Below are 121,896 nucleotides of genomic sequence, written 5' to 3'. Positions count from 1 at the left end.
TACATAGTTTTAGTGGCATAACCTGAATAATTTTAACAGCCTTTCTGTGTCTTCATCTCTAGTTACACACACACACACTCACACACACACACACACATGCTTTTTCCCAAGACATAAAAATTATATTGGCTGTTATTTGCTACATTAAAAAAACCCTCCAAAGATTGAGTGATCTTCTAAATGAATATTTATTTTTATTAAAAAATATGACACATTAAAGTGAAACAGTTACATTTTAAACAATGAAGAAGGCATAAACTTTATTCATAGGCTTGGGAGGAACGATGTTGGCTTAAGTTCATGGTCACCCTGAATGTCAGGAAGAAGAACCCTCTCTGCTTTCTTCCTCTGTGAGCAACCAATATAAAGATGAAAAATTTACTCTTAAGCTTGAGAAGTGTTATGATTTGACTCTTATTTAGAAATTAAAACTTCTCCAGTAAAATCCCTTTTCTTTAGTCTTCATTTTGTAACAATCCCAAAGTTCATAAATGTATATTTGCTGAACTTGCTGCATCAAGCTAACTCAAAAATTGTTTAGAAGTTTTTTTTTACTTGTTTTTTCATGTGCTATTCCCCCAATGGAATATTTTTTAGGGGTTATATGTTTTATTTTGGGAATGTGGGGCAAATTTTTGCTTATTTTTTTCTACTGGTAAGATTTTTGATAAAATTTAAAATAGCCTAAAGAAACCAACATATAGTGCAATAGTGTTATTACTTTGTAATAACCACTTTTAAACTGATCATGCAAATAAAAACACAAATATAGTAGATCCCCATTTTTCTAAAGAAATATATTTTATTGACTTTTTTCCATTTTGTTACAAAGTGGTTCAAAAACTCATTCTTGCCTTGCTTGTTATTCAATGTTATGACAACTGCTTCCTCTGAGATGGTTAGTGGGGCTCTCCTAGGCACCAAAGACCATCATTTCGTGGTATCATTTTTTACAGGAAAATAACCTATGCTTAGACCTCTTGAAGAAGACCAGTTTAGTGGATTAATGTCTAATTTACACATAGTCATAAAGATAAACTTTGAATCTTTACAGATTAAACGCCCACTTTATACCATGGTGTAATTGTTTGAATTATAAGTGAGTGTACAGAATAGAGATATAGATATACTAGATATATCTATAAATAAAACAATGCTTTAAGGTAATGATACTCTTTGGCTTACTTAAATGCCTGTGGTGGATTCTTAGGAAAGGCTAAAATGCAAATGGTCCTACTATTATTGTCAATCTTAACACTGAGCTTGTGCGGAAGGTCCCTATGCTGCTGACTGTCAGCATCTCCAGGTTCACGATATACTCCCTCGGTCCTGACAGCGACTTCACGAGCACAAGCATGGCACTCACAGGACTTGTTTGCTATAATGAAAGAGAGAAGAAAGACTGAGAGAAGAATTCTTCTTGGATTAGTGTTTCTGTTATTTGTTATTGTACGTACTGTGAGAATTAGAGCAGTAGTGGGATAAAACAGCTTCTACTTAGTCTATGTGGTTTGAATCCTTTTTATCATTAACCTTTGTGTCCACCTATGTCATTAGCTCAAGTTACAAGAACTTGGCTTTTCAAAATGTTTTTCTGTCTTTTTTTATTTAAAAAAACATTTCCCATTAACACATGTTAGTGTTTAACGTTTCAAATTGCTTTTGATTTGTTAACATTTCTCTACCTTGTGTTGAATACTTCAGCCTTTTTAGAGAATAGTGATCAGATGGGAATCTGATAATCTTTAAACTGGCAAACAAAGTTGTCATTTTTCATTTTAACATTGTACATCTGTTTACATCCTAATGGATGAAGAGATAGTTAAATAGTTAATTTCAATAGAGTGTGGCAAATGAAATATAGGAATACACGGAATATAAGGATAAGGATGTAAAACAGAGGGTAACACTTTCATGAGGCTTTCAGATGCTTGAGGAACATTGAAATAGTCTGAAAGAAAGACAGGAAAAAGAAGAGAGTTATCTTTCTCCTCTAATTTTCCAATAGCAAGTGGGTTATTAGATAATGTAGTTCTTTCTATATTTTCATGTATGTGTGTGTCTGTGTGTTTTAACCATAAATGACTATTTTCTCCATTTCTGTTCCTTCTCTACTCCAATCCTGTATATACACTTTGGGCTGCTATTATTTTAACATGAAAATCCAAATAGTTTTTTGCTTGAAAGCTTTAGATATTCTATGAGGCGTTGTGTCATCTAAACCCTATTCATCTCTCCAGGCTCTTCTCAGGCTATTCTGCCTCTATCACATGAGTTCTAGAAAAACTGGACTTCTTTATAGTCCTTTCATTTTGTATTCTCTAATTTATCCTGGAGCTTAAATGTACTTCTTCAGTGGCTCCAAGACTACTACTATCTTAATTAGATCTATTTATTTATTATACATTTGTTAACAACTCTTCTAAGCACTTGTTCAGTAGTGCAGGAAATGCTTGGTTGTATTCATTGTTATGCATCCAGAATCTTCATTTGGTAGTTTCCTCTTGTAAGTAATAATTGTAAGTAATAGTAATACTTTGAAGGTACTGATTGGATTATTTAAAGAATATGTGAGGTGCTGGTGACATACACCTGTAATCTTAGCTACTCAAGAGGCTGAGATCTGGGGGATCAAAGTTTGAAGCAATACTAGGTAGGAAAATCCATGAGACTGTCTCATTAATCACTAAAAAGTCAAAAAGAACTATGGCTCAAGTGGTAAACTTCAGGGTCAGTGCCAGGTCCTGAGTTCAAGCCCAAGGAACGGCACAAACATTTTTTGGGGCTGGAGACATGACTCGAGTGGTAGAGTGCCTGTGTAGCAAGTGTCAAGCCTTGAGTTCCATCCCTAGTAATCCAAGTAAATATGTAAAGTATTTTTGAGCATCTTTTATGTGCTAGGCACTATTATATGTGCCAAGAATAGAAAAGTGAACACATGGGTTTGTTTGGTTAGCATTACAGTGACACAATTAAGTGAGTAATATGCCAGGTAATGATAGGGCTTTGTGTAAAACCATGGCTCAGTAAAGAAATGCATGTACTGGGGACAGATGAGACCCTAACTCAATTTCATGTATGACTCCTTTATAATATGTTCTCCTTTTAGAAAAGATCTCAGTATCCTCCTAAAAGAAATATAAGGAGGATTCCATATCCCAAATATCCTTTAATGGTTACATCAGCTCTCATGACTACCAAGTAGCTTCTTTTCTGTTAATTTTTTGATATCTTGAGACCATAAATGAAACAGATACTTGGCACCTTCTTTATTCATTGATGTTAACTTTTGCTTCACAGTAATACTGAAATTTGGTGAAATCAGTACACTGAATGTCTTAATTTCTAATAGCTGCTAGTTTGGAGCAGGGAATATAGTAGGTGCTTAACTAAGGTCTGCTGATAGATTATTATTTCTTTGTGTGTGTGTGTGTGTGTGTGTGTGTGTGTGTGTGTGTGTGTGTGTGTGCGCACGCGTGCGCATGCGCGCGCGCTGGTATTAGAGCTTGAACTCAGGGCCTCTTGCTCTCATTGGCTTCTTTTGCTCATGGCTAGTACTCTCTCTCTTAAGCTCTGCATTCAGTTCTGGCTGCTGGGTCAGTACAGATAAGTGTCTATTGGTTTTGTCTCTTGGTTGGCTTAGCACTGTGATCCTCAGATCTCAAGCTCTGGAGTAGCCAGGAATATAGTAATGACCCACAGATACCTAACTGTTAGCCAATTTTTGTGCCTAAATTTGTACAATATAAGTAGAATTTCAATGTGGAAATGTGGTAAGATTTTTTTTCAATTATTTGATAAGTAGTCTTGAAATAGAATTTTATTATTGTGAGTAGTTTTTAACATTTAAATAATTTAAAGTTCTTTAATGCTGGAATTATTAAAATTGACAATGCCTTATATAATTCATGAACAAAGGATTTTACTGGAGAAAAATGTGATAGTGTAAGGTCGGCTCCTGGATGGCAAGCACACTCCACCCTCCTCGCAGCAAAGTCTCCACCCAGTACCTGTATTACCTAGGCAAATGGCACACCTGGAAGAGGTCACATCTGCATCCCCTGAGGTCACATCTGAATTTGATGTGGCCACACCTTTCTCCATCCATACCCTAGATAAGGCCTAGCCCAGGCCCACACACCTTCTTTTCTAGCTCTCTCTCTTCTCATCTCTTTCCCAGCTCTCTTAGCTCTTTTCCCAGCTCTCTCTTTCCCAGCTCTTTCCCAGCTCTTTTTCCCAGGTCTTTCCCAGGCCTTTCCCCTCCAGCTGGTGCCAGCCTGAACGATGAATAAACCTACCCCTTACCTGAATACCACGTGCGTGGTACTGTTTTTACTTGGCTACCTCTTTTTAAAAACCTAACAATTAGTATTTATAATGGAAAACAATAGGCCAATAAATGCAGATGTGAATAAAGTAACCTTCCAAGTGCTGTGTTTGCTGCAGAGGAAGAACATGCTGGGGTTCCAACAGAGCCATGTTTGGACTGTTTATTGATTCTGCTGCTCAATGATTCTGTCAGGAAATTTTATTTTCTTAAGTCATGGCTAACAGTTCAAAATAGAAAGTTATTTCTGAAGATGATTGTTAAGATAAATCTATTTTATTACCTTGAATTTACCAATAATGTCTGGATTGGAATTATTTAGTTGAGCTATGTAAATCTCATTTAGAGGAGATTTCTTCAAATATCTAAAATACCTCAAGTATAAAACATCAAGTCTTAGAGTAGTTTATCTTTTTCATACAATAGATTATACTTGGAGTTAAGTTTTTCTCTTCAGAAGTTGGTAATGAGAAATTAATAATTTCTAACTTACTGACAAAGAAATGGAATCATGTTATTCTGGAGTTGGAAGGGAAGAAAATATATCAAAGAACAAGATAAATGTGTAAGCATAAAAAATGTGTAAACTTTATCACAAGAATGAATGTCCCAATGTACTTTCATATTCTCAAAATGAAATATTTAGTTGAGAATTTGATTGAAAATGAAGAATGCCCAAAGGAGTTTTGAGAAAATTGTAACTGGATGACTAACATCTTTAGCATGAAACAGTTTCCGTAACCCTGCCATCACGTTCATATGAAGTGGTGAGCTATATTTAAAACGTGTCAGAATTTTAACCTAAAATGAACTTGCTGAGATTTTTGCACAGAAAACTGTAAGGCTGAAACATTGGAGTTAGGAAGATTAATTTGTACAACTCTGGAGGAGTTGGGGAGGTAATGGGAAAAACTTCAAGGCCAGGCAGTGGGAGCAAAGATAATCCAGGAGACATTGTAAAAAAGAAATGACAGAATTCAGAAATGAGATTTCACATGGCCAGTTGAAGGCAAAGAAAAGACCCGAGAGAGCCCACAATGTCTGTCTAAAGTTTGCACAAAGGGTACAACTACTGACATAGTGCTCTGTGCAGGGCAGTGGGTCACGTCTCAGAGATTGCAGGAGTCTAATATGTGTGCAAATCTAAACTTTCCTGCAAATATAGCAACAAAGAATTAATGATTTTTGAAAAACTCTCCAGAAGCTTAAGCAAATGTTATTAAATTAAATGTTATTGATTTGTGATACTTACTTAGGTTTTGTGTGTGTGTGTGTTGGCAGTCACACACAACCCTATTAGAGTGTGCAGCTTAGAATAAGTGTGTCTTTAGGGAAGCATTTAGTCTCTTTGAGTCTCACTTTTCTTTTCTGTGAAAGGTGATCAATATTAATACCTGACAGTAGTACCAGGAGTATTAAATGAGATAATGCTTACACATAAAGCTCTTTAAATACTAGCTTTCCTCCCACAGGTATGCTATATGACAACAAACTGCTACCTTTTTCTCAACACCTAATGCCTCCTCCAAGATACTTACTCGCAGGTAGAACTCCCCATTTTCATTTCCAGATTTAATCCGAAAAGAATTGATGGTGTTGGCATAGACGGTTGTGGCCTGTATCTGGAAGATATCTGATGGCACAGACCTATCAGATCGGATGCTCATGTACTTGTAGACTATGGATTGGGGCAGCTCTCGGCACATAGCATTTGAGACTGGGCAAACACATCGGCTGCAGAGACAAACAGAAAGTATTCACTGGTTTGGCTTGGGAAAACCAGAAAACTCCTACTTTCAAAATTTCTAATGATTCTTACTTCTCTGATGTTAGAACATAGGGATCTTGACAAGGGTTTCGTGGGTAACAACGGAAGCCACCATGATAATTCCAGCACATTTCATCCTCTCGGCATTCATTGGTAGTTTCACACTCATTTATATCTGTAGAGACAAAGGGTTAAAAAAAACAATGGATCGGGCTGGGAAGGTGGCTCAGTGATAGAGCACTTGCCTTGCATGCTTGGTGGCTCAGTGGTAGAGCGCTTGCCTTGCATGCCTGAGGCCCTGGGTTCGATTCCTCAGCACACATACGCAAAAAGAAAAAAGCCGGAAGTGGTGCTATGGCTCAAGTGGTAGAGCGCTAGCCTTGAGCTGAAGAGCTGAGGGACAGTGCCCAGGCCCAGAGTTCAGGCCCCACGACCAGAACCCCCCCCCAAAAAAAACCCCAAAAAACAAAAACAACAACAACAAAAAACAATGGATATATGAAAATTTTGAGTGGCAGATTCTTGTTTGTAGTAAGGAGGTATGTGCATATGGGCTAAGCTCAACTGGGTGGGATCTGAAGTTACTTTATGACATCAGGACAGATGTAGCTGAGGCATCTTGGTCAGATTAATATGTGTCAAGTCATAATATATTATCAAGAATCAATTGTTTATTTCTTTTTTAAAAAAGTGTACTGTTTGCAGTTATTTCTTTTGTCTTTCGTTCCCCACCCACCCTGGTTTATTCTCTGTGGTCACTATTTCTGATTTTTGGAACCCTTTGCCTTGTATATAAGTTTATCTGATTTGGGGAAGGAAAATGGAATCACAGAAATGGTGGGACAAAAGGTGAACCAAAAGACTCCACATAGAGCTCCCCTATGACCCAGCAATCCCACTTTTGGGCATTTACCCAAATGTTCACAAACAAGACCACACTAAAGCTATCAGTACAACTATATTTATTGCAGCATTATTTACCATAGCTAAGATATGGAACCAACCCAGATGCCCCTCAGTAGATGAATGGATCAAGAAAATGTGGTATATATACACAATGGAATTCTATGCCTCCATCAGAAAGAATGACATTGGCCCATTTGTTAGGAAATGGGAAGACTTGGAAAAAATTATATTAAGTGAAGTAAGCCAGGCCCAAAGAAACCTAGGTCCCATGGTTTCCCTTATTTGCAATAACTAGTATATGTCTGAGACAAGCAGAAAAAGTCAGATAAGTTGATGTTAGGTGAAATGAACCCCAAGAGAAGTATTCAAATGTTTTTTCTTTCATGTGATTGTTTCTAACATATTTATAAGATGATTTCTTTGTGGCTTTGTATGTCCCTCCCCCATGGTATAACCCCTGCTTTCACTGTATTTGATGTTGATATAATTTGTGGAGGGGAAGGGCAAAAACAAGTCATTTAAATAGGGATACAGGTGAACCCGTTGCAACAATGAGATGTACAAGTCGTTATGTCGAAAAATGAACTTTACAACTTTGGGGGGGGGAGGAGGAGAAGGGGAAGGATATCGGGGGGAGCGGAGGGGGAAATGGGAAGCGGGGGGAGATGGGAAGGGATAGGAAGGGGAAACAAAGGAGGAGGCAACAATGCTTGGTAAGAAATGTACTCATTATCTTGCCCATGTAATTGTAACTCCTCTGTATGGTATTTTCATAATGAAAAAAAAAAGAAATAAAAAAAGGTGAACCAATGCAACAGCAATACTCACTAGACACTATGTTGGAAATGAACTTTACAACTTGTGGGGGGAGTGTAATGGGGGGGAAAGGGAAAGCAGGAGAAAACAAGGGAGGGGGAAACACTGTTAGAAAAGAAATGTACTCATTACCTTATGTAACTGTAACCCCTCTGTACATCACCTTTACAATAAAATAAAATAAATCCCAATTGTTCACCTGTTGTATTCAAAGCCAAATGTGAAACAGTAGGTCTTACAGAAAAGTGAAACACAAACAAGAAAAACCCCAACAGTTTTTGGCAACAGGGAGATGCTAATTTAGTTGCAAAAATAGATGTGGCAGCATTTACTTATAAAATAAAGCTGAATTTAAAAACAGATAGGTAAATGCATTAGAGAATTTGAAGAACTGATTAATTCTGCTTTGAAGATTAGGAAAATCCAGTGATGGAGTAGGCTTATCAACTTGCCTTGAAGGGTGATGGCTAGATGTAATTTTCATGCGTAAGGTGGGGAAGCCTTCCAGGATAAGAAAGCAGCTAGTGAAATCCACAGAAAGGACAGCTGAAAGAAAAAGGCTAGAAATGTTTTAGTAAGCAGCATGCAAGGACAGTTGATACTTTGGGAGAAGATTGCTGGATTCAGAGGAAGCACAGTGGAACAGGAGGTATAAAGTAGAGCATTTAAGGACTCTGTGGAAGAAGGGGTTGTTGATAGTAAGAGGTACACCAGGAAAAGGCAGTGCCCAAGAAGCAGAAGGGGAATGCGCTGGGAAGGAGGGTTGTAGGTAGGCCTGGTGGATAAGGACTGATTTTAGATTTGGCTATTAGGAAATCCTAGATGACATTTGGAAAGACAGTTTACTAGCAAGTCATACTTTTTTTGTGTGTGCCAGTACTGGAGCTCAGCGCCTGGGTGCAATTACTTCTTTTATATAGTTGCTGCCAGGCAATTGAACTCAGGCCAGGGCCTGAGCTTTTTCACTCAAGGCTATCACTCTATCACTAGAGCCACAGCTCTGCTTTCAGCTTTTTGGTGTTTATTTGGAGATAAGAGTCACACAAACTTTCCTGCCCAGGCTGACTTTGAACTGAGATCTTCAGATCTCAGTTTCTTGAGTAGATCTAGGATTACAGGTATGAGCCACTGCAAGTCATACTTTTATAACAACAGTAACAATTAATATCTACTTCCCTACCTAAGTATATCTTCTTTTTCATTTTATATTTATCCAGTTCAAATTCATTAATTTTCCCCTTCCACAAGTAATTTACTGAGTCATTGTTATAGGCCATGTAAAGACCAGGCACTGAAATATGCTCTTATACATGGTCTTACCTTTTAGGGCCTTTATTACTTTCTGCTTGGCATTATTATATTCTTTGCATTAAAAATCCTATTAGATTATTCATTCTTTTGGAGTAAGGGCTTCTATCACCTCTTAATCACCACCTAGTATTAATGCACAGGAGTTTTTAGCTTTGATGAACATAAGGTAATTAAGCGGCTCCTTACATTTTAGAGATGAGCAAGAAAGATACTAGCTCCATTTTAAATGAAGGAAAAACAAATAAGTGGCCAGTTCAGGTTTGCATAGTGATAGGCATCTTAACATTGTAAGGAAATAAATAGGAAAAAATTCTTTGATGGGAAAAATTATTTTAGCTTCTAACTAGCAAAATTTATCTGTTATCCAGGAAGAGAATGGAAAAGCTATACACTTTCCAAGTGTCAGTTATAAGAAGTCTTTTCTTGGACTGACTACAACTGAAGGCAGAAAACCTAGATTTCTCAGAAGTCACAACTGACCCCTTTTATATTTTCTCCCTCCCCTCCCTCCTTTAAAAAATAAAGTATTTAGCTACAGGGAAATCTGAGACTGGTTTTTATAATATGTAGTCCAACAGTGGCATAAGGAAACAATGCTGAAACTTTATTACTAAATAATTACAATAATTTAGAGCCTAGCATAATTAACAGCTTGATCATTCTGAAAAGTTTTTCAGAAATTAATAGTATTAAATATTAGATGAACATATGTCTGCATGTATATTTTATCTCCTCTTTTCTTTTCCCTCCCATGCTTCCTTGCTTCTTCCTTCCCTCCACCCCTCTTTCCCTTCTCCCCCCCCCCACATGCACACACAGAACTCATTTTTGCAAACCTATGGAAAATAGAACAGTTATTTCATATCCAAGACAAGCCTTTTGGAGGAAGGAAAATCAAAACCTTCAATTTTACTTTCAACACAATACTTATAACCCCCATATGTGATTTCAGTGTATTTTCTACTTTAATTTTAATTTTCTACTTTGTATATCCAGACTAGAAAATTCAGATCTCATTGTACACTAATTTGTTTCTTTGTTGAGTATTAAATTCATTTATGATCAGAAACATAGACCATTGCTTTAAGAACTCCAGAGAAATTGGTTAAAATATCTCACTAACATTTTCCTGAATTAGGTTTAACATGTAAACCCATTGGAATGCAATGCTTTGCCATAATTAACATTTATATAACATGTATATAAATATGTTTATTATACAAATAATGACATTTTGTCCTTGATGTTTTCCTTTATTTAAACAAAAGATTTTACTGTCCTTTTATGCAATCTTTCCAATTCTGATTGGACCCTCTAGAGAAAAGTTAGTATTACTCATTTACATTGCTAAGTAGATTTCATAAAAACACTAATTGTTCAAAGTTTGCAGATTATAAATTATTTATACATGTTACTTTTCATACTTCCCTTTTTCCAAACAGAGAAAACTGATGCTTAGAAAAGTTTGATGATTTGTTCAAGACTGCGCAGAATCCTATTACTTCTATGTTTTTCCTGGCCAAAACAGAACACTTCACATGTATGAAAGCAATGAACTTACCCTGACATGTTCTACTTCTCACCACTTGATATCCCTGGGGGCACATACATGAGAATTTTCCAGGTTCATTGACACATTGATATTGACACAGGTAGCTTGATGTTCTGCATTCATCAATGTCTGTGTCATTAGACAAAAGCAAGGACACCATGTTGAAAAACTTGCATGTTACTACTTTAGAAATAAATATTTTAAGTGAGGTGAAGAGAGTAAAAAGATTACCGACTGGAAAACAGAATAAAAACAAGGTTTTTTATCAGGAGCTCAAGGGCTACATCTAATACTATCAGCTCATTTTCCTCTCTTCACAACATAGATAGTTTCTCTCACATCAACTTCATGGAATGTTTGCCAACAGTGTGGTCAACCCTGGGGCTAATTGTGCTAGCTGGGTACAGAGACTGAACTGGCTTATGGTGGATGCTCTTCACTTTGGCTCTGCAGAGCCAACTGGAAGCAGATTTGTGTCTGCCTTCTCAGGAACTGGGTGACTATTGCTAAGGTTTGAACTCCAAGACCATCCCTGTGCAAGTTTGTAGAGGTGAAATCTTGACAGGATCCAGCCTTTAGGGTAAAAAAATGCTTTGTATTTCTGAACAGCTGTATTCCTATACCTTGCTTTGAAGGGCAGAACAAGACATCTTAAACTGCATTGCAGGCAGTATAAGAAATACTTTCCCTTGTTTTTTTTTTTTTTTTTTTGTAATGTTTTGACATGTCCTCGGGTCTTCTCAAACCTAAGTATGCATGCCAACTATCTGACATTCTTGTTAAATACAGATTCTGACTCGGGAGGTCTGGGTTGAAGTCTCAACTTCTGAATCACGAGCTTCAAGGAGATGCCCATGCCACACCTTGAGATGCAAACCACAAGATCTTCCTTTCTAATGATTATATCCAGCCTGCCACTAATATTTCAATCTTGTTTTTTTATTGGCTTTCAGTAGTATGTTAAAAAGCCAAGGTTATACCTGAAGAACATGAATTTTATTTTAGAATAGAATTTCCAGAATAGAATTTCTGATCATACATATGAGATAAAGCAAAACCAGTGACAAAGATGACTCTTCTTGCACATGATTCAGAAAGCCTTTTACCTTCACAGCTGATCCTGTCGCTGCTCAGCTCATACCCTTGGTTGCACTGACAGATGAATGAACCAAGAACATTGTAGCACTGCTGAGCACATTGGTTGCTGGCATCACATTCATTGATATCTGCAAGGAAAGTTTAAAAAAAATATGTATCTATCTTTGAACTTATCCTCCCTTTTTTTGTACCCATATCATCTGATGATAAGTGAGTAATTCCCCAGCTGAATTCTTTGCCTTGCAGAAGCTCATTGGAGAACATCCATTCAGTTTCAAATTTGTTGGAACAACTTTAAAGGTCTGTCATATCCTTGTTTTAGAAATACAAGAATATTTTTTCCCTAGGAATGACAGTTAGTTTTATGTTTGATAAGTCTTCCCAAAAGAATTTAATGCTTCTAATAAATACACATTCCAGGATCTATTTTCTTTTGTTGTTTGGCTTCAAAATGCCAGGTCTATAAATAATTGTTATAAGACACTCATAGTGATATAGTCTCTCAGCATGCTGTGGTGAAGATTTATCTTTGCTATTTATTACTTTTTAAATGGTTTCTGTTAAATTCCATTACAATTATAACATATGCCTTTGAGACCCATAGAGAGTTTTGCAATGCTCTAAGGCACTGAAAATATTGTGAAAAAGCATTTTTTCCCTGCACTAGATTTTTTCCATGTCAGGCAAATTTTATAATTGTGTGCTGTGACACTGCATTCTGAAAGAGGAGAAGCAGCATGTAAAAACTCAGATGCACTTTCAGTGGAAAGTTAATGTACTTTAACGTCCAGCAACCCCTTTGGCACCTTCAGCATGTCTATCATACACTGTTGACTAACTGATGAATGATGTCCATCCATTGATCTGCACTCATAAAAGCATTTGTTTTGATACACTCACAGTGTAAAACTAAAACTGGGGTTCAGAAAGTTTTCTATTCACATCTTGATGTGTTTTGAGAAACAGATTAGCTATTGTTTTTCAGCTTTATGATTGCTTAATGGCATGATGAAACCAGTTTACTCAGAAACAGAAAACTAGAAATACCATAGTATGCAATTAAAAAAAATTGCTGTGAATTGATCTCAGGGCCTCATGCTCAGCAAGTGCTCTGCCACTTGAGCTTTTTTGTTTTAGATTTTTTTTTTTTTTTTGGAAATAGTCTTACTGTTACTATTACCTTTGCCTAAACTTCCCTTGAACTATATCGATCCTCCTGCCTCTGCTTATAGCATGCTCTACTATGCCTGGAAGGCCTCCTTTTCTCCCTCCCATTTTCTTTTATTAGCATATAGTAATTGTACAAGGGGGTTCACTGTGATATGTCCATACATGCATATAATATGATTTGATCAAATTTACCTCTCTATTCTGATTATTTTTTCCTATTCCTCACCTTTAATAGGTTTTATTATTTTATTTTCACACATGCATGTCAAATACTTTGATCATATTCAACCCCCATCCTCCCTCCCTCCCTCCCTCCCTCCCTCCCTCCCTTCCCTCCCTCCCTCCCTCCCTCCCTCCTTCCCTTCCTCCCTTCCTTCCTTCCTTCCTTCCTTCCTTCCTTCCTTCCTTCCTTCCTTCCTTCCTTCCTTCCTTCCTTCCTTCCTTCCTTTCCTTTTTTGGTGCTGGTCCTGGGGTGTAAACTCAGGACACAGTTGCTCTCTGAGCTTCTTTTGCTCCAGGTTAGTGCTCTACTACTTGAGTCGCACAACTCCATTTCTGGCTTTTTGGTAGTTTATTGGAGATAAGTCTCATGAACTTTCCTTCCCAGGCTGTCTTCAAACTGTAATCTTCAGATCCCAGCCTTCTGCGTAGCTAGGATTTCAAGTGTGAGCCACCAGTGCCCATTCCCCCATTCTTTCCTTACAGACAGAAATCAATCACAAAAGGCTTACCTACGCAAGTATAGTTGTTTGCTGCCAACTGAAACCCAGGATTGCACTGACAATAAAATGAGCCTGGTGTGTTCACACATCTTTGGTGGCAATATGGAGGCACCGTGCATTCATCTATATCTATGTGATCAAACACACACAGAGAACCAAATTATTGACTTACCAAGTTCTCATCAGAGGTGATCTAGAAAGCATTATCTAGGGAAGACCTCATTTAAAAAAATAATTCTTCTTTCCTTTTTTCCTCCCATCTCTATTCTTCCCTCTTCCCTCTGCTCCCTGTTATTCCATTCCTCTCTCCCTTTCTGCTAAAATTAGGATGTTTGTGTTTCAGAAATACTTTGGTCAGTATTGTGTAGGTAAGTAAGATGTTAAGAATAGAGACTGATTGCACATCCTTTTCAGTGGTAAAGAAACCTGGGTAGATAGGGTGAATCTTGTTAAGACCATTTCACATACATAAGAATGTCAGTTTGGGGGCCAGGGCTTATTTAAAATGAGAAAAAATAAAAAGAGCAACTGAAGAAAGGAATGATGTATACAAGACTGAAAGGAGAAGTGGGTTGTGCTCAGCTGGTGACTATGACTAAGCCATTTAAATGCTCATTCTCTTGGTGTTCTGCACAATGTGATAGGAAGGCTTGCCATGTGTATCTTTGGAAGTTTTTGTGAGGGTCAAATGAAAGAACACCATGGAAGGAAAGGATGCTAAACAAGTGACCTATTGAGAATGCCCTTTTGACATTTTGATGAAGTGTTCCACCCTGTGTCCTTCTCTGATAAATATTTCCAACCATAAAATGCTCAGCTGAGAACTTGCAGATTAGGATCATCGTTGAAGCATAATAATGTGTCATTAATTCAGACTGCACATTGTGACTACACCAATATGGCATGTGCAATCTAAAACAATCATTATGCATCTGCAACAATGTAAACCTTTATAGTTACCCTGCCTTATAGTAAAACAAACTAAAGCAAAGCTAGGCTGAGTTCTGTTGGAATTTTTAAAAAGAGAGGCAGTGTGATCAAGTGGCCTCTGGGTAAACTAAGTTTGAATCTCTGTTCTGACCAGTACAAGGTTGGTCTTCTCAAGTTTCTACTTGTCTATTCTGTAAGTGATCATGCAAGAGAATTGCATGATGTAGGTAAAGTTTCTGAAACAGAGCAGGTATATACCCTTATTCAAGGTATATACTCTTATTCAAAGGGTATGTAATTGTGTGTGTGTGTGTATGAGAGAGAGAGGGGAGGGGGGTTGAACTCAGTGCCTTGTTCCATTGCTTGGATTTGTCTGCCTGGGCTGGCTCTGAACCTTGATCCTCAGATATTAGTCCCCTGCATTGCTAGGCATGAATCACTAACACATAAAAAACTCAAGATTGTTTTTTAAGACCTCCTGCAGGGGGGCTACGTCTCCCACAAACTACAATAGATTATTCTACCCTATTTATTCTCTTAATCTGCTTCATATTTCTGTGTAAACCTTGACATCATGTGATACCCTTATTCACTTGTCTCCCCCATAATCATTCATGTAAAATTAAGAACTGTCTCCTTTCCCTGAGGTGTAGAGATAGTAGGAGAGAGATTTTTGTCTGCTCACTTCCGAATGCTTAATTTTTGGAATAAAAGCTGCCATAGTAGGTGTTCAACAAACATGATTTGAATGAATGGAAAATTAATACTAACTAAGAGCAATTTTAGTGTAGTACTTTCTCCTACCACCTAGTGTCTTAGGAAGATAGCAGTATTGGATAGACCATTTGTTATTTATAATAGCCTCAAGGGAACCATGGTTTTGTGCAATATGTTCAATTCTATGGCCCAGCATATGGGACACAGTCCTTTATATATATATGGTGAATAAATGATGCAAACCTTCTCAACTAGCAGATTCTCATCAAACTTATTTGTTAGCACTGTGTTTGACATTGGAGGTTTAGCATGATAGATATAGGTCATGAGAAAGATAGGCATGAAATAAATTACTTCATGAGATGGTAAGGTCCATATTAGAAAATGATACAGAAAGAGGGGGAGAACTGTGCTACCCAAAGTGAGGCCTATTGACTGCTGCTGGGTGGTGGCCTATTGGGACTAATCTATAACTAAGTACAGAAATTTAGAGTACATGTTTAGAAGTAGAATCTGACATTTCCACAACATCTGTATTATACTTTACAGAAATATTGGTCTGAAAGATTGGAATTTAAAGAATACCTGTTTATAATTTGGTGAGGAAGAGGTAACTAATTATATTTGAGAATATGGAAGATTTCCTAGAGGAGGTAACCCTGAGCTGAGATTTGCTAACAGGCAATGTTCTTGGGCTGAGAATTTGTGTAGAGGCATTGAAGTAGGATGCTATATATAGGGAACTAGAATTAGAAGTAGTTGGGACTGGAGTAGGTAATACTGTGGGTCTATGGAGTTTCTGCACATTTGTATCCTAAATCACAGCTTCTGTCTGCAAATACTAGGCCTTCCTCTAGGGCATTGGGCTTCAATGCCAGCATTTAGGCACAGGCTATGGCAGGCAGAACTGGTCCAGGGCTGGAAAGGAACTCAGTGTCGACATACAAATGTTAACAGTTCACATTCTCATACAAAAATTGATCCTGGTTGCCGGTCCCCACCTTCTCTCCCTCTGTTCCTAGGAGAAAATAATGGCTCTCCATTGGTCTGTGGTAAGAGGTGGTATGTAAATAAATGGATGGAGGGAGTCAATTATAGATCTGTAAGCTGCCTGCTGGGCATACAGGATTAAGCCAGAAATGCTTTGTTTTACTTCATTATTTGCCAGTTGGCCTCTTCATGATGCCTTCTTTTATTCATTTGAAACATCTACCATGTGGTTATGGGCACTCTTCTGGGACTGGGGGAGTTAAGAGCGGCACAAGCCAACTTGGCTCCTGCCCTCAGGGAGCTGACACTCTCGGGCCCTCGTCAAGCATGCACTGTTAAGGGCCTGAAGGCATTCTAAGCATAGCCATATATGAACTCCTGAGATTGGTATTTGTATTATCCACAGGATCTATGTGCAAGGCAACAAGACAGAGAGAATTTAAGAGAGTTAACCAAGTCCTTAAAATAATTAGGGGTGGGGCCATGATTCTACCTCACTATTTACCTTATGGCAGTGAATTATGACCAAGCAGCAAGTGTGTTAATGCTACACTCACTCATATAAAATTATTTCTATTGCCTTTTTGATCCCATTTTCATATGCCAGATTTCTGTTTCAGTTTAATCTGTAACTTTTAAATTTAAGCTCAATTTTAAAGGTTTCTTGGTTGTTGGAAAATAGATTAGTATTTCAATAAAAGAGAAAGAGAAAGCAGTTTTAGCTATCATTTTGTGTATATGAATGCTTTGTTTTGAATGTCTGAAGATACTCAGGATAGGACATTGCTTTGCAGTGCTGAGACTTACCTACACACTGTTCTCCTCGCTTCTGATACCCAGTAGGGCACTGACATGTGAAAGAGCCTCTTAAGTTGATGCAAACTTGGTCGGCTCTACAGTTGTGCGTCCCCGCCGTACACTCGTCGATGTCTGCCAAAGACACCCAGCACAGAATTTCAGTTCCTTGTCAACACATAGATTGTTCTCTCTGTTTTAATTGTTTTTATAGTTTTGAAACAAGGCCTTGCTATGTAACCCAGGTCTCAAACTGATGATCCTCCTACCTCAGTCTCCCATGAGCTGGTATTATAAGGGATATAACCACCATGTCCAACATGATCATATTTTTTCTTAAGCTGAATTTTAACCTTAAAAACATTCTAATATTGGTAATATTGGAAAGGTTTACAATTATTATAAGTGCTCATAAAATAATTTCAGAGATGCCATTGTATGCATCAATGATAATATACTTAGCTCAGCTTCTGTGGTTTTGTTAAGAAATGAAACATTTCCAATGTGACTAACTACTTCTCTGAGATGGTTTTGTATTAATTCAAATCTTCTACATCATGACATTAAGTTAAACAAATAAAAGCATTACACAATTTTGGTGTTCTCTAACAAGTGAAGACTAAACTTCATTGAAAAATATCACAAAACCTATATTCCTAGACAGCAAATTTTGCATAAAACCAAGACAGATTTAGAAGGTCTTCTGTTATCATTGTGGCAGACCCAGGATGGTACTTTGGAAGAAAGAGATTAAAAGAGATTAAAAAAAAGAGCTATCATCAATTAGATCACTCAATTCCTTGCTTCCCTTTTAGAAGTTAAGGAAGCCAGTGCTGGTGGCTCACATCTCTAATTCTAGGTGCTCAGGAGGCTGAGATCTGAGAATCATGGTTAAAAACCAGCTCGGGCAGGAAAGTTGTGAGATTCTTGTCTCCAATTAACCACGAGAGAACCAGAAGTGGAGCTGTGGTTCAAAGTAGTAGAGCACTTGCCTTGAGCAAAACAACTCAGGGACAGCACCCACGCCCTGCGTTTAAGTGCCACAACTCACACACACACACACACACACACACACACACACACACACACACACACAACTCAGAGAATCATCTTTACTATTGTTTGGTTATTCTTTTTCCCCCATTTTTTGAAAGAGAATTGTTACTATTGTTACTATTCAATGTTTTAGTGTGAGAAGTTTAGGTTATAAATACATAAGGAAGTTGTCTTGAGATAGCAATTTTACTAAACCAAGTATGGAAGTGATAAGATTCTACCAGACAAAGGGAGAAGAGGTGAAAATTACTTCCTATGACTATAAGGTGGTAAGGCACCTTCTTCCATACTTCTTGGAACTTGGCTCTAAAGTTTTAGCTAAGTCTTTGATATAGTTTTTGCTTTGTTTTGAAAATTATTAGTACTATCACTGGTATTTTCAAGTCAGCAATCACAATCTAGGTACAGTGCAATGGCGCAACAATTTTGCTGTGAAATATCTGCCCCCTTTTATGTCTTTTATTATTTTCTCTTGTGCACTTGATGAAAACCTTTCTACTGGGGTTTCTTCAGAGCTTTTTATAACTCGCTAATGCAGAAATGACAGCAGAATTCCTATTGTTTTATGTCAAGAACATTTGCCAGCACTTGCAGTGATAACAGCCCTGAGAGATATGGCCATGTTAGACTCAGATGTGGCAAATTTTCTCTGTCCCTGCTGGCAGAAGATCAAAGGTTTGGGTTGGCTGCTACGTTTCTAAAGAGGTCTCCCTTGTAACTGAGGCTTTTCTTCTTGAGATATCTCTTTACAAACTGCTTATTGATGTCCTGCAATTTCCTTTCTATTTTTCATCATTTATTTGAAGTCTGTTTTGATAAATAAGCTATTTCCAGTGGGATAATAAGTAGGTTTTTTGTTTTTGTTTTTTTTTGGGTCCGGTCATGGGGCCTGAACTCTGGGCCTGGGCGCTGTCCCTCAGCTCTTCAGCTCAAGGCTAGTGCTCTACCACTTGAGCCATAGCGCCACTTCCGGCTTTTTCCTTATTGCTTATGTGGTGCTGGGGAATCGAACCCAGGGCCTCAGGCATGCAAGGCAAGCACTCTACCACTGAGCCACCTTCCCAGCCCCAATAAATAGGTTTTAAACATGCAGATCTACGCAATTTTTTATTTTTTAGTGGAGGGAGCGCTGGTACTGGGACTTGAACTCGGGACTTTAAATTCTTGCTTGACTTTTTCACTCAAATCTGGGACTTTATTGCTTGAGCCACAATTCAACTTCTAGCTTTTTGCTATTAACTGGAAATATGAATCTCTTGGATTTGTATGATATGGCTGGTATTGAACTTTTTTCTCCTTTTTGGACAGTCCTGGGGCTTGAACTCAGGGCCTGGGCACTGTCCCTGAGCTCCTTTTGCTCAAGGCTAGTGTCATACCCCTTGAGCCACAGCACTACTTCTGGCCTTTTCTGTTTATGTGGTACTGAGGAATTGACCCCAGGGCTTCATGCATGCTAGGCAAGCATTCTACCACTAAGCCACATTCTTAACCCCGGTTTTGTACTTTGATGCTCCGATCTGATCTTCAGCCTCCTGAGTAGTTAGAATTACAGGTATGAGCCACCATTACCTGGCTGCATCTTTCTTCTTCAGGATCAGATCTTCTTAGCTTTTAATAAGGATTACTTTTATTATTGTTGAGTTAAAGTAATTTAATAAAAACAAACAAAAATCCAAAATACTACTCCCTCCATTGCCTCCATTGCCAAAATTTTTTTTCTTTACTCAAAACCAAGAAAGCTGCAATAGGACTTGCTTCATGAAGCACTGACTGATGCTTTCTCTGGGATGACAGGCATACACCACCCCACCCAGCTTTTTTCATTGGAGATGAAAGCTTGTGAACTTTTTTGTCCCCACCACACCCAATATCTTTCTATGGAGATGAAATCTTGTGAACTTTTTTTGTCTCAGCTGGCCTGGAACAGCTATTTTCCCAATCTAAACCTGCCATGCAGCAATGGGGATGCCAAGAATACGCCATTGTGTTCAGCTCTTGATTGGCAAAGGGTCTTGTGTGAGTCCTTGAACTTCAGTCCTTCCAATCTCAGCCTCCCAAGGAGCCAAGCTTATAGACATGAAACACCAACATCTTTCTAGGCTTACTTTTTTTTTCTTTTTCTCTAACTAACATATGCTCTGTGCTGTAGACTTAAGCTTTTTGAGGGTGAATATATTTTTTGAAAATATATTTCTAGTGTCTAGTATAGTATATGAATATGGTGGATTTTAATAAATATTTGTTTTAATAAATTGATGGACAAGTCATTACTCCTTTGCTGAGAACTGATGAGTTTATGGAAAGTAGAATCAGTGTTTTATGAAACTAAAAGAAGGCAGAATAATGAGCAAGATCTGATAAACACAGTGAAATGGGCAAGAAATTAGTCCATGGGAATAATGTAAAGCAATTGAGGATAGAAAGTATAGAACGTAAGACAGATGAAGCAGTATCAAAAGTAAACAGCTATGGAAGTTTGCCAGAGGAAGAAGGTTCTGAGGCACAATTTGAAGGTGAGATATGTGGATTGGCAGGAGGTAGGCGGCAGTAAGAAGGAAGGTCACATTAGAAAACATTGACCCAGCTGCTTTGCAGGAGAGAAATGGCAGAGAGCCTTAGAGAGAGATTAGAAAAGTCAAAAGGAATACCACAGCAAGCAGCTTAGATTTATGCTGTCATGGCCTACTGTTAACACAAGCAAATAAAAGAATAGAATGTGCTTCCTAAAATGTCACAATACATTTCATCATTCAAATATATTAAGAATAGCTAATGGCAATATTTAGCCATTTTCTCATTCTTCAAAAATGTGCCCACAGACTACCTTTTATTGATTTATACTATTGTGGGTCCCCCTTTTGCTGACTTTGGCAAACTCAGTTGCTTTAAATAATCTTGTTTGGTCTCTGTTTAATTCTCACTTCTAGTCTCTTTATCACACTGACCCCCTGGTGATGGAACCACATATTTGATTTTCTCTCAAGCCTGATAGAGGCGATGATGTCCACCTCATTGGACACTATAGTGTCCACTGAGTCTCTGCTTAGGCCTTGTTCTCTATGTTTTTGGCTCCTTCCTTTAAATCTGACTCATATTTCCCAAACCCCTGACTCATGCTGCTTTCTCTCTCTTATGCAACATTTTAATCTTTGCAATGTTCTTTCCATAATTTGATAAGTTACCACAACATGGAGTCGTGTTTTTATGGGCAAAAATTATCTGCAACTTGAATTCTGTACAACTTAGACTATTCTACTTTATGCTGTATTAAGTTTACAAATATTTCAGAACTTTTGAAGAAGCCAACAAATATTAGTAAAGGCAATTCACTGATAAAGGGGAATGAGACAGAAATTAGTTTGATTCTGTCACTTCCTATGTGCTCTAAGATCATGATATCAATGAAACCTTTTAAGTACAAATGACTCATTGCCTGGAGATCTGATCAGTTTGAAATATTGATCTTATTTTTCAAAATAATCCTGGAAGGTAAAGATTATCTGTACAAGAGCTGAGGTTATTTTTATTTTACTATGATTTATTAGTTATGGCTATTCTAATTATGATCACAGTAATGTAATTATCTTGATGGCAATCTTATTAAGAAGATCTGTATAATACAGTGTTTTATATAGGTAGTTTTATATAGAAATTTGTTAAAATTCTGAAATAAATTGGTATAAAATAGATAAATGCACAGCAATATGAAAAGATCTATTATTTGATTAGGAAGTCAGACCAAGAAATATCTCATTTAATCCTAATAACAGCACTTTGCAATAAGTGATCATATTATCCACAATTTATGGATGAGGAAGGAGAATGTTACCAATGTTTAGATCAGTAAGGTAACAGAATTTCAAATCCAGGGTTTCAACTTTGTTTCTGCAGTTTAGGTAGGCACAAAGACTTATTTACTAAGAGCTCGGATAGCAGATATTTTGCTATAGCCTTATATATTTATTTTTTCCCCTTAGCATTAAAGAGAGTGGTCCTAACCTCATAGCACCTTGATTCTTCCCTTGAGTCTTTCTTTGACTTAGAATAACATTCATGGTCCTCCAAGTTTTCTGTTTCTCTTCCTCATCTTTAGCCAATTATCAACAATTTTTGTCAAAGACTTTCTAGTTCCCTTGCTGCTCCCTTCATAGTACTGGAATCAGATTTATCTGGGCCAAATGCCCAGTTCTAGTTAGCTTTTCACCCTTCTGAAATTATCAGCTAGAATTCACCCAAGCTAAGCAATTTTAGTGGAGAAAAATAAATCTGATATTAAGTAACAGAGGAGAATTGTCATCATAGATGGCTAGCAGTAGATTTATAGTCCTAGATCCTTATCATTTCTGGAAAAACACATTGTTAATGATTTGGTATGCTTTAAATGATAAACAAAAATATTACCAAAAAGAGTGATGCATCAAGTGTCCTGGAAGTCTTTAATAGATATTGTACTGTGTTCTGTCACAATCTTTTCTTTTTTTTCCTCTTTCTTTTTTCTTTTTTGTCAGTTGTGGGCCTGAACTCTGGGCCTGGGTGCTGTCCCTCAGCTCTTCAACTCAAGGTTAGCTCTACCACTTGAGCCACAGCACTACTTCCGGCTTTTTTCTTCTGCTTATGTGGTGCTGAGGAATCGAACCCAGGGCCTCATGCATGCAAGGCAAACACTCTACCACTGAGCTACCTTCCCAGCCCCTCTGTCACAATCTTGCATGCTACATATGCTTTTGCTTTTCAAAAACGATGATGGATTTGTATTGAAAATGAATACTTGGCTCACTTAGTTTCCTAAGTAGGTAATAGTACTCATTTTCAAGGTGGCTGGATAAGTTAAAGCATGTCCTTCATGAAGGTGGGAAGAAAACCAATTGGTGTGAATATATGAATGATCAATGTGTAACTCATCTGTGCTACACATAAACCAAATGAACCAATCGGTTATAGCTGAAACAAATCTTTCACATTAATTCTTAGAATGTTTTTTAAAAAAAAATAGTTGTGAAGTGTCTTCAGAGCCATAAGAAAATATGTTTTCTATGGTCAATGGTTATTTCTTGTCATAGGTATTTTTTGGCATATCTATGAATATATTATACCCAGCTAAACTCTCTTATTTCTTTCTTAAACTTAATTGGGAAACTGTGTGTTGGTGGCTCATGCCTGTAATCCTAGCTACTCAGGAGGCTGAGATCTGAGAATGGCAGTTTGAAGCCAACCTGAGCAGGAAAGTCCATGAGACTCTTATCTTCAATTAGCCACCAGAATCTGGGACCTTACAACCAATCATCAATCTGTAATATATGGGGTAGGATTGTGTTTTTTACCTATCAGTACCATTTGTCGTTGTTTCAGTGTGGCTTAGCACTCACTAGGAATTAAAGACCCTTTATGGGAAGGTTCAGAAGTTATACAATACAGCCTGTGGATCTGTTTCAAAGTTTATGGCCTTTGGAGGAATTTTGTTCCTGCCTACTAGGGTATACTTCTGTACTTATATCTCAGTTGTATTTTCTTGGTGTCTCAACACATTACTTTTCTTATCCCCCATCCCCTACAAACTTCCTGGCTCCAAATCAAACCCTGGAGAGTGATGAACTGAATGGACAACAACTACATTTGACTAAATCCACCAAGCTCTGCAGGAACACTGTGATTTGATTCTTGGCTTCCCTCCCTGTGGACTTACAGCCAGATTAGTCAGTCTCCCTAGCCCAAAGCTTACTCCTTCAAGCAAATCATCACTTGAAGTCACAAAAGTCCCTGGCTATACCAACACCAATCACAAGTATGGCTTGGTGATCTCCTAATTATATGAGACCAATTACATTATACTCATTATACATTCAACAATAAGCAGTTTTTATGCCCACTAAGTTGAGGCTTTCTGAATTTGGTGAGTGTAACTTGGCAAGACTTCTCTAACACATTAACTGCCTGAAGCTTTTTCAGTAAAGTACTTTTGTGCCTTTTGCTGTTAGCATAGCTACCTCTTCATGTGTAGTTTCCTGCCCATTTTATCTTATCTTAATTGTGATATTTTTACACAAAGTTCTCCATATGTTTTTCTGAATTTCAAATGGACCAGAGGGATTAACAGATGGATGCTAATAGATTCAGTAAAAGAATTTTACTAAATTATTTTTTCTCTTCTCTTTTTTGGTGCAAAATTGCAATGAGATACACTTCTGGGTAATTACAAAGGCTTACCTATTATGTAAGACAATAATACTAAGGTTTGGGGGATTTATATAATATTTATAATGTAAATACAAGAGAATAATGGTATATAAGTTGGTAAGAGAGTAAGCTGAGTTTGCATTTTTTAAGGTCATTGTTTGGTCCAGAAAGTGATAAAATTCTAATTTCCTCTTTTTTGTAGATTTTAAATAATTCACTGATGCACATTCAAGTAAGGATTAGGAAAAATACTTAGGGAATAGAACATAAAACTAGAAAGTTAATAGACAGAAAAGTAGAATCCAACAAAACACTTAATCAATTTAGAATGGAGGCAAGAAAAGGAAGAGAAGGAATCTAAAATTTGTAGCCTACATGGAGACAAATAGTAAAATGGTAGTTTTGAGCCTAAACATACCAATAGTGATATTAAATATGAATGAGCTATATGTTCTTACTAAACAAAACAAGTTGTCAGATTGATTAAAAAGCAAAACTTGGACTTAATTTAAATATAACATAAAATTTATAAGAATACTGATGGGAAGTATTCCATGCAAATAGTAACCAGAACTAAGTTAAATTTGCAATTTTAACATTGGACAAAATAACTTTTAAGTACAAAAGATATTAGAGACATAAAGGAAAACTAATTTATAGCAACAAATGCCAGCCCATAGAAAGTCTAGAGTCCCTCCCTTTCTCTTCACATTATTCTTACCTTTCAGCCTGTACTCTTCTACAAGAATCATGGTCAATATGGGAATGGACTTTGAAGTGGTTTTGAAGGGTTTTGAAAGAATAGTGGTAGAAGCTTACTGAAGTTACATTTTAGGTAAATGTAAGAAAAGATGTTATGGTCATTTGATTTTTTTTCTTGTGTATGTGTGTGTGTGTGTGTGTGTGTGTGTGCCAGTACTGGGACTTGAACTCAGGGCCTGGGGGCTATATCTGAGCTTTTTTCTCAAGGCTAGCACTCTACCACTTGAGCCACAGCTCCATTTCTGGCTTTTTTGCTGGTTAATAAGAATCTTACAGGGCTGGGAAGGTGGCTCAGTGGTAGAGTGCTTGCCTTGCATGCATGAGGCCCTGGGTTCGATTCCTTAGCACCACATAAGCAGAAAAAGTCAGAAGTGGCACTGTGGCTCAAGTGGTAGAGTGCTAGCCTTGAGCTGAAGAGCTGAGGGACAGTGCCCAGGCCCAAAGTTCAAGCCCCACGACTGGCAAAAAATAAATAAATAAATAAAAAAGAGTCTTACAGACAGACTTTCCTGTTCCTGCAGGATTTGAGCTGAGATCCTTAGATTTCATTTTCCCAAATACAGATGTGAGCCACTGGAGCTTGGCGCGATTATTAGAGTTTTAATGTGTCAGGGATCAATGAGCTTCCAGTCACTGGGAATATGCGAATGGTGCACCTTGGATCTCATCAGTGGGTGGGGAATTGGGCTACTTATCTATGTTTAAAAAGGATGTTAAAGGTGATGCATGCAAATGTGGCACAGTGAGAATGATTTTTTAAATCTGGATATTGCATGTCAAATGGTCATTTTATTTGACAATTACTTTTTCTCTAGCTTGATAGTATGGGCAATAGACGAAATACAGACACTGTACCCATCCTAATAAAGAAGATTGTGAAGATTCAACAAAATTGAACATCTGTACATTTTCTCATTAGGCATATGATATACACAAATATATCTTTGCTTAGTTTTTGTGAAGTTAATTTTTATAATTTATTTTCTAACATCTGACAAACTCATTTGGTGATAGAGTAACAAGGAAACATGTCATCCTAAATTGCTAGTTATTCCCTCCCTTCTCCTTGAGCAGAGAAGCGGATAAAAAATAATCTGACTTATTGCTCATTGCAATGTATAAGTATCTTTCAAGAAGGAAGACATTTCACTCCTTTAGAAGGTTGAGGCATAATGTTATCTAGTGACTAAAACATTAAATATGGACAGCCATCCTATTGTATGTGAGTCTTTCACAAAGTATCATTAAACCCAAAGTGATTAGATTTCTTGTTTTTATGTCAAATACATGCCATCATTAACATTTTCCCAAATTATTCATAAATTATCCTATAAACTTAAATGTTATTTCCTGTTAAATTGTGTTGATATAAACTGTGGGACTCCTCCCCTTTCTGTTTTTTTTTTTAACTTTCAGTGTTGTAAAGAAGAGTAATCATGAGTATTCAAATAACTTGTATTAGTTGGATGAGTGCTTATAGGTCATAGGGGATAATGGAAGTCCTGTTTAATAAAACTACTGACCCCATGAGTGTGTCAAGTCTAAAGATTTCTGAAAGCTAGCATGTAGACTATTATCTTTATACTTTTGAGCAGGTGTGTGTGTGTGTGTGTGTGTGTGTGTGTGTGTGTGTGTGTGTGTGTATGTGTGTGTGTGTGTGAGAGAGAGAGAGAGAGAGAGAGAGTGTGCAAGTCCTAGGGCTACAACTCAGTTTAGGGGCTGTTGTCTATGAGTTTCTTTTGCTCAAGGCTAGTACTCTACCACTTGAGTCACAGCATCACTTCTGGCTTTTTCAGAGTAGTTTATTGGAGATAAGGGCCAGCCAGGGCTGGCTTCCAACACCCATCCTCAGATCTCAGCCTCCTGAGTTATCTCGGATTACAGATATGAGCCACCAACACCCGCTGTTTTTGGATTTATAATGAACCTAGGGCATTTTAAATATTACATTTCCTTCATGGGATTATAAATTTGGACTGTGTATTCTCTGAGATGTCTTTTGGTTTCAAGAATCTGAAATAATTACTTTGATGATTTCCTGAGTGCTGTTGGAAAAAAGTATTCCTTTAATGAATTGAATCTCTTTTTCCTTCATGGTGTAATGAGCTTCCTATGGAAATATGAAAATAGTATACCATAAATCATCATTGGCTCCTGTAAAATCTAAATAATCTACTTTCCTTTTCTTGGGTCCAGCATCACAACTCCTTATTTCATCCTCTGTTCTATTTCATGTTTTTAGTAATCTTCTTTCCTCTAATCAGTAGGATCAAAGGATAGTCTAAAAATGAATTTATCTTTCTGGACAGGATTAAAAGGCTCTGTTAAGTAGAGTAGGACGAATAGAAAGTTCTCCTCAACATTTAAATGCACTACTGTACCTTTAAAGTTATATACTTGTTAGAAACTTAGAGTAGCTTAAAGTTTGTTTGGTAATGTAAACTGAAAAAAATCTCTAAGGGAAACATATCTTATAAATGGTTTCTGGTTTTGTACAGAAAAAGGGAAGTTGGACCTATGCCAGTTATGCAGTTGATGTGTTAAAGGTAGATGCCAAACTAATCCAATTTTCAAGAGAATTTCTTAGGATGAATAAACACAGATAAAGAAAACCCTCTATATTTTTAGATCTCTTAATATATACTCTAAATGGTTACTGCATACAGTACATCCAAGGCAGTCTATTGTATTTCAAATTTTCATTTTGGGAGAAAAGTGAAAAGATTGAGCAATTCATATTGTTAACTTTAACATCAGCTTGGATTATTTGCTCTGGAAATATAATGATTTGTTCATAGAAACCTTTAAGTGTTAGTGTTGAATTTCTGGCATATATTGGTTAAATGGATGATGCATGAGGCTGCCAGATAGGTGTTAAGAAGTCCCCTGTCAGTGACCTTTAATTTCTTAGTTCATTTTATTTTCAGAAGTAGCTAGGTTATTTTCTCACTGCTAGTATTTTTAAGTTATTAATTATTTTGAGATTGTATTTTGTATTGTATTTTGAGATTGTGGGGCCTGAACTCTGGGCCTGGGCGCTGTCCCTCAGCTCTTCAGCTCAAGGCTAGTGGTCTACCATTTGAGCCACAGCGACACTTCCGGCTTATTTCTTTTTGCTTATGTGGTGCTGAGGAATCGAACCCAGGGCCTCAGGCATACAAGGCAAGCGCTCTACCACTGAGCCACCTTCCCAGCCCCGAGATTGTATTTTTCTATAGTTGCTTATGCTAGCTTTTATTCTAATCTTGTTATAAAATAATAAATGTTTATCTGTAACTTATTATAGCCTAAATGAGAGTTAAGGGAGGACTTGATCTTTTCAGCAAGTATAAGAACTAGAGAGTAATTTTTTTCTTATGCAGCTTACTAATGTAATTATACATAAATATGACAGGGACAGAAAAGTGGGTAAGACCCTGTGATTTAGAGTTAAAAGGGTCTCTGTTCAAATCAAAACAACATCATGCTTTAGTTATGTGTCCTGGGAAAGTTTCTTCGCCTTCCAAAATTTTACTGCTGTATCTATCAAATAGAAAATATCAATTTCATAATGTTATTGTGAGAGGTAACTGAAATAATATACAACAAAAATGGTATAAGTACTCAATAAAAAGTACTTGGTAGAAAAAGTCTGTCAGTTGGTAGTGTGATATTTCTGTTGATACAGATGAAAGAAAGACATAATTTGTAGTTTAATTTTCATATGCATTTACATATAGCTAGACATTTTATTATTATTTTTTACATAATATCATGTTTTGAATATGGTCCATCATGACTGAAATCTAGTCAGGAGGAACATTATAGCATTGCATGACCTTCCTTTCCTTTGACATATTCCAGATGAATGGGTGGATACAAAAACAGGCAAAGTCAGCCTTTCTTTCCTAGTTATTTCTCACTGGGGAAAGTGGAAACATTCAAACAAAGCGATCTGGTAAAGCAAAAGAAATCTAGCATCTTTTGTGTTTCATGTTTTGTTATAGGAAAGGACTATTCATGGCCATGGAGTATTAATATTTATAACAGTGTTTAGCAAACAAAGCCTTAATCGAGCTCTGATTAGAGTTTAAATATAATTCCAAGTGAAAACTATTGTGTGGATGAATTCTAGCTATTAAAAATTATAAAACTGTAAATTTAAGCAGCAATTTTTATGTCTTGTATCAAGGACATTATAACCACTGTCTTTCAAGACAGTAATGAAATGAAAGCTCAGAGCTAGAGAAAACTGGGGAATATTTTCAAATATCATCAAAATAACACATAAGGGCAGAGAAAGGTTTGCTGGGCCTTTATTCTATGTACCAGGCTCAGAGATACAACTTAAGATAAATGGATTGGATTCATTAGATACTTGACTTCTCAAATGAGTAGGTCCAAAACACACCTGAGGACCTGTTCTTAAAGAGAATCCATGAAGTTATATCATATAGGAATTTGATTGGGAAATAGTTTTTGTTTTTTAAAAAATGCTTTGCTAGTAATCATAGTTATAAAAAGTGCTTTGCTAGTAATAGAGGAAAATCATGGCATATTAGAAAAGTAGTCTTCAAATTTAGCATCAATTAGATGTACAAGGAGATTTCATTTTAATATGTCCATTTATATATGTAATATATCTTGATCAAAATCACCTCTAACATTATTCTCCCTTTTCCCTCTACCCCCTTCCTCCCATCATCCCATACAAGACATGTATTAACCTTCTAATATTCTTTTTAAAGTGTATGTTAAGTGTTCAAGGGTATTAAAACATATTCTATTGGGAAGATAATTTTAGTTTGTTTGAATGCTAAAAGATCCTCTCCTAATGCTATAGATAAGTTATATGTATATATAAAATCACATGTGCACATATGCACATATTATTGTCTCTTATTTGCTACTACAATGTACAAGAGAATTAACAAACAAATGAAATAATTTAGATTCTGGAGAAAAGTGCCTGGCTTATGGTGATAGTGTGACAAATTAGCCAGTAGCCAGACTGACTTTCCCAGTTGTCTTTCTATCCTATCTGTCCTGCATTTCTCACTTTTGTTCTTCCTCCTGTTGAATACTCAGTTTTGTGTCACCCTTCAAACAACTCTTTAAGTGAATATTTCTGACTGTCATATTTCCAGTGGTGTGAGGACTGGAGATTTGTAGGTGCTTCTGTTCTGGCCTGGGCATATCACCCCCATAAGCTCCTCAGGAGTTTGGCAGGGCTGACCCTTCTCTCTACCTTCACATTCCTAGTGATGCTGAACTGTTGCCAGGCCCTCAGTGGTGCCTCATGACACTTTTGATGGCAAAAGGCCTTATGCAAGCTTGCTCTGACCAACAAATTCTAGCAAGCTCCATTAGGAAACCAGCAGCTGTATAACTCTAGGCACAGAACAGCTCGTAATAACTTTATAGCCTTAACTAGTTGAAGGTAGCAATTGAACTCTCCATTACATTTGATATTTTAACACTGTTATATTACAAAGAAGCAAAAATTCTTAAATAATATTTGATGTTTCCATAGGACTTTACTATTAAATTATCACTGACAATTAGAGAATGTTATGCTAAGTGAGGTGAAGATATAGCATTTCTTTGTAACCTATGCAAATCACAAATTCTAATTTTGCTTTTGAACCAGTATTCCAATAAGTTTTAGTGCAAGCTCTAAAATAGAACAGACATCAAAGAGAAAAAAAAATCCTTGAAGCCTTACAGTTAGTGTCTGTGTGGAGAAAATTAGAAGGGGCCTGAAACCACACAGTAAAAGCTGAGTAGATTTATTTTTTTAAGGCTGGGTTGGTTTCTACAGCTTTCCTTTAACTAAAATATTTTCTTCATTATTTGATAAAATATTAGGCTTACAAACAGACATGCTGTTTTTTCCCATGAAATCCATATTTAATACATCTAGTTACTGCATTATAAGTATAAAATAAGACCAGTCTTGTTACAAGAAAATTATGAAATCATTAATAAACTATAATTGTGAAACAAAGAAAAAGTAAGCATTGTATTTCATGGATTTAATTCTTTTGTGAGCCAATAGGATGACTTCATTTGACTTTGTAAGTTTCATTGACACAAGGCATCCTTCGTTTCCCATAAAGGAAATCAGATTATGTCATGTCTTACCATCTTCAGGATGACACCCAGTGTTTTTTGGTTTTTATTTTTAACATGACACACAAGGTCCTTCATGATTCCATTTCTGCCTACTGTCACATACTGCACATTGCAGTCATACAAAGCAACAGGCCTATTCCCTTCTACTGCCCTCTACTTAGCAATTTTAGCAAGTGTTTCTCATTCTACCTGGAACATTCTTTGTCTTTTCCTCTTCTTCCAATTGTCTGAAGTCTAATACTCACAATCCTCTATAACTGAGACCTCATGTTACCTTCTCTACAAAGTCCCCAAAACAGGACTCAAAATGCCACATTCTAATAATTCCTGTCTGTTTCCTCAGACTGTGAACTCTGATGAGGATAGGTCCCACAAGCTTTCATCCTCACTGTCTCAGCACCTACTATGTTTTGTACACAGTACTTACTCAATTCAGGCTTATTGAATAATCTCACATTTTGAAATTATGACTGAGCATCTAGCAATAGATCTTTGTTGTTTTGGGCTCTCTCCATCTGTAACAAAATCTTTTTCCTCATCAGATTCAAAAATAAAATAGTAAATCCAGACAACTAACACATCATCTCCAGTAGACCCTGGTCCCTGTGAGGGAAAGTACAGGCCTATTTATGACATTTTTCTGAATGGAAATTCAAACAGGTCAACAAATGGAAAAACCATGTGTGTCTACCTTTGTGAACTAGCTACAGGTTGGTCTTTAAAGGGAAAAAAAAACAGTCCAGCTTTATTGAAGTGAGATTTAAATTCAGCTAAAATTCCTTGGGATTATTCCTTGAATGAAAGTGTATATTCTTATCTTCTTCAATTCTTTATTAGTTCAGCAGTCCAGTCTTTTATCTCTATTCCCAAAACATAGTTCCTCTTCCTTACTTCTTTTTTTTTTTAATGTTGGCCCTGGAGTTTGAACTTAGGGTCTGGGCACTGTCACTAAGCTTTTTCTGCTCAAGGCTAGTGCTTTACCGTTTGAATCAGAGTTCCATATCCAGCTCATTTTTTGAAGTTCATTGGAGATAAGAGTCTCATGGACTTTCCTGCCTGGGCTGGCTTTGAGCCACAATCCTCAGATCTCAGCCTGCTAAGTAGCTGAAATTATAGGAATGAGCCACAGGCATTGGGTAATTGTCTTATTTTTAAGTGAAATTAATTTTTGACTGGAAAATGTATTTGCCCTAGGTACGCCAAGAGAAGATTATTAGGATTATTCCTGATTCATGCTTATTTACAAATGAAGGTGGTGATGGGAGAAAGACAGGCTTTTGGATAATTGCCTCTTGATGTAATTTCTGATAATGGTAAAAGCCTAATAATTAAGAAATGACTCTTCTTACACTGAGTTCATTGCACTTTGAAGGGTCATAGCCTTAATATTAAAGTGAGAGTAATTATTCTTACCAGTATATGTTTAGGCATGGTTTATAGTTGGAGATTTGCTTCATATTCCCATAATCATACATTACAGCAAATGAATACTTTAAAAATATGCAATAAAGGCTTATTGTTTAAAAGATCACTTAAGGGATTGCTTATTTACTTCTTAATTATTTCATGAGGTGTGGGGGCTGAAATCACACCGTTGTATTAATTTATAATTAATGCCCACCTTGATAATGTCTATGAATATATTGCTAAGGAATATCATGACCTTTTCTGACCTACTTGGAATTGAACTGGTTTAGAATCACTCTTTGATTCAGGAGAAACACTCACATGTAAAATAATGAATGTGCTTATCAGAAATAGTTATAAATGAAATATTATGGACCTGAAAACAACCATTGCTACATTTTATGCCTCTTACTAGCATTGTTACTATATGTACAATCTTGAAATGGATGCATTTTTTGAGAAATTCACTTCTCTAAATAAATCAAATAGATATTCACATTCTCATTGACACCCCACTCTAGTTCTATTAGCTGACAACACATTTAACTCTATGTATTTACTTATTTTCCTGCTCACATGACAACCATCTACAGGTAGTGTTTATATTATGTCACTCCTTAATCAAGACCTTTCTTTACATCAATACTAAATTTGAAGGTTTTAACCAAGAATTAAAAGTCCATCATCCAATGACTTTTTCACTCATATTTCATGTTGTACCCACAGGGGTCTCGTTTCCCCTAACCCTAGCTGTATAACACTCTCTCCATTACAGTGTAGCCAGGATGTCCACAAGCAAACCCTGCTCTTCTCTTGTTAGGATTCTTTACATCCAGTTTATCAGTCATGACATCTGCTTTCTTTGAAAAGTCTGAACTAGCTACTGGGTTTCAGCAGCCAATTTCTCTTCTGAGTCCTTCACTATTGTTGGATAACAACTCTACTACATATCTCAATTATGTTTGTTGACTCACTGAGCTGAATTACTCATATCATTTGATTTTAAAAGAACTGTTTTGAATCTTTGTGTGCTGGTTTATAAAATAATGTATGTAATCCTTGTTGCTTTCCTGATACCAGACTTTTTGATGGTTGGTTAGAATATATTCTATTTTGATGTTTATATTGGCATGTTTAGATGTCAGGTTTAGTCTTCTGAAGACAAAGTTCAGCCCTTTTTTTTTCTTTTTCTTTTTTTTGATCATGGGGCTTGAACTCTGGGCCTGGGTGCTGCCCCTCAACTCTTCAGCTCAAGGCGAGCACTCTACCACTTGAGCTACAGTGCCACTTCCAGTTCAGCCATTTTGTATCAAACAGTACAACCAGTGTCTGTCACTTTCCATACATAAAGTTCAGTGGAGAAGTTATATGCAAGATTTGATTTGCTAGTTCTTCCTTGTAGAGTTATAATGGAAAGATTACACAATCTGATTAATAGTAATATCTTATTTTCTCAGATAGGCTGAGAAGTCATCACAAAAAAAAAGGTATGTGCTGAAGCATCTAGCACAGTTTCAATATACATTAACTGGATGAATCAGTGAGTGAGTTCATGAATAAAGGTCTACAAATTGAACAAATGTGTGCATAGCTGGTATAGACTTGAGGGTATTCATGGAAAAATATAACCTAAATTTACACTAGTAATATTGGGTCTAGCAGAGAAAGAGGCCTTTCTTAAAAACGAAGTCATTCAATATTTAATTTATCCTTAAGTAATGATCCAGCAAAGAAAGGGCCAGAAACAGGTTCTTTTGGTTCTATCATGCCTCAGTTGAACCCTGCATGATTATGAACTGCAGGGGACACAGTGTCCCCTTCTTTCTACCGTAGGAGAGATCAAGATCTCATGCTTTGGGAAGAGAGCTCTTTTTTAATGCTTTTGTAGACTGCCTCTCTGAAGGACTAAATGAAATGCAGAAGGGGAGATAAAAACAGAACAAGCCTTATTTAGAGAACATGTATGAGTTCTGAGGGGAAAGTCAGTGCTGAGTTTCATATTTTTTTTTCCTCCTCAACCTTTAAAAAGATCAACTCTGGTTTCAGTTTAGTTTTTCTTTTTTTTTTTGCTTCATCTTTTTTCTCCCCAAAGAAACCTACATGACCACTTCTTCAAATTTGTTCCAGATGGATTTAGTCATAGGATGATTGATTATCCATTCAGTTGTGAGCTATGTGGTTAAGCTCAGAAACCTACAACAAACTGGTTTGGAGCTGTGTTCAATGGTAAGTGGCAGAAAAGATAATCCTTAACCTGTCATTTTAGAGTTAGTGATGAGGAAAGAGAAATTTAGTGAGGCTACTTATGTCAAGAGAATGTATTAGAAAATGAATAGCTGAATATAAGGAAATTTTAAGTACATAACAATGCCCTTTCCCTCAAGGTAAAGGGAACTAGATCTGACCAGGAATGCCCCTGAGGAATGCCCCAAGTCTGTTGTATGGACTAAACCAGCCTCCCCAGGATGCTCTAGGCCTGAGGCTCAAGTGGCCTCTACCTGGTTGTGAAAGCCATTCATCCCCACCCCAACAGGCCCTTAGACATCAGAGACACCTGGACACATTTGGAAAATAATATAGGGGAGATTGATGTAAGGGGAAACCGTATTGCATATCACATAGGGATGTATTATGTACTTTTTTTTTTTTTACTTTTAAAAGCAACTTACAAAGTTTTGGTCCATTCAATCTTTTTACCAAAAACAAACAAACAAAACAAAAAAACAGACAAACTCCTTTCCTTTAGATTTTCATTACTATTTGTAATAACTGTGTTTTCTGTGGGAGGGGGGGCTATTTCACATCATGCTACTAGACTACTCTGCTAGAAGAGAAATTCACTCTTCATGTTTTTTCTTCTTTTGACTCTTTAGTCATATTCTTTTTCCCCTCAAGTATTATTTAACTCTATTAGTGCCTGCTTGTTGACAATGAGTCCACTATTTTGCTTCTGATCAAGATGTCTACTCTTTGGAATCTCAAAAAGTTTGTGGTAGACTATTTTATATGAATTTTTAACTCTTTCTATCTATTTATTGTTATCTTAGGTTATATTCAGTACATATCTCCTAGTAAATTTCTGAGGCAACAGAAAAAATGTTAGTGCAGCTAAATTAAGATGATGATTTTAAGAATAGGCTATAGAAAGAAAATGTGACCAAAGCAGTATTTCTTTTGGGGAGTTGTACATTTTTCCATGATTTTCTTAGAAACACACAAATACCCCATTGTCTAGAACAAAACTCATAAAGAATAGTGTCTATTATATTTCTTCTGTGTTATAGGCATGTGAGAACATGTTAATCTGAAAAACCAAAGGACGTTTTTGTGCTTATTCATAGAGCTTTTGTCTCAGGGATATTGTTTGTAGAATGCTAGAGTAAGAATGTAATAAAAAGTTTTGAAATCAAGGGAAATAAGAATTTTTTTGCAGGGTGAATTTGGAGGAAATTGATAGCATTTGTCCCCTCCCTTACACTGATAAAAGGAAACTGCCCATTTGGGAAATTTTTTTTTTTTACTTCCATTTTGCATGGGGAGCAGAAAATGTTTCTCTCTTTGACCCCATTTCTCTCTCTTTTATCCTACTTAAAAAAATCCTTACAAACACTTTTTTTTTTTACAAAAAAAAGGAAGCTGCCTTTGGGGAAGGTTCTTTATGGAGAAGAGTTACCTGGTAAGGAACTGTAGATGGAAGAATTCAGGAGGAGGCAATGCAGGAAGGGCGTCTTGCCAACTGTCATTAGTGAGAGAATGAGGAAGTAGATTCTTTCCAGTTTAGCCTTGAGGGGACCAAGTCTTTGTGAACAAACCAAAGCTAGAGAACTCAGGTCAGTCACATATCAAATCCAAACCCAGAGAAACTGTGAGGCAAGTATTTTAAGTTGCTAAGTTTTGGGATAATTTGCTATGTAGTAACAGATAAACTGACACCTAATCTTCCTTAGGGTTCCTATATGATAACTAATAATGAAGCATCATGTTTTGGTTGTGAGTTGGTTTAAGTACAAGCCTGGAAAAAAATCCAAAATGTGAAATGAATATACTTATAGACTTTAAATAAAAAGTTCTTTGCTGAAAAACATGTTCTGCAATGAAATCTTGACTCAAAAATAAATAGATAGATGATAGATAGATAGATAGATAGATAGATAGATAGATAGATAGATAGATAGATAGATAACAGGCTGGGTGTGGTAGATCACACATGTAATCCAAACTATTTTGGAGGCATAGATTAGGGGTATTGTAGTTCAATGCCAGCCAGGCAAAAATTACCCAGGGGACCCCATTTGAGATAATAAAAAGCTGAGTGTGGTGGCTTGTCCCAGTTATGTAGGAAGTGTAAATAGAAAGATCATTGTCCAGGGCAGCCTGGTCATAAATGAGAGACACTATTTGAAATGGAACCAAAACTAAAACAAGCTGGGGAATGCCTTAGGTGGTTAGATCAGCTGCCTAAGGTATAAGGCCCTGAGTTCAAACTCCCATATTACTCATAAACAAATAAATGAATAACAAGAAAGCAACAGAAGATTGGTCACAGTGCTATTAACTGTATATTTTAAAGGAGTTTATATCAATAAATGTGAAATGTAAGTTTACTGTGCACAAAATGAAAATAACTCCTTTCTGGGCTAGGATCAAAATGGGCTGTGACATACACCATAGTAATTACCCATGCCCCTGCCTGGGATAAGACCACAGGGATCTATCTTTTAAAGCTTCAGTGATTTTGTACAGACTTTCAGTAAACAACCAGTACTAGGAGAGAACTGTTTTGTCAATAAAGCTTCAGGTCATTAGAACTGTCTAGTTGTCTGTTTCTGAGTCATTAATACTATTATAATCACAGAATGTACCTGCATTCCTTTCAGGGCAGATTTTAACTTGTTCTGGTATGTTGTCTTGATAAAATGCCATCCAAGAGGCAAAGAACAACTAAGAACAACAGTTTAAATGCTAGCAATGGATCAATCAAGAACCACATCCCTACCACACTTCCCTAAGGGGCATAAGCTAGACAAAATATATTTCTCTTCCCTCCCTTAATTATTTTGAATAAGAGCTGGAAAAAAAAGACAACTCAATTTAACATCTGAGAAAATTAAAACCTCAGGGAAGTTAATACATTTAATACAATCCACAAATCACATAGAGGAAGACCCAATGGAAACCTTAGTCTCTTGCTTAGTTCCATGAACTTTTCTAACACTCGTTCCTGCCAAAGACTATTTTCTGGAATCCTCCTGGGCATTCAAGCATAAAAATATTCCACTAAAGGAGAAAATTCTATTAATTAGTAGGTGGGGGAAATAGTATTTTACAGTTGTAGTGGTGATAATATAATTTACATTGGAGAAAACAAGTATCTAACCCAGAGAGAAAACTACCCTTTTGAAAAATTCCCACACATAAACTTGATTCTATCCAGATTATAACATGATACTTATACTATAGTTTGTTACTGCAGAAACAAAGCATAAAAGTCATTAACCAGACAGGGCACCAGTGGTTCATGCCCAAAGTCCTAGCTACCCTGCTCAGTAGGCTGAGATCTGAGGATCATAGTTTGAAGCCAACCTTTAGGTCCAACTAACTACAAAAAGAAAAAAAAAAGAACAAAACCAAAAAGAGCTAGAAGTAGAGCTGTGGCTCAAGTGGAAGAGTGCTAGCCTTGAGCAAAAAAGCTCAGGGACAGCACCCTGAGTTCAAGTGCCAGGACCAACACACACACACACACACACACACACACACACACACACACACACACACACACACACACACACTAACCATATCACTTTCTTGGTGGGAAGCACATGGTCACTTATAGGAGGATGTACTCTTATGTAAATCTGTTTTGTTCTCATAACTCAATGTTGCTTCCATGGCATGGCCCACTGATTACCCTCCTCTAGGGGGATCTTTCTGAAATTCTCCAGCCCCCCTTTCCAGCTCAGAATCCTAATCTAAGTGTGAAAGCCCACTTCCCCACTCCCACCCCTCAGGTGTCCATGTAGGCCACACCAGGCCAAGGCTTTAACCCATGCAATAGGTTCTCAGAACCAGGCCATTTCAGGCCATTACTCCAAACTCAAGGCACTTCCTGTCGCTTCCTGAAGTTCCTTGCAATTCTCCAGCTACCTTTGACCCTGCCTCCAACTAGGACCTTGCTAAAGTCCCTCCACACCTAACCCCATTACACCTCATGTCTCCTGACTCTCCTCAGTTCACCACAGTGTCTCTCTTCAACTTTCCACTAAAGTTGATTTAGTGGGTTGAGTTCACTTTCTGCTCTTTCTTTATTCTAACACCACTATGACTCAGTTTTCTAACATACTCTGCATACATCAACAAAATTGAGTGGATTGTTTGAATGTGCAGTATCAAGTCCCAACCCAGATACTCATCTAAGCCAGAATTGTGATTTTTAAGAAGATCCTCAGGTATGGGGCCAAAAGGGAACCCTACTACATTGTTGGTGGGCTTGTAAACTTGTTCAATCACTTTGGAAAGCAGTATGGGTTCCTCAAAAAAGTACACATAGAGTTCCCTTATGACCCAGCAATCCCACTTTTGGGCATTTACCCAAACAGTCACAAACAAGGCAATACTAAAACTTGTTCAATCACTTTGGAAAGCAGTATGGGTTCCTCAAAAAAGTACACATAGAGTTCCCTTATGACCCAGCAATCCCACTTTTGGGCATTTACCCAAACAGTCACAAACAAGGCAATACTAAAACTACCAACACAACTATATTTATCACAGCATTATTCACCATAGCTAAGCTATGGAACCAACGCAGATGCTCCTCAGTAGATGAATGGATCAAGAAAAAAAATACATATATACAATGGAAGTCTATGCCTCCATCAGAAAGAATGACACTGTTCCATTTGTTAGGAAATGCAAACACTTGGAAAAAAATCGTGTTAAGTGAAGTAAGCCAGGCCCAAAGAAACATAGGTCCCATGTTTTCCTATATCTGCAATAACTAGTGTATGTCTAGGACAAGCAGAAAAGGTCAAAAGCTATGTACATGTGACCATATAAGAAGATGCTAATCAAAATGAACTCCAAGATAGGGACACAAGAGGTTTTATCTTTGTTGCTGTTGTTTTTAATGTACTTATAATGTACTGTGTGAATTTTTTTTGTTTCTTTGTATGTTCTTCCCCCATGGTATAACTCGTTTTCACTGTATTTGAGTCCTGTGTCCTGCATCTTGTATATACATTTTTCTTATTTGGGGAGGGGAAGGGAAATAACGAAATGCTGAAACAAGGATGCAGGTTGACCCATGTAACAATGAGATGTACAAGACACTATGTTGAAAATGAACTTTACAGCTTGGGGGTGGGGGGAAGTTGTGGAGGTGGAGAGGGAAGGGATGGTAGGGGAAAAACAAAGGAGGGTAACAATGCTCGATAGGAAATGTACTCATTACCTTACTCATTTAACGGTAACCTCTTTGTACAGTATCTTTACAATAAAAAATATTTAAAAAAGAAGATCCCCAGGTAATTTGTACATTCATTACAAGTTTAAGAGGCATAAGCCAAACCTATCATGTACAACATACAGGAAATTTAAAATATGTATTAAACTGAATATTCTGCACTTAAGAATTCTTCTAGCAGATGTTATGAAAACAGCAAAACTGATTCATTTAGGTGTCTGAGTCACCTCAGCAGAAGAGCCAGGAAGTCCCAAGCCCTGCCTCACCATTTCCTCACAAAAATGTATGGTAAATATTTTTTGAATTGATGAATGGGCTTCAAGTTGTTCTTTTTCAACTTCATGGTGACTATAGTTACCCAGGTGTGATGGTTGTGGCTAAGAGATGGTGAAAGTTATTTTTATGTGTCAATTTGACCAGATTAAGGGTTGCTCAGATAGGTGTGTTTCTGGAAGAGATTTTCAATTGGTTGACTGAGTAAAGCAGATGGATTATATCTAGCTATACTAGATGTGATCAAATCTACTCAGGGCCCAAATAAAACAAAAGCTAGAGGAAAGGTGAATTTGCTTTTTCTCTTCTTGTGCTGGAGCATTTATCTTGCCTTGCTTTGAAAGACATCATAGCTCAGGCTTTGGTTTTTAGGTAGGTGGAGTAAGGATATCTAGGACAGATTACATCTAGCCACACTATGTTTGATCTAATCCAACTAGGGCTCAAATAAAACAAAGGTAGAGGAAAGGTGAATTTGGCCTCTCTTTTCTTGAATTAGAACATTCATCTTGCCTTGCTTTGAGACATCATAGCTCTGGCTTTTGCTGAGGCCTTTGAACTCTAAAACTTATGCTAATGGCTCCGTACCTCTCAGACCCTTCTCAGATCTTTAGACTGGACTGGATTACCCCCCTGGCTTTCCTGTTCTTCACCTTACTGATGGTATATTGTGGGACTTCTTAGCCTTCTAAATCACATGAAACTATTCCCACAATTAATCTCTCATGTTTCTCTCTCTCGCTCTCTTTTTGTTATCCTATTGGTTCTGTTTCTCCAGAAAGCCTTGACTAGTAGAGAGGTTTTCCCAACTGTGACAGAGAAGAAAAAAACAACAAGCAAACAATCATTTCTTTTCCTCTAAGAGAACATGGCATTTTTTTCCTGCTGAGTAATAGCTTTGACATAACAGTGATGTGTCATTTATTAGAATACTTTTTTTTTAATGGTGAATTTAGATTCATCAAATCTGTGAAAGGTTTGTCTGAGTTTGAATCTGCCCTGATTGGTCTCCTAATTCAAGATTCACATGAAAATGATTGCCCTATTGATAGCTCTAGCCATTCCTTGGAATTTGACTTTCAGTTCTGAAGAATATTTCAAATATTATTTACATTAAACCAAATCTATATAGTATTCCTTATTGAAGTCTTCTTTATTTTCTTGTCAATAAAATTTGTATCCTTATACTTATAAATCTGAGGCCAGAAACTCTTATTTTATAAAGAAAAATACTAAGCTAAAACAATTTTGTGGTAGATTCATAATACTTTTGGTAATGTGCATGTCTTTTTGTTCCCGATTTTAATATTATAACTAGGTTTTCCAATAATAGTTCTTTAAACCTCTCTACCAAATCTAATTATTACAACTCTTCTACTATTTATGGCCAGGTTTTAAAATGACAACTAATACTCTTGGCTGTTTTTCTAACAGAGTGATAGTCTGAGATTCTATTTGAGGTACTAAGCATTCATTATAGTTGGTTCATTGGAAACTGGCATACCCTTGTATGCTGACACAACTCATTCTTCTGCTTAAATTTAAAAATCATTGAGAAGTTCTTTTTCCTTTAGCTTACTCAGAGTTAAAATCTAATTTACATGCTTTATCTATTTAACAATTTCTTTTTTGAATGAGCTACTACCAAGCCACTACTTGGTTTTTTAGGACTACCATTAACAGTTTAATTTGTGCCACAACTAAATTTCCATTATTCACTTAGCTTCTTTTTCTCATTAGTCTCTTTTCAGCACCTCCAAACACCAAAGGAAGAGGCCTTAAAATTGTAGTTCAGAAGAAAGCTCTGTATCTTTACCAACCTCTGGGAGGTCTTTTTTCCTCAGCTTCCTCCTTGGATTAGGATTCATATGATACATGAGGTCATGAACTGTTTTAACAAAAAAGACCTAAAGCTTTTACTGCAAAGTTTAATTCATCATGAATGACTGGAATTTTCTGCTTGCTGGTTGAGTGGAGTTTTATTCCAAACTTCCAACTTCTAATCACTATTGTCTGAAGAATGAAAGAAAGAGCTTGGGGATTCAGTGCTAGGCACTGATAAATGATTATTTTCTAATCCACTTCATGATGGTTTCCCCCTAAAAAAAAAACCAATGCAAACAACAGCTAATTTTGCTAAAACTATAGTACAAAATACAAAATTGGGTTAGGTTAAATCTAGGTATTAGTGAAGAAATAACTGCAGTGCTTCAAAAAGAAGCCTTTGCTGGACAAAACCTCAGAAATGAAACCTATTTCAACATTTTCTATATATTATGTTTTACAAGAGAAAATAGGATGTAGTAACTGTCCTATTCTCTTGGCAATGGTAAACCACTTACATCTCAAAAAGAGTTGTTTCAGAAGCAACATCAGCTTTTTTTCAGTGTAATGTTGGTACATGCTACTTTCTTACCATATGTATATGTGTTTGTACACAGGGATGTGCATTGATATGTGCTTGAATAAGCATGAGTATGGGTATGAGTGTGGGTATAAACAGCTTGACCACACTAATTCTAGGCAAGAAAGCAGACACAAGATTCTAGTTGGTCTTTTAACAATCTCTCCAGGACTGTTTCTTCTTTTTAGAGGAAGTATCTGCTATCACAGACTACTTAAGAAAGTGCTGAGATATGGAGAGAAATCCATTTTATACATAATTTATACATCATTTTATACAAATTTGAATGATATCAGAGATGCAAATTGTTCACCTATCTTACTTAGAAGAATGATTAAAGCTGAGCCAATTCTGTAAGAAGCCTTTTCACATCAACTATTATAAGGATTCAACTCAATTCTGAAAAACTGGAAGCTGAAATAATGGGATCCTTAAATCTTCAATGCAAAGGATGCATTCGTATGAATATATATAGTAGGAAGACTTCACTGCAAAATATTTCACAAGTGAAATCTAATCATCATTCCCTAATCCAGGCTGCCATGGACCTACTTTCTAGGGAGAGCACCAATAGGACTCCTTGAGTTATTTCCTATTTTAGATTGTGTTCTTTGGTTCCACTCAAAGGAGATTCTTTATAGCACACAGCTGTTGGGAGTAAAAACGTATTTTACCACTCTCCCCAGAGCATTTTAAAGATTTAACCATATGTACAAAGGCAATTCTAACTCTTGTTATGATTCACATATTAGGTAGGCAAATATAAGCTACTTAAACAGTTTCCTCCCTTTCTTCCTTCCATCTTCTTTTTGTACTAGGGTTTGTACTCAGTGCTTCCTGCTTGTTAAGAAGGCACTCTACCATCAGAGCTATACCTCAAGTGCTTTCTGGCTTTATTTTTTGGACAGGGTTTTATATTTTGGCAGAGGCTGGCCTTGGACCATAATCTTCCTGCCAAACTACCACCCCTGGTTTATGGAGATGTCCCTAACATTTTGCTTGGGACAGTGTTGAGCTATGATCCTCCCAGTCTCCACTTCTGAGTAGCTAGGATTACAGGCAAAAAGCCACCTTTTCAACACAGTTTTTATGAATCTTTAATTCCATTTTCTACTTCACTTTAATTTCAGCTATGGTTCAAGTATAAGCTAGTTTTTTATTCTCGGGGGGGGGGGGGGAGAAGTCAGATTTTTTTTCTTCCTGGGCCCCTGAGGTATGTTGCTTTCCTTTTTCACATCTCTAGCAATTCAGTTCTTCCTGTTCTGGTCCAGATCAGCAATGATTAAATTTGTTGAACATTAAATAGATGGTTTTGAGTTCTGTCTGATCAACTTTACCCTTGCAGATTGCCTATTTTGCTTGGACTAGTATAAATATATATTTGGAAGGCAGTTGATATTTTATAATTTGACCCAGTTAAGGAAAAAAAATCTCAAAATTTCAAGTTAGTTTACATTTATATAACATTGTTTCCCTATCTCTCCTTCCTTTTATGAAATTGACATCAATAAGCTACCCATGCTGCTGCCAGTCCCTTGGCACTCAGCCTTCCTTTCTTCACTTCACTATACTAAGTGTTTACACATCATTTACCTTTAAACAACACACCTGCAATTGCTTCTAAATTCTTTTTGTTGTTGTTGTTTTGCCAGTTGCAGGGCTTGAACTCAGGGCCTGGCACTGTCCCTGAAAATCTTTTGCTCAAGGCTAGCACTCTACCACTTCAGCTACAATGACATTTCCAGCTTTTTCTGTATATGTGGTACTGAGGAATCGAACCCAGGGCCTCATGCATTCTAGGCAAGCACTCTATCACTAAGCCACATTCCCAGTCCCATTCTAAAGTCTTGTAACGACAGTGTTCTTCTGCCAGTGTTTGAAAGCAGCTTTCTCGATCAGTTTTATCTGAGTGCGCAGTTTTCAGTCTCTCCAGAATAAAGCAGCAGCTGATGAAATTCAGATGTGGCATGAATAACTTACTTGTACGTTCGTGCAAAAATCAAACACAGTTGGAACACATTTTGTTTGTTCTTTGGTTTCAAAGAATAAAATTGTGCCAGTAATTCAGCAAGTGAAAACATAGTTCTATCAAAAGGGGAACTTGTTGATTTCAGAGAATACATCTTGAGATTTTCTGTTGGACAGGGAAATAAAGAGCCAGTACCAGCTCACATTCCTGAAGTTACCCAGGCTTGCAATTCTACTCTAATCTGTTTCTTTGTGTTTGCATGGGGAGAGGGGCATTCATTCCACAGATTAAGTGTTAACTAGTCTTAACAAGAATCCTCTCATCTTTGATGGCAAGTAAATCTTTGATTAAGCTTAAATTGAACAGAAGACATGAATGTGAATACTCTTCAAATATCAGAGGACTCACACAGTCTGAATGGAATGAGATGGGCATCTGAGCATTTGCTACTGGAAGGATTCCCAGTTGCTTTAGTGAATCAAAGATGCTTCAAGGTTAAAGTTAGAGTCAGCTTCCTATACTCTTGTGGCTCTACACAAAGTGATCCTCAGAAGAGTAATCCAACTGGGGCACTGGCCTACCGGTCATCCCTATAATCATAGCTACTCAGGAGGCTGAGATCTGAGGATCATGGGTTGAATCCATAAAGTCTACGGAACCCTTATATCCAATTAACCACCAAAAAGCCCGAAATAGACCTGTGGCTTGGTAGAGAGCTAGCCTCCAGTTGACAAGCTCAGAGACAGCATTCAGGCCCTGCATTCAAGTCTCAAGAAGGGCACACACACACACACACACACACACACACACACACACACACACACACACACACACACACACACACACACACACACACACACACACACACACACACACACACACACACACACACACACACACACACACACACACACACACACACACACACCAAAAGCAAAACCAACAACAACAAAACCCAGCATTCATGTCACAAGTTTGTACCATGGGCTTGAGCTTAGTAGTAGAGATCCTTATGGTAAACACAGGTATTACTTGGACTAATCATTATGTGTCCAGAACACAACTTAGACTTTCACCTACCGGAAATGTAAGGATAATTATATTATTTCACTTTTGCAGATTTTATAGAGTGATGCAAGGATCTCCTGTCCTTGTCTTTCCTTTTTTTCTTTAGGTTGTTCTGGGAAGTTGAACTCTGAACCTTTTACTTGCCAGGCAGGTTCTCTACCACTTAAGCCATGTCTCCTAGCCCTTCCTGCTTATTTATTTTTGAGATAAGGACTTGCCTTTTTACCTATGCTGACATAAACTGCTATCCTCTTATTTACATTTTCCACATAGCTTGATGACAGGGGTATGCCACCACAGACAGTTATTGAGACAAAGTCTTGTTAACTTTTTGCCCAAGCAGGCCTCAAACCATAACACTTCTAACCTTCTGAGTAGCTAGGATTAGGGCATGAATCACTGAGCCTACTAAGGTTCTCTTACAATCTTAATAAGCCCCCTTTCCTCAAGATTGCACATGTGATGTTTTTGGTTCAGGGTTACAATCCTTATCAGGACTCATGATCACATATTTAGGAGTCATCTCTATCACCTCTATTGGTGATAAAGGTAAGGAAGGTAAAAAATATATTATTTTAGCTTACAAAAGAACACATGATTTTTATGCTTTGTCTCTGCTAATGACTGTATTGCAGGGAAATCATTTTCAGCCAGCTTGCTGCTTTAAAAAGCTGCTTCTTAAAAAAAATCATTATGATCTTTCAGTAGTTGTACAAAGTGGTTTTGATTCAACATGTCAGTTTATGAGTATAGTACTTCTTAAAGTTAAGACTAGGTTAGAGTATCAGTTCTCAGAACCCAAAAGGCATCAAAATCAAAGGATTATTAAAACATAGGTTGTTAGCTTCCATCCCCAGGGTTTCTGGTTCAATAAGTGTATGATGAGCCCTGAAATCTGCATTCCTAGTAAGTTGCCTAATGGTGTTGATGCTTCTGGCCTAGGAATCCCCACCACTGATTTTTTTTTTCAAAAAAGTTTTATAGCATAGCATACTGCTATAGTGAGGTGATCATACTGATCTCTTTTATCCTTTTACCTCAAACAGTTGTCATTCAAGGTTTCAGAGGAATTTTAAGGACATTTTTTGTGTATGAATCATATATTTACACATGTATTCTTCAAACATGCATATTGAACTGTCTTAAACTGATGAACAATTCAAGGACCATGGTATTTTGAATAGTAAATTATGGAATAATAGGTTATTCAGGAGGAAGTTAATCACTTCTATCACTTTGCATCATCTTTTTTAAAATTTTTCTAGTAATCAGAACTCCTATCCATTTATATAGCTTCAGAGAATTTGAAGATACTCAAAGGCAATTAACAACTAAAAACAATGAAGAAATAAGCAGGCTAAATGCCCATTTTACTTCCTTGTGAAGTAAATTTTTTAGGTTAATATCATAATTTACTCAATTACAGTCCTGCATTAACAAAATATCTATTTTTTTAGATCAACGCTTTTCACTGGGCTGTGTAATTATGTGCAACAAAAATTAGGCATTCCCTCACAAGCAACCAGAGACCCTAATAGCATTAGTCCCAGCAACAAAGGGGCAGTGTTTGAAAGCCATTTGTTAAGGACAATGCTAGGTATGCTGAACCACTTGATTACACTATAATTTATAAATCTTCTTTGAATATGAGATCACTTAACTTTAAAAATGAAAGAAGTCAAAGAAAGAACCCTTAGCATTTGGGAAGCTGAGCATGTTAGTTCAAGTTTCTCTTTGTCAAAGTACACATATAGAAATTACTTCTTTCCTTTTCAAAATAGTGTTTTACTTATCCTTCTGTTTATGAAGAAGTTTACAGAAGGTAATAGATGGTCCCCAAGAGAGTAGAGTTATTTTATGAAGTTGTTCTTTTAGACTTTATAAATCTTTGTTCGAGGTTAAAAAAATCTTTAAGATTTTGGTCATGTATCACAGGTAACTATTACAAAAATCAAAATAAAACTACTGAAATTACCATTGAAAGTTGAACGAAATAACTTTTATAAACTGAAAGTTTATAATTGAAGCATTGTTACTTAATTTGGCCATGTGAAAATCTGAGAAGGTGCACTAATAATGGTATGAAGTGGTTCTAAGAATGTGGATGTGAATGCCTAGGTCTACTGTATAAGCTAAGTTTAAAACAATGTAAACTATACACTAGCAAACCAGTCAGTGAATCCCAACAATTACAAAAGAAGACTTAAAAAATCAATGAAGTATACACAAGATATAATTTGGGGAGGGGAAGGGAAATAACAAAATGCTTAAATAAGTATACAGATTGACCCATTGTAATAATGAGATGTACAAGACACAATGTTGAAAACGAACTTTACAACTTTGGGAGAGTGGGGGAGGAAGAGTTGGGGAAGTGGGGAGGGAAGGGATAGTAGGGGAAAAACAAAGGAGGAGGTAGCAATGCTACTCATTACCTTACTCAAGTAACTGTAACCCCTCTGTACACTATTTTTACAATAAAAACCACATTAAAAATCAATGAAGTTTGGCTTTTGAAAGATTAAAACAAAATTATAGAAAAAGTCTCACTGCCATGCTCATGTAATTGTAACTCCTCTGTACGGTATTTTCACAATTAAAAAAAACCTATTAATAAAAAAAAAAAGAAAAAGTCTCACTGAGCTGATTACTAGTGGTTCATACATCTACTCGTAGTACTTAGGAAGCTGATATTTGGAGGATTGTAGTTCAAAGTCAGCCCAGGCAGAAAAGTGTTCAAGAATCAAATAGCCACCAGAAGTCATGCTGGAGATTATGGCTCAAATGATAGAATACCACTTGAGCAAGTACAAGGTCCTGAGCTCAGTGCTTTAACTTGAACAAATGGTTCTAACACTAAGAATCTGTCATTCTCCACTGTGAGTTTACATGAGAATAGGTTATAAATGTTTGCCAGGTTGGTCAAACATTCTACTTGTCTTAGTGTGAGGCATTTCCAATGAAATCAGGATAGTGCTGGCTGATGGAGATGGTTAGACCCTAAGGTATATTTTCATATCTCTCATTCATAATGTATATAATCGAGACGCAATGCGCTCTAGACTTGGCTCTAAACTAGCTTCATTAAGCATTTGTACTCTTTATTTCTTGAAGCATACTTGTTTCTTTTTCCAAGTTATCTTGATTTAGTTAATAACGGCTTACTTGCCAGCTATGCAAAATGTTATACATTTAATTTTTTGAAACTTCAATTAAGGAAATGAATGCCTTCAAACTGGGCAATAGATAGATACCTTTTATCTTTCCTATTCCCAAATGATTTTTATTTTTTAACAAAATGGGGCTCACACCTGTAATCTTAGCCACTCAGGAAGCTGAGGTCTGAGAATTGACAGTTCAAAGCCAGCCTGGGCAGTAAGTCTGTGAGACTTATCTCTAACTACCAAAAAGCCAGAAGTAGAGCTGTGGTTCAAGTGGTAGTTTTGAACACAAGAGCTCAGGAACAGCACTCAGGCCCTGAGTTCAAGCCCCCAGGATCAGCATGTGCTCACGCACACACACATATATACACACATAAGTTATACATATGCATTTATATGTATATATGTATAGTGATTTCTAATTTCCTTTCAGGGAAATCACCTAGAGACTACATAGCAACCATATAGAAAATTAAGTATGAGCCACCAGTAGGTTATATAATATACCTTATATTCATCCAAGTTCTTTTTTTGGGGGGGGTCCAATCGTGGGGCCTGAACTCTGGGCCTGGGCACTGTCCCTCAGAAATTCAGCTCAAGGCTAGTGCTCTACCACTTGAGCCACAGTGCCACTTCCAGCTTTTTTTTTTTTTGCTTATGTGGTGCTGAGGAATCGAACCCAGGGCCTCAGGCATGCAAGGCAAGTGCTCTACCACTGAGCCACCTTCCAGCCCCTCATCCAAATTCTTTTGGCACATATGAGTATGTCTTTGAGGTAGATGTTATCTCATGGAAATATTTTCTAAAACTTATCTATACATGACTCCAGGTATGTAAGTAACACTAAAATGATTTTCATGTAATTTTATAGCTGCCAAAGATAACACCAGTCATGTGAAACTCTCAGTGTGAGTGGCTCTTTCACTCCCATTCTCATTTTGCAAAAGTTACCTGCTGATTATGATTTGATCTTAGGATACTATGTTATTATTTCAAACTTTTTGTTTGTGCCCAAAGCTGAAATGCCTTGGAAAATATACGTAAAAGAATAAAGCTATCATGTTTTCATTAAACTATTAAGACACAGACAGTTGGCTACAAGACATCTTTAAAGAAAAAAGAATGCTTTAAAAAAATCCAATGATTTTTAAATCATTAGGGGCTGTCTGTGATTTGTATAGTACATTCAAAAGCAGTTTGCTTGAAGATTGAAGCAAATTGCTCTCAGTTTTAGGTTATGTAATAATAAACTGTACCTGCTGAAAAATATACATGGAAAACAGAAATAATTTTTATACAAATATGACTCATATGAAGACATTCATTTATTCTAATCCAGCCAGCCATGATAAATGTGTTTGGCTTACTAGGCATAAGTGTGCAACATTTAAAAGGGAGTGGAGCTCTTTATTAAAACAGAAGTCTCCTCAAACTGTGTGATGACGTCAGGAATATAGGTCCTTGGAGCACATTATTGTTTTAAACAGAGGTCCCCACAACTTTCACATTGGTTATAAAACATTATTTTGTGCTGCTGGCCTGGAATGAGAATGTCATACATCTGTAGGCAATTAGAAGAAGCTAAGACTGCATGTTTGATTAGCTCAATAATAAACGGGCACAAGTGTGACATGACTTATGTTAGTCAGATTCCCTGGACAGATTATACTGTTATCATATGAAATAACCCCCTTTTATCAACAATTAAGTAAATCCACATTTATGGGCACTTTGCAAAATTGTGAAGTGGGAAGAAATCCAACTTAAGCCTTAAGTCATCCAAAAATCTTTTAACTCTGCTTTCAATGGTAAGACCACAATCACAAATTTTAGAAATTGGCTGAATTATACAGAACAGTTTGGATTAGAGCCACCCTATGTGCACCTAATAAACTAATATGTATTTACATCTTCCATAAGCAAGGTACATGATAGTTTAAGTTTATAACTAAAAGAAATTCTCAAGGAAGTAGGAATGATAATATTTCAATATTTGAAAAGTAACTTAATAAGGAAGTCTAAATATTTTCAAGAAATATCAAAAAAGGTTTTATTTTCATTATTCATGGTTCAGTTTTTACTGTAACTAAAGTGTGTTGTAAGTCTTAAACATCTTTTGTCCTACAACTTCTTTATCTGTTTTAGGCATTGTTTTGAATTCAGCTATAAACTACTTTGGATAATGAGCCAATAAGCTATCTGTTTCTTTTACTTCCAAGCATCATTAAATATACAAAATCTGAAGGGCCAATAATAATTCAAAAAATAGAAGTCAATACTTAAGAGAGTCTAATAAAATTGTTTGATTTCAGAACATATCAGGTCTTCCAATTGAATTATAATTTTACATAACACAATTAAAAATTTGTATCTTTTAAATAAAATCAAGGCATTTTTATCAATATTCACCCAAATGTATATGTAAGAATAACCTCATCAGTTTATCTCCTTGACATAATCCTTAAATTGAGTATTAGAAAATCAAGCAGATGCTGAAACATGCATCATCAATATCGGAATTCTGACTCATGACAGTAACACAAAACAGATGCTCATCTCATGCTTCCTCTGAGAAGTGACACCATCACTTATTTAAAGAAAAAGTGCATGGATTAGCTCTTGATATGGGGTCATTAACACTGCACATGGAATATGAAATAATAAAAGACAAAACATGATACTTTACTTTTAAGTGAAGTAGTATCTAGTGGAATCATGTAGAATCTAGTATCACTTATATAGAAGATAAAATGAAGCACTGGTGAATAGGGATGTCATCCCAGAACACAGGGAGGCGTGTCTTCCACTATTGCAGCTGCTTGAAGGTCCCAACTGTGTAAGGGTCCTGCTCTTTTCCTCACTCACAACTGATTAGAAAGACAAAGTTCCTGGGACCTATCTGTTCTTTTGACAAGAAGCCCATCATATAAAAGGAGGAGGGCTGGGCTTCTCTGACTCCCTATTTCAGTAGCATAATCTTTATACCAGGCGGTTCTGAAAAGGTTTGCTAAGAAGGAAAAGGGAAACAAGAATTCCTTAACACAGTCCAGTTAGCTAATATCTGAACATGTCTTGAAAGCCTGAGATTCTGACTACTTTGCTAACATGAGTCTACAGCTGTTTCTAGAATACACAGTGATGTGTACTCTTCATGAAAATAAACAGAAAAGCCAAGCCATGGTGCAAATGATAGAAGCACAATGTGCTCGAATGAGAGCTTTAAAAAAAGATCTAAATGTGAGCAGTTCAACCTTCTCCAAAATAAAGATAAAGAGAAACCTCATTTCTTTGTTGCCATATGAGGAAAAGAAATCAGTGGCAAGTTCAATGCCCACAGCACAATTTTGGATTCCCAACGAATAACCTGACAGTTGTAAATCTGGCACCCTCCAGCCTGGGTTTGAAGGCCAGCTCTGCACTAGCCACCTGGGTGACCTCTGATCCTCAAACTTGGCTGTGTGGTAGAACCACGCTGGGAGCTTTAAATTACTGATGTTTGGAATTCACCCCCAGGGGCTGTTATTTAATTGTGCTAGGGTGTGGCTTGGCCACTGAGAAGTTTTAAGGGCTCCTTAGTGACTGTAAATAAGGAGAGTTAAGGTTGGGAACCACTGCTGAACTTTCTGAACCACAGTTTCCTCATTTGTAAAGTAATATGACACTCAAGTAACTACTTTTAGGATTATTGCAATGATTACCTATGCTAATTCAGACAAAGAACTGAGTACATTATCCATGGGAAACTGTGGATAAAAATCAACTATTACCATTCTCACCAGGAGCAAGAACTTTCTTGTTAGCATAAGTATATACTTACCTTGGCACAGGTTGTGTTCACTCTGCTCATAGCCAGCTGCACACTGAATCCGGTGGGAAGGGTTGGAGGGTATACGCGGAGGGTCAGCTGGGTTCCGGCGGATGACAAAATTATTTCGGCCAGTCTGCACTTCAGGGCCAGCAACTGCGGCAGCACTGGCCACAAAACCACCCCCGGGCATTACACCACTGGCTGCTACACTACTGGCAGATACACTCCCAGTGGTGGCACCTGAGGATGCTTCTGCTCCTGCTGGTGTTTCTTGCTGAGGTTGTTCGTTGTTCACAATAATCTGGGCTGTTTTAGGAAGGCACAGGTATCCTCCATAGTGATTGACACATTTCATCCCACCTTTGCAAGCATCTGGGACAATGTCACATTCATCAATATCTGTGGTCAGTAATAAGATAAGTCAGCAGTCTTCTTAGAGAGAAAATAAAACACGTAAATATAGGCTCACACCTTTTTGGTATAAAACAAACAGGTCAGGGAGAACACAGGAGATGAAGACAGAAAGCTATGTTTGGATAAGAAATCTTGGAAGCAGGCTCACCTTTGCACTGTTGTCTTACAGGGTCCCATTCATATCCATCAGTGCATTGCTGTAAAGAAAACATCAGAGATGGAGCAGGAGGCAACTGAATGTTTCCCTTAGAAGTTACTCTAAAAGTTCTTTCTTTCTTTCTTTTCTTTCTTTTTTTTTGTTTTTTTTTTGTTTTTTTTTGTTGTCAGTCATGGGGCTTGAACTCTGGGCCTGGGCCCTGTCCCTGCACTCTTCAGATCAAGGCGAGCACTCTACCGCTTGAGCCACAGCACCAGTTCTGGTTTTCTAGTGGTTTGTTGGAGATAAGAGTCCCACGGAGTATCCTGCCCAGCTGGCTTTGAACTGTGATCCTCAGCCTCCTGGGTAGCTAGGATTACAGGCGTGAGCAACAGGCACCTGGCTCTAAAAGTTATTTCTATACCAACCATTCTTTTGCTAGAGTCTTAGCTAGAAGATGGGATGGGAAGTTGAACATTTTAAGACAAGTCTGTAGCTTCAAGGGTCCTTTCCCTTCCTCTGTCAGGTTTGGTACAGTTGCCTATTAACGTTTTCTTGGATTCCCCCCCTCCCCCCCTTACTTTCTGTCTTGAGACTAATCTTTTCAACCTCTCTGGCTGTTCTTTTTTATCCCCTCCCCTCCCCCCCCCCCCCCCCCAGCCTTTTCCATACCACACATTTTACGGAAAAAGAAAATTCCATCAAGATATATTTTTTCTAACCCTGAACTCTTCCCCTCTCTTTAATCTGCTTGAGCATCTAACCACTTAATTGTTCTTAACTATTCTGACCTCCCTTTCTTATACTAGCCTGTCAGCTAGCTTTAGTTCCTGTAGATCTTCTTCAGTTCACTCACTGAACAAGTCATCTGTCACACACTTTCTCACACCAGGCATTATTCCAAGCCTGGTGAAGGTAAAGATAACAAGGAGCTTATTTCTGTCCTCAAGCAGTTCTTCATGGGCCAAAAGAGGAGATAGACAGACGAGTCAACAAGTTGCAGCAAAATGTGAAAGTAGGACACAGTGTGTGTGTGTGAGTGTGTGTGTGTGTGTGTGTGTGTGTGTGTGCAAATTAAGTGGTTCTGCCTGATGTTGGTGTGAGGGCAAAAAAAAAGGCTTTATTGGGAAAGTGTCAAAATCAATTGGATCCTACAGGATGAACAGAATTTTTCCCTGGAAGGGTGAGAAGTCTAGAAAGGAGGACTATTATGAGCAAAGGCACTACACTGTTCAAGAGGGAAGAAGCTACAAGTAGTTATAGGTGGGAGATGATGTTAACAAGGTTGACAGGGTCAGAACCAGGAAACCTTTCCTTGAGGTAGGGAGGAACTAGATTCTACTCCAAACATCAGTGATTCCCAAGCTTTATTATGCCTTAGAATGATCCAGCGTGGTTGTTAAAATGTAGATGCTTGTGCTTACCCACAGGATCTGATTCTCTATATCTGGATAGGAGGCCTGGAACTTGAATTTCTTAATAAGCACCCTAATGATTACCATACAGGTTGTCTATGGGTTACATCTTAAGAAACAGTGCTATAGTGATTTTTTAAAAAAAGTTCCTGCAGACTTATTAGACTCAGGAAATAATTTGATCAGTTACTTATTTGAGAAAAGACTGGGAGAAAGTTGCTTCAGGAAGGACTATACCTAAGTAGAGTAAAAATAATCTAACTAGAGCTGAAAATTGTGCAACACAACTGGTGCTTAGCAAGCAACTAGCTGAATGGAGGCAGAGAGAACACTATTTTGCTGATGGCTAAAATTTAGCAGGGTAACTAAACTCATGTTATCTCCCAGACTAATTGTCTTTTAGAGTCTCCAACACTGTCCAAGGTACTACCACCTCTCTCATGATCCTGGAACATAACCTCTGATGTCTCCAGTCATTTTCCTTCAAGCTCTACCTACTTGTGATTGTTTTTCTCTATCATATTGGTATGAACCTTTTTGACCTGAGAAGAGGCAAGGTTCTTTATCTTCTGTGCACAGCACCCATGACAGGCATTTTTGCTTTTGGTTAAGTTGTTCCTCCATCTAAAATTCATGTGGCCACAAGCTTCTTATCTGGTATTATCATCATTTCTAGGTTCTTTCCACCATCCAATTCCATCTCTGATATGATCTGATCACCTGTTGGACTTTTCTTGATTATTTTCACTCCTAGCATTTTATTATGCCTCTCTCTTTTTTTTTTTTTTTTTATACTGTATGCCTCTTTTTGACTCAGATGTCTCTTTGGACTTTCGAGATCAATCTGAGGTCATAACCTCCTTCAAGAACCAGCACGGGGTTCTATTTTCTCTAACAGGTTAGCACCAAAAATAATCACCTCTTTGCTTTTCTATTCTTTAGCAATTTGTACAATGTATGCAATAATATTATTGTGCTTGTTTATGAACTTTCAATGTTCAGCAATGTCTTTCCAGAGTGAATAGCCTAAAGTAGAAGACTGAGTTTTCTCAGGAAACAATTTAAATTCTTTTGATAACAGTGGGGAGTTGCTTATTCAGATACCTGTCTAGTAAGTAGTTAAATGAACCCTAGTTTTAACATGGAAAGGGAATCTGACATTTTTTACTTTTGTTTTTGTTTTTTTAATAAACACAAATCCATCCTTCCAAACAGGGTCTTTTAAACCATGCAAAAATGGCAGTTCATTTGAACAATTTTATGATAAATTGAGAAGACTTAGTGTTTGTCTAAGTGTTTCATTCGTTACGTTAGCATATACAAATGTTGGTTGACTATTAAATTAGCCTAGACTGAACTTAGCTGTTGGCAAGGTCCACCTCCTTCCCCCTTTTTGTTTAGTTATATCATTAGCAGGAGGTTGAGGCCACTTAACCTCATCCTTTCCTGTAGGGATGAAAAGAATGTTGCCACTATGGGGTAATCAAGGGCTCAGGAGGGCTCAGTGGTAGAGTGCTTGCCTTGTATGTATGAGGCCCTGGGTTCGATTCCTCAGCACCACATAAGCAGAAAAAGCCAGAAGTGGTGCTGTGACTCAAGTGGTAGAGTGCTAGCCTTGAGCTGAAGAGCTGAGGGACAGTGCCCAGGCCCAGAGTTCAGGCCCCACTATTGACAAAAAAAAAAAAAAAAGAATAATACACCAAGTCTACTAACTATGAATTATAAGGTATACACAATTCAAGAGAGAAAAGACTTAATCTTAGTACAAAAAAGAGCATCATAGCTAGGAAAACCCTAGTTTTTAAAGCTATAGTGACAAATGTACAGGGAACTTTTCTGCTAAAAATGAATTAAAACTTAAGTAATTAGAAAAAAACCAGAGTATAGGATGAGCAATTGTAAAGACAATAAAACCTTTTATTAAATGTTTATAAGAGCAGATAGCAATCTAACTTTAGCTCCCTGAAAAGGTAGTGTGGCCTAAAGAACATAACATTTTCATTTAAGGTAAATGACACATGTATCCATTTCTCTTGCTTTATTTATCTTCATCAGCAGAAATTATTGCATTCAACATTAAGAAAATAATTATATTATACTATTTTATTTATAGTTGGACAGAACAACAGGAAAGAATACTTGCCAGACGAATACTAATGTTCTAGAGATAACATAGTACCAAAAAGTGAGATAATGTTTATTATCAGTAGTTGACATTAGCTCACTTTTAAGAGTTTTTCTTTCAAAAATTTTTCACATTCTTTGGAGTAAGATTAATTTTTAACATTGAAAGCAAGAAGAAAAATGTGTTTTTCATAGTCTAATCCAGGACAAATGTCATTCATTTCATAACTCTGAATGAGAATCAGAAAACACAAAATAGAGGTGCAAATAAACACACCCCCTATTGGAATAAGCTTTGCCCTGTTCTTGACACAACTATTCTTGGCAGTAGGTGGGAGTCAGAAAATATTGTAAATATTATTAAATACTGGTTATGCTCAAGCAATTGTTAATTCATCATATACTACTTGGAAATATTAGCAAGGCTAACAGGAAATTCTAGATTGAGTTGTATGCATTGCATTCTAAATCCATTTTAGCAAATATTGCACCTGGTAATACACAAGCTATATCTGAATGGTAATACACAAGCTATATCTGAATGATCCTTCGAGTTATACTATAAATGAGCAGTAGCCTTTATGAAAGGTCACTTCAAGAAGAATACATCACATGCACAAATGGAGGATTGTGCTTATATGATGTTTAACATTTCATTTGGTTTGAATATATAATCCTGAACATGTATGAATCCAGGCTTCCCATTCCTTACTCCCATTTAATTTATTAATTTGTTGAAAACATGTATGTTACTTTGATTTCAGTTTTAAAATCCTCATCTCAATTGATGATCTACAATGAACTTTTCAAAGGATCAAAGGCTTAAATGTCAACTATACTGAAGTGTTGTTGAATTTATGACCCTTCACATATACATTGGCAGGGGTGGATAAAGTCATTCTGTGTCCTACAATCCCGCTGAATGTACTTATCCCAAATTCCATCACCCCTTACCGTGTACGTGATGGTTTCTTCAGTGTCCTGTGACTTGACCAGTGCCACAGTCAGCATAGTTAGGAAAAGGACTTTCAACATGGTGAATCTCAAAAGAAAATAGGATGAATGGATCTTTAGCATCTGCTGCAGGCAAATCACAAATTTTTCAATGATAAGCAAGAAAGGGAGGGAGGGTGGGGAAGCTTTGGACTCCAAGATACCCAATTTTTAATCCCTCTTCAACTTTCCTGGTCCAACAAACCATGCACAGAAGACCAAAAACCCTATGCACAATGACATTTCACTTTATACTATGGAGACATATACAAAGGACGCTTGAAGTGCATTATATATACTGCATAGACACAAAGGTTAAAAAAATTGTTTAAGGGGAAAAATAACATAATTAATTTCAAATATCCCCCCACCTCACCCCCTGCAGTGTAAGGACTGTGCAAATCTCCATTCTCTTGAACATGAAGGATTTCTGTGTGCTCACTTCCAGCTGGTGAAATTCCTTGTACAGTTCAGCAAAAATACCTGCGAGCCAATATGAATATATAGCCTCAAACTATTTTGGAAAAAAGGAGAGAGGCGCAGAAATGGATGGACAAAGGGTGAACAAATGCAGCAGTGATATTCACTAAATCCTATCTTGAAAATGGACTATAAAATTTGTGGGTGGGGATTTGAGGGAAAAACTGGGAGAGAGCAAGGGAAGGGGTTACTGTTCAAAAAGAGATGCACTCTTTACCTGATTTGTACATCACCTTAACAATAACAATAAATATTTGTTAAAATCCTCTTATAGTTCCATTTCTACCCTGTTCTCTGTGCACAAGGAGCACCCCCCCCACCCACGTCTGATTCCCTTGTGTCTTATTCATGCTTGGGTGCCTAACAGGTTACCTTCAAGATCGAGGCTGCCTAGTGCCAGAAGAGCAGACCGGGCTGTACCAGGTGGTACCAGTTTGAGGTCGGCCTGGTGCCAGCAGGGAGGACCCTTTCCTAACTGTAAACTAAACAGACAGTCAGTCCTCCAGAACTGCCCGGCGCTTTGGTTTCTAACCAGAATCCAGGTGCAGCTTAAATTCGCACTTCTTTCGCTGGAAACCTTCAAACCCACGTTTACGCGCAAAACCTTGCCAGTTGCTTGTCTGCGCGGCGCGCACATAACGCATGTCACCCAAATACTCACAAGCTGACAGCTCGCATTCGCAGACCGCACACCTCCACCGCCCTCTCCCTCCGAGAGCCCTGCGCGGTCGCGAGCAGCTCTCCCGCGCTCTGCACTCTTCAGGTCACCCCACCTTGCTCCTGGGCTCACGGGGCTCCCACGGGCGCTGGGCATGCTCTGTGCCACCTGGGGTCTGGGGCTCCTACCTGTGCGGCCGCGCTGCGCGCTCTGGCCCCGGGCAGCAAGAGGATTGCGCAGGAGAGGGCAGAGCTGGTGGGTCGGAACTGGCGAGGTTGGGCAGCTGCAGAAGAAGCAGGAGGTGGTGGTGGTGGTGGTAGTGGTGGAGGAGGAGGAGGAGGAAGAGGAGGAGGAGTAGGTGGTGGTGGTGGTGGTGGAGGAGGAGGAGGAGGAGGAGGAGGAAGGAGGAGGAGGAGGAGAAAGGGAGTGAAAGGGGGAGGGGAGAGGGGGAAGGGGGGAGGGGGCGGAGGAGAGATCTGAAGGAAGTGCGAGCTCTAAACCCTGACTACAAGCCAGATTGCCTGAGAACTGCTGGGTCCGCACCCCCTGAGCTAGGGGCCATCCACATTGCCCTGGGCCCGCCCTCCTGTGGCCAGCCCCTGGGCTCCAAGGCTCACAGAGACCCCAGGCGGCTTGGGATGTTAGGCCCTGGGTTTGAATCAGCCTTAGTGTTCTTTAGGCTACTTTCCTGTCCCAGGAGAGGCAGACATCTCTCCGAAGGAGCTTCTGAGACTCTCAGAAATTGCTTTAGCAAAATTTCCCCAGTGACTAAATCCTAAGAGAGTAAATTGACTTAGCTCATAGAGCTAGTCTTTTTGCTTTTGCTTTCAGAGCATTATTATTATTATTATTGTTATTATTTTATTATTATTATTTGAGGCAGAGTTATGCTTCCTTGGCATGGAAAAAAGGAGATTTCAATAAATATTTGTGGCTATGTGCTAGGTGTTGGAAATGGGCCACACACTAACAGAATTGCTTTTTTTAATTGAATACTTTGTTATTATAAAGGTGATATACAGAGGGGGTTACCATTTCATGGAGTTGTTTTTAGTCTTCAACCATCCTTTCCTTTTCACGGACTTTTTTTTTCTCACCTACAATTTCTCTTTTTTCTGTGGGCTCAACCTTCTGGAGAGTTATTCAAAATTGGGCATTTCACGTCTACCTTTCAGGAATTTCAAGAATTGGGGGGGGGGGGGGAATCAACAGAACTTTTCCCCTTTCTGTCAAATCATATACTCCCCAGACTGTAATTGTCTCTGAAAGCTCCATCTCTAAAGCCAGATAAATAATTTGCCTTTTGAGAGCCAACCTGCTACATGCAATTTCACTAGTGAGACATGCTGCAAACTAAAGAGCTTAATGAGGATGGCTGTCCAGGATCAGGAGGGAGAGCTGTGAACAAAGGTGAGAAAGACTGCTACAGAGGTTAACAGTGTAAGCCACCCTCCTTATCATTGGTTTATTCCCCCTTGGGTTACTTAGGTTTTGCCAAAGGGTGTTAATAGGCCACAGGGTACTGATCAAGATCAGTGGAGTTCCAAAATCATTCTGGAATCTTATTTGAGTACACAGAGTTTTACTAACTGCATAGCAGATGTACAATCTCATGTTATCTGGTGCCAATGCCCCTACTCTGAATGGCTCTTTGCATTACTCTTTTCCAGCTACCAAATTCAATTTAGTATTATAGGGATGTAAAGAGGCATAGGTAATTTCTTCAATGTAATGTAAGTACACAGATGAAATCTAGATGCACAAGACTGAACAGGATGTAGTTGGAGATTAAAGTAACTTCACTTTGATAAATTGCTCTTTTAGAGGAAGCTCAGATTTTCACAATTATTCCATAAGAGATTCATAGATGCTGTTGACCATGCACTTTTCAGTGTGCTTGAAGCCTCTGTGTCCTTTAAGGATGTACCAGAATCAGTGTATCCTATAAATGTGGTGCATTTCTCATAGAGGGATATACTAAATATTTCCAAAAGGACCCATAGTTTTAATCCCTGGAGTACTAGAGACATAAATCACTGAATTAGCCTGTAATTTCTGGACATGTAGCTAACACAAATAATGTCTGGGTCTACTGAGTTTGTAAAAGTTAATTCTTTTATAAAGGTGCTGAAGGAGAAGCCATAGCTAGTGCCAGATATGGTTGAATCAGTCTCTTTATTTTATAGAAATAGTTCATTGTTAAATACTTATATTAGTAAATTGATAAAAAAAAAGTGATTACTGACAACCAATAGCCTTGTTATGTACCTTTGTAAGAATAATGCCATTTAAATTACTTATTTTCTTGGCCTGCTTTCATATTGATGCTTTAAAAATTCAGTACTCACTTCCTGGGGCTTGAACTCAGGACCTGGGCACTGTCTCTGAGCCCTTTTGCTCAAGGCTAGTGCTCTACCACTTTCAGCTGCAGGTTCATGTCAGGTTTTTGAGTGGTTAATTGGAGATCAGAGTTGTATAGGGACTGCTTGGGCTGGCTTTGAACGAGATCCTCAGATCTCAGCCTCCTGAGTAACTAGGATTGCAGGTGTGAGACATTGGCACCTTGCTGCTGCAGCATTTTTGAATAGCTAAATTGACTATTATTATCCATAAAAATATTCTCATGATAAACACACATATGGGCTTCTGGTATATTTCTGCCATAATTGAAACAAGTTCTGGGAAATGATTCTTAGGATTAATCATTTTAGTGTTAAGATTTGATTCTGTGTTGTCTTTTGTCATGGAAACGGAATCTATCTAAAGTGAAGAGAAAGGACAAATTTAAATGAGCTTTTTAACAGATTTTAAGTCTTTTCTTTAAGACAAAAACACAAAACATTAATGTAGCAGGGTATGGTGACACATGCCTGTATTCCCAGCATGGAAGTCTGAGGCAGGAGAACATAAATTTCAGACCAGTGTGGGCAACATAATTAGATCTTGTGTCAAAAACAGAACAAATATATATTGACATTGACTACAGGTAAGTAAATGAATTTTTGAAATCTCTTTTAAAGTTTATAGTATATATTATAAACTTTTGCATAGAAAATAATGTATATGCTGGGTGCTAGTGGCTTACGCCTGTAATCCTAGCTACTCAGGAGGCCGAGATCTGAGTATCACAGTTCAAAGCCAGCCCAGGCAGGAAAGTCCGTGAGACTCTTATCTCCAACAAACCACTAGAAAACTGGAAGTGGCCCTGTGGCTCAAGTGGTAGAGCGCTTGCCTTGAGCTGAAGAGCTGAGGGATAGCACCCAAGCCTAGAGTTCAAGCCCTATAACCGACAAAAAAAAAAAAAAAGTATATGTATTAAGTTGATTGCTAAAATGTCCTCCAGTCATGGACCCATGTGACTAGTGGCTCATGTGTTAAAAGATTTACTGTAATGTGTGGTAGTTGTATTGAAGCTTGAGCCTCAAAGAAAATTGACAAATTTGTATTTATGCAATATTAATTGGCTTCAAGTGTGTCATTGGTGAGTTCTTTGTTTTAGTGACTGCCAGATGTATTATTCTTCAGAATGTATTCAGCAAATCTCTCTTCCTGGATGCCAAGTGGACATGAGAAAACTTTCAGTCATCTGGAGCTTGTAAATTGTTCTGAAATAGTTGGAATTTTATTAGACGCTTGATTTCATCATAGAGCAAAGACTACCTTGGATGAATAAAAGTCAAATCAATCAGAAATGATTGGAACCAGTAATTAGAATTTCCTTGGAGAGATAAAAATGTATGATGTAAATCCACTGCCTTGCAAAGAAGATTGCTTTCTAACAAGTTATCAGAGATGAGAGCGCAACCTCAGATGCTGACACAGATGGGAAGTTCCTCCTTCCCTCCCTCCTTGCAAGCACAGCTTTTTCAGAATCTTCATTTGGCTCATCAAGTTTGGTGGGGTTTTATGCTGATTGTATTATACAGCATTAAATTAGAAATAAAACCCTCTGAAAATCAGTTCTTTTATTGCAATATGCAATTTAAAGAACTGGACCATCACTCTTCTACTTTTGCCAGTTTGGAACCTTTCCATAATATTTTGTTGAATTCTCATTGTTTTGCTTTATGACTTTATTTTACCTATTTGCATTATTTTTTTTTACCTTCACTTTGTGGATTCTTATTACAGCAGAGATGCTTCGCATATGTTCTCCTAGTGAATATTTAGTCTTATATGTAGGTAACTAAATGAGATTTTGAAGTCTTTGAAAAATTCTAAACGAATTTTAGAAATCTGTGGTTCAAATAAAGTCATAAAGACTTTGTGTATACTAACATCTATCATTTTGAAGTGTGTAATAGCATTAATAAGATAGATTTATAGTTTTATTCTTGGAGTGTGTCATATATATGATACCAATGGACCTCCTGAGACCAAAGCCTAAAAATGGACTTGATTATTTTTTTCTTTGCTTCTTCAGGAATTTTAAAACATAAATTATTTTGATAAACTAGTTCTAACTTCTTTCTTACAGCAGAATGTGGAAAGGCCAAATGAAACTCTTTCTACTTAGAATTTATAGTATGATGCTGATAGATAAAATACAAGGAATGACATATATGACTTTTATTGCTGATTAAATAGAGCAAATATGGAAACTCTAGTCAAGGTAAGAGGTTAAAAGTTTAGATATTCACAAGAGAGAGATTATTTGGATTTAGGTTTTTTTTCCTTTTTCTTTATGACTGCTTTTCAAGCAAATGCTTCTTTTTAAAAAAACAATTTTTTATTATCTCTAAGTAGTGGTACAAAAGGTTTTCAACAAAATTAGTTTATAATTACAATGCATCTTGAGATATGTCATCCCTTTCATTATTCTTCCTCGTCTCTCCCAACTCAGCCCCTGACCTCAATTTTCCTAGTTTCATAAGATATACATTTTCCATTATGACTGCATTCTCCTCCCCTTCTCTTCGTTCATCTATCACCCTCCCCTTGACATTCTTCCCACACCTTTTAAATGCCAGTAACTCCCTACATTCTGTCTTCCATTTTCAAATTGTTTAGTGAGTTTCATTATGCAGTGCATATGTAGATACGTATGTAATGTACTTAGATCCTTGTTATGTCCCCCTTTCCCAGTATCCTTCCCCTGCTCCCCCTTACTCTCTTGTTGACACTACCCTTCTCCTGAGATAGTCTTACTTTTGCCTCAGGTCTTATCATTATCAGCATCATCATTTTATTTTACTTTTGCCTCAAGTCTTACCATTATCATCATCATCATTGTTTTATGAGTGAAAACATGGGATATTTGGCTGTTTGGGTTTATCTCCATCAACACAGCTCCTAGAATTCTAAGAGATAAATTTCTTTTCTTTATAAAGTATCCAGTCTTAGGCATGCTAACATAAGCAACAGAAAACCAAAATATCCTTTGTCTTACACTTTTAGATAATTAGTTTAAATATGTGGTAAGTCATATGAATAGCTGCGATATTTTTCCTCCTCAGTATATTGTGAAGACTGTATTTCCTCTTCAATGTATTGGCTGAGCTTCTGTGGAGATGAAGGTGTATCTCACATCAAATTATACTTTAATCTGTAAGGTTAATCCATTGGTTGTTGGTAAATATAGAGAGAGGATTTCTGAGCTTTTTTTTGTAAAGTGAAGAACTTTTGGATCTTTGATAATCCTGTACTTCATTTTAGATTTCCTATTGAAAAAAGTTCTATTCTTGCTATGGGTGCTGGCTGTTTTGGCTGTGATTAAACACTAGTTCCTTCCTCCTGTTCACCATACCATCTAGCTTTCCTTCCTTTTATCTTTTTTTTTTTGTCCCTCATTTATTTTTCTACCTAGCTGCTGAGGAAAGTTAGACTTCTTAAACCAATATTATTTGCATGGGATAGGTAGCTTCTGAGGCACAGAGATAAAGGAGCCTTTGTTCCCTTTGTTCCTACACTTTTCTTTTTCTTTTTTTTTTAAATTATTATTTTATTTTTATTGTGGAAATACTGTACAGAGGGGTTACAATTACATGGGCCAGATAATGAGTACATTTCTTATCAAGCATTGTAGCCTCCTCCTGTTTCCCCTTCCCATCCCTTCCCATCCTCCCCCCGCCCCCCAATCCTTCCCACCCCCTTCTCCACCAAAGTTATAAAGTTCATTTTCGACATAACGACTTGTACTTCTCATTGTTGCAATGGGTCAATCTATATCCCTATTTAAATGACTTGTTTTTCCCCTTCACAAATTATACCGACATCAAATACAGTGAAAGCAGGGGTTATACTGTGGGGAAGGGACATACAAAGTAACAAAGAAATAATCTTATAAATGTGTTAGAAACAATCGCATGAAAGAAAAAAAAAACATTTGAATATATATCTTAGGGTTCATTTCCCTAACATCACCTTATCTGACCTTTTCTGCTTGACTCAGACATATACTAGATATTGCAAATAAGTGAAACCCTGGGACCTATGTTTCTTTGGGCCTGGCTTACTTCACTTAATGTAATTTTTTCCAAGCCTTTCCATTTCCTAACAAATGGGCAATGTCATTCTTTCTGATGGAGGCATAGAATTCCATTGAGTATATATACCACATTTTCTTGATCCATTCATCTACTGAGGGGCATCTGGGTTGGTTCCATATCTTAGTTATAGTAAATAATGCTGCAATAAACATAGTCGTGCTGGTAGCTTTAGTGTGGTCTTGTTTGTAAACATTAGGGTAAATGCCCATAAGTGGGATTGCTGGGTCATAGGGGAGCTCTATGTGGAGTCTTTTGAGGACCCTCCATACTTCTTTCCAAAGTCCTACCCTTTTGACATCTCCTTGAAAATGGAGCTGAACAAGTTATGAACTATTTTAAATGAAATAAAACATTTCTTATCTTTTTATAATCCAGCCTGATGATCATTTTTCAGAAATTTATATTCCCATATCCTCATACTTATCAAAGGCACTACAACATTAAATCTTACGTGTACTTAAATCTCAGATCTTTCATTATCATTTTTGGTGTGCTGGTCCTGGAGCTTGAACTCAGGGCCTGGGCACTGTTCCTGAGCTCCTTTGCAGAAGACTAGCACTTTACTACTTGAGCCACAGCTCCATTACAGTATTTTTAGTGTTTAATTGGGGGTAGCAGTCTTACAACTTTCCTGCCTAGGCTGGCTTTGAATTGCAGTTCTCAGATCTCAGCCTCCTGAGTAGCTAGGATTATAGGCATAAACCACTTGGCAAATGTTAAATCTTAATGTACTTTTTATGATTATATTTCAAAGCTGAAGACTAATCCCACTGTCTATCTCATAGAAATTTACCTGAAACATATTGAATGCATCAGACAATCAGAGGAAACAGTATATACAAGTCACAAAGGCATCAGATTTTTATTTATTTTATTTAGAGAGCTCATTAACACTCAAATTTTGTTTAAATATAGATGCAAAGTGGGGTGGATGGTGGGATGAAATTAGAGATCTAGGAATGTTTGATGTTGTGGATGCTAAGAAGTGTTGGGACTTGTCCTGTGGTTAATGAGTACTGGTAAATATTTTAGGAAGGAGATTGATGACTCAGACTTTAATGTTATAAATATGACATTGGTGATGTGATAGAAGGGATAGTGGGTTAATTTTTAACGGGAAGTAAGAGGTTTAAGGCAATGGGAAACCTGTTTGAATGTTGTAGGTCATGGATGGAGAAAACAGGGCAGAGCCAAAGTGTGTTCAGGAAGCAGGTATTGGTTCATGGTGATAGTGGGAAAAGAAAGCTCTTGCGTTTGCTTCTTGGTCATCAGATGGGTGGTTGTGTAATAGTTATTAGTAGAGGAAAGAACAAAAGACAAAGAATAAGGGATGAGGGTACAGAACAGGAGAGAGAGAAGGTGAAGAAGTTTCTTGAGTGTCGAGGACTTTTTATTCTCCCAAATAAAAATGAATTTGAAACATTGGCTATTTTTCTTTCCAGACACACAATACACATTGGACAGATAGTTATCTAGGCCTAGGGAATAGTTTATAGTAACAGAATGAAGAGGCATATTATTGGGGTAAGTGTCAAAAGCAATTTAGCTTGTTTGTTAGTTTATTGAGTCACAGCAATAAACTGTCAAACATTTTTTTACATCTGATTGAGCTCACAAAGAAGAGGCTATCGTTTTTATGTCAATGCTTGTCATGGCAGACTTTCTCAATGAAAGTGTGTTGGGTGAATCACTGAATGAATAGTTAAGTTTTTCTTGAAAACTGTGATTTAGTTGTGGAGTCTCACAGAGCTACACCATGAGAATATTGTCAAAGAAGACTGCTCCCTCTCTTCAATCCCCTTGTCAACAGTGATTAGTTTCAATACTCAGCAGCTTTTTTTGTGTGTGTGTGAGTCCATTTTGCTTGCATTTGGTCCTTCCAATTATCTTTTCCCCCCTAGATGATGATGATGATGATGGTGGTGATGATGATGGTGATGATTATTTTACCAATTGCATTTCCCTCTCCTCCTCCCTTCTTCTCTCCCTTTTTTCTTCCCTCCCTCCCTCTCTTCCAGCTCTTTTCTCCTCTACTTTTGGCAGTAGTGGAGTATGAAGTGAGAATCTTGTGCTTGCTAGGCAGACACTCACTATGTTAGTGCATATCCCCAGATCTTTTTTGCCTTTAGTTAATTTTCAATAGAGCCTTATTTTTTTTTGCCGGTTGTGGGGCCTGAACTCTGGGCCTGGGCGCTGTCCCTCAGCTCTTCAGCTCAAGGCGAGCGCTCTACCACTTGAGCTACAGCGCCACTTCCGGTTTTCTGGTGGTTTATTGGAGATAGGAGTCTCACGGTCTTTCTTGCCCGGGCTGGCTTTGAACCGCGATCCTCAGATCTCAGCCTCCTGAGTAGCTAGGATTACAGGCGTGAGCCACCAGCGCCCGGCGAGCCTTATATTTTTTACTTAGAGGTGGTGTTAGACCACCATCTTCTTCCTTGAGCTTCTCATGAACCTGAAATCACAGATTCATTCCCATCTTGGTGATTTAGATGGGGTCTCACCTTTTTTGCATAGGCTGGCCTTGAACCTTGATCATCCCAATCTCACCTGCCAAGTAGCAGGAATTACAGATGTGAACCAATGTGTTAGGCACTGCTTACATTTCTTCAAGTGAACTTTTATAAATATGTCTTATTATTTATTTTGAATCTCTATTTTATTTGGTATGATTTTTAAAACATATGACATGTTTCAGATTCAGTCAAACACAGAAGTTCTAAGGTAAATTTGCATTTCTAATAGTAATTGTGCTTATATTGAGTTATACTAGCCTCTGTTTCATGGAAATAACATTTAAATAAGAAAGCTCTTAGTTATATATTTGAAACTGAGTGTTCCTAAATTACAAAATATGAAAGCCTATTAATATATGGTTTCAAGAAGCCCATTAAGTTAGTAAATTCTGTGAAAAATAGAACTTAACCAATTATTTATGAGCAGTAGTATACACTGTGCTTAATTTGATAATTAGATTTAATTAGAAGATTGTGTATTGGCTAACTGCTAATGTATTTTATTTGAAATTATTCAATACATTTTGGTTGTTGTAATTGAGCTTTATAAATAGAAAGGAAAACTTTGCCAAATCTATATATATACTAATCTGAATGATGTATGTTATTTACAGAATATTAAAAAATTAATAAACATATAATATACACACTTAGAGACAATGTAAATGTTCTAATACATATAATGTGTAACAATCATATTAGGGTAATTGCCTTATCTTTGTCTCAAATATTTATCATTTCTTTGGGTTGGGAATATGCAAAGTCTTCTCTATTAGCCATTTTGAGTGTTACTTATTTATATTTTAAATTGCTCATTTCTTTTAATAAAAATGTTATTAGTCCCTCTGTTTTTCTTTTTTTTCTTCTTTTTTTTTGTCGGTCGTGGGGCTTGAACTCTGGCCTTGGGCGCTGTCCATGCACTCTTCAGTTCAAGGCGAGTGCTCTACCGCTTGAGCCTCAGCACCACTTCCGGTTTTCAAGTGTTTTTTTTAAATTGGAGATAAGAGTCTCACAGACTTTCAGTTTTTCTACACATATTTGTAGAATGCATTCTATGTAGTGAGCATTGGGTTTATCACCTTAGCTTTAAGAACATTACATTCTGGAGGGAGGTTCAAACATCAATTTAAACAGGCAATTATGATACGATGTATTTGACAAGCAACTAATAATGATACCAAGCAACTAATAAAATTAGAAGGTCAAAGGATGCTTGCTTTCCAGGAGGAGTGAGGTCTAATGTGAGTCCTGGAGTGTGAATTATCCAGGACAAGGGAGAAAATAGCTTCAAAAAGACTCATGGAACCTCAGGGCAGCCATGTTCAGTTCACTCTATGAATAGAGTAAAGAGATCTAACAGAGGAGGAAAGTGGACTAACGCTGTAGTAATAATCCAAGACCAGATTATGAAAACCCTTGTTTGTCACAGTAGACAGCATATGCTGCATGATGCTTAATGGGTTTTGAGTAGATTTACTTTTGGTCAAAAACTGTTGACTAGCTTTAGAAACAAAAGTATATTTAGAGCCAAGTGTTAGTGGCTCAGGCCTTTAATCCTAGCTACTCAGAAGACAGAGATCTGAGGATCACAGTTCAAAGCCAGCTCTGGTAGAAAAGTCCCTGTGAGACTGATCTCCAATTAACCACTCAAAAGCCAGAATTGGAGCTCTGGCTCAAAGTGGTAGAGCATTAGCCTTGAGCATGAGAGCTCAGGGATAGTACCGAGGCCCTGAGTTCAAGCCCCACAACAGACATGACAAAAGAAAAAAATATTTATCTTCTTATTTAAGAAACAGGGTCTTATTGTGTAGCCCCGGCTGGTCTTGAACATGTGAAACTCAGACTGGCCATAAACTTGAGACTTCCTGAGTGCTAGGGTTATGGGTATGTACCAACACAAAGGTAACTTTTGACTTTAAATAGTTGTGTGTGTATAGGGAAGAGAACAGCTGTAGGATGAAAAATAAAAGAAATGATGGAATATAAGTGATTTTAAGAAATGATTTGTTTTATGAAATAATTAAAGTTTATACAGAAAATTATATGAAATTATAGAGTTACTTATAATAAATGGAGTCTATTATCATGTAGGATAGTGTTCATTTCTTGTCATGTATTAATTTTAATTTTCTAACTGCATGAGAATGAAGAATGCTACTCTGGAGTGACTATGTATCAGGTTTATTGCCTGCTGCAGAATATGTTAATGTTTCTCTTAACACAGATTTTGTTTTCCAAGAATATTATAAAGAAAACAATTATACTAGGAGATACAAATGTTTCCTCCATAAAAAAGTATCTTCTTATGATCTTACACAAGGAATTACAGTGTGTATATATATATATATATATATATATGAAGTATGGTATGTTCCTAAAAAGTTCTGACTCACAGTGACCATCAAAAGAATTTACAAGATTATACTTATTGCTATAAGTATAATAAAAACAGGTCACAGAAAAAAATGTTTAAAATGGATTCTATTCATAAGAATTATTGACTGTTTTTTGGGGGGAGAATTGGGTGGGGGGTGGGGGGGGAGGCTGGGAAGGGATGTGAAGGGTAAACAAAGGAGGAGGCTGCAATGCTTGATAAGAAATGTACTCATTATCTTGCCCATGTAATTGTAACCCCTCTGTACAGTATGTTCACAAAAAATAAAAAAAAGAATTATTGACTTTTTTTAAAGGTGTTGAGAGGCCACTTTATTTTATTTTATTCTTTTTTTTTATTTTTTGGTCGGTCGTGGGGGCCTGAACTCTGGACCTGGGCACTCTCCCTCAGCTCTTCAGCTCAAGGCTAGCGCTCTACCACTTGAGCCACAGCTCCACTTCCGGCTTTTTCTGCTTATGTTGTGCTGAGGAATCGAACCCAGGGCCTCATGCATGCAAGGCAAGCACTCTACCACTGAGCCACCTTCCCAGACCAAGAATTATTGACTTTATAACAAATACTGGCTGTAGAATTTCTTTGGCTCATCTACAGATGAAAATTATTTAATCAATATTGTTCTGCAAATATTATGATAATATGCAATAATATACAAAAATCCAATTTCTATACTATATTATAGTATAGTACACTATACTATATAGTTTATTTTTTAACACAAATTATCTTTTTGAACAATAAATATTAAAAATGAAATATAGGACTTGATTCTGGGGTTAAAACTGCTACCATTACATGAAAGGTACTTCAAGGCTCCTTCTTTGTACAATCTTCCTACCTAATTTTGTATTTTGAATTTCTAAGCCCTGTACTTAAGTTTGTACTTATAGTATCATTTTTTTAAATGACCTCTGAATTGCATAAAGTTTGAAACTTAAAAAAAATTTGGGGCCATCTGTGATTTCTCTATAACAGATAATTCTTAAAAGAATCTCAATGTAATTATTTAAAGCTTCAATTTTGTACTTTATAAAGAAAACAGAAACAAACTACTGAAGTAAGAAACACTTAAATTTTAAATAAGTGTCAATTAGTAGAAAAAATATATACATATTTTGGTCGGTCATGGGTCTTGAACTCTGATCTTGGGCTCAGTCCCTGAGCTCTTCAGCTCAAGTCTAGTGCTCTACCACTTGAACCACAGTGCCACTTCTGCTTTTATGAGTGGTTTATTGGAGATAAGAATCTCATGGACTTTCCTGCCTGGGCTAGCTTTGAACTGTGATCATAGATCTTAGCCTCCTGGGTAGCTAGGAAAACTACCAAATTAAGAAATGGCTAAACCTGTTATTTTATCATCATGTTGCCTTGTTTCCTCTGTGTGTGTGTACGCACGTGCTGGGACTTGAAGACCTGGGCAGAGTCTTGTACCTTTTATGCTCAAGGATAGCATTCTACTACATGAGCCATACCTCCACTTCTTGCTTTTTGGTGTTTAGTTAGAGATAAGAGTCTCATCAACTTTACTGCCTAGGCTGCTTTTTAAAAAAATATGTTTTTTTTAATTGTAAAAATACTGTACAGAGGGGTTACAGTTACATGAGTAACGTAATGAGTACATTTCCTATCGAGCATTGTTTCCTCCTCTTTTGGTTTTCCCCTACCATCCTCTCCCTCCCCACCTCCCCAACTCCTCCTCCCTCCCTCCCCCCAAGTTGTAAAGTTTGTTTTCAACATAGTGTCTTGTACATTTCATTGTTACAATGGGTCAACCTGTATCCTTGTATCAGCATTTTGTTATTTCCCTTCCCCTCCCGAAATTAGAAAAATGTGTATATAAGATGCAGGGCACTGACATCAAATACAGTGAAAACAGGGAAAATGTGGTATATTTATACAATGGAATTCTATGCCTCCATCAGAAAGAATGACATTGCCCTATTTGTTAAGAAATGCAAAAACTTGGAAAAATTATATTAAGTGAAATAAGCCAGGCCCAAAGAAACATAGGTCCCATGGTTTCCCTTATTTGCAATAACTAGTATGTCTAGGACAAGCAGAAAAGGTCAAAAGCTATGTACATATGACCAGAGAAGATAATGTTAGGTGAAATGAATCCCAAGATAGGGATTTTTTTTCTTTCTTGCTATTGTTTTTAACGTATTTAAAATGTACTATGTGATTTTTTTGTTTCTCTTGTACGTTCTTCTCCTATGGTATAACCCCTGTTTTCACTGTATTTGACCTACCAACGTTTTGAAACTTGATCCTCAGATCACAGCCTCCTGAGTAGCTAGGATTACAGGTGTGAGCCCCCAATGCCTAGTAGTTTCCTAGGAAATTTTAAGTTTTCCTGTGAGCTAGACTTCTATTAAGTACTGCAATGCTTTGCAGGGGGACCTACTACTGTATGTGTTGTATAGATGAGTCAGCCCAGGGCTGCAGTGCTGAGACAGATCTGGGCCTGCCAAGCTTATGTTTAACTTTGCTTTGTGTTGTTTCAGTGGTCAACACATACTGTTAAAGTGGTCAGGGTTGTCTGTTGGATTCCTAAACAAACTTAAGTCTTCACAGAAGAATAGATATGAATTCCCTGGCCATAAGAAATTGTTTGAGACCACAGTTGGCTCTGAATGAACTCATGTCTGCATAGGAAATGCGGTGATACTAGCTTATATGTCAGCATATTTTAGATCTTGCCATGTTTTAGACAATTGTTTTATTACCTAATTGTTTTTCACTCAAGAAGAGTACCAAACTATTTTGAAATAAATCAATATCCCCCCCACCACTGGTTGACAAAGAATCAGAATCTTGTTATTACATCAGAAAACTTTTCTTTTCTTTTTTTAGAGAGATAAAGGGTAGAACTAAACACTGACAAAGTAAGAGGAAAGAAATGGATTCCTTCCATTTTTCTTTTACTGAAAATGATACACATACCTATTGTCATATTCCCTCCATTTTGCTTTTATTTAATGTGATACATATATCTATTGTCATACAAATAGACCAAGATTTATTTTGTCATTTAAATATTGAGTATACATAGGACTTGAGATAGATAGAGCTTACTCAAATTGGCAACCTCATTCTTCATTCTTAAAAGTGCTTTGGCAGTAAAGGGAACTCTACTGCATATTTGGTGTGAGTGTAAACTTGTTCAACCACTCTGGAAAGCAATATGGAGGTTCCTCAAAGACTACATATAGAGCTCCCCTATGACCCAGCAATCCCACTTCTGGGCATTTATCCATATGATCACAAACAAGGCCATACTAAAGCTACCAGCACAACTATGTTTATCATAGCATTATTCACCATAGCTAAGATATGGAACCACCCAGATGTCCCTCAGTAGATGAATGGATCAAGAAAATGTGAAATATATATATATATATGCATATATATATATACATATACATATATATATATATATATATATACACGCACAATGGAATTTTATGCCTCCGTCAGAAAGAATGACACCACCCCATTTGTTAGGAAATGGAAAGACTTGGAAAAAAATTATTATTGTTTTTTTGGAAAAAATTATTTTAAGTGAAGTAAGCCAGAACCAAAGAAACATAGGTCCATGGTTTCCCTTATTTTCAGTAACTAGTATACGTCTAGGATAATCTTACCACACAAGCAGAAAAGGTCAAAAGCTATGTACATACGACCATATAAGATGATGATAAGCAAAATGAGCCCCAAGATATGTACACAAGAGGTTTTTTTTGTTGTTTTTAATGTACTATGTGATTTTTTAAAATTTCTTTTGTATGTTCTTCCCCCTACGGTATTATCCCTATTGTCACTGTATTTGATTCTGGTGCCTTGCATCTTGTATATACATTTTGTCAATTTGAGGAGGGGAAGGGAAATAACAAAATGCTGAAACAAGGATACAGGTTGACCCACTGTAACAATGAGATGTACAAGACACTATGTTTACACTATGTTGAAAATAAACTTTATAACTTGGTGGGGGGAGGGAGGAATTGAGGAGGTGGGGAAGGAAGGGATGGTAGGGGAAAATCAAAGAAAGGGGTAACAATGCTCGATAGCAAATGTACTCATGTAACTGTAACCCTCTGTACAGTATCTTTACAATAAAAATATTAAAAAATGCTTTGACAGTACTAAGGTTTGAATCAGGGTTTTGCAGTTGGTAAGCAAGTACTCTACCACTTGATCTATGCCTCCAGCCCTTTTTGTCACAAGCTGTTTTTCACGTAAGGTCTCATGCTTTTTGCCTGGGACTGTCCTTGGACCTTGATTCTACTACTGCTGTCTTCCATGTAGTTGGGATTGCAGATGTCTAACCATTGTAACCTGGCTTGTTTGCTAGATACGCTTTCACTAACTTTTTGCTGAGGTCGTCGTTAAACATCACGTCTCCTATCTTCTCTTGGAAGTAGCAGGGATTACTGGAATGAGCACTATGCCCAACATCATTTATTCTTAAAGCCATTCATGAGTAACAGAAAAGTTTCTCTCTTTTTTCTTTTTTTGGCCCAACTGTCAAAGCATTTCTATTACTCAAATGAAATTGTGTTATTCTACAGAACCAAGAGGATATCTAATTGAATACTTCTGTGGTGATTGTGTTTTTAGACTAGTCCCTGGTTTTGAGAATTCTACTAGAAGCTTGGAAAGGGTTTAGTTGTTTATTGCAGGCCTTTTTCCAATCTATCAGTCCCCCACTACTTTCTTCCCCTCAGCAATGTTTGCTTTTACTTTTTTTTAAAGCACCTGGTACTGTAAATGTGGTTTATTTCCATTTCAAATCTGAGCTCTAATTTTGAGAAAAAATGTGAAGACTATATCTTGGGTTAGGTAGAATCTACTTAAGTGAAATAACATCTTTCTTTTAAGTAGCTTTAGTTGTTTTTTCCCCTTACTGTTTTCTGATTAATTTTTTTTTTCTTGAGAAGTTTGGTAAGGAAAAAAACTTGAAACAAGGAGATTATTAAAAGGCTTCTGGTCATTCTATAATATCATTGCATTATGCTTTATTTAGGCCTTTGTATTTGGTAAATTACCAGAAAAAAGTCTCCAGTTAGAAATGAACCAAATTTTATAGCTGTCAGAACTACTGAATATTACATTTACCCTAAATAACTGACAGATTTATCCTTCCAATAACCTCTCCATTCTTTCCCCTTAGCCCCTTGCTTACTAACTTCATCTTATTTAGTCACAAATAAAAGTTTGTGATGACTCTTGGGAATTATGAGATGCTCTCAACTGGAATTTGAATTTCTATAAGCCATCATCTCAATTAGTCAGATTTTGGGATTCTGGCCATGTATACTTAGTATTATTCAATCTCTATTCAAAGTCCTGTCTTTAGGAAAGAACAGACCTCTGAACGAAAGCCAGTATGAGTCAAACAGACACAAGTGAGTCTTCACCATAACAAACTGTAAGGAATGTTTGTTACCAAGTTGCAGCATAATTGTTCACTATCTAATAGTAAAACTTTTAACTCAAATGGGAATGCATTTTCCTGTGAAAACACAAAATATGTCAGGGGGAAAAACTTATTGGAAAGTACTCATGGAGAAGGTTAACCCATGCTTTAAATGTAAGAGAAAGCTTTATTATTATTATTTTACCCTACTGCATCAAACTTGAATTGACATTTAAAATAGTTTGCATTCTAACTCTGGCATGATTTAGCATGTTTAATGAAAACTTACCAGCACTTGTGTGAAAGGTTACAGCTGAATGATAGGACTTGCAATTTAAGCCACCTGCAATGCTTAATTTTTCACTCTCCCATTCCCTCTTTTCATACATGTACAGTTGTTAAGAAAAGAGGTAAAAGTCAGGACTGACCTTTCAGCTCTACAGTATTTGTTCTGGTAGAAGTATCACCTTGGTAGGTTACTCTTTGGATTGAGTATTTTTTCTGGAGGCGAAGGGATCATGCAACTGCTGGGAATGCAGTGTAGGTTATAATTCTTAGTCATTGTTGATCTAGGCTAAATTCCAAACAATGAACTAGTGGTGAAAGTCCCTAGGTTCTATTACTAATCTCCATGGCCTCTTAGGTCTCTTTTGTTTTTCTTCTCATTACATTATTAACTGTGTATTGTCAGGGGATAATTCAAACTCTCACAGTGGAAGTTTAACAATGTATAAACGATTTATAGCTTAATTGTGAAGGGTGCTTAATATATGTTATCATTGAACTTTAGATAACTTTTTATTAATTTGTTAAATTTTTGAAGATTTTCCCCTCATACTGGCTTTTAAAGTTGTAACTTTATGGCTCTTTTATATTAAATTCATGGCCACATTTCATTAGGACAATTAAAAATCAATTTACCAATCTCTTCCCTCTCCCATGGTTAAATATTCTTGTGTTGGGCTCTACATTTCTTGAGCCTTAAGCTCTTCTTCTTTTTTGTTTAATTCTGATCAGTTTATTCTCATATCAGTGCTGTGTTTAACTAGTTTGACTTGTACAGATAACAGGTAACAGTAAATATTGGAAGGTGCACATTCCCACTGTGAAAGAAGACATTGCACACACGTGTACATTCAGTACACTACATGCACATTCAGTGCATATTAAGGGATATTGGATCTTGTGACACTTCAGATATGACATATTTACAGGAAAAGTGTGAGTTTTAAAATAGTTAAAACATTTCCATAGTTATAAAAGAATTAAGATAAATATTAAGAGACCCTGACACTCACAAGAACATTTTTCTATGCTATTAAATAAAGGTAGTTCCTTTTAAAGTTCCAAAATAAAGCCAGCATTTTGCCACCATGAAATATATCAAATTACCAAGACAAGAATATGCTAGTATGGGAAGCAATGTGGAAGTTGTACCAAAGAAAAGACTATGACGTTCTTAGGTAATGCAAAGGGTCTACAGAAGATTTCTTAGATGTGTTCATGAAAAAGGAATTTTCAAAAGAGCAATTACAATGGCTATGTCAGCAGAAAAAGTGGTAACTACCTATGCCTTTTCATTCTACCTTTTAAATGTAGGTGCAAAACAGAGAAGTCTAAATATAGCTTAAAAATTAGTTTACGAATAACAAAATTGAGTGGGCATTCTTATGCATATGTACTTTTAAACCAATAGATACTGTGTAAGTTTAGTATATAGACCTTATGCTCTTCTAATTGAAATATTTTTCCATAAAGAAAAATATGAAGTTGAAAAAAGCTGTATCATCTCATGGGATTTACATATATTATTTAAATATTAGATTTAATTTTTAAAAACTGATTCATTGTAATGATTATTGTGGAAAAAAATAACAAGATTCAAGGATAAAAAGTAAAAGATTAAAAATATATAGTCATATGTATATATATCCTTTAATCTTTCTATTTATACATACATTTATTGTAAAGAGCATTATACTATGTCTATTTGCAATTGTTTTTCTTTTTGACTTAACATTATTAAAAACATATTTCCCTTTCTGTAATCTGTGTTATCATTTCATGTTTTTATAATGTAGTGATGTATAGATTTCTGTAATTTTGAACAAATCCATAATTACTGATCATTCAAATTGCTTTCAATTTTTTATTATTCTAATTTTCTAAGCACTATCCTACTCATAAATTTTGTTCATGTATTTTTTAGAATGCATATCTAGTAGTATAATTCCTAGGTTATTACACATATGTTAAGGCTTTTTTTATTGTGAAAATACTGTACAGAGGGGTTACAATTACTTGGGCAAGATAATGAGTACATTTCTTATCAAGCATTGTAGCCTCCTCCTTTGTTTCCCCTTCCCATCCCTTCCCATCCTCCCCTCCAACCCCCCCACCCAATCCTCCCCGCTACCCCCCCCCCACCAAAGTTGTAAAGTTCATTTTTCGACATAACGACTTGTACATCTCATTGTTGCAATTGGTCCACCTGTATGGCCATACCACCCTGTACGGCCATACTACCCTGAACGCGCCCGATCTCGTCTGTATCCCTATTTAAACGATTTGTTTTTTTCCTTCCCCTCCACAAATTATACCAACATCAGATACAGTGAAAGCAAGGGTTATACCGTGAGGGAGGGACATACAAAGCAACAAAGAGCTCATCTTATAAATGTGTTAGAAACAATCGCATGAAAGAAAAAAGAAACATTTGAATACATATCTTAGGGTTCATTTCCCTAACATCAACTTATCTGACCTTTTCTGCTTGAATCAGACATATTGTAAAGGATTTTTGATACCTATTGTCAAATCGCTCCCCAGAAGTATTGCACTAATAAACAATTCTTCCTAATGAATATGAGTGGCCTTATACTACATGCTCCTTTCCTTTTTTATTGTTATTATAAAGGTGATGTACAGAGGGATTAAAATTATACAGGTCAGGGGCTGGGAAGGTGGCTCAGTGGTAGAGCGCTTGCCTTGCATGCCTGAGGCCCTGGGTTCGATTCCTCAGCACCATAGAAGCAAAAAGAAAAAAAGCCGGAAGTGGCGCTGTGGCTCAAGTGGTAGAGCGCTAGCCTTGAGCTGAAGAGCTGAGGGACAGCGCCCAGGCCCAGAGTTCAGGCCCCCACGACCGGATTCCCCCCCCCCCCAAAAAAAAAATTATACAGGTCAGGTAAAGAGTACATTTCTTTTTGGACAATGTCACACTTTCTTTTGCTCTCTCCCAGTTTTTCCCTCCCATCCCACCCACAAGTTCTATTTCTTTGTAAACTTTGATATTCTCACAGTTGGAAAGGGCATCATGTTGTTGTCCTTATCTGTTCCTGGTTAAAGCCTAGTGAGGGTGAATGCAGTTCTATGTATTATTTGTACGTCTATAATTTATAATAGATTGTGCTGTTTAGCCTACTTTTGTATTAAATGTACTTTTAGGACATAAAAAATATAACTCTTTTTTAGTGAGACATGATACAATGTTTCTACCCCCGCCCCCTTTTTGGTCAGTTGGTAGTAGAGCTTGAACTCAGGGCTTGGGAGCTGTCCCGAGCTCTTTTGCTCAAGGCTAGTGCTCTACCACTTTGAGCCACAGCTCCACTTCCAGCTTTCTAGTGGGTAATTGGAGATAAGAGTATCAGGACTGGAAGTGGTGCTGTGGCTCAAGCGGTAGAGCGCTCGCCTTGGGCTGAAGAGCTCAGAGACAGCGCCCAGGCCCAGAGTTCAAGCCCCATGCCTGACAAAAAAAAAAGAGTATCAGTACTTTCCTGCCCTGGCTGGCTTTGACCCTGGATCCTCAGATCTCACCCTTCTGAATATCTAGTGTAACAGGTGTGAGCCACCAGCACCCAGCTACCATTGCCTTTTAATGTTTTCAACACTTTTATTTTTATATTTTGAATATTTAACATTAACCATTATGCACCAAATAATACTCTAGTCAATGATAAATCACATATGCAACAGTGTTTTCATAAGATTATAATAAAGCTGAAAAATACCTATCAGCTAATATTTTTATTATACCTATTGCCATAGTTAGATACACAAAGTCTTATAGTTGTGTTCTAATTTCCTACAGCATTCAGCATAGTAAGATGTTGCACAGAAGAAGTAACAGACTAGGTTGGTGGACATATACTCTGTGATGTTTTCATAAGGGCAAAATTGTCTAAAGTACACTTCTTGGCACATGGTCCCATGGATAAATAAGACATGGCAGCATTTAAAAAAGGAAATGTATCATTTGCACAAAAGACTGTGTAACTAACATAAACATATTATTTGAATAAGAGCAAAACAAGTAAACCTGCACTTGTATCTAATTTTCAAAATGTTTGAAGCAAGTAGTGCTCTAATTACATTTCCCCTCTCCTTCAAAGCTAACTGATTTCCTGAGTTTTGTTTCTATTTTCTTAAAAATCTCATATGGAAAATTCCTGAACAATGTGTTTAATGTTGCATTATCAGACTTTATGAATTCTCTTTTGACGTTCTGTTTTGAAAATTCAACATGATTCACTGAGAATCATTCACATTGGTTTTAATGCATGAGTGTTATTACACTATAGGATCATCATTAATTTATTCATATTTTCTACTTGTTTCTGGTTTTCACTACTCCAGAATTCTTTTTTAGATGTAGCTCTGGGCTCATATGTGTGAATGATGTATTCCTGAGATTTGTATTGCTTGGTCATAGGGTATGCATATTTTCCATTTATGAAAATGGTCAAATGTTTTCTAAAGGGCTTATATCATTTTACATGCGTACACTGACAGAGCTTATGCATTATTGGTTTCATATTATTATTAACATGTGATGTTCTCATATTTTAAATTTGGTGATGCTATCTTATGTGGCTTAATTTAGTATTTTTCTGTTTACTACTAAGATGTAAATTTTCCCCATCTAGACACATGAGAATGGTACTCTGAGGAAAAACACTTTTTGTCTTTGACCATCTTTCTATTTGGTTCTCTTATCTTTTCTTATTTGATTGAAGGCATTCTTTATATAATCTGGATACTAATTTTAAATCAGTTTTAGGTATGAACATACCTTCTCTTGAGCTTGTGATTGTCCCTTTTGTTCACAATTTTATTAAGCTTTACTTCATTATTTATGCTTTTAGTTTCTAGTTTAAAGTCTTTTTCGCCCATGAAGTTATATATATTTTTTTCTGAAAATCATAAAATTTTGGTTTTCCTCTTTGTGGGTTTTATACAAATAGCATTTTGCAAATAGTTTTCTGTGTCATATTAATTGCATTATCAATTCCAATTTTCCACCCCGCCCTGTATACATATCAGTTGGCCTGTGGCTTTTAGCTCTTTCTATAAAATGGGATATTTCCTCATCGGTTGCTCTGGGATCTATCCTATGGATTGTTTTGGACACCAAAATGAACAGGAGAGACATCCGTTGCTATAAGAATCAGCATTTCCCTCCACAGTGCTGAGATGCAAAGAGAAAAGTATGTCTGACCTAGTCTACCAGTCTGAATAGGAGAGCTGACCCAGTCATACAGCTTAAAGTGACCTCAGTTGGATTCCAGATGATGTATACATTTTTCATTTGTAATAAACTATTGATGGCTTAAAGGACTGAGGTTGAGGTGGTTTGTTTTGTAAGAGTAAATAATTAACTAAGAAAGATACTGATGCAATTTCATATTTTTTTCTGTATGAAAACTAGTTATTTTTCTTATCAACATTTAAGAGTATCTGTAAACGATTGGTATTTGCCTGGCATGTCCTTTGAAGTACACAGTTGATTTTTAATTTATGATCATAACTTTCATTTTCTGCTTGCCTTAATTTGCCTTTAAGAGCTTTTTAGTGTATTTTTTTCAAGTTATGTAGCTGATTTGATTTCTGTTACCAAAGCAAAATAACAGTTTCCCTGACTTTATGAGTTCTCAGGCATTTTCCCCTTAATTTTCCTTTATCTAGAATTCAGGACTCAACCAAAGTAGAATTCAGGACTCAACCAAAGTTCTTGTGTTATGGAGTAGGGATAGTTTCCTTTTTTATATTTGCCTTTTTCACTGAGAATATCCCCTTTCAAGATTTCAGCTTTGGGAAAATATGTCAGCTTAAATTTCTGTTGAAACTGTCTCTTGTTCCACATTAAAATTAAAATCTCCCAAATGCCAGAAATCAGCAAACTTTAAAATGTACATTTGAGTAACTGCACATTTGAGTGCTTAGTTATTTTTTCTGTATTCTAGCTTTTCAGTCTTTTGTGCTTCTGAAGAATTTTTATTTTCTTGATATCTAAGCCTTGCTTCTAAAAGTTTTTTTTAAGTCTTATTCAGAAATTTTCGGTCTCTTATATAGCAACCTTCCTAAGACTGTATCATATTGTTGGAATTATAAATCTAGAAATATAAGCATTTGATGTAGTCAAATTTATCAACAGTTTCTCTTATACATGTAATTTAATGCTAAGCTTAAGAAGTCTTCCTCTACTTCAAGAACATTTTAATATTCACATAAATTTTGTTTTTGTCATTTATGGTTTCATGTTTTAAATGTTTAAATATTAATTTGGGATGTATCTTGATAAAACATGAGAAGTAGGAACCTAATATCTATTTCTCAGATGGGTAGCTTGTCTCAGTGACTAATAATTTTTCAAAAATGAAAATATGAAATAATAAAGCTAACACCATTGCTAATAAGAAGCATTGTGTTAGAATAGAAGTTAAAATCATATTCATTACTTGCCTAATATGGGAAATGAATTATGAAAACAAATGGCTTTTAGTGGTTTTTTTTGTGTGTATGTGTGCTGGTTTGGGGGCTTGAACAGTCAGAACCTGGCACTGATCTTGAGCGACTTTTGCTCAAGGCTAGTGCTCTGCCACTTCTGCCACTATTTTTTTTTGGTGGGAGAGCGGGGTAGTTTTATTGGAGATAAAAGTCTCACAGACTTTCCTGCCTAGGCTGGCTTTGAATCATAATCCTAGGATTTCAGCTTCCTGAATAGTTAAGATTACAGGTGTGAGCCACCAACACCAGGTTGGATTTTGCACTTAAAAACACACACACACAACATTTGTTTTTCTTTTTCTTCTTTGAAAGAAGATGGACATTGAATTCCTTGGATTTATTTTCTAGCATCTATTGTGGAAAATTATTATTATTTTTTTGCTCTACAAAAATCTCCAGGATGCTATAAAGTAGTACTTTAAGATAGGAGACTCTCAAGCGGAAAAAGTCAGAGAATGTGATGTTAGGAAAACGAACCCTCAAATATGTATTTTAATGTTTTTGTTTCTTTCATGCATGTGTTTCTAACGCATTTATAAGATTATTTCTTTGTTGCTTTGTATGTCCCTCCCCCACAGTGTAACCCCCGCTTTCACTATATTTGATGTCAGTATAACATGTGGAGGAGATGGGGACAAACAAGTCGTTTAAGGATTCAGGTGGACCTGTTGCAACAATGAGAAGTACAAAATGTCATGTCAAAACCAGCTTTACAATGTCGGTGGGGGGGGAGGGGGGGTATGATTGGGTGGGGGGGAGGGGGGAGGCTGGGAAGGGAGGTGAAGGGTAAACAAAGGAGGAGGCTGCAATGCTTGGTAAGAAATGTATGCATTATCCTGCCCATGTAATTGTAACCCCTCTGTACAGTATGTTCTCAAATAAAATAAAATAAAATTGAAAAGAAAAAAAAAAAGATAGGAGACTCTGTGAAGCTAAAGATTTTTCTCATCTCATGATCTCTCTCTCTCTCTCCATCATCTATCTATCTATCTATCTGTATATATAATTTGTTTTCCTGTTTTCTGTATTGAATTTCCCCCTTGTGACATAATTATCAGTGGCCTAGTGGAGAATTAGAAACAGACACACATTAATTTGAAAGAGGGACATTGGACTTTGATGGGGTTGGGGTACAAATATAACCCTTATGGAAGAGTATAAGGCTCTTCATAGATTAAATTTGTGCTTGCTAATCCAGATCTTTTTTTGTCTATGGAATTATTTCTATGAAAAGTAGAAATTCACCAAACTAAGAAGCAATATTAAACTTCCAGTTGAAACTTGTAGCTTACATGACCACAGATTTATGTGGGAATAACCTAGGTTTTGCTTTATGGAAACAAACTGAATCATTCAGTAATTATTTGTTGACTCTTTGAAATTCCATGCTGAGCCTTGCATTGGATAAAAAGAGAATTCAGTCTTTATTTATTTATACTATGAAGGAATAATTTAGGTTGTGATTTATTAATAGAACATATGACATTTTAGCCATATTTAAAAGGGTAAAAAATAGAATACCCATATTTTTGAAATGTAAAAAAATAGAAATACATCTGAAACTAAAAAGTATATGGGAGAAACTTGACCTTCTCTGGTACTTCTGGATTTTACAGTGATTTTAACTTAGAGTTGAACTCTGTTGCCCAGACCTCTAGCTATATATAAAATCATAATTGTGACATCAGTTCAAATGCCCACCATTGCCAAGACTGTTAGGAAAACAGTAGGCATTCAATAAACACCTGTGTTTTAGGGAAAGAAGAATATAGGAAAATATCACTCTTTTATTTAACTTTCCGGCTGATTCCATTCTAGATAAATGACAGTTGCTTGTAGAGAGCAGTGGAATCTAGGAAAGAGATGGAAAAGGGAGTTTGTCTAAATAGGTCAGGAAATTTGAACTTCTTGTCAAACATTTTGAATATCTTTTTTGTTCAGCATTACAAGGTGCTTTAACCGATCATTCATTTTAGTTTGTTTTTCTGTGAGCTTAAACTCTGAATGATTTCTTGACTAGTGCTTTTTTTATTTCACATCAGGCTCTTTAAAATGTGATTTGCATTTTGTTTTATAACAGCTGCCCAAAATACCTTGAGAAAGAAGTGCTGTGTTCACTTTTAATACTTAAAAAAAATCACTTGGAGGCAGTTCAATTAATCATGAGTATGTGTTTGCAAGAAAGTAAAACATAACAAGAATGAGGAACCTCTGTTCTTGGAGCCTCATTGCATATCATTTATGCTTGAAAAAACAGAGTGAATTTATTTGTTTTAATGTCCAAAAACTTTGACCCATGAGTTGAAAGGAGCTAGCTGACCAATAAAGTAAAAATAGCAGCAAACTTGCTTTTTAACTGGGATGATATTTGACCTTGCATCTCTTCATGGCAGAGCATGTTGAAACAGTTTGAAGTAATTTTCGAGTGTCAGAACCACATTAGGATGTCTTCTCTTGTGATGCCAAGTGCAGGTTGGCCTAATGATTGGAATAACCCACCTCCCTAGGCCCACCCGGAAGACAAAGGGGAGTTATTATTATTTAGTTTAAATTATCCAAATAGCTGATCTTTATAATTCCATGATACCCACTAATTTCTCAATCTTCATCTGACCTTTTGTTGCCTGGTGGATTGAGTTAAATAAATGAAATAAAAGGAGTTACAGGAATGTGTGTTAAGAATCATCAGTGAAAGGCTCATTTTACTTTAAAAATGTTGTTTTTTAACATTAGACCTGATACATGATAATTTAACTAAACATGAAGAAAGCCTGATTAATTTCCTCATATCTATATTTTGTTGATTAATCTGTGGAGATTTTGCTCTCATATTTTCTATTTTCTCTAGAGGAGAAGGTTGATCTCTGCTTGATATGATGTTCTCTCCCAGGCCTGTGATAAAGCCAGACCTCTTTCCAAAATGGCTTTTTATTATCTTTTTAGAAAAATTTTGATGATAATTTTTTATTACTCTTTAAACCAAACCTCTCTATCCCTTCTCGATTGAATGTCACACTCAATTTTTTAATATTTAATGAGTAATTTGGGGTCAAATAAAAGCCTCTCTCTTCTGTCCAGTTATTTTACAACAGTAAATATATCCAAGAAAGACTAATAGATTTATGAGACTCACACATTTAACAGAAGTCACAAATCTCACTTTAGATGATTTGCTTATGGAGACAGTGACAGTGTTGAGATAGTGAGAAGATAATGGAGAGTGGGTAAACTCTTTTGTTTTGTCCTAGGCACTGTGACATATACACCAAGAGGTATAAATGCTTGGGATGTTGCTGCTGTCACTGACTTAATAATCTACATGAGAAGATCATATTTACATGTGAATCTCTAGCAACTGAAGAACATTGGAAGAAAATTTATGACTAAATGCCAAAACTAAGCAGTGAAATAACAAGTACCACAAGAGTTCCTTATAAGGATTGTGTCTCTAGAGGATGTTTAAACTGGACAATAGAGTCACATCTTACTAAGTGGGGTTAGATATTGTAAACAATTCTTGGTATACAAATTGGATGGTGCCAATATCCTTGAAATTGTTCATATACTTCAGTATATGAAGACACACATATGTGCTACATTGTATAGACACATATCATCTTGTTGTTAGCAATGTCTGTACCTTCAGTGTTTTCCTAACTGTAGAAACAGCTCCCTGCCAAAATAAGTTTGAATTTATTTTTAAATATGATAATCAGCTTCAGGAACTGCTTACTCTGTAAGGGGAGAGTAGGAAGTGAATGATCTTTCAATGGAATAGAGGGCAAAATTGCCCACACTTTACACCATTACACAAACACACACACACACACACACACACAAACACACACAAATACACATTCATGGAAAGCACATGAGAAGATTGAGGCAGATATTTGATGATGTTTGCATACTCTAAGGAACATGAGAGATTGTCAGGAAGTACCAGAGGGTAGAAAGAGGATAGGAAATAACCTTTCTTCTAACCTTCAGAGGGAACATAGTCTTGTAAATATCTTCATTTTTAACCTTCAGCCACCTGATTACTTTAATATTGCAGCCATCAGAAACAAATACAAGGACCATGGAGGGACCTTGGAGCCTACAGTTAAGGGAAGCAGAGTAGGGGGAAGGGAGAAAGGGGACGAGAAGAAAAATACAGAGAGAAAAGAGGTGAGTGCAGGTGTGGAATAGTGCAAGCACTGTTTGATTAGAAGAGGCACTTCTGAGGATCCCAGATCAAATCCAGCCAGGGTGGGAAAATCTGTGAGACTATTATCTCTAATTAAAACACCAAAAATCCAGAAGCAGAGATGCAGCTCAGTGGTAGACTACTATCATGAGCACAGTTCAGAGACAGTACCCAAGCCCTTGAGTTCAAGCCCCAGGACCCCCTCCCCCAACACACACACACACACACACACACACACACACACACACACACACACAGCACCCAAGCCCTTGAGTTCAAGCCCCAGGACCCCCCACAACACACACACACACACACACACACACACACAAAGAGGCAAGTGAAGAGTTGAGGGAAAGTTTAGAGATAAGATCTCAAATGTACTTGGCTCCATTTAAAGTGAGCTTCTGTGCCAGACACAGGTTGATGTCTTCTGATTCTTACCTACAAAAGAACACTCCACATTCGTTTTGTTTTGTTTTTTTGGGGTCCGGTCGTGGGGCCTGAACTCTGGGCCTGGGCACTGTCCCTCAGCTCTTCAGCTCAAGGCTAGCGCTCTACCACTTGAGCCACAGCACCACTTCCGGCTTTTTTCTTTTCGCTTATGTGGTGCCGAGGAATCAAACCCAGGGCCTCATGCATGCAAGGCAAGCGCGCTACCACTGAGCCACCTTCCCAGCCCAACACTCCACATTTTGTAAAGGCCAAAACAAATAGCTCTGGGCCTAACCTGAAGCTTTCTCTCCCATTTTGCTCACCACCTCCATTTCCCCCACCGCTCTCATTTTTCCATCAACCTTTGGCTTGTTCAATCTTGTACCTTTTTGTCTCTCCTTGTTTTCCTCAACCTCACAGCAGTAATGTTCTGATCTCTGCTTTTGTTAAAAGTTTCTTTTCCTATGGGTTCCTCATTGCTATATTATTCTAGTTTTTAAATTACACCTTAGGCACCTGAGGTTTATGCTGCTACATGTGCTTGAGATGTCTTCCTTGATCTCCTGTTACTTTTACGATTTTCTTTCTCTTTACATGGTTTATATAATTATCAATTGGATGAGTTAATTCCAAATTAACTCAACAAATATTAATTCTGCCCAAATCCTTTTTTTCACATTGGAGCTCCCCAAGCCTAATCTAATTTTGGTCAGGAATATTGAGCTTTTATTCTAATGCATGCCTGTTTAGAATCACTTTAATTTTTATTTTAAATGTTACTTTAAGAAGCTCCCTGAAGAAAATTCAGAACATACAGAAAGAGACAGAAAAATTATCCAATATTTCCTTTTATCTTTAATATGGAGAAATATTTCAGTTTTATAATCATAGTTCTATAAGCAAATATTTTCTATATGTATATGTTTATTTTTTTCTAAAGTATTTTCTTCAGTATATGTTTATTTTCTTTCTAAAGTAAGATTATAAGCATTTTCATGTTATTACCTATGTTGGTAGTTTTTTTCATGACTATATAGTAGTAGATTGAAAGTTATATCATTTTTTCTTAAAATGTTTCTGATTTTTCAAAGTAAAAATTATTTGTTTTTCTATTATAATTAACTTGCAATTAATAATTTGCACACACAGGTTTTTGCTAATCCAGTTCATTTAATATTTCAGTGATAGGTCCTCTAAGTAGACTTTTTAGATCTAAGGCATAAACATTAAAAATTTTAATATATAGTGTCAAGTTATGTATAACTGTCTGCTTTACCACAGACATGCTAAAATATTCAAATACTAAATACTTTTTCCCTTAAAACAACATTGATAGCTGTATGATTTAGGTACTTTTGTGATATATGAATATTAAGGACTGACAGCGGAAACTAAGTTGATAACAGGAGTTTGTCTTTTGCTAACAAAAGCATCTTCATTTGGAAGTAGAATGTCAGAAAAGAATTTGATACAGTCTCAGAGAATCTGAGATTCTTTGAATGCATTAGACAGTTTTTTTTGGTATGTATTTCTCTCTAATTCCTCTGTAGAATAAAGAAAAAACAGTCTTAATTTCTTAATTTTAGGTAGGAAAACAAAGTTCTGGCAGAGAGGACAGTTTTATTACTTGCAGACAGGAGATTTACATGTTGTTATAGTCAATGTTTTCTCAGACCATGTACAGATGAACATTGTTGGGTGTGCTGACCAAATGAAGTGACTGTTTATCAGAGCTTATGGGAGAGAAGTATAAAGAACGACAATTAAATCCTTCCTGCTAGCATATACAGGACATACTGTCAGTTAAAAGGAGAGTGTTTATGTGTTTGTAGAGTCCTACAAAGAATATGAGATAGGATATTTTACAGAAAACAATCCATGTATTAATTTGCAAGTCTGATTTCTGAAATCACTTTCTTGTATCTTCCTGGGTTCCAGGTCAGTAATACTTGAATAAAGGTTAGAGAAAATGCCAATGCTTGAGAATATGTCACTGGTATATTCTGAGTTTTTGAAAAATCAAACCACTAGTGATATGTTAAAGGCTCAATTTTTGTAAGATGTTAAACATTCATGAAAGGAATAATGAAAGAAAGGCTCGTTTCCTGCCAGCCTTGCGGTCAGCAGCAGTGCTCTGGCCTGATTACTTAAGCCGATGTTTTTCCTGAATCAGTCATGAATCAGTAATTATCAAGTTTTGCAATACTAAGATATTCTCTTGAGAACAGCAAACGATTTGTAATGTTAAGAGGATAGATTTTTTAAAAAGAAATAATGTGACTTCTTTTGGTGGGTTTCCCTGGGCACTGGGCAGGGCCTCTGTTGGTTTAATGGGGCTCTGAGTATGGCAAATTGGTAGGTTTATCTTTCCTGAATGATCAAATAGCACATATTTACTTTTTTCTCCCATAAAAAGTAAAAATGCTGGCTGGTGTGAGGTGTATTTGTTTCACTTCTATTCATTTAACTTAACTACTTAAACCCACTTTAGTCTTCAAAAAAGGATAAAAGGGGGAAGTTAGATATGAGAATTTAAGAATATATATATATATATAATTTATATTTATATATGTATTATAAATATGTATACACATATTCTTTAGTTTCTTCCAGAATGCTTATAGATGACCTATTAATAAATATTTTTTCAAATAAGATATTCTTCATGCACTGGGATTGTAGGTCTTTGAATTGGAAAGTGAAAATTTTATAATTCAGTCTCCTGCTTTATGAAGTTCATAGGAGTTAAAACACACAAGTGCGCATGCTCACACAGACAGGTGCAGCAAAAAAATCTGTTTCAGTTATGGTACTCTTCTTGTGATACATCTTTGCCAACACCTTAGCTGCATATTTTCCCTGAGGTAACGTCCATGAAGGCCCTTCAACTTGGAGACTAGAGCTCTAGACATCAGAGAAGCCTTTCAATATTGTTTTTTTTTTTTTTGCAGGAAAGAAATTATTTATATTTATTTATTTACTTTTTATTTTTATTTGAAAATGCTTTAAAAAAAAACCAGAAGGGTTACAATGGTATAAGTCACGGTATTTCAAGATATTTTTGAATCCTACAGCTCTCCTTCAAAAGTCTACACTTTTTTGTTGGGTCTTTCTCTTTTATGCTCCTTGTCTAATGACCACAGTTGCCTTTGAGTACTAAGGAGTTTTGTCATTGTGGAGCTCGTCTCAGAAACTTTAATGCCCTACAAAGCTGGCCACACTTTTGGAAGAAGTTATATCTTTCCATCCTTTGTTTGTTACCACCATGGAGAGCGGGATCTGGTACCTTGAAATGAACCTAACCCATGGCTAATCTTCAGCCTTGTGCCAGTCCTGCGGTGTGGCTTCCTAGATTTATCTTTTGTGCTTTCAAAGGGAAGCTGCAGAAGTTGACACAATCACAGGATTGGAAGGGGGCCTACTGGCCATTGAATGCTTGCATCACTCCTACAAAATCATTGCCAACTATCTAGCCTGACGGGAACGTATTACCTCCCAAGGAGGTTCCCTGTAATTGGGACAGCTCCGACTGATGGGAAATTCTTTCTCATCCCTATTTAGTGTTGATCTGTTTCCCATATTGAGGAAATTGCAATTTCTAGTAATTAGTCCCTCTCCTCCAGCCTTTCTGAGTTGACTTAATCTAATATATTTTAGAGGAGGAAAATTTATTTGCATGTGCAGAATTTGATTGACACTGCCTTGTAAGATGCAAAGTGGGCATTTAATGTAAAACAACAGACCCATGGTGGGCATTTAATGTAAAACACTTGCTGAGTGAAACTGTGTTGTTCTCTGAAGAAAGCAGTGGCTAGGAGTATAGTTCTTATAGCATGTGTCATTCTTTTGGCAGTTACTTCCTTGTGCTCTTATTATTTTATAGGCACAAGCCTTGCCTACAGAGCTAGTTGTTAAGCTCTTTGGGGTGGGGACCTGTCTTGTATGTGCAGTCCTTAACAAGCTTTACTCATGACCTTGCACTCCTAGGATCAACAAGTGCTTTGCAAGAAAGTGAAAGCACAGAACCATTCTTCCTAAGGCTGACTTGCTTTTGTCCTAGATGATGAGTGGTAGTAGTGTGTGTGTGTGTGTTTGTGTGTGTGTGTGTGTGTGTGTTGGCATGAGCCCAGGGCCAACCATGTCATATAGAAGGTCTTAGAGTAATATCTGAAAGCAAGTTTTCCCAGGCTGGCCTATTTAAAAAAAAAAACGATTAAAAATAAATAAATAAAAAAGCTATTCTGTTTCTGTATCTGACTGGTAGAGCTTAAGTAGGGGTTAAATTAACACTTGGGTGTTGGCCTGGCAGCCTGACAACCACATACCAGGAACACCCTTCTCCACTCATCTTCTTGCTGTCTGCTTCCTCATTCTTCAAGCCTCAGCAGGAATGTCTCTTTGTGGAACCTTTCTGATCCCACCAGGCAGAAGGATCGTCTTTTCTGTCTTGTTCTCATGGCATTGTAGACAGTCCTCTTTATTTACAAGTGCCACATCATATAGGTACTATCTGCTTCTACCTCTGTCTCCTTTGCTTTTCTGGAAGAAAGAAACCGAGTTTAATTTCTCTTTACCTCTACTGTGCCCAAAACTGGGCAAAGTAGGGAGATGCTCAGTGAAATTTTTTCAAATAATTATCGAAGCACATGGATTGTTTCCTAGAGAAATGTATTCCCAAATGCTACAAAACCTATTTTACAAACAGACTTCAGAAACAACAATTTTTGAAGTTGGAGATTGCTTACACTGTTTTGTATGGTCCCAGAGCTTTGCCAATGGTAGGCATGACTAAACAGCATGCTTTCATTTAACCACAATGAAGGTCCTGTGGTCTGGATCAGCCATGTGCTGGAATAAGAACAAAGTAAAGCAGGCCCTGAGGATATAAAATCACTGTAGATGTCTTAAGAAAATGTAGAATGGCAAGTAAAACATGATATTCACTTGCTATGGCAACCAAGCACAGGTCAGGCAAGCAGTTGGCTTAAAGAGTCTTGTAGAATAAATGAGAAATTCAAAATGTGGCAGAACATATCAGCAGAAATCAGGGAAAATGTCTTGCACTTCTGACCCTTACAAGTGTGGGCTTCTGCTTGGTTAGCCAGCATCAGGGAAGTCTGTCAGCAGTAAGAAGTGAGCGTGTGAAGGACATTCTGACAAGGGCCTGGCAGGGTTCTATACCTAGGGAGATACTGACATAAAGCCCTTTTATCATCCATTCATTCATTCATTCTGCAAATATTTATTGAGTGCCTGCTATAAAAATGCTTTTAAGAGCAGGGGAATTATTGACCTGATTATCTCAGAAAAAGAGAGATGCTCAGTTTCCAGTACTGAGGACATACTATGTTGGACTAGCTACTATAATGTGGTTTTAACAAATCATCCTTATGAGCATAGGGCTTCTTTCCATGTTTTTTTTTTATTCCAGTCAGGATTTAACCTAGAGATAGGATTTTGGCAGATCTTCAAGTGTCAGACCTGACTTTGGAAGGTCTAGAGATTGGGGTATTAAGAAAAAGCTGAAATATCTCTTGACTGATAGAATTGTACTCAACCTAGGAATATCCATTAAAAATGTGTGATTGCCCATACCAAGTGAAGGCACTTATAGCAGAGAACAGGAAACATTGATTTTTAATAACATCTTACACTTAAAATACTTTATACTTTCTAAAATACTTTCTCATTTCATGAGCGTCCAACATTCTTTTGATATGGCAGGGTATACTGTGATACCAATTTTTGGATGAGGACATTAAGTCACTGATAATTTAGGTGGATGGTAGCAGAATGGTGGCATCTAGTTATGTTAGTCACTACTCTTTCCCTTGTGCCAATAGTTTGCTTGTGTGGTGCTATGCAAACTCTTGGAGGACCATCCTCTGATTGGCTTCTGGGAACTAGAACCCAGCTGGGTTTGAAGCATTCCATAAGATGTTCTCAGCAATGGAAAACTCAAGGATTTTGAGACACTTGCTTTAAGAAATATTCTAAGTGGATTATGATTGATTGTAAAGACGTCTCCTTAAATGTAATAAAGTAAATTGGCAATCTCAGATATTGGAAGTTTGGCAATTGGCAATATCAGTTTATGGTAAAAAGCACCAAATAAAAGCATTTCTACCATTCTATCGTTGAAGTAATGAGTTTCTATAATGTGTCAGACATAATTCTAAACTGTGAAAATATAGCATTTAACAGAACAAATTCTATCATAGGGATTTTCTTCTAATTGGGTAAGGGGCCTTTATGTCTGTTACTAACAGAAACCAGGTGGTGCTTAGTGCTCTACAGAAAATGTAGCAGGGAATGGGGTCAGGATATGTGAATGTGGGAAGGTGTTTCAGTTAAAAGTAGGAAGGTAAGGGGAAAGCCAAATGTAAAAGACTGACTTTTCTATTTTCATGTTCCAAAACTATAAAACTTAATAAATATACAAACTATAAATAATTTTAGCAACTGTATGTGCCCACCATCACCCTCAAATATTCGCACATGTGCACGTGAATGTGCGCTCACACACACACACACACACACACACACACACACACACACACACACACACACACAACCTATGCTTTATGTGCCTAAAAGATGAAATAAGCTGAATTTATGTTTGAGTAGAACTTGTAAAGACGTGGAATTTAGCTATTACTAATCTCTGCCCTTTTATTGTTTGTAGACCTCCCACTGTTTCAGCTCAGTGATAAAATTCCACAATAAATTCTGACTTGAAAGATTTCAGGATATCACCAAAATGGGGATGACGAATGAAGGCTGAGATGAGGCAAGTATCTGGCAAACCCTGAAGCACTTAGACTAAGCTTTATTAACTGTGGCAGAATCAGATGATCATTACTGTTTTTATTTTTATCTGGGGGTCAAACGTAATTAAAATAAAACATTTTCTGTGGGTTTCCAAATTAGTCTAAAGATTTATTGGTCTCCAAAGAACTTTGTAGATGGTCATCTTGGCGTAGAGTTCTAAAACCGAGGGCTCTCTAGAATTGGAAAAGAGTTGGAAAATAATTTGTTTAAAAACAAAACAAGTCCCAGGAAACACCGTGAGAGAATGTTTTGTGAGAACTCAGCTGAAAGGTGATAGAGATTCTGGGGTAAGCTGAGCTCCAGAATGCCCAGATCCTCTGAGTAAAACTGTGCAGATCTAAAGGAGGAAATGTAGCTGCCTTCTTGTGCCCTCTTGTGGCCTTGGTTTCATTACCTACAGAAAAACAATGTGGGTTGTTGTTGTTGTTGTTTTTGGAGGGAGGAAGCTGGTATCATTCATAAAACAATCTAAGAGTAATAAAACACTTCAATTTTTAAAGTAGGTTGAAAAGATATCCACCCCAAAGCAAGACTTTCAGATTAGTCAATACATACTTTTCAGTTGAGGAAACCCCTAGCTATTTATTGGTATACTGTATTAAAATTGTAACCCCTTCCACAATAGCTCAAGGGAAGTCATGTGAAATTTATGGTAGTGGAATGTGTGAGTGAGTGTGTGCGTGTGTGTGTGTGTGTGTGTGTAGCAGTGTATGGATGAAATCCACAAGTCTATCAATACTTATTTTGGGTGGAGTAGCAGGGTTGTGTAGGAAATATCAAGGAAAGGACTTTGGTATCTCTTAGTTGGATGATCAAAACTTCACATGAGAACTTAGACTTTTGCTTCCTCATGTATAAAAATGAGATCAACTAGTACATGTGTAGGACAAGCAGAAAAGGCCAAACGCTATGTACATATGACCATATAAGATGATGTTAAGAGAAATTAACCCCATGATAGGGACACAAATATCTTTTTTCTTTCTTGCTATTGTTTTTAATGGATTTATAGTGTACCATGTGATTTTTGTTGTTGTTGTTGCTTTATATGTTCCTTCCTCACGGTATAACCCCTATTTTCACTGTATTTGATGTTGATGCCCGGCATGTTGTATATATACTTCTCTAATTCGGGGAGGGAAAGGAAAAAAACAAAATGCTTAAATAAGGATACAGGTTAACCCATGTAATAATGAGATGTACAAGACACTATGTTGACTAAAGAACTTTACAACATTGGTGGGGGGGCGGGGGGTAGTTGTGGTGGGAGGGAAAGGATGGTAGGGGGGAAAAAAAGGAAGAGGCAACAATGCTCAATAGGAAATGTACTCATTACCTTGCTCATTTAACTGTAACCCCTCTGTACAGCATTTTTACAATAAAAAACGTACAAAAAAATGAGATCATTTCAAAGTAAAATTTCTATTATCCCTTTTAGCCCCCAAACTATAAATGTGAGTTGATGGACAGGGAAAAACTACTTTTTGGTCTCTGAAATTGTATTTTTTTAAAGTTTTGTGGCTTTATAATATAGAGCTATTTTGGACATTGTGTTATGAATCCTTTGCAATCATAGGACCTAATGGAGATAAACTTTTAAAAAGTTTATTCCTACAAGTATTGAATTTATTAAGTATCTACTATGTACTAAATGTTATTTTAGTTGCTAGTAATACCATTTTTTGGTGATATATTCAAGATGTTTACTATTTGTTGAGAAAATTAAAACCAATAAATTCTGTATGGCCTTATACAGTTTGTTTACACATATAAATTATTAATATATTAAAAGGAACTTACTTAAACTTCAAATATCCACAAAGATCTTTGAGATCTTTATCTTGAAGTATAGTGAAACTCCCAGGTGATTTTGGCAAGAGATTAATATAAAGTCAGGCTCCCCAGTTCAAGGAAATGTGCCCTTTGGTAAAATTTCTGGAGAGGAGGTACTTGGTGGTCACTCTGAAAACTGCATTTTTATGGGCCATTAAATTTTTAAAAAGCCTGGTAGGTCCTACATTTTTTTTTTAGAAAAAGCCTTTTCTGTGTTCTGTCTTCACATTTATGATTTACCATGCAAACCTTAATTCAAAAATGCATGAATTTCATTTTAAATGATATTATTTTATTAACTTTCTATGAAATCAGGACAGGATTATTTTCCTTCATCTGTTTTTTTCAAGTCCTTTGTGTGCCCTGATATTAAGTAGAGGAACATTTTTAATTTGTCAGTATTATTTTAAATGTAAGAAAACCTAAGTGTCCAATATTAAAAATGATAGTTGACTTATTGGCTTTATGTAGATATACATGGCACATCATGATTAGGTTATGGGAGCTTGCAAAATTTTTTTTATCCCAGATTGTAAGACATTTAGGGAAGACCTGTTTTTGACACAGATTTTTTCCGTTGCCTTGGTATTTTCAGAATATCTTACACATCATCTACTATATATGGCTTTGTTTTAAGTTAGAGAATTTGGTTAGATGGAACATTTGAGCTCTATTCAACTTGGCAACATGAAGAGCCTGGAGTCCAATGATTTGTCTTTTGGGCGGTGTTTGGGGAATAACAAAATATTTCAGAATCATTAAGGGTATTCCAGAAGGGAATTTGGGAGTGGTTGAAATGCTTTGTGTACTTCTAAGAAGGCAGTATGAGAGAGATTAGTGGAGGAAAATTGTTTAAAATTTTTCACTTAGAGATTTGTAAACATAACTAGCATTACTGCAGATTCATGATAAAATAAAATGATGATAAAAATAAAAAACTAATTAGCTAAACAAAAATGATGGCTTTTTTCTGGTCTCAGTTTAGTAAAAACTGAATCTAATGAAACTGACAAGGTAAAACAAAGAAAATTCAAATATTACAAAAGCAGGACCATTAATGAGTGGTACTAGAGCTCTCTCCTGGCCAAAGATATATCTGTTAGAAAAAAATTTAAATATAGGTATGTGATATTACTTTGGTGCAAATGGTGATATGGTAAATTGCCTCTTTAATAGTCTTTTATGTATGAAGTAGGCAGTATGGAGTTTGGGGCTCAGAACACGTTGTCAGTCATTGTTGTCTGTTTGGTCTTGGGTAAATTCTTTGGTCTGTTTATATACCAGAGTAATTCTTCCTCTCCTTCCTTTCTCATAGATTTGCCACATTTTCTGGGTTTCTCGAATTTTGCTACATATTTACTTGACTGTTCTTCCAAGCCATGGCAATCAGCTAAGCTTAAAGAGCAAAAAGAAGAAAACAAATTGGAAAAAAAAATTGGACCTTACTGTTGGGTTTAAACAGTATATGAAAAGTTAGACTCTTCTAGCTATGCCAAAGTTCACTTTTAACACTGAATGGAATTGGGTCTTTGTCTTTTTTTTCTTTTTGTTTAGGTGTAGGCATGTGGAGAGGCTGTAAGAGTTTAGAGGTTCTTCACATCTTACTCAAGGCTCATCTAGCCATTTTCTCTTGTGGTTGTGCTTTGAACTTAAGTTTTGATTACTTTTCATGCAGATGGCTTTCCTGTATTCATTTGCACTTCTGTGTTATTCAAGTGTTTCAACCATTGAGTGCACATTACTGAACACAGCTCTTTATGGCCAAGACCATTTTTTCAGTTTAAGTGTGCATGCAAATTAAAAATGAGTCTGGTGAACTGGAGACCTTGGCCCAGAGGTTGGTCGTAGCTTACTGCTGTGTGTAGTACAGCTTATTACTTACTGCTGTACAGTATGTGAACTGGGTAAGTACTGATCTTCCAATTTTTCTGAGACTTAAAATATATACTCTTTCCTTTAACTGAATTTTAAAATGGTATGAAAATCACTAGTGAAAGAGACTTTATTTTACTGTAACTTTACTAGCTCCCTGACCTTGATAAGGACTTGACTTCTCATCAAAGTGGAGATGATGATAGCACTCACAGAATCTGGAGAATAATCAAATAGGTTAAACTCTGAAGTTCTTAAAATTATGTCTGGGGTGTACTAGGTGCTTTTTGAAGTATTTCATATTGTTAGGGTCTGTTTCATGTTCACTCATTAAGGGATCACACCCATCTTGCTGTGAGGTCTGGAGAGAGAAAAGGAAGAAAAGGAGAAACTCATTGGGTTAGGGATTGGATCTTTTCTCTATCCAAAGCTCCCAGCATCGCCCACAAACGAGAACATGAACAAAGGAATGAACAAGAGATTCATGGTAAGTGGCTCAGACAGTTTTGGAGAGATCAGTTAAGGCATGTGATGATAGGTCTACCGCACCAATTATATCTGCTGTAATTACAGAACTACACATTTCCAAAGAATTACAAAACTTTGCTTCTCTTCCTAAAGGTATTCCTTACGGCATCCATGACTAAACTCAGAGCAAATGGGAGCTAAGTGAAAAGAAGAGATGAAGGACAGAAAGACAGTGGGAGACATGTCTATAGAGTTAGAAAGAGGGGCACATGAAAGGCAAAAGCCATTGAGCACAATAGGAAGTGTACTCATTACCTTGCTCATGTAACTGTAACCCTCTGTATAGTATCTTTACAATAAAAAATTTTTTAAAAAGCCATTGAGCAAGCTTCCTGTCAAATATGCAAAGTGACCTTTGGCTCAGATGAACTTCCCAAATCAGGACATGCAACACCAGATTCTTTTCAACATTCACCCAAGGTACCACACTTGGTGATGAGGCCCTCTGCATGCCAAGCTCTGGATGGCTTGGAGATGAAGGACAGGCACACAGAGTTCATGGAGCAGAGGGATCTCTGCATACATGATGTTTTCACTAAATGATTCTTTTTTTGTTGTTATTATAATCGTGATATTAAAATTATTCTCCCTAGATAAAAGGATAGACCTCTTGGCAAACTGAATGCTTTTAAAGATCAAATGTAAAGCAAACTGGTAAAAGACAACCGAGGTACTCTGTCTCTTACCATTTTGCTCTCTATCTTTCACTAAATAGATACTATCAGGGCTGCTCAGTCACCAGCTTGTGGATGGAGGACTGAGGCAGGAAGAGTCACATTGTCTTATCTGAGGCAGGCAGGCTCACGGATGGATCTCTGGAATAAGCCACAAACACAGTGATGTTGAGCCCATCCCTCCAGAGCCAAAGGTAAGCATGCGAATGGCTGTGTGGCACATGTTCTTTGCAAGGCCAGATCTAGTGTCCTGCACTTCCAGGCTAAAGGAGCTGAGGGCATGTTATTTAACCTATGTAATTCTTGATTTTCCTATCTGTGAAATAGGAATCATTCATTATATATGAATATAATACATATTATATATTTATATATTATTTATATGTTTATATATTATTTATGATTATATAAATATTATTAATATAGTATATATTGTATAAATATATATTTATATGTAGTTATATAATATTTATTATGTAGCTAATAACTATCATATAATATAAATATCTATATAACATAATGGTGTTAACATAAGTATATAATGAATTGCTTATACAATTAATTATAGGATTAATATACAATTATAGTGTGTAATATATAATCATATTATATTATATTATATAGTTCAATTGATCTATGTAAATATATTCTTCTCTGAAGTTAGTCAGCCCTGTATTCAAGTTAAAATTGTGTTGACTGATGAAAGAATGATCTGTTTTGACTTATTTAATTTCTTGAAGCATCTGTTATTTGTATCATGGATGTTATAGACAGAATTATGTCCCCTACTCAATTTATATGTGGAATTCCTAACACTCATGAGCTCGTATTTGGAGATGGTGTTTTTGGAAGACAAATTAGGGCCAGATGAGGTCATAGGGGCAGAGCCTTCACGATGCTTTCAGAAGAGGAGGAACCTATGAACTATTTTCCTTTTCCTTTGTCCATCTTCCCAATCTCTCCTCTCACTCTCTTCCTATAATGTGTTTATGATTTAAAACATGCAAGTCAGGAAAAAGGGACTCTCTAGAAATGAAACAGCTTGTACTTCTGTCTCCTACCTTCTAGCTTTCAAATGTGAGAAATAAATTTCTGCTATTTAAGACACCCAGTCTACTATTTTAGTAGGGCAGCTCTAGCTGACTAATAACAGTGGAGATTATCTCTACACTATAAATTAGGGATATAATGAAATACTGTATGTATAGCACTTGGAATAGTACTGGCTACCTGTAGTAAAGGATAGGTAATAATGAGTGCTCATATTATAAGAACAATCATCACTCTCCTATCCAGTTCCTTTGCAGGATTTTTCCTCATGCCATTTTCACTAAAGACTCTCCAAAACTGATTGTCAATTAATTGTTGGGCATGTTGATAAGTAGTGGGAACTAATTCAAATGACTGCCCTTCAACTTTGTTATCACAAATTGATTTCTCTAGCTCATTTTTGGACCCACTTGTTTCAGGGCAAAAATGTCATTGACAGGTCAGGGGCTAGTGGCTCCGTCTTTAATCCTAGCTATTCAGCATGTCAAGATCTGAGGATTCAGATTTGAGGCAGCCTGAGCAGGAAAGTCTGTGAGACTCATCTCCAGTTAACCAAATTGGAGCTTTTAATGGTAAAGTCAGAAGTGGAGCTGTGGATCAAGTGGTAGAGTGCTACCCTTTGCTGAAGGAGCTGAGACAGTGCCCAGGCCCTGAGTTCAAACCTCAGTACACACATTCCCAAAATGGCATTGTATTATTATATTTCTTTTTGGGTTAGCTTGTCCAAAAAGAAAGAAAAAAAAGCCATTCTGTTTAATATTCCCCCCCTCTCTCGCTCGCTCTTTCTCTCCCCTCTGTCTGTCTCTGTCTCTGTCTGTCTCTGTCTGTCTGGCTCTCTCTCTCTCTCTCTCTCTCTCTCTCTCTCTCTCTCTCTCTCTCTGTCTCTCTCTGTTTCTCTCTCTCTGAAGTTCCTGTTTTCAGAGAATCCAGGTCAGTGGCTTCTGGGCAGATTGTATACATGTGTTTTCCATTAAAGTAGCAACTAGAGTAGCAACTGTCAATCTTTCTGGCTGGTGATCAGGTTCCATTTTTTTCTATAATTAGCTCTGGGTAGATATTTTTGGAGGAAAGGAGGACTTGCTTATGAATTGAAAATTGGACTTAATGAATATGACACTAGGTTAAATGGCTTAAACCAGCTGGGGTGAAATTTTTCTTCAGATTTTCTCCCTTATTAAAATTTCCTATTTACAAGTAGATTCTTCAAGGCCTTATGTTTCTGCAACTATCAAACATCTAATTTTGCTTAAAAAATCACGTTAAAATTTTAGAGTTAACTGATACTTTAGAAGGAGAAAGGAAAGAGTGAGGTCTCTGATTATTTTAGGGACAATATTTTACTTCTGTGAATAGAGTTTTGGAATCATTTAATCAAGTAACTGAGCTGTGAGAGGGCTACTCTTAATAGTAATTACGGTCTTGCTTATGAAAAAGACAAGATGTATAACTGTTCTGAGGAAAGGCTGACAGTTTCTTATAAAAGTAAACATATGAGCCATGTTGTTCAGAAATCCTACTTATGAGTATTTACCCAAGAGAAATTAAAACTGACATTCAAAACAAAGCTGAATTACAAGTGTTCAGAACAGCTTCCTTCATAATTAACAAAAAAGGAAATAACCCAAGAGTAGAGAGTGGTATTGTATAATGGATAGATTACAGTATAAATGGACAGATTATAGGCTATTAAAATATACAGCAACTTAGATGAGTCTCAAATGCATTTTCTGAGTGAAAAGTTATGTAACAAAGGATATATGACATCTTTAAAAAGATAAGGACCTAAGGAAAGATAAGAGCCTGAAATAATATCATAGAGAATTTTGGGGGTGATAGAGTTGGTTTGAGGGCTAGAGAGTATGGCCCACGTTGTAGAGCCCCTGCCCAACGAGCATGAGACCTTCTGAGTTCAAACTGCAGCACTGCCCTCCTGCCAACCATGCCCCGCCCCTGCAAAAAACCCGCTCCAGCAAAACAAAGAACTGTTTTGTATTTGATTTCAGTATTGTTTTTATAAGTTCATACATTAAGTAAAATTCTTAGAACTGTCCACTAACAGTAGTCAATTTTAAGATTTGTTTAGGTGATGAATAGGGAAAGGTGTTATGTCTCTTCCAGGTATATAATTGTCCCAGTGTGTTACACAAAGAAGGTTTAAATGTGCACTACCTTGTGCTTATTATGGGATGTCTGTATAGGTAGGAAATGCCAGAAAGAGACTTAACTTTGCTTTGTATGATGGACTGGAGGAAGGATGGGCCCAGTTTTACCTGTGTTTTGTGACTATCAATGGGAAATCACAGGATAATATGAGTTAACAACCGTCATAAATTGCCTTTTGAAATCTCAAATCTTCATCAGTTATTAACTTTCTGATCTTCCCTACATTTAAAAAATGAACTGCATCTGGATCCTGAGTCTGTTGTGCCCAAGAGGGGAAGTGGTCGGGTCAAAAGTGGGAGTTCACCTTCCTTTATACTGCACATCAGCTATTCGTATCCTACCATCTGAAACTAATTTGTTGTGCGTAATTTATTCCATAACGTTGCTGGAATAAACAATACATAAAAGCCCCTTAGATGTGTATTCATCAGGGACTTGTTCAGCTGTGTGTGATTTTCAGCTCTCTCAGTATTTGCAGATGCTATGCAACACTTGGGATGTCATGTGGGTTCTCAGAAGGCTTATTATTTATAAACAAGGTACTCATGTGGTTTGTTATCTGTGACTGACATGACATGGGCAACAGCCTCCATTCCTAATTTATTCCTAAATCCAGTTCAGTGGTCTAGTAACGGGAAATAGACATGCCCCTCTGTGCCTCTGGCCCAAATAAGCACAACAAGATGAGGGATTGTTTGGTCAAACATGTGACAGGTTACAACATCGTGATCTGTCACTTGCCTCCCCAGAAATGAATAGTATCTAAAATGGTGCATTTTCCATAATGACAGTTATTTGCAAGCATAGCCCAGCTTCACTTCTGTGACAAGGATGCTAAAGTATTTCCTGTACTTCTTCAAGCTTTGCCATCTTACAATCTTATAGCTAGAACTCTTGTGAGGTGAGAGATAATGTAGAGAAATAACACAGGCCCCTCACAAACTTTACAATTTTTTTTACAGTCCTTAAGTTATGCACCCCGAACTTTACTTCTTTTAGACAGTGTTATAACATGGCCGGCGCAAATTGCTTCGGAGGCTTTTCTCACTTTATTTTCATTTTGTCTCAATAATAGCTTACAACAGTAGACTTAAAAATTCCCCCACTGAATCCCTAAACCTCAGGATCACTTTGAGATAGAGAGTAATAATATAGGATGTAGTATATTCGGAATATTTATCAATTCTAGAACTAGGTTTGAGTCTTGTAGTAAAGGATTGTCCCCTCTGCAGCAATTTTTCTGGCTCATACTTGAACTGTTTCTCTTTTTTGTTACATTTCTGGAAGCTACCAGTCCTCACATTATTCAGACATATTTTCAGAGCATCTTCTAGGTACCAGGAACTGTTCTAGGTACTACATAAATAAGACAAAGTCATAAAATTTATAGAATTGAAATAAAGTATAATGGAGAGGGGAACAGAAAATAATTTCAGAGCATGTGAAATTCTGAGAAGGAAAGTAAACATACTATAAACATACTATAAATAGTCATTGGGGGTTGGAGAATGCATTACTTTAGACAGTGATCATTGGAAGACTGCATGATTAGGAGGAGAAATTTGAGCTGAGTCAGAAATAAGCCAGTTTTGTAAAGATAGAGCCAAGAACCTATGACTGATTTTCTACTAGATGCTACCAGCACATATTTGAAAAGTGGGGAAAAAAAATCTGTTTTCTTTCCCTAAAATCTTAGATAACGTAGGTTTGGAGGTCTTGATATCTAAAATAGGACTTCTCTTTAAGTCATAATTCTGTGAACTTGGTGTGTAGTTCTGCTTTTGTAGCTAGTCATAATGCCGCTGTGAATAAAGTCACAACATAGTCTATGTTTGACTTGTTCCATGTCTTCTTGCTCCTTGTCAGATCTATGGTTGGTGAGAACTTTTTACATTTAGGATACCAAGAAACAAGTCAACAGGGTCTTGTTTTTTACCAGATTGTCATAGTTTCTTGCTGATTTGTGTCTGAGAAAGAGCAGAGCTATGTGGAAGAACCGATCTGGATCCTACCAAACTCCTCCTGTTTCAGAGATATTCTTCTTTGCCCCAATGCTGTTACAGCACAGCAATCCAATTTCCCCTTGATAACTGGGCCAATTGTTTTGTCTAGTATAGGGAAATTCATGATAGCTATGGTCTGAGGAGCCTTGAGGAGTCTAGGTGGCCCCCAATGTAAGAAAACCCATAGATATTGTTTACTTCCTCTTCTCTGCTACCTTATTTGAAAGGCATTGGTGATGAGTAACTTGGGTTCAAAGTGGTGTGTCATTCAACTGATATTACACCCAGGGTCAAAATCATAGGATTTTCCCCTGGGTTTGGTTCATGAGTTTTCATCTACGGAAACATGAAAGAACAGTTGAAGGACAAGAGGGATGAATTGTATACTGGTCATTTTCTGTTTGACCCCTATGGCTCTTTCCGCCTCCCCTTTACCATACATCAATAAGTTTACCTTCCATCTGTATTACCAGGACACCGTTGCCTTTTGCGTCTAAGTGTTTTTCCAACGAGAGGTACTGGCTGGAGTTCAAAGGGCAAGAAGAGAAAGGAAATCAGAGTATTTGTACCTGTCTCTCAAATCCTGCAGGCTAAGGTTTGGTGGTGGTTCCTTCCCTTTATCTAAAGGTATACACACACAGAAGGTGTATGACTGGCCTCATTCCTATTCTGGCAACTACTCCCTCTACTGTTGTCTCTCCAGGAGTAGAGTGGTAAAGTCTTTCTACTATTGTTACATTTAAAAGTTCTTGGGATTTTTCAAAGTCCCTGGTCTTTCAACTATACCTTCACCTCTGTAAAGTCTCTTTAATCCACTTTTGGAATGGATTAGTAGGTTCCTTCTGCAACAATGACTAATACAGAAATGAAGTAGTATGGCATAAAATTGAGAAGGGTAGACATTAATTAAAATATTAATTAATTGAAAAGCTTTTATCGCATATTTCTAAAGAAGCTGAGAATTTTCATTCAGGGAAATTTATAACCTTTATCCCACTTTTAGAAGATGATTGTGGCTGTCTGGGAAGAGCATAGATCTGAGGAACATGCACACACATACACGAATAATTATGTTAACAATTAAATTTGAATATTTGTTTTATTCTGGATATTGTTTGAAACATTTAACATATTTTCACCTGTAATACTCATAACTTCTCAATGAAGTTGCTATGTCTATTTTTTTGAGGTGGAGAAACTGAGGCACAAAGGTCAAGCTACTTGTCCAAAGACATATTCAATTTAATTTTGAGCAATTAGTCTTCTGTTGGCCATTGTCCCAGTCCTTCAAGGTCTTGCACTATGACTGTTTTCCAAAGGCTGTTCTACCATTGTATCCAGCCAGCTTCTTCAGGCTAATAGGAAACATGGTATGGTCAGTGAATTTTTTTTAAGCAAAAGCCTACTGATGCACTCTGGGGGATACCATGATAGTGGATAAAGTATCATATAAGTTCATGGATTATAGTTTTGATAGGAGCAATTTATACAAGGGAGAAAAATTTATATCCATGGTAAGTGTTTATTACAGAAGAACAAATAGTGATTTTCCATGATGGAAAACTTTCCATGTAATCAAGCAGCCATCAGGCTGCTGGTTGATCACTTAAGGAATGGTATCACTTGGAGACCCAGTGATAATCTCTGCTACTGGTAAACTTGATATTCAGCAATGATCACAGTTAGGTGGACCTTATTAAGTAGGCCAAGACTAATCTCCATTCATGCCAGCATAGCCACTTTGTTTCTGAGCTCACTGGACAAAGAAGTGGTTGTGGGGGAAGAGACTGATTGCTATTCCTAAATCATGTCATTTTATCCACTTAGTTATTAAAATCTTCCTCTACTGCCACTCGTTGGTGTGCATTTGCATGTACATGTGAAAGCACACATATCTTTACCTTTTTTCCATATTCAAAGAGTTCTGCCCTCATATATCTTCTCCATATTTCTTTGTCATCAATCCACCCAGCCAAACCATTGGTGATAACCATTAATTGATATATGATCACATATCTGGTCAGTTCTCCTTCTAGGCAAAGTGCTCAACAGGAGCACTGTCTAAATCTCTACCAAATGAATATTTCAGAAAGGCACTAGGTAAATGTGCTACAGAGTCCCATGCAAATGAGTAATATGTGAACTCTAAAATCCAAAGAGGCTCGCTAAGAATTGTGTTCTTTTTCTGTTTCAAGAGGGGACAGACGTAAGAACTTAAACTTTACCTTAGAAGCATATCTCACTTTTGTCCTACAGCACTTTCTAGAAATTTCACAAGGTCTTTGAATTGTTACATTTATTTTCCACTTTTTGACATATAAATGTCTTATAGTTACAGTATTTGCCGTTTATTACTCACTAGCAGTATATCATCAATGTAATGGTCAAATATCAAATCCTATGGGAGCGATAGGTAATTAAAGTCCTTGCAGATTAAATTATGACATAGGGATGAAGGGTTGATGCATCTTTGAGACAGGATAGGGAAGATAGATTGCTAATCTTGCCAACTAAAATCAACTGCTTTTGGTGATTTATACAATATTGAGGGAAGAAAATACAACTAATGTCATATTCAGGAAAAATATTAATTTGCTCAAGCAATGAAGCTACATCTGAAACATGTAGCTGCAAGTGGCCCTGGTGATCCACAGTTGTCACCTGGTCATTTATAATAATCCACTGACATGATTGTGGATTTGTAAGTCAAATAGATGCTGAACGTGAACATGGAATCACTACTTCTGTATCTTTCAAAGTCTCAATAATAGCATTAATCTATGAAATCCTTCTAGAGATTGCTTTTGTTTTGTTCCTTTTCTAGGTAGAGGCAGTTCTAATTAGCTTCAATGTGGCCTTTCCTGAAAAAAAAAAGTTCTCACTCCACAGGACTAAAATAGGGTTTCTGTCAGCTGCCGAGTATGTCTATTCTCATTATAATCCTGGAACTGGAGGAATAATCAGTTTCTTTTGACCCACTGGGCCCATTGTGAGATGTACCTGAGATAAAACTCTGTTGTCTCCTGACCTTCTACAAACCCTTAAATGTATTGGTGGGCCACAGTGAACTTTGGCTCTGATTTTGTAAGAGGAAAGAGGGTGGTGTGAAAGAAAACCAGAGAAATAGTAGGGAAGGAGTTAAAACAGATAAATTAAATAGGATGGGACTTTTACAATTGGTAAGAGCTTGAATATTGAACTAGATATTCAGGTATAACTATAGAGCATTAAGAACAAGAAAGAGTCTTGAAAAGTATTGCTTGAGGTTATGAATTGGTTTTCATTTAATGTTCTTTGTCATGTATAAGTATGAGTGGGATTATTTTAAAATTATTTATGGTCATTGGACTGAGTTTCTTTTTAAATGTAATACTTCGAAACTGGGGCATATGGTTCATATTTGGATACATTTAATAAGCATAAAATTTATGTCTCAAATTACCTGTAGGGAAGACTATTTAGAGATCATGCATAGTAGCCTTTCTCTCCCTCCAGGTAATATGATCAGCTATACCTTCAGAAAGTATGTATAACATATGTATGTTATAGTCGTAGTAAGACCCTGCAAAAGTTACATAAATGATTGCTTACAATAATTTCCAATCCATGTTAAACTATATTATTTCGAGATGGCTATTGCTTTGAAAACTCTTCATTTAATAGAAAAAGTTATAGTTTGAGTTTTTAGTCTTCTTCCTTTAGTTATTTCCATTAAGAAAATAAATTTTTTTGTTCATTACTGAATTGCAAGTGTCTAAATGTTACTTTGTATTCATAGGTGTTCAATAAAAGTTTATCAATGAGTTATTTAAGTAAAATAAAATGAATGATTAAACCATGTTGACCCAAAAGGTTAGAAATGCAAATAAATTTATCATATTGAAAGTAGAATTTAACTAGTAGATTATTTTTATAGTAATTGCTTTATTTGTTTCTAATAATAATATTTATTTATTTTTGTGGTTCTAGTGGGAAATAATTCCTATATAAATAGAAATACCTACATAAGCCCTATAAACTTGTAAGTTAAAAAATAAGCTAAGGAAAAAAAATCTACTGATTTTTCTCTTAAGATAACATCAGCAGCTTTTCGTTTGTTCATTAGTAATATATTTAGCAAGGGAAGGTACAAATACATTATAGAGATAAATGTGGAACTAGATTAACTTCTCCAGTTAATTGCTGAATATATAAGAATGATAAGCTAATGTACGTGTATAGCACCTTGGGGTCAGTTACCTCTTCTGTAGAAATACTTCTTTTCATAGTTAAATTGAGACTTCTTATTTCATCAGATGACCATAAACACATTACATCTAACTTGAGGTGTTTACTGGTGCTTGTTTAGATGCTGAAGGCAATGCATTAGGAACTGATGGTGACCGATTCTTATCCAATCAGTTCCTGATGCAGTATCTGCGACATCAAAAACTGTAATGATTGTATTGTTTCATGTATTACCAAATATGGCAACTTACTCTCTTATTCCTTCATATAAAATTTGCAGTTAAACTCTTTTACTATCACATAATAAAGCATTCCAAAGTCATACCAATGTATAAATTCCCCGGACTGCCAAGACATTATAACTATAGTTAGCATGATCATTTATTTCATGGATAACTAATGTGAATAGTTTTTAAAAAGGGTATTCTTAAAAGTAGCTTTCTTTAGGCCATTCATTCTAATTTTGTCATGATAATTTATGAAATATTAAAATCATAAAGTAGATTTGAATTAGTAATTCCAAATGATTTAATTCTAGATTCATTGATTAAGTTTTTTATTTTATTTTCAAAATTAGTTTATGGTATTTCTCTCCACCCTCAATTTTTTGAGAAATAATTGGTATATAAAATTAGTATACATATAAAATTAATATAAATAAGTTTAGCAGTTTGACATATATATACACACATATACACATACATATACATATGCCATATGTATACATATACATGCACATATATAACCAAAATTGTGCTACCATCACCTAAACTAAGATAATTATAACTTCCCAAAGGTTCCTTGTTTATCATGTTATTTTTACTTACAGAATTTCATTTCATTGAAAAGAAGGGTAGATTTAGAATTTGTAAAATATGGAAGGCACATGGCACCAAGAAGAATGTAGTGGCTAGTCATTACAACCTCAAGATGTATCTGGTTTTCTACTTTATTGATGATTTTTCATGTTGGGTTTGGGGATCTCTCATTAGAAAATTATAATTGCCTCTCTAGAGTTTCCCCAATTATAGAGTGAAAGAAGGACTCTACCTAGTATTTGTTAGAAAATTCATCATTCTGCCTAAAGAAATTTCTGGTTTTCATGGGTGATTTGGGGGCATCAAAGGTAGGAATGAGTAGGAAATAAATGGGTTAGCGGAGCCTAGAGGTAGAAATCATAGGCAGGGGGAACTAAGCATCCAATTATTACTTTCTGCTTTTATCTAGATTCCAGATAGTGAAAACATGCAAGTACTTTTAAATATTAAAAATGATATTTTTCAACTCTTATTTTCTCTCTCCCCACCTTAAACTCTTATCTATGATTATCTCAATTGTTTACCAGAGTTTTACTTAAGGTTTATATGTTTGAGATGGGGCTCAGTACTTAAGTTTGAATTCAAGGCCTCCTGCTTAGTAAGCAGGCATTCAATTACTGAGCCATGGTGCCAATACCAACGGAATTTTTCACAGACTTTTCTGCCTAGGCTGACCTGGAACTACAATCATCCTGATCTCAACTTCCCATTTACTTCAGATGATATATGTGAGCCACTAGCACCCGGTTTATGCAATTTTATAGAGGGTATTTAAGGAAAGCCAAAGGATTTATAGGTGAGGTAGAGACAAGACCCCCTTGTCAGAGAAGGAATCCCAGATCAAGGGATGTTGCTTTCTAGCTTGTACAGGCTCTCTAGGTATATTTTTTTTTTCTAGGTAGATTGGGCAGATTAGGAAACTGAATTAACAACTGTAGCAGGGAAATCAATTGTCATTGTATCATTTATGCTCTAAAATGGAATATGATTAGAAAATTAAAGGCAGGGTCCCTTCAGATTTGGCTGTGAAAATTTGCTCCATGTGATTTTCTCCACAAGGTATCTTTTTATTAAAAACAACAATAACAACAACAACAACAATAGGGTAAGTTGGGGACCAGGACCAGTAGCTTACACCTGTAATCCTAGCTACTCAAGAAGCTGAGAATTGAGGATTGTGGGTTGAAGTCAGCCTGGGCAGGAAAGTCCATGAGACTCTTATCTCCAATTAACTACCTAAAAGTTGGAAGTGGGAGCTGTGGCTCAAGTAGTAGAGCAGTAACCTTGAGCAAAAAACTCAGGGACGGTGCCCAGGCCCTGAGTTCAATCCCCAGGTCTGGTACTCCCAAAAAGTAAAAAGAAACCCAAACCATAAAACCAAAATCAAGCCAAAAGAAAAAACACAATAAGAACATCATCTCCATCACCACAAGATTCTAAGCTTCTTTAGCTAGCTGGAGTGGTCAGTATAAGACTACAACACATTTTCTTTTTTTTTTTTTTAATTTAATTTAATTTTATTTGTGAACATACTGTACAGAGGGGTTACAATTACATGGGCAGGATAATGCGTACATTTCTTACCAAGCATTGCAGCCTCCTCCTTTGTACAACACATTTTCAAAGCCCAAGGATTAAAATATGGTGGCTAGTATGGAAGGATATGGTAATGTCATCTTTCAGGTGGGGAAAGAAGGAGTCAAGGAGATGGGTGCAAAGGTCCCATGGATCAGTGGTTCTCAAGGCTGAGCACTCAGCCTGAACAAGAGGGCTTGTTAAAATGTAAGTTACTATGACCCACATTTACAGCTTTCAAACAAGAAGATCTGGGAAGGGCCAGAGACATTGACATTTAAAAAAAAAGTTGCCTGGTGTGGTCTAGGGACCATAATTTGAGAATCACTATGTTAAGCTAGTCAGGGACAATCTGGATTATTGGACCAGGTGATTTACACAGGACTTTGACAAATGAGTATGACAATCTGGAGGGAAAATGGCAAAAATGTATCACCTGTAGAGGTTTAAGTCCTCATAATTATCATAGTTAATGAATGTTGCTTGTTGCATTTTTGTTGTTGTTGTTGGTCGTGGGGCTTGAATTCTGGGCCTGAGCACTGTCCCTGAGCTCTTCAGCTCAAGGCAAGCATTCTACCACTTGAGCCATAGCACCACTTTCTTTTGGAGATAAGAGTCTCATGGACTTTACTGCCCAGGCTGGCTTTGAACTGTGATCTTCAGATATCAGCCTCCTGAGTAGCTAGGCTTACAGGTGTGAGCCATTGGTGCCCGGCTCTGCTTGTTGCATTTCTTTGTGTTATTTTAAGTACATTTGCAAGTCCTTGTTTTCTTTTCTTTTTACCCCAGAATAATCATAAAAAAAGAAACCCTGCTATTCTCTGGCCAACAAATAATGATTCTTGAGTTTGAAAATACAGCAAATGTACTTATAGATGGTGCAAAAAGATAGTAAGGGAGACAACTCAGATACTTGGCACTATAAAACAAAATTCTAATATTCACTAGATACTATGTTAAAAATGAACTATATAACTTGTTGGGGAGGGGGGTCAGGAGGGAAAAACTGGGAGAAAATAAGGAAAGAAGTAACACTCTTCAGAAGGAAATATACTCATTACCTGGCTTATATAACTGTAACTCCTCTGTACATCACCTTTGCCATAACAATAAAAATATATTAAAAGAAAACAAATTCTAAAATCTAGACCATTTTTTTGGACAATCTTTTGGAGCACTATGTAACACCCTTCAGAAATTGAAGGGTTTACAAAAAATTTAAAAAATAGAGGGCCATCCTTTCCATAGTTTTTCTTGTGATTTTCTAGAATGATCTTTCTGGCATGAGCATGCTAGGTGACAGGCCTATCAGACAATAGGGCATCCTTATTCATTCTAGAGATGACTAAAGTTCTTTTTTTTCCAAAATTCCTTGCCAGTCTTCAAATAGTACAGCACTCTCAGTCTAAGGGCTCTCTCTTCTTTGCTCACAGCAGTGAGCAATTTATAATTACAATGGTGATATTTACATGGTTATTTTAACCAACTCTTCCACCATACTAAGGACAGAGATGGTTGATTCAGATTGCTTCCTAATAGAGAGCATTGTACCTCATTAAATGCTGGTTGAATGTAAATGGAAAAGCAGCCATATTTCATGTGGAGAAGAAATTTCAAGCTAGGGTTTCTACTTGATCAGGCATCTTAGCTGAACTCTGCATCTCCCTCATCCTTACTTTCTCTAGGTCACATTCCATTGTTAATACACAGGTTTCTGAGAATGAAAATTAAATAATGTCATCACATGTGATTATGTAGGTCTGAGCTTCAAGGATTACCCAGAAGGAATGTGCAGATCAACCTCAATTGAGTACCTGACAGGATTACTGAATTTAGCTGATATAAGATTGAATGTGTAACTAGATGGAAAAATGCTATCCCTCTCTACCTCAATGGTAGATAGCTCTGGCTTTAGAGTTGCTCATGGTCAATAAAAATACAGCTAATTGTTGCTTATTTTGTTTTGTCATTGTTTTAGTTTCGATTATGAGGGGTATTGCCAAAGGATATCAAGTTAAGACTTAATGAGTATTCGGGAGCTGTTCATCTTCTGGTAGCACAGCATGGAAGAGAGCCACAATTTTGATCTAGGTTTACACAGATCACAATGTGGCTACTTTGCTGCTACTAGGGTATCTCTGGCTGCTTTGACTCAGTCAATGACTTCATAGGCTTTATTGGTGGCAGACGGAATCCATATTGGCCTGATATAAATCTATCTGTATTCTTTATTAAATCTATTCACATGCAGAAGAAAATGAAGTCCTTGGAAGGCAGAAGAGTAGGCATCTCGCTATCTTGTTCTCATGACCAATAGTCTTCTAAATGTAAATTTAACTCTCAGTCATTTTACTTTAGTAGAATTTCCTTACATTATAAGGTTCCCTGCAACAACTGAAGGGCAGTATCCCCTTCAGAGCCATCTAAAATTTTAACCCTAGATATTTAATGTAGTTGGAAGCCTTATTGGTGTTTATAGGCTAGGAATGAAATTTTCATTTCTGGCATTAAGGACGTTCTGGCAGAATATATATATATATATATTATATATTCATGGGAATGAGCTCAGGAAACTCAGTGAAGGAACTGTCGGGAAGTATGGAAAATAAGATCAGGGGAAATTATTGCCCTCTGTTTTTCTGCTGCTCTGATGGTGGGTCTGCAAGTTTCTACCTAGGAAGGAGGCCAGGGGTGCTTAGAGACCATTCAGTTTGAGCTTTGGCCCCTCCGGTTTGATGGACAGTAGATACCAAGACACCAGATCGGGGCACATGCAACATCTAAGGGGGTAGTCTTGGCATACCCATTGCACAGGACCCCAGATAGCCAAGGGCACAAGTGGAGAAGGCTAGTACTGTTCTGTATGACCAGTGATTGAGTGGTGTGTATTGCCAGAACTCAAGTTTTCAGGTACTGAACAAAATACTAGGGACTCCTCAGCGAGGACTGGCATAGTCAGCTAAATCTTACAATGTTTTAAATATTTCATGAACAGAGATGCTAAAATCCTACATGTATTTTGATGTTAGTTCCTTCCAAGATGCAACTCAATATGTTAAGCTTAAACAAAAAATATGTAAAATTTGGAATCAATCTGATTGAAAAGTAGAGTTTCAGCTATCTAGTCAACTAAAGAGTTAGGGCTCCTAATTCTGAAGCTCCTAATTCCTATTAACCTCTTTTGGTTAGATTCTGTCTATCCTGTAAAGTAAAGTCTATCCTGTAAGTAAAATTGTGGAAGTTATTTCAAATCTGCCACAAATGATTAAGTTCTAAGAAAAGTTGTTTGGATCAAACTATTCATCAGCCATGCTACTTCTCTGGTGACAGTTACGCAATTGCTTTTCAAGTCACCCATCTTAAAACCTTCAATCCGTGGCATTGTCCCTGGTCCTCAGCTCTCTCCTTTAAACCTATTTCCTCTCACTTTTTCCCCCTCAGCCTCTTTGTTGGGCTCAAACAGAGTGAATCTTACTTAGAAGTAAGAATCTACACAGTAGAATTCCCTTAAATCTCTTAATAGTGATTCCCAGCCCTACCTGCAGGCATTCTGATTTTAATTCATCTGTAGTGAAGCCTTAGACACCGGCATTTCCAAAAGCTCCCCTAGAGCTTCAATGTGCCAAGGGCACTGTTGGCATCTAAAGAAAGAACAGCACATGCACAGCATGAAAGAACTGGCAGCAACTATAGTCCTGACACACCGTATGCAAGCCACTATTTTAAAAATATTTCTTACTCTGTTGAATTCGGTTCATTGTTTTCTGTGGAAAACCTGCTACCAAGACTTGGATCTGGAATTTTTTTCAACATTAAAAAAAAAAAGAGTTATTTCAACTAGTAGGATCAGAGAAAGTTTTAGAACTTCAAAGGGCCCTGTGAACCCTGCAGAAGAAGATGAGACCCTTTCCTTGCCAGTGGTGAGTTCACTTTATAGTTCAGTATTTGTTCTTTTCTCCTGAGAATAACTAGTTTCCACACTAGTTCTCACACTAGTTCTCACACAAACTTCCTTCTACTCAATCTTAATTTCTGGCAAGAAAACTTAATGGGTCACACAAATCTGACTTGGTGACTTGATATAAGAAATATAATTTAACCAAGTTGAGATATTGAATTTTCTTCCTGAGGGTATTTAGATCTATGCTACTGGTCAAGCCCTTAAAATAGCATCTTTAATAATTTTTATTGCACAGGTTTATCATACGTTTCATTAGAAATTCGGTTCATTTGTTTGCTTTGTAGTGCTGGATGAATGAGGAAGAGAATTGTCATTGATCTATTTTACTCTAAGCAATTACGTACATTTCTTCTCATTCTTTTTGTTCAGGAGGGCTTTATTCCTATTTGTAGGATCACAAAGAATGAGAGTTGGGTATGGCTCAATAGTCTTGTGGCAACTTCAGCCTGAGTCACAGTGAACTCTAAATTTCAATATTAATTAGGACAGTTGAATTTGGAATATCCACAGAAGGAATCAGGTAGGAATGTGATAGTCTGTGGGAGTTGAAGTTTGAAGAAGGCCTGGCAGGAAATCATGTCCTTTTGGATCGATTGCTTAGAATCTGATGGAGTAGCATCCACAAAGAAACTGAGAGGTGCTTTTACAGGGGAAAAATGTTTGGGGTTCAGCATCTAAAACTCAAACTCCCTTGGCTGCAAAATAATTTTGGTTAAAAAATAACTAAAACACAATGCAAGAGCACCATAAGTAGCAAGTAAATTTAACTAAGGCAGGAGAATTCCCAAGGCTGCTTCCCTTTTCAGTACAGCAGCACTTTAGAAAGACTTCAGTAAGATTATGAGACTGAGCATGAAACAGTAACAATTACAGACTTTTTTCTCCCTTGGTCATAATAGAAATTTGGTACTCTAATTTTGATTCTTATACACATCTTTGGATCCACAAGGACAAGGAAATTGCTCTGTTTAGCACAACCCCAGAGACCACTGTGAGGGATTATGTGAACATCTCACAGTTGCCAGCTGAGATTAAGCCAATTCACAGCCATCTACGTCAGACCTGCAAGAAAAGTCATGTGAGCAGAGGCATCTGAATGCCTTTGATAAAAGCAGTGACAATTGCTTGAATTAGAAAAATGGTTTTCACTTTAAAAAAAATTAGGTAAACACAAAGTAAAAAACAAGAAGAAGGGGCTGGGAAGGTGGCTCAGTGGTAGAGTGCTCGCCTTGCATGCATGAGGCCCTGGGTTCAATTCCTCAGTACCACATAAGCAGAAAAAGCCAGAAGTGGAGATGTGGCTCAAGTAGTAGAGTGCTAGCCTTGAGCTGAAGAGCTGAGGGACAGCGCCCAGGCCCACAATTCAGGCCCCACAAACTAACCAACCAAAAAAAAAAAAACAAAAAAAAACCCAAACAAACAAGGAGAAAAGGATATGTGAATATGATCTTGTTCTTCATATGAAATCTTTTTTTGGGGGGGGAGGGGGTCCGGTCGTGGGGCCTGAACTCTGGGCCTGGGCACTTGAGCCACAGCGCCACTTCCGGCTTTTTTCTTTTTGCTTATGTGGTGCTGAGGAATCGAACCCAGGGCCTCATGCATGCAAGGCAAGCACTCTACCACTGAGCCACCTTCCCAGCCCCTTCATATGAAATCTTAAGTAAAATCATAATTTTAGAGACCACTGAGGACATGATTAAAATATAGATTAAAGTTTGATCTAATTTTAGAGACTACTGAGGACATGATTAAAATATAGATTAAAGTTTGATCAAAATGCATTGTACTCACAAACTGATATTTTGAATTGAAACCCCTTTGTACAACTACTTAAGGAATAAAAAATATAGTTTAAAGGTTGTTATTTTTGGTTTTGTTTTGTTTTGTTTTATTTGCCAATCCTAGGGCTTGAACTCAGGGCCTGAGCACTGTCCTTGAGGTTCTTTTGCTCAAGGCTAGCACTCAACTACTTGAGCCACAGCCCTACTTCCAGCTTTTTTTTTTTTTTTTGTAATCTGAAAAAAGAGTCTTAATGGATTTTCCTGCCTAGTGTGGCTTTGAACCACAATCCTCAGATTTTAGTCTTCTGAGTAGTTAAGATTACAGGCATGAGCCATCGGTGCCTGGCTAAAGTTTATTTTTATACTCAATACATAGCCTTAAGTTTACAGTTAAAATGTAGTTTAGGTTTATTTTTAACAGTTAAGTTACTCAAGATCAAAAATAAGATCTAATTATTCTAATCAAAAAGCAAAAAAAAAAAAAACAAAAATAAAAAAACACCCACTATTTTTTTTTTTTTAAATTGTGAAAATACTGTACAGAGGGGTTACAATTACATGGGCAAGATAATGAGTACATTTCTTATCAAGCATTGTAGCCTCCTCCTTTGTTTCCCTTCCCCATCCTCCCCCCACCCCCCACCCAGTCTTCCTCCCCCCCCCCCCAAAGTTGTAAAGTTCCTTTTCGACATAAGGATATGTACATCTCATTGCTGCAATGGGTCCACCTGTATCCCTATTTAAACGATTTGTTTTTTCCCTTCCCCTCCACAAATTATACCGGCATCAAATACAGTGAAAGTAGGGGTTATACCATGGGGAGGGACATACAAAGCAACAAAGAAATCATCTTATAAATGTGTTAGAAACAATCGCATGAAAGAAAAAAGAAACATTTGAATACATATCTTAGGGTTCATTTCCATAACATCATCTTATCTGACCTTTTCTGCTTGACTCAGACATATACTAGATATTGCAAATAAGGGAAACCATGGGACCTACGTTTCTTTGGGCATGGCTTACTTCACTTAATATAATTTTTTCCAAGTTTTTCCATTTCCTAACAAATGGGGCAATGTCATTCTTTCTGATGGAGGCATAGAATTCCATTGCCACTGTTCTTTCTTATTCCTTTATTCTTTCAAATAGGAAGGATAACTCAAATCCAACCTCAAAACAACATGAATGATAATACCTTAGATTTCATTTTTCCCTTCTCTCTAGGAAGATTAATACTGTAAAGTGAATGAAAAGATATAGTTCCTCCTGCTACTGGAAAACATTATAGAAAAGATCATAATGGAAAAAACTGATTTTGTGTTGATGAGGGAGAAAAGTCACATAGGTCATGTTTATGTCCGTAAGTGCTCAGGGAGGTCACAGAAATGAAGCAGAGGCTGTCTTGCCTACCATATTGGCTTGCTTTTATGGTTGTTTAAAGAAAAAGGAGGAAACTGACACAAAGTGTTTTTGATAACTGCTATACCAATATGGATAGATAGATGCAGGCCAGATAAACTGAAAAGCAGCAGCAGAGTAAAAGATAAAGGTGAAGCTATTTCTAATATTGCTTATATATTCTATTCAAGTATTTGAGGATGTTATCAAATTCATCGAACAATGTTTCTATAGATACCTTTGGGAAGGGGGCTTTGAAATGTATTCACGTGCACATTTTGCAATATCCTATGCTATGTAAGTGTTTTGATATGCATCTGAGTTTTTCTGAAGACTTTCTGTAGATTTCTAGCCATTGGGTTGGCTCAGATGGTGGAAATATTAATATGTTCTAAAGACTGCTACTAGCTTTGCAACGCTGGAATTATTTGACCATCTTCTAAAAATATGGAAGTATTATTCTTCCTGCTATTCACTTGGTTCAGAGATGGAGCATAGGGTGTTAGGAAGCACATGGATAAAGTTGTGATTTCTAGTTCTACCACGTACCACTTGTACGCTTTAAGGGAAATTGTTTTACTTCTTGTTTATATTTTGGCAGGAGATTGTGGAAGTGTGATGTGTGAAAGTGCCTAATGCAGAATCTGATACACAAGCCCTTAATAAACACTACATTTTTAAAATTTTGATTCCAGATGCTTTTACTTTTTCTCCTGCTGCTTCTAATTTTCAAATTATAGATTTTAGAAAAGCCATCCTAATTATACTCTTATTTCTAGTGTTTGTTGTAGTTTTCCTCCTTGTGTAAGTTATGTCATCTATGACTGTACCTTGCTTTGGTAACTAGTCTAGTATTAGTATATTAGTGTATAATTAGGGTATAAATTAAGAGGTATCCCTAACTCTGAATTGAGGGGCTTCTGAATGTGTGACATTTTTATGGTTTCTCACGAGATAGTTTTGTCTAGAGCCAATATAAGCTATATTTATAATTTAGATGTTTTCTTCTTTATGGACCCGAGCACTCCATCATCTGAAACTGCTGCTGTTTGGCAGCCTGCCCATAGGCTTCAGATCCTCAAGATACCCAAACACATGTTAGTGCTGGAGTTGTACTAATTTTGTCACATTTACCTTTCTTTTGCATCTTTTTTTTTTTTTGGAAATTAACTTAAAAATGCTGAAAATCTATGAGAAAAACAATTGAAGAGAGCTGGTGAATAAGAAGACTTACATGACTCCAATCAACATGACTTTCTTCTGTATCTCAATTTCCTAACACGTGTAGAGATCACCTAACGGTTCTCCAATGAACTTTGATTTCTGCTTGGGGGTAATTACCCAAGCAATGACCTTTTCCAAGTCCATTTCCTTTTACTCTGACTTCTTATTTTTCTATGATCAAGACTCTGAATCCTCCAAGGTTTAACAGAAAATCAAACATTATTTATTATTTTTGTAGCCTTGTAGGCATTCAGAAAATGTTTGGTTTCAATCAAATAGTTGGCTGGAATTAAAAATGAGCATTTTGGCTGGAATTTTGTTACATACCAGTTTAATGCTGGATTTTTGGTAAAGCTACCCTGCATATATCTATCTTTGTCAATGAATCTGTTTGTTTATTAAATGCATACTTTCTAGATTTTTGTGGGAAGAGAAGGTCAGACAGAAGTGATTATGAATAGAGAAAGGGATTCATGGGAATAATGTCTAGAGATAAGATAGTACAGGAAGGGAGTTTGAGTCTGTGTCCAGACCAAGGCCAAAGCCAGAACTGCCATTGAGCTGAGCTCCCTCTTGTCCTGTTTTCCACATTCTGAATGGTGGAGACATTCTTGGGTAGGCAGTCACAAATAACAACAGAGCACAAAGTGTTATTGATACAATTGATTTTCCCCATATACAGGCTTTTTCCTTACGTATGTTCAGCTTCTACAAAGACACAAAAGGGAGTATTCTCCAAAACTGGAAGCTAAGGAAAATAATACACAATATCTACCAGAAAAGCTATTATCAGTTTGGATAATAATGGCTCAAGTAATTAGAGAGAGAAGTAAAGTAGCTGCTTGTAGAACAGCCATTAGATGCAACCCTGAGGACTTGGCTTCTACCACTTCTAATTTCCTAAAGAAAGAAAAGAAAAGATAGGATAAAAGTATTTTGGTTGGTCATTTTCTAGACAGAAGAGAACATCAGTGACATCATTCATTGAGACCATTGTCTCAATGGGTTTGTAGTAATAGTAGACAAATAAACCAATTAAGTATACCCATAGTAACAGAAGGAAGGAAGTTAATCCCGGAAACTTTTTAGGAGAGACTGTTTAGAATCCAGACCTCTGAAGATGATGGCAACAAGACATTTCGTCTTTTTTAGTTTTTGTCTGTTTTGGCAGTACTGAGGTTTGAACTCAAGAGTTTTTTTTTCCTTTGCTAAGCCAGGGCTCTGCTACCTGAGCCACAGGCCATCCCTTCAGATAAGACATTTCTGTTTTTAAGTTTTTTCAAGTTTTCTAAGAAGATACTTGGTTTGGGAGGACAGAAGAGATGGTAAAGCAACAAACACAAGAGAGAGCAAACACTTAAGTACTTGAAGCCAATGAACCCTTAAGTCTCAATGACAAAATGTTGGATAAGGTTGCAAGAGAATTGACTTACCCATTGTCAGCTCCTTGGAGCAAGGCCAAGGTTTGAGATGTCTTCTGATATTCTCATCATACCTTGGTTGGTACCCAATAACTTCTCATTGAGGAGTTGAGTGCCATGCCATGATTTAGCAGGATTCAGGTCCTGCAAGAAGAGGCTTATTTAGAAGCAAATGCCTCCCATAATCAACTTAACTGGCTTGGGACCCAGTAAGAAGGTTTAACTCCCTACAAAGGTTCAGTTTTTGGCAATACTAAGGGAAATTCAAGACCTATCACTGAAGACAGGGGCTCTACCTATAGAAGCAAGCCCATGATCTGTGTTGGAGAGGCTAAGTGAAGATCTGCTGTCTAAGGCTCTAAAGCATCTATCCTGACTGTGAGGATAGAGTGTGTGTGTTTGGGAAGGACTGTCAGGATTCTTCAGAAATACATATTTTAAAATTATTTTTATTATTGAGATATAGACACTGAAGAGAAAAAATGGAGAAATGGTTATGGGCACAGTTAGATGAATTATCACCAAGTAAACACACCCTAGTAACCACCACCCAGGTCAAGTAAGAGAACGTTACTCTCTCCTTAAATATTGAGTACTCATAATTTTCAGCGTCTCAGTTTTCTTAAATGAAATATCTTTAGTTAGGATATTTTAGGCATAAATAATGAGAAAAGATTGTTCTGAAACATGACTTAGAGAACACACTTAAAATCCATAAAAGCAAAGTATCTAAGTTTGGTGGGTTTCTCACAACATAGTGGTATCTAGAACAGTATAAGCCATATTTATAATTCAGATGTTTTCTTACAGGCTTATGTCTGACTAACAGCACCTTTTCCTTCTTTCCTTCCTTCCTTCCTTCCTTCCTTCCTTCCTTCCTTCCTTCCTTCCTTCCTTCCTTCCTTCCTTTCTCTTTTTTTATTATAAAGGATGTACAGTTATATGTAATATTTATATGTCAAATATTGAGCATATTAATTTTTGAATCATGTCACCTCATCCTTTGTTTGCTCCTAGCTTTTCCCCTCCCGATCCCCCTCCTCTTCAAGTTTTACAATTCATTTTTAACATAGTGTCTAGTGAGTATCACTGAAGAATTAGTTCACCATTTGCCCCACCATTTCTGTGTTTCCCCTTCTCCTCCCCAAATCAGATACACTTAAATACAACACAAAAGGTACAGAAGTAAAAAACAGTGACAAAAGTGTCACTGAAAAAAAGCCACAAAAAGTAAAATAAAAAAATCTCTTGTTTCCATTTCACACGAGTTCACTTCAATAAGCATCATTTTATATGATCATATGCACATAGCTATTGAACCGTTGTGATCCCCTCCCA

At 36.8% G+C, this 121,896-nt stretch overlaps 1 protein-coding gene across 4 annotated transcripts; it reads right to left on the bottom strand.

Annotated features, from left to right (window-relative positions):
* Positions 1-454: 454 nt before the first annotated feature.
* Efemp1 (EGF containing fibulin extracellular matrix protein 1) lies at positions 455-59,294 on the bottom strand. 4 transcript variants are annotated; one of them, XM_042691243.1, is made up of 11 exons: positions 59,169-59,294; positions 57,804-57,929; positions 53,323-53,371; positions 52,770-53,159; positions 17,115-17,237; positions 13,680-13,799; positions 11,787-11,906; positions 10,690-10,809; positions 6,147-6,270; positions 5,866-6,061; positions 455-1,378 (listed from the first exon to the last, which is right to left on the bottom strand). In XM_042691243.1, the coding sequence occupies exons 2-11, from the start codon at positions 57,924-57,926 to the stop codon at positions 1,217-1,219; spliced, it is 1,527 nt and encodes a 508-aa protein (XP_042547177.1). In that variant the 5' UTR covers positions 57,927-57,929; positions 59,169-59,294; the 3' UTR covers positions 455-1,216. The 4 variants fall into 4 exon arrangements, with proteins under 4 accessions (XP_042547177.1, XP_042547178.1, XP_042547180.1 ...); XM_042691244.1 differs by having other exon boundaries at positions 57,804-57,926; XM_042691246.1 differs by having other exon boundaries at positions 57,804-57,891.
* Positions 59,295-121,896: the final 62,602 nt, after the last annotated feature.

This window comes from Dipodomys spectabilis, unplaced genomic scaffold (genome assembly GCF_019054845.1).
Source record: "Dipodomys spectabilis isolate Male_0828 unplaced genomic scaffold, ASM1905484v1 ptg000141l, whole genome shotgun sequence".
NCBI classification, from domain to species: domain Eukaryota; kingdom Metazoa; phylum Chordata; class Mammalia; order Rodentia; family Heteromyidae; genus Dipodomys; species Dipodomys spectabilis.
Note: the sequence above shows the minus strand (reverse complement) of the source record. Positions and strands in the feature narration are given on the sequence as shown.

Bases quoted from the DNA above. Each gene is read 5' to 3' on its own strand.
- Efemp1 (XM_042691243.1), bottom strand. From the start codon at position 57,926: ATGCTAAAGATCCATTCATCCTATTTTCTTTTGAGATTCACCATGTTG. The intron at 13,800-17,114 runs GTAAGTCTCAGC...TTGATCACATAG, and splicing joins GCGAGGAGAACAGTGTGTAG to ATATAGATGAATGCACGGTG. The intron at 6,271-10,689 runs GTAAGTTCATTG...TTGTCTCTACAG, and splicing joins GAGAAGTAGAACATGTCAGG to ATATAAATGAGTGTGAAACT.